A 140,480-nucleotide genomic window follows, 5' to 3' on the forward strand; every position below is an offset into this window, starting at 1 on the left:
ACATCTGTCCCTTACAAACTTGCAAATATTTTCTCCCCGTCATTGCTCGCCTCCCTGATATTCCTATGGTGTCATTGACTATAGAGTTTTCTGTTTCTATATAGTTGATTTGCAAATGTCTTCCTTTGGTGGCTTCTGAATTTTGTGTCCTGCTAAGGAAGGTTTTGACCATGCTCAGATTTGTGAAAAAAAATATTGCCTTGCATTTTACCTCACTACATTAAATTTTTAACACTTATTTCTTTCATTTCACAGGAATTTATTTGCTTGTGGTATGAGAAAGGGATCTGACTTAATATTCCCCCAAATGTGTAGCTGATTGTCTTGTTTCCTGAATAATTCATTCATTCTCCCCCACTAATTTCAAATGCCATTTTGAAAATCATGTTTAGGTTCTGCTTTCCTGTCATCAGGGAAGTTGACCACCAGCAGCTCCTAGTTTGTATCAGATTTACTCAACAAGCTCAGCAAAAAGAAGTGTTTTCTTCCCTAAGAGTTTAGCAAAAGTCCCAGGGCCAGCTCTCACTGGGCGGCTTCAACCAATAGTGGCCAGCCAGGGATGGGAACTTGAAGCCCACGGCCCTCTCTGGAGCAGAGGGGAAGGGTCGCTGGAGCAAAGAAGAGGATTCGCCGAGGACATTTGGGATGCTGTTCACAGAGGGAGAGTGCTGGTCAGGCAGAAGATGCTATCCCAACAGGTGCCCTCTCAGCAGGACACTGGGTACTCCCCAGCCCATCTCTGCAAGCAGCTGGGCGTCCCAGGTCCCCTCAGCTCTAGCTTGTCTCCATTCCCCTCAAAGACCAGCTGGCGTTGTGTCTTCCTGAAAACTCAGCCCAGCAAGCCGAGTCCTGCCCCCTCCCACCCGAGGCCCCTTGCCCAGGTTGCTTCTTCTTGCCAAAACGGGCAGAACCCCAGGAGGGCAGGAAGAGGGAAGGGTGCTGGCAGGGTACAGGCACTGTTTACAAACAGAAAGTGACTCCTTCCTGCCCCTCCCTGAGAGGGATGTGTCCTCCTGCAGGGAGGGTCCCTGGAAGGCCACTTCTGGCCTCTCGCCAAGGACCCAAGGCCACCAGGGAAGAGCCTGGGAATGCAGAGGTTTTGCAACTCGGGCCAGGCGGCAGCCCTCAGAGGGCAGAGCTTGGAGAGCAGAGGCCTGTGCCCCGCCCCTGGCACCTCACGCCACAGGGAGGCACTGCAAGCCCCTCCCCCTCACTCTGGGCCTTGGGATGATTTAGGAAGGAGTCCAAGATGAGGTCGAAATCCCAATTCTAATATGGTGACCCTCGTCCCCATCAGCCACGAGGAAGCCCCTCAAACTACCGAATGAAAACACAAATGAATCGGGAACGAAAGTCTCTTCATGAAGCTGCGCTCTGTTGGGAAGGCAGGTCACTCATCAATGAAAAAGCTAGCCAGATGCTATCAAGCTCAGCTCTGCCGTTTGGCTCTGCCCTGCTGGCTGTGTGACATTTGGGCCGCTTGCTTACCCCCCCTGTGCCTTGGTAGTCTCCCTGTCCAACTGGCTGAGGATGTTCCCCACCTCCCAAGGTCGCTGGGATGTAGCAGCCATGTGTCAGGGATTTCCCACCAGTGGGTGAGGCCAACGGCAGCGACATCTCAGGGACTGGAGACTGGAGCCGTGCCCCTTGTCAAAGAAGTGCGTCAGCGAATCGCCTGTGCAGACCCGCTGCCTGCTTCCTTTTGAATTCTGGAGCCAGGACTTCCAGAGCCTTCGTGCTGGGCCCCGCCTGAGCCAGGAGCCGGGTTTGGAGAGGGGACAGAAACCGGTCTCGGGGAGCCACGCTTGGGAGTGGGCTGAGAATTCCGGGCTCAGGGGGCCTGTTCCAGGGAACCCACTGAGGGAGCAGGGACGCCTTTGGACCTGCCCACGCTCCCCTCCCCCACCCTAAGTCACCCACTTGGCCGGCGCTGCTGTCTGGGGTGGGGCTGGCACCTTCAGATCTTCTTGCCTCCCGGGTGCCCTGTTTATCAGGACTGGCACAGGCCAGAGGTTCCAGCTCACCCCGGTTGCCCCTCCCCATTGCCCCGTTCCAAAGGTCATCACCACCTAGTGGCCCTTGCCTGGGAGAGCCCTCTCAGAGCTGCCCAGGGGAGGGAAAGCGATTGGCACAGGCTCTGCTGAGCGGCAGCCCCAGGGCGCCCAGCGCGGGTGATTCCCAGCAAGCCAGTGTGGGCGGCGGGCAAACAAGCCCTCAGTGTCAGGCAGCCCACCAGCCCTGTCGCTGGGTGGGGCCGGGGACTGCAGGGGGCCCCCTCCCCTCCCCTCTGCAAAGCCGCCCCTGCTGCCCTCCAGAGAGGGACCCAGCCGACTCCGCAGGCCTGGGTGTGGGCCGGTTGGCTTTTGATCTCAAAGATACTGTCCATCTCGGCCTGCCCGGCCCCTGCCCTCTTTCCATTCCCGGTCCCCTCAAAATGAACCTCACCGGTAGCCTTCCTGCCAAGTTCAAGATCCTGAAAGGCAGGGGCCTCTCCAGAGGCCAGGAGGTAGGAGGGCAGGGAGGGGGCGTCCCTCTGCCCCCAGCCCCTTCTTCCCTCCCGTCCCTCTGGCATCAGAGGAACCCCGCCCCCGCCACACCTGCCCGCCCTCCAGGGTGGTGGTGATGCTTTCTGGAACCCCAAATAGAGAAGGGCAGGAGCAAGCGCAGGTGAAAGGTGCTTCAGGGCGTGAGCAGGGAGGGGGCGCTGCTCTGAGCTCCGGTGCGGCCCAGGGCCCAAGCCTCACACCCGCAGGGACCTGGGGGAGGAGGGGAACGGAGTGCAGAGCAGGAACCTGGGGGGGAGGGTCTAACTGCTGAGTTGCCTGAGCAACAGGTGAAGGGGCTCAGAGCGGTGTCTGCATTACAGAGGCACCTGGGCCTCTTCCAGGTCACCTGTCCTCTCTGGGCGCTCAGCTCTCATGGGTGCAAGCAGTTTTTCCACCTCCCCCTGAATTGGGGGAGAGTTGTCTTTCTCCGAGGAAAAAGTGGGTGTCACTCCCTGGGGGTGGTCATGGGGCACTTCTGTCCTCTATGCAGGGCCCACAACACAGGCAGCCTCCTCTTCCCAAACTGGCCTCCACAAAACCCCCGTTTAGGTTTTATCAATACCCTCTCTCGGTGCCAGTCCCTCTGTCTGTCCGTGCTGTGCTGGTCTGGTGTTGACTGGGAACAGAGTATGCCTGTGCTTGAGGAGAAGTTAGTATGCCAACCAAGACCCTTCATTCTAGAGTCATTTATTCATTAGCAAAAATGTTGAGCCCTACCATGTGTGTGAGGTGGGGCTGCAGGGAAAAAGGAAAGATGTGCCCGTCTCAAGGCTCTTGGTGTGGGGCGAACAGGGCTCAGCCCCTCCTGGAGCTACTAGCACTGAGGATGGGAAAGGGTCAAGGTATCTGCATATTTTTAAAGTACTTCACAGGACTGTATTGTCAAGGCAGTTTGGGAAACTGAGGACAGGAATTATACTGAGCGACTGATCAGCAAGACGGGGCAAGAACTTTCTGGGAAAGTGACAATGTTGGGAACTAAGCACAAGGCTGTGAACTGGAGAAAAGGGAGGGATGTATATTCCTGTTGGGGAGGAAGAGCACATGCAAAGGCACTGTGGTAGGAAAGTGGAGCTCAGGAAGACGAGAGGGCTGGAGAAGTGGCTCCGAGTTAAAACTCCAGCCACGCAACCGTCTCTTTGGCCCCTACTTCATATGCATTATCCCAGGCTTCCCTGGGAGCGCTGGGGAGCGTGGGGGTTGCCCAAGAAGGTTGCCATGGCTGGTGTTTGTGAAAGGTTTCTCATTTAGTACAGGCATGTACTGAGCCCTAGGCCCTGTGCCAGGTTCTGGCAGAATCAGGCTTCTCTCCCAACTCCCTCCTCCTGTGGGGCCCATCCCCTGGGGCTCCTGCGGAGGAGGAAGGACAACCCAGCGGAAGCTCAGCCTGGTTCCCACCTACTGTGTTCATCTCAGCACCTCTTCAGACCAGAGCATGTTTTCCACTGCCAAGACCTGCTGGTCTCGTTGGCCCCTCCGGAGGCGGGAGGCCGAGTAAAGATCCCACACACCCTCCGCCCACCGCCTCCTGCAGTAAGGGGTTACCTGCCTAGATGCTAACACGGGGGTGGGGACCTGGGGAGGCATGCATGCAGCCTCTCCTGACTCCCCCATACGCCCCGCAGTCTGGGGTGCACGTGGGGAGCATGCAGCCCGCAGAAGCTCCACTCCCGCACAGGCCAAGGGCAAGGGCTGGCCGGTGGCCCTGACTTACACTCGGGGGCGGGGCTTGGGGCCAGGGACGGGGTTGCAGGACGTGCCTCATTTGCATACAGTGGCCGGGTGGGCGGGGCCAGGCCGCTGACGTAATTCTTGATCTGTGACCGCCCAGTAGTCCGCCCCGGCGCCGCCCACGCACCCAGCGTCATTCTCTCCTCCCGGATTAGATTTTAAGCTCCTGCTCCAGAATCTTGGAATCCAGGGAGGACAGATGGGGTGGGGGGAGGAGGAGCGACTTCCGCCCTGTCATCTCGTGAAAATGCTCCCGGGGTCATTTCTGGGAATCTATGAGAAAGCAGGATAGGGAAGTGGGTGAAGAGGGGCCGCGTCCCAGCCCGTCCATCCCGGCGAGTCGCTCCTTTCGCCCCCGCTCCAGGCGCTTCAGACTCTTCCCCCTCCCACTCCTGGGCAGCGGCGAGGAGCCCGTGGTCCAGCAGGCTCGGCCATGTGGCGAAGTTGCCAGCCCTGGGTCGGCAGGGGCCCAGCCGGTCTTTCTGCACGGAGCTCTGCGTGTGGAGGCAGAAGTCTCCAACAGCCACTGGCAAGCAGGACCCTGAGAGCCCCGTCTGACCGTCCCTGTGGCCCCTCCATCTCCTCTATGTGACCCCATCCATATAACCCTTGCCAGGCTCCTGTGAGCAAGAGCCAAGGTCGCTGTGCTCATTTTACAGATGAGCAAACCGAGGCTCAGAGCCGTTGAGCTGGGCAGATGACTGGAGAGTGAGTGGAGAGCGCAGAGGGCAGGTGAGTCCAGGCGGTTCCGTGAGTGTCTCTAGTGGGTGCCCTGCACCGTCTGTTCGCCCGGGAGGAGTGAGACTCCCCACCAGAGGGAGCGTGCATGACAGGACAGAGCCCAGGCACCTCAGGGGGTGACTGGGCAGAGCCAAGACCAGGACAGGCAATCCAGCCCCAATTGCTGGGACGTTCTTGGGTCAGTGCAGTGTGGCCCTGTCCTCCCAGCCCCTGAGGCTAAGTACCTTCCATGGGTGTCTGTCCATTTATTATTATACAAATTTGCAAGACATTTTCCAAATTTTTGATCAATGTTTATATTTTTAGTATCTAAAGGGCACGTTGCAGAGTTCACACAGACGTCACTAGGAACAGTAGAGAATCTGGTTGTGGGGTGGGGTGGACAGCACCTGCTGATCTTCCCTTTTTTCTCTAATTAAGGTCAAATTCATTTAGCATAAAATTAACCATTTAAAAGGACGCGGCTCAGTGGCCTTCACAAGGTGGCATGACCATGGCCTCTATCTAGTTCCAATCCATTTTCATCACCCAAAGGAGACCCTGAGCCCCCATTAAGCTGTTGCTGTCCCTTGCTCTTCCAGACCCTTAGGACGGTGAACCTGGGAGCCAGCACCGAACATTTGGTGTCCCGGGTCTCTTGCACACCTCATCCTGGACCCGCCAAAGTCTGCTCCTCTACCCCAGGGGGTCGGCTTTCTGTCACTCCTACTGCTGCTGACGGGTGACTCATCTCCTGAGACCACCAATAGCCTGGGGCCAAGCTCTGGGCAGCTGGTACACCGTCTCCCAGGACACACACGCTGCCAGCCCAGAGTCACCCAACCTGTGGCCTGGGTGGGGCTGGGCCAGCAGCCCCTCACCCGCCCCCAGCCCTCCAGGGCTCCTCTCCCCAGGGCACCTCCCCAAGCCTGCCCCCAGAGGAGCGCCAGGAATCCCAAGCAGCACAGCTGGGCGGGGAGGAGGGTGGCCGGCTGTCTAGGGGACGCAGAGAATTCCAGCCCTGAGCACGCCTGTCTGGGGTCACATGGCCCCAGAGAAGGTGCAGCGCGAGGCTTCCAGCCCAGCCCGGGGCCCCTATCAGGCCAGGAATGTTCTGTATGCTTTCGGAGGAGCCGCGGAGGGCTCGCAGGCCCTGCAGGAATTTTAATTGTGCGCTTTGAACCTGCCCTTCTCCCACCCCCAGCCTGTGTGAGGGGACACTTGTCAAGAGCGCCCAGGGAGCCGCAGGAGCAAACAGCCGGGACTTTGTGTGATGGTGACGCGCTGGCATTTCTGGGCAACAGGCAACAATGCACCCGCCTCCCTTCCAGCGCCCAGTGGCCTGAGTGTCGGGCAGGGGGTGGGGCAGTGGGAACAGCAGTGGGAGCCACCTGGGTGGCGAGTGCCTGGGCGCTGGGGGCCAGTCCAGCTCACCTGGCTGTGCAAACGCGGGCAAGTGACCTAGCCTCTCTGTGCCTCAGTTTCCCCTCTGTAATAAGGGGAGGGATGACCTGAGCTGAGCAAAGCGCTGGGCATCTTCCCGCATTCCAGCTGTTATCTCCAGCTGTTTGTCCTGCTGTCTCCCCCAGAGAGTGGAGAAATGTTCCCCAGCTCAGCAGCTCTGTGACAGACGGTGGTGTCCTCTGTTCCTTTAGACACCTTTTGCCAGAGGCTCTTCCAGTCCCTGTTCACGGTAGGTACCCCCTAAAGGAGGCTTTTCTTTTATTTGGGAAGCTGCAGTCAACAGTTCAGATCACTTGACTGGATTTAAATCCTGTGTCATTTATTTACTGCGTGATGATGGGCAAGTTTGTTAACCTCTCTGTGCCTTAATTTCTATTTTCATGTTCCAGGGCTGAGTAGTGATTAAAATGAGATGGTGGTTTTTAAAGTGCCCACCATGGGACATACACTCAATAATGAGAGACATTATTTTTAAAACACTACTGCAAACCCCCTTAAGTAGAGTCTTGGGAGCCATGTTGTACATTTCCATGGTTGGATCAAGAACCCGAGGCTCAGAATGGCTCAGCAGCTCTTCCAAAGACCGCACTGCTAGTGGGGTCCAACCCAAGTTGGAAGGCAGCTTGAAAGTCGGCTCTGAGCCACGGCATTAACCCACAGGCCCTCTTCCACACTGGCAGCAGGGAGACCCATTTCTCCACGTGGGATTGGAAGGCCCCTGCTCTCTGCTTTAGGATTCATCAGGAAAAATAGGTAACTATGGGTCCCAACTCAATAATGTATCTGAAAAATCAACAGTTCACAATGTATCGGTGCAACACAAGCATTCAGAGAGCAATGTGAAAAAAGAGTCGTGTGAACGTCGAGTCCGGGTACTTGTTTTCTCTTGGTGCTTTCCTGGGCCCAAGGACCTGCTCCCGGTGATGCCGAGGCCCAGGACCCCCTCCTGGTGATGCTGAGGCCCCCGACAGTGTTTGCATTACAGTTCAATGAAGCCGCCCCCATCCCAGAGGAAAGAGGACTTCAGAGGGGACATGGGGTGACTTGGCTGCAGACACATGTCGGGTTCAGGCAGAACCTGGAGACTGCCTGGCAGAGCAGGCTGGAGCTCGGCTTCATGGATTCCACGCCACTGCCTCTTCCAGGAGACCAGTGTCCCATGAGATCCGATTGTGGATACCCCGCCCGGCTCCCCAGCTGCACTGGAGCGTTAGAAGCAGCCACGGCCTCTGGTGTCTGGCATGGCAGTGAATTCAGAGTGTGGACAATCCACCCAGGGCACCAGTGTCCTAGGAAGCCCATGGAGCAGGATTCACGGGGCCTGATCTGCCTGCACTGTACTTGTGTGACACACTGAAGTTCCTTCTCATCTCAACCCTCTGAGCCTTGATTTTCCAAAGGGAACAGGCTATTTCAAAGGGTCCTTAAGGGAACTGGAACAAGGAGGAGTAACAAAGACAGCTGCCTGCACAGTCAACAGGCAACATCTGAGTGAAGCAGGATCAGTGTGTGGCGACTGGGAGTGGTGGGGACTGTGGCAAAATGAAGGCTGTAAGTTCATATGTCAGCAGCACAAGAGATTGTGGGCACAGGGGAGCCGTAGAATCCTATTTTTAAGAGAAGTCTAACACACACACAAATATAGACATACAAATATAGATAGATGCAGAATTTATTATTAAAGGTGGTCAATTAATCTGATATGTTCTGGAAGGTTTCTACAAATTGAGACCCTGTCCATGCCTATCAGCCTTATTGGTCCCCACACCTTAGATTCCATCTCCTTCCTTGTGGTTTCTCCCTTTTCTTTCCCTCCAAAGCCTCCTGGATTTCTAGCACCAGGCCTGGTCTTCAGAAAAATCCCAAACTGCAGGGTCAGGCCTTGGGAGCAGAAGGCCGGAAACACACACTCGGTCTCTCTCCTTGGGGAGGGGTGTGTTCCTCGGAGCCAGCTGGACAGCATCTCTCCTGAGCCAAGAGGGAAAGCAGATCAGCTGGGAAATCCTCTCGACTCCCAGTTTGTTCTGGACCTGGCAGGAAGCCAGTCCTTGAGGTTGTCGCTGAGATTTCCTGCCTCAGACACGTCTGCCACAGAGAAGTCACCCTGCAAAGTGGGGTCAGCGTGCCAGCTTCCCAGCATCACGGAGGGGTCCCACATCATCCGGTTCCTCTGCTGGAAATAGCAGATGGGTCTGGGGTCGCTTCCAGGCTGGAGGCAGCTACACCTTTTCTCCCCTAAAACTCAGAAATAACTCACCAGTCCAGACGGAATCCCATGCGTTGGTGTGTATGGCCTCGGCTACTCTCTGTCACTCAGTAAAGCACTGTGTGCGGGGACCGAGGGAACAGAGGTGACTGATCTCTTTTTAAGTTTCTTATCAACAAGCCCAGCCAGCACAAACCATGGTTTCTAGATACCAACCTCCAGTAAAAAGAGCCAGGATTCCGCATGAACAATTTGAGCGACCATATACATCATGTGGCGCTGGATGATAAAGCAGAAGACAAATATATGAGTCCACACCGATAGACCCAAACGGGGTGAAGAACAGAAAAGGAGGCAAAGGAAGCAGCAAAGGAAGTTTTAGGGAAGGTTTTTCTTCCAAACTTGCAAATAATGTACACAGATGTTGCTGATCCTAAAGCAGGTGGAACTGAACCCCGACCCTTAAGCTTGGGCTGGACCTGGGTCGCTCCTCTAAAGTAGATCACAGGAAGAAGGAGGAAGAGTAACTCGATGGTGGAAAAGCCAGCAGACGTCACCCCAGGATGAGGCACACATCCCCAGGGATACTGTGTGGCCCTCCTGTGCTCTACTGTGATGGAACAGAAAGGGTGCTTCACCTCACAGGTATGCTCTTCCCGAATCCATCATCTCCGTCTGATCCTGAGAAAATATCGGACAAACCAAAATTCAAGAGTCCTTGTCTGCTATTTGTAAAATTATCAAGTTCTCAAAAACCAAGGAAAGACTGGGAACTGTCAGGTCAGGGAAGACCAGGCAGATGCCTGGTTAGATGGTGGAACAGGAAGAGCGCACGAGAGGGCAGCTAGTGAAATCCAGAAAAACCCTGGAGTTCAGTTGATAGCAATGAAGCCTATTAAGTTCGTGGTTTTAACAAATGTTCCGTCACAAATGCTTCTAAGGGAAAAGGGACCCTGGTACCTTCTTTGCCACTGTTATTAAAAAATCTAAATCAATCGCAAAATAAGCAGCTTAAGAAAAGCATTTCCTCTTGATTAAAATAGGAATGCACATTCATCGTAGAAAGTTTGTGAAATTCACAAATAAGATCCAGCTGTTGCTCGCCGTGCACTCAGTTGACATTCTGGTGTATTAAGTGCAATTTTTTTTTTTTTTTTCCCCTTTGGTACGGGGATTGAACCCAGGGCCACTTAAGCACTGAGCCACATCCCCCAACTCTTTTTGCATTTTATTTAAAAACAGGTCTCACTGAGTTGCTCAGGGCCTCCTTAAGTTGCTGAGGGTGGCTTTGAACCCACCATCCTCCTGTCTGCGTGCACCATCGCCCAGCTAGTCGATGCAGTCTTGCTTCCTGCGCTCTGCATACCACTGAGGACGGCTCAGAATCACCATCTTGCACCCTGTGCCTTCAGCCCTGTAAGCATGTCCCTTCGACTTCAGGCATTTGGTAAGATACACTTTCATAGCTATTTAATATTTGTTGACTGTGTTATCTTTTACTTAGTGTGTCTCTCTGCTGTTCGACATAACATCAGTGGTTTCCTATGATTAAAAAAGAAACTACCCTGGGTCTGCACTTGGGATTGGTCTTTTAAAGACATTCATAAATCAAAGGATGTGTATATTTGTAAGGTTCTGGATGCATATTGTCAACTCTCCAAAAGTGTACACCAGGGGTGCCCAGTTGCAGGGTGGTTAGGATGCCTGCTTCGTCCAACTGACCTGGCCAGGAGCCAAACACCGAACAGCCCCAACCCTAGGGTGCCCCTGACATCGCCTCTCCGGGTTCCGTTGGCCTCTTTCTGCACCTTTCTCCTCCCTTGGCCCTCTGCCTGCCCAGATCCTGCCCTTTAAGACCTTCCTGAGCCAGCTCACCCTTTCTGGAAGCTTTGGCTGTTTCCTTTATGCTCAGACACAAACCAGCCTTTTTTTTTTTTCTTTTCCGTATTTTTATGGGTGCATTGTCATTGCACATAGTGGCAGGATTCATTGTTACAAATTCACACAATATAGCAATCTAATTTGGCAATGTCATTCCCCAGTGCTTCCCCCTCCCTCCGCCCCTCCCCTGGGTTTTTGTGCGACCCCCCCCCCCCCCACCCAGCCCACCTGTCTTTTCCTTTTCCTCTCCAGCTTCCACATAGGAGAGAAAACATTCGACCTTGACCTTCTGAGTGTGGCTTATTTCACTTAACATAACGGTCCTGAGTTCCATCCATCTTCCTGCAAGTGACATGATTCCACCCTTCTTTGTGGCAGAAGGAAACTGCACGGTGCACAGAGCCGCACTTTCTTTTCCCTTTCATCCACTGACTGACGCCCAGATGGTCCTGCCTCGCCGGGCCGGTTCCCAGTGTGGATGCCCACGTTTGCTTCCCGTGCACCCCTGATGCGCATCTCAGCTGCCCCCTCCCTTTGACTATTGCGACCCGTGTTGCTCCCAGGATCCATGCGCACGCATTTGCTAGAGTCCACGCTTTAACGCTCCGGTGTTGGGTGTCCGCCTAGGGACGGAGCTGCTGGCTGATGGGGAGTTTCATGCTGAAATTTTTGACACAACAGCACTGTTTCACAAAGCTTCTGTCAACTCGAGCTGACCCAAAGAATTGATTTTGCTGGGCACCTGTAACCCCAGGGCTTGGGAGGCTGAGGTCGGAGGATGGAGTTCAAAGTCAGCCTCAGCAACTCAAGAGACCCTCTCTCTAAATAAAATATAGAAAAGTGCTGGGGATGTGGCTCAGTGGTTAATCATCCCTGGGTTCAATCCCTGGTACTGAAAAAGAAGTTTTTAAAAACTTTTTGCCTTTTTTTTTCCCCCTCCTAGCAATTTATAAAACATCTGGTTTAGTCAGCTTTTTCATTGCTGTGACTAAATGATCTGCAGTTACAGAGGAGAGGTTTATTTGAGGGCTCACGGTTTCAGTGGTCTTAGTCCACAGAAGGCCAGCTCCGTTCCTTGGGGCTCGATGAGGCTGAACATCACCGCAGAGTGTGTGGCAGAGAAGCAGTTCACGTGAGATCAGGAGGCAGAAAGAAACTCCACAGCCAGATGCAAATATATATGTACCCCAAAGCCAGCCCAATTCCTAGCTCCTCTAGCCACACCCTACGTGCCTCCAGTTACCACCCAGTTAATCCCAGCAGGGTTTGATTCACTGACTAGGTTAAGACTCTCAAACCCAATTATTTCTCATCTGAACCTTCTTACATTGTCTCACGTGTGAGCTTTTGGGGGACACCTCACATCCAAACCATAACATCATCCTATCTTCCAAAGCTGGGATCCAAACCTAAGACTTCTGATTCCAAATTATTGTTGTTGTTGTTACTTGCATTGCCCTACAGTGCTGACAGTGACCGCTACCTCTGACCGACCTCATTTGGTAAATGAGGTGCCCAGGTTAGGAGCTTGTTCAGGGCTATCAGTAACTCAGTGATAGGGCTGGGCTCTGTACTCCTAAATGGACAGACAGGTAAAGAGGGACGGAAGGGAAGAAGGAAAAGAGGGAGGGAGGGAGGAGCGGGTGGGAACCTGGCAGGGAGGGAGGTGGCCTCTCATTCCTGGGAATGCTGGCAGCCTTCAAGTACCCCGCTCACACCCTGTCTCCTCCCAGGGCCTCCCATGAAGCCACGTGAAGTAAGAAATGAGTCCCAGGATTTTGATTTGGGCATATTTATTTGGACTCTTTATATATATATTTTTTCATGATAGGAGGAAGGGGAGAAAATGACACTTTATTTTATTTTTGGGTCTTTTCAAATTGCATGCCCTTTAACAAACCCGTGCAGAGCAGGCGCAAGGGCTGACGGGGGCCACGCAGGTGTGGCCCACCATGCGAGGCGTGCTGGGGAAGGCCCTGCGCATGGCCATGCACTTGTCCTTGTCGATGCAGAGCGTGTTGGCCTTGATGGCCAGCTCGTGCTCCAGTCGCGACTTGGTCATCACCAGCAGCTGTATCGTGTCCTGAGTCTCTCGTAGCCTCAGCTTGAGGGTCTGCAGGGTGTCGTCAATGGTGAACACCTCGTTCACCAGCCTGGGGTGAGGACGGAGGGAGGGCGAGGGTTATGGGGTCCTTCAACACAGATGCTCCCCACGATGGGGTGGGAATAATAGAGCGAAAGGGGTAAGGCTGAGCCCTGGAGGGCAAGAAGCAGGTGGAGCTGCCAGGGGCGATGGGCATAAAGGAACAGGATGGTGAGCAGATGCTTGAAAACAATATGGCGGCTCTTTCCAGGGAGCCCGGCAATTCCACCTTGGCCTACACCCCAGAGAACTGAAAACAGGTGTTGGAACCAAAAGGTATACATGGAATGGAAGTTCATAGCCCCACTGTTCCCCATACCGAGAGGTGGGAACGATCCCTCCACTGTCCATTGACGGTGGAATGGATAAACAAACATGGCATATCTGTACTATGAGATAGCATTCAGCCGTGACAAAAAGGACGTCTGTGGGGGGCCGTCCTTATTTCGCAGAATCAGACTAGGTTGAGCCATGGGATGCAGAGGTCTGGCTTCTAGGAACAGAGGAATGTCCCAGATTCCTGGGGAGCTCGTGGCCCTGCGTGGGAGTGGTTCCCTGTCGTACTCTGTGATAGTTCCGGAGATAATGGCTCCACGAACTCCACCCCGACCTGTCCATCACAGAAGCAGCCCCTCCCGGTCTTGACCCCCTTTACCTGTGTGACTATAAAATAAAGGAGAGCTGCGCTACTCCCTGTTGTTAGAGGCCAGAGCTGGTGTGGCCCGACCCGTCACACCCCCTCTCATTTAAAAAGAGATTGGCTCTTGTGTTTTTATTGATTAGGTAAGTTTATGGGTAACTGATTGAGTTATAACCAACATCATGCTCTGGCAGTAACCCTTTTCTCATCCCCGCAGGGCGTGGCTCAGAGACCCCCACAGAAGTCTTTGTTACATGCATGTTAAATAGGATTTTGGCTATTTGGAAATAGGGTCTTTGCAGATGTCGCTAAGTTAGGGATCTTAGATAAGCTCATCCTGGATTTCGGATGGGCCCTACATCCAGGGACAGACCTCCTTGTAAGAGAGAAGAAGGACCTTCCAGACATGGAGGTGTGCAGGGAAGAGGCGTGTGAGGAGGAGGCAGAGACGGGTCTTGGCACCCCTCCCCCACACTCACGGCCCCCTCCTGGGCGGGCACGAACTTTCCGCCGGACCCCCGCTGTCCCCGAAGCAGGCCTCCTTAGCTGGGCAGGATGAGTGGGGCCCACCAGTGAGGAGGGCCTCGGCTGCCGCGGGGGCTCACGGGTGGGAACCGTACAGGAGGGAGCCCAGGGGGCGAAGCCCGCGCCTCCTCCCGGGAGCCTGGAGACAGAAGTGAAGGCACCGGGGGACCGAGGCCCTGTCGCTGGCTGGAAGGCTAACACCTCCTCAGCGTTGGAGGGCCAGCAAGGAGGCTTCCCGAGCACAGAGCCACACACCCACCGGTGCGTTGTGGGGCTGCCAGGGCAGCAGGCAGAGCTGTGGAGCGGCCACCGCGCGTGCGCACTGCTGAGATGTGGGACTGGAGGGCCCCCTCCCGGAGGGACTGCTCTTCGGTGCCAAGGTTCCTGGAGCGCCTGAGACCCACCCCTTCCCTTCCTAGATCCCAGTATCCCCCAGGCCCACCACTGCCACTCACTTGAATTGTGGGATGTCCCTGCACAGCTCCACGTTGGGCCGCCGCGTGCGGCACGCCAGCCTGGTCTGTGCCACCTTCAGCGGGCACTCCTTGGCCACGATGGCCCTCTCCAGCAGCATGATGGTGTTCTCAGCCTGGAAGATCTCCTGCAGCGTCTGTGGGGACCCCGAGGCTGTCACCACCAGGACGCTCTGGCCTCCTCCCACTTCGGGCCTGGCAGGAGCTGAGGCCAACTCGGGCAGCCTCCGGCCAGGGCTTGATTACTCCTCCCCCGCCCTTGAGCCCTTGTGAAGGACTAGGGAGCAGTTTCAGGCATCCTGACCACCACAGCCCACTGCTGGAGATGGGCCGGGCCAAGGCTGCTCTCCTCTTAATCTCCAGAATCTACGGGTGCAGCCAATTAGTGTCCAGTGGGAAGACCGGGAAGGGAGGGGGCGTGAAGGTTAACGTGGAGCATCCAGAACAGCAGCTGATCTCCAAAACCGTCTTCATCTGAATCTGTGTGGGCTGCTCTGTATCTTTTTAAGATCCAGAATTTACTTTCCTAGTAACTAGGTCAGTAAGTGAAGAAGAAAGAGACATAATTTTCAACTCATCCATAGAAACATTTTGTCTACTAAAATGCCACCATTGTCCTACAGTCGGTAGAAGTACAGATCCAGGCAGGGGTGGAGAGCTCCAAGTCTTGCTCTGAGCGAAGGTTTTACAGGTACAAACCCAGGAAGAACTAACTCGTCAGCTAAGTTCGTCAGGCTGTGCACCTGCTAATAAGCCTGCTGTGCCTCCACAGAAAATAAAACGAAAATCAGAAAGAGGTCAGTCACGAGGAAAGACTGGACAAGCGCCATCACCTGTGTTGGGCACATGGGAGTCTTCTGATTCTCCTGCTTCTGTGTGTAGGAAAGTTTCCATGATAAAGAACAGAACGAGAGCACCAAATGAAACTGGGCACACCAGGATGGCCCATTACCAGAAGGACCCAACCTTGAACTTGGCCCACCGTAAGCATACTGGGGATGGAGCCAGCAGCACTCAACGGAGGCCACACACCCTGCTGTCACCCAGTGGCCCCGGATCTGAGAGTAGCTATGTGCTTCTGGGAGTCCCTCTTCTGCAAGGAGGCTGTTTGTGGGAGGGCTGTGCTGGTAGGACCCCCATGGTGAGGACACGTGTCCACTCCCAATGGCCTAGAGGTGACCCTGCCGTGATGGCCCCAAAGCCCAGAAGGGTGTGCTGACATTATCCATCGCCACAGAGCTCGGTTTCACTTGACCCAGAGATTCAATACCATTTAAGAAGCCCACTCACCAGCTCCACCAGTAACTGCTCAGTGGGGTCACTGCTTGAGACTAGCCTGCCCTTCTGTGGGGGGCATTCACTTTGTGTGCCGCCATCTTAAAACCCAACAATTGCTGTGTGCCGCCATCTTGAAACCAGACAACAGCTAGTAATGTCTTTTCTGCGTCTACTGTGAGTATAATAAATGAGGAGTGTAAATTCAAATTTCAACCTAGTAGGAAATTCCCAACATCAAAACCATGGAGGTCTGGGGAGAGAGACAGGGAGGCCTAAGGATGAGAAAAGATCACCGACGTCGGAGAACCAGTGAAATTCAGGACACCCAGTCAAGTTTGAATTTCAGATAATCAACTGAGCACTTCTGAGTGTGTGTGTCCCACAGTGAACTGATAGAGTATGTTCTCTCAAGCTTTACATACTGGAACCCTAATTCCAACGTGTTGGCATTTGGAGATGGAGCATTTGGGAAGTGATTAGGTCGTGAGAATGGCGTCCCATGAACAGGGTGGTGCCTTGAAGCAGGCCAGAGAGACACCTCCATCTCTTCCACCACAAGAAATCAGCAGTTTGCAGTCTAGAAGTCAGCCCCACCCCCAGCACAGGGCTGTGCTGATACCCCGATGGTGGACAGGGAGCTTCCAGAACTGCCAGAAATAAATGTCATCGTTTATAAGCCACCTCGTCTGTGGTACTTTGTTATAAAACCCCAACAGACTCATCTCCCATTGCAGGAGATACACTGACACTCAAAATGATTTACTGTCGATCTGATATTGAGGTTTAACTGAGTGTCCTGCATTTTTATTTGTTAAACCTGGCAACTCTGCTCAGTAGTAACTAATAACATTAACTGAAACATTAACTGCATGATTGACAGTGGATCTGGAAAGCCATATTGTTAACCAGCTTCCCACTGGTTCTCATGCACACTAAAATTTGAGAAGTCTGCCCCCCAAATGATATGGGATGATCCTCCTAAGATTTTGGCATAGGAGAAAACTGATTACACATTAGCATGGCCGCACCCCTGAATGGCGTCAGGACTGAGGACAACACCCAGGCCCTGCCTGTGAGGATGTTCCAGTCACGTTCTTTCCCCTTTATCATAAGCTGTACAATATTCGCAGATACCTGAGGATGGCTATTTTAGGGAGTCAGACCCATATCCTACAGGCACCAAGACACTGCTTAAAAGTCAATTTTGTCCAAGTACGAAAGCCCGGCTTCCCTATTAGCTTAAGAAAAGGGCCAGGAAAGACAGTTCTGCTACTTCAAGAGGACGAAGATGCCTGTTTCTTGCAGAGGGTGGAGACGGGCGGCTGAGTCAGGAGAGGGTGGGGAGGCTGCCCAGCCTCCTTCACAGCACATCTGGGGGGGAGGCTGGCCCCCACCCGGCTCCCAGGGAGCGACCCCTCGCTGGTTAAACATCCCCCCTAGAGTGTTCTGGGCCCAGCCCCTTAGTGTCACGCACACACATCAATTCTTGGAAGCCCTGGTGACTTTCCTGGGAATTCTGCCCTTTGGGGAGGTTTCGGGGGGAATTCAAAAGCTCCAGGAGGTCCGCCTCGCGGGGCGTGGGAGAACGCAGCTTTCCATAGCCCACAAATGCTCCCTGGTGGCCCTGCACCCAGCCATCTGGACACCCTACCCAAGGAGCCTGTGGCCGGGGTGAAAAGGGAGGGACATGGCCGAGGGTTCGGCTGGTGGTGAGAGGCCTCCAGCGGTGCCGCCAGCTCCGTCCCCGCCGGCTCACCCACGGCAGGTCCCCAGGTCAGTGCCCTGAGTCCGCACTTCTCCTGGTTCACTCTCTTGGCCCTTGGTGCCCCTGCTCAGGGCTGGACCAGCCTCCCAGGGCCTGATACTCCACAGAGGGCCTGAGGCCTGGTCAGGGAAGGGCTGCCGCTCGCGCTCAGGCACTCACCCCAGCGAGTCCAGTGCTCTTGGTGCGGGGACCTCCTTAGCAAGCACTGCGCCAGGCGGAGGATCCAGAGGGACAGGGCAGACCTCCCCTCCTTGCGGCCTTCACGTGTGCATGCTTCACTTTCCCTTGCTCCACAGGTGTCCATAGGAGCAGGACGAGCGTCCCTTCCCATCTCAGAAGCTCAGGCTCTTTCTACCTGCTGCTGAAACACTGGCCAGGTGGCTCTGTGTGCAGCACATGGGTGGGTGAGGGCACTTTAGGCCCGAACTCCCATGCAGGGGCAGCCACACCTGGACAGGGGCAGCCTCCTCCAGCGTTGCTCCAGGCCAGGCCTGCACGAGCCCCGCACGTGGACCACCTCGTTAGAGGAGCAAATCGGTCCTCTGCTGAAGGACCAGCAGCGTTCCTGATTTTAGATGAGGAAAACGAGGCTGCTAGCTCCTTGTCACTTCCTCTCAAACCCACAGACCCCATCCCGGTCATCTCCCTAGGGGGCAGGCACAGCAGTGGAATGGCCAGGCTCGCAGGCATCGGCCCCTACCACGTGTCAGCAGCCTGCCCTGCCCTGCCCTGCCCGGCTCCTGCTGGCCTTCCACTTATCCACTGATGAGTGACTCTTTTAAACAAGCTTATTGTTTAGGAACTTGAAGTGACTCCACTTAAATCGAGGTGCACGGTCAGACCTGCTAGCACCCGAGAGGGTGGCCCAGAGAGACAGAACCCGGGAAACCCAAATTCTGCTGCGCGGCCCCAGGAAATTCGAGAGTGTAGGTGAGGGAGCAAGCTGGAGCAGGGGAGGGAAGGGGTGCCGAGGGCCTGGGCCCAGGAGGGGCCAGCTGCACTTTGTGTCCCCTCAGCCCTCAGCTGCTCTTCTCAAGTGAGCCTGCCTGTGGGTTTTCCAGAACCAGCTGCTCTAGAACTGTCTGGCGACACACCACAAGCAAACCAGCCCAGCCGAGGCAGAGTGAGCACGGCCAATAGGCCTTCCCAGCCTGTCACCTGCAGCCACGGCCGCTTCGTCAGAAGGGGAGAAGAAGCCACAAACCCCCCACCCAAGTCCTCAGAGCTTGGTGGGCACCTCCAGAGCCCAGGCGGGTGAGTCAGCCTCCAGAAACTTGAGGATTGTGACCGTCCCACACCCCCAGGACCAGGAGGCAGATCACAGTGTGGGCTGACCAGGGGCAGGGGCCAGAGACAACAGCCAAGGCGGAAGCCAACTGGACCCTCATCCTAAGTTAGAGCCACTGATGAGGCCTCTTTGGAGAGCAAGTCAATGGGACAGGACCAATCCGGAGGACCTGCAAGTCCCAGTGAGTCACTCCTGGGCATATAGTGTAGGAACCCGTCACCCGTGACCCCCAGGAGACACTCACGTTCCATGCAGTGTTGCCTATGGTGGGCAGCCAGCCGACCACCACCAGGTGCCCATGACTGTGGACCTCCAGCGTTCCATGCGGAGGGTCAGCCGTGCATGGCCTCAGCGCCGGGCCCCACGCCAGGTGAGGAAAGCAGGCCCAGAAGGCACGCGACAGCACGCTCCCTCCAAGAGCTTAAAAGTCCATGCAAAACACCAGATACCCGGATAAGAACCCAACATCAAGGGAGCCATGTGACACTCAAACTGGGCGTCCCGGAGAAAGAGCGAGAATGCCACCTGGTGATAAGCGACAGGCACCTGAGGGAGGGCTTCGCACAACAGTTCTGCCAGGAACGCTGACGGACGGTGAAGTCACCGTCTTCACCAGGGACTGGAGGGGAAACTCCCTGCCGCCCTAAGAGGGTCCAAGTGTCCTCTAAAAATAACTTCCTTATTTTTTAAGGGAGAAATTTGAAAAAAAATTACTACCTAATGGTAGGAGCCATTCCCAACTTGGCGGCACAGGGAACACCTGGCCCCGCCCACCCAGGGTCTGGTCCCGAGCGCAGCCCGGGCACCAGGACTCCTCAGACGCTCCTCGGGTGATTCAAAGTGCAGCCAGGTCAGCCGTGGGCGCAGGTGATACAGCAATATGCAGAAATTAGGGAACCTCTGAGAAGTGGGTTAATGGCTGCAGGCAGGAACTTGACCATAAGCCAAGGTCAAGCAGGAGCCCCAAGTGGGCAGGGGGCGGGGGAGTCTATGTGGATGAACCTCGAAAACCTGGAACTCCAGCCCTCAGGCCCAGAGCTGGCCTCTTCCTGCTATGACCCAGACAATGCAGACCCCTGTCCAGGCAGGGGAGGCTGGGAGCACAGGCGGCCTGCAGAGAGGAAGCCTGGGCAAGTGTGCGTGTGCTCCTTGGTCTCGAGTGTGTGTACCCACTGACGCAAACACAAACAGTGCGAGTCACAAACACCCCTCCTCCTGTGGCATTCACCACCCACCCACCCGCTCCCAGAGCTGGAGTAGCCACTCATTCACGTCAAACCAAACGTGCTCGCCCCACAGGGCCTTTGCACAGGCTACCCTCTGATATACCCCACAAGATATCACGTGGTTCATTCCCCAGCCTCCTGTGGCCTGTGGCTAAAATGCAAGATCGCCTTCCTGATCACCCCATTGAACAGTGCCCGGGCAGGGTTGTTCCTGAAAACACGGGCAAGTGTGTGGACTCCTCGCTGCCCCCACAGAGCTGGAGAGACGCACGTGTACAGGCATACTCTGAGCAATGGCAGCACACCCGGCTCTTCCCAAGGGGCCAGCTTCCTTAGAAATACATCCTGTGAAGTGCCACAAGAAAGCCACGGCAGCTTGCTCCCCACCTGACTCTGGCCAGGTACGGCAATCTCTCACATATGGACACACACACACACACACACACACACACACACACACACGCACGCAGGGCTGGCGTCCCTCTGCCTGGTTCCTGAGCTCTGAGGGGCTGCTCTGGGCCCCAGACCCCTCCACAGGGACCGTAATCTTTCTGTTCCCATCGTAAGGGTAAGAGGCTCCTGGGCCCAGTCTGGCTCGTCTGGAGGGTGGGCGGGGCCGCTGGGGATTGGCCCAGGGCGTCACCCGAAGACAGGAGGAGACTTGGCACCCTGGGTCTGGCAGCCTTCCCTGCCTTTCCCGCCCTGGCTCAGAGCAGGAACTCAGTTGGGAAGAGGGTGTCGGAGGGGACGCTCACCTCCCTTCCTCTCCCAGCCCCGAGCTCTACACCCTCATGCTGCAGGCTGCCTACCATCAAAATGAGACTGCCAGTGGCGCGCGCCTGTCATCCCAGCGGCTCCGGAGGCTGAGGCAGGAGGATTGCGTGTTCAAAGCCAGCCTCCGCAAAAGCGAGGCACTAAGCAACTCAGTGAGACCCTGTCTCTAAATAAAATACAAAATAGGGCTGGGGATGTGGCTCAGTGGTTGAGTTCCCCTGAGTTCAATCCCTGGTACCAATAAAAAAAAGATAAACCTAGGAAAGCAGATTCCTAAACCCCTCACATCCTTCTCTCCAGGGACAGGCCTCATCACCTCTCTGCAGTCACATATTCCAGCTCCTGCTCTTACTTGCTGTGTGACCTTCCATAGATCACAACTTCTCTGTGCCTCATGCAGTCTGAACTTGACATCTGTTAGGCCCGCCTAGCTGCAGACACAGCGTGCAGCACTTGTTCTTTTGACTGTAAAACTGATACAATAACTCACCCCCAGGGTTATTGTGAGGATTAATGAGGCACGTGTGTTAATTCTGCATCAACTGGTTTGGACTAAGGGGTGCCCAGACAGATGGCAAAGCATTATTTCTGGGTGGTCTGGGAGGGTGTTTCTGGAAGAGACGAGCATTTGAATCGATGGACTGAAAAGGCCTGTCCAATGTGGCTGGGCCTCATCCAACCACTGAGGGCCCCTGTGAACACAAAGGCAGAAGAGGGTGAATCTTCCTCTGTGTGACTTGGGACGTCCATCTTCTCCTGCTGTGGACATCGGCGCTCCGGCTTCTCAGACTCCCTGACTACACTGTTGGCCCTCTGAGTCTCTGTCCTTTCGATTTAGATTCAATCGCCCACCATCTTTCCAGTGTCTAAAGTCTCCAGGTCAGCCCCCTCCATGCCGCTGGGGGTCCCAACGCACAGCCTTATGGTTTCTGTTGAAATTACTCAACTTGGTCCTTGTAGCACAAAAGCAGCCACAAACACATGTAAGTGTACTGCGTAGCTGCCTTCCAATAAAACTTTATTTACACAGGGTGGGTGTGTGGCCCTCCCTCTGTTAGCGTGCAGCCCCTGCTATGAATCGTCACAGGGGAAATCATCTCTCTGAGCTGCCTACCTGATATGAGCTGCTGCTCGCCTGGACTTCTGATGCTCCAGGAACAGTTTCTGTAGCAGCTGGCTAGTCAACTGCAGTCTGCGGACCAGCAGCCTTGGACTCAGAGAGTGTGCTAGAAATGCAGAATCTCAGGTCCTGCCCCAGACCTAGAAACCGAATCTGCATTTCAACAAACTCCTGGAGTGATCTGTATGAAAGTTTCAAGTGGGGGAAACCTGTGGTCAGATTTGTGGGTGTAGGCAGGTCTCTGGCTGCCATTCGGAGGACAGACAGGGACCAGGATGGGGATGCTGAGACAGGAGGACTGGCACCAACATGGGATGGAGAGACGCACAAGGAACAGGTCACAAGGTATTCAAAGGGAAAACGGGAGGACTTGCTAACTCATGGAATACAGAGGGCAAGAGACCAGGATTAGTCATGGGTCACAGATTTCAGGCTGCCCATCCCAAAAATCAGGAACACCCTCCTAGAAGGGAGGCTTGGGAGCCACCAGCCTGTGCCCAAATGGGCACTTCCACTGCCAAGGCTGTGGCCCTGGCAAATCGCCAACCCTCTCTGGGCCTTGGTTTCCCTGCCTGTGAAATGGAGATAATAATAGCACTAGGCCAGAGGGTGACTCTGAGGAATGATTTAGGTGACCCACAAAATGTGTCCAGTCTATCCGTCCACCTGCCTAACCACCTACCTATTCAACCTTTTTAAACCTTCATTCCAAGTCACTTGACTCTGGGGGTGGGGGCTCTCTGTGCTAGTAGCAGCCCTGGCCCCCACCCTAGTAGCTCATCCCCGCCATTCGTAACAAACAAAATGTTTCCAGATCTTGCTAAATGCTGGGACAGGGTAGGGGGAAAATAAAACTGGTGTGAGACCCAAATTATTAAACCTCTTATTGGGGTTACGATGGGGCTGTGGGCTGGGGGAGAGGTCCTTAATACCCCCAAACCAGAGCAAGACACACCGGCTCTGCCAGGAAATAGCTGGAGTACGCGTGGGCAGAAGGACTTTCAGCAAATCACTTGTCCTCAGTTTTCTCGTCTGTAAAATGGGGTTCATAATAAACCCTTCTTCATAGGGTCTGGGAGGGAGAGATGGGTTGACTGAAGGCAGGCTCTTAGAACCCTGGCCACACTGAGTCAGGCTACTGGGTCTCTTCTTTCTCCTTCCACTGGCGGGAGGGGGGCAAATTCAGCGATGATCGCCTTCATCTGGTTGGAAGCCAATTGCCACCCTGACCCAGCCCCCAGGGTGTAGAAAGGGTAAGGTTCACCCTGGGAACAGTCTCTGGCCACGCGTGGTGCGTGAAAAGCCATCATCAGGTCTGACTCCAATGAAATCAACCTTGGCTCAGCGGAAAAGTGTGCAAATCCCTGGCTGGAACAGAATCCACAGCTTTGAAAGGGAAGACACTACCTCTGGCAAGACCGTTCGCCATGTAAAACTATCTCCCGACATCTTGTGACAGCAGAAAAAGCCTCTAAGGCCAGGAACTTATTTTTGATGTGGAGGGAAAAAATGGATTTAGCAGTTCCAGCCGGCTTTAGGTTTCGGGATGCTTTGTGCTACCTTGCAAATTTATTGTTTTCCAAACCACACGAAGCCAAGGGGTTTCCAAGGAGATGCCTGGCTCTGTGCAGATTCCCCAGCTTGGGAAGGGGGTAGACAGTTTGGAATCATTTTTCTGGTCAGATGATGGAAGATTTTCAAGTTCAGCCAAGCCAAGAAATAAGGAGAGAAAAGAGAGGAGGGCTCCAGAAAGCCCTGGCCAGGAATTCAGGACATGAAGGCTCCCAAGCTGGGGTTCTTTGCCTCCCCACCCTTGGCATTCGAGTGTTTAGAAGCTCCTGGCCCCGAAGCACTGTATGCTAGTAGCATTCCCCACCAGTTGTGAAAACCAAAAATGTTTCCAGACATTGGCAAATGCCTTGGTTGAGAACCACTTCTCCAGGCGGAGATGCTGAGCAAGCCAGCTCCGGGCTGCTTCTGTCAAGCAGTGATTCAGCCGCCTTCAGACAAAGCCAGACCAACACAAATCTCAGCTATGGAGTGGCAGTCTGGGGCCAGTGTCCTGAAAGTCCTGGAGGAGTTTGGAAATAGGGGAGGGTGGGTTCCCTGCTCAGGAGGAGGCCATGATGCTCTTGTGAAAATCCATGGTAATCCACTGTCTCAGGCCTTGGAGGATGTCCTTGACACCTATTGTAATTTTTAATTATTTGCCTATTTTTAGAAATCTGTCTCCTCCACTAGAATAAGGTCCCTGAAGGCAAGGATCTTGTCTCTTGTGCTCACTGATGTATCCCCAAACCCTAACTCAGTCTGGCAAATAGGATCTGCTAAGCGCACATCTGTTGCGGGGAGAGAGGGAAGAGGGAGGGACTCATATCTGTTGTGCATGGACACCCAGAGCGCACACCTGGAGGGCTTGTTAAAACTCAGACCCACCTGCAGTTTCTGATTCAGTGGGTCCAGGATGGACCCTGATAATCTGCATTTCTCACCCATTCCCAGGGGATGCTCATGCTGCTGGCCCATGGACCACACTTAGCTAACCACTGGTCTGAACTTCAAACCTATTCTCAGGCACGGTTCTCCATCCTGGCTGTCGGGGCAAATCAGGGGAACTCTAAAGGGTCTACTGAAGGCCATGCCCTGACCAATACGACGGGACTCCCTGGAGGTACCCCAGAGACCAGCTCATCTGGACCAGTTCGTGCTCCTCACAGCTGGATATTGGGTCATTCCTTTCTTATGGATTAGGAAACAGGTTCAGAGGGGTTGGTTTCTTTCCCGAGATCCCTTACCCATATCAAAATTCCACCCGGTGCCGTGCGCTTGCCCCCTCTTCCGCCGGTCAGAAATGAGACCATGGCTTTCCACCATCTGCAGAGCTAAGAGTCTTCCATCACTTGCCACGTGACTCTGCTCTTCTCACAACTACTTGCCAACTGCTCCCTTCTGACCGAGGAGGAAACAAGCAAAGACAGGTCGCGCAACCTGGCCGTGGGGACACAGGAAGCTCCAGTCGGAACTGAAGGCAGCCCTCTGCACCGCCCTGGGGGGCTCAGCTAGGGGAAAGGATGCAGGAGGTGGAGGAGGAGGTGGAGGAGGAAGTCGGACCAGGAGACAAGCCATGTTGAAGCCAAAGGTGCGGTGAGGGTGGGAGGCGGACAAGTCATCAACTGAAGGGCGCACGGAGCCGCGGGCGCACCCAGCCGCAACCCTGGGCAGCCTCTGCAGCACCCCTCCACCGCGCCCTGCCTGGGCCCCCAGGCCCCCGCGAGCGCAGGATTGGCTGATGCCAGCAGAAGTGGCAGAGAAGGGCCGCACTTGCGTCCCTGCGCCTGGGTGGTATCCGCGGGAGGAGCCGGCGCCTGCCTCGGAAGCTGCCCGCCACTGGGCCTGGGCCCTGTTTTCTTGATGCCAGTGGCGCCTCTTCCATTTGGCAGTGTCCCCATGGACCCACCACTGGTGATGCAATGCCCCCATCCTCCCACTCCCTCACCCCCTAGGCCGGAGCTTAAGACCCTCATGAGGGCCTCTCTCGGTGCATGCCACCCAGGTACAGGATGACACCCGAGCCCGCCATGACTCTGCAAGGGCCTTTGATTCCTCTTGGCACTCAGGTGAACCACAGGGAGAGACTCCCGTGGGCTTCAGTGGCCCTGAGCCTTTTCCTGAGGGGTACAGCTTGAGATAGCTGGGAACCCACAAGGGTCCGTCGGGAAGCCACATGAACACCCAGTCTGGGACCTACAGGACAGTTGTCTTGAACAAGGTGGGGGATGGCAGTACACTAGGGGTGTAGATGCTCTGAAAAACCACGGCCATTCCCCAAGCATCGTCTCTCTTCTAGAAATTTGCAGTTTATAGAAGTGTAATCGGCTCTTTCAGGCCATAGTCCTTAAATTCAGGGCTCAACCAGGTCTGAAGGTTCAGTGGTACAGCACTTGCCTAGCTCTCTCAAGGACCTATGTTCAATCCCTGCACCATAAAACAAACACCCCCCCCCAAAAAAAAAAAAAAAAAAAAACAGAGCTGAGAATTCTGGAGTTCTTCTCCCTAAAACATCCCCCACCCACCCCCGGTTTCTTGCCTGAAATTCCTTTAGAGCAGAGTTTCTGAGCCTCAGCACCTGCTGACATTTGACGTCCTTCCCTGGCGTGGGGGTGTCCTGGGCATGGAGGGTGGTGAATGGCATCCCTGGTTGCTCTCCACTAGGTGCCAGTGTAGCAACCTGCAGGTGTAGCAACCAAAGATGCTTCCAGACACGTGTCCCCTGTGGGACAGAGTCACCTCCAGTTGAGAGCCACTGAAAGGATTCCCACCTCTGTGCAAATGCATGCTGCCGAGAGGGAAGCCCCAGCCGAGATGCACGGCTGTCAGTCAGAGTGCCCAGGCCGGAAAGGCCGGCTCGGACGCAGGAGGGCATTCTAAAGTCAGTACCTGGAGGAAAATTGTGTCTAGTTAAAATGGCCCTTGAAATCCGGTCATCATGTCTCAGGACACGTGGCTGTTCCCTGAGCTAAATGCTATGACGGCATGTGTGTGTTTGCTTAAAAGGCAGCTCTGTCCTGGCGGGCGCAGCAAGCTGAGCAGGAGGAATCCTCCCGCCAGTAACTCCCACAGGTTAGTCACTGGGCCGCATCCTCATTCTATTGCCCAGCCCCACGTGCGTTGGTACAATTATTTAATACTTTTCTTCAAATAAACTCCAATTGCAGCCTTGAATAAATGTCCTTGAAATGGAATCTTTCTTTTGAAGTATTGGGGGTTGACTCTCGGGTCTCAGGCACGCTAGGCAAGCACTCTACCGCTGAGCCACACCCCAGCCCTTGAAATGGAGGCTTTATATTATTGCCACAAGTGGAAAACTAGCCCCCTTTTCCACTAATAGAGGGTACCAGATGAAGAACATGGAGTAAAGAAGTTATTACTTTTAACTAGATTGTGTTGCCTTCCAAGCCGGAGGCCTTGCTAGAAGGGGAGACAGGCAAGGAGGGAGGTGTTAAAGCAGATGGTGTCACTTGGGAACTTGCTCCTTGGCACTGCGATTAATGGTGGGACTTGAGGAGAGAGGAGCTTCTCGCGGGCACTTGGTGGTGCCTTCAGGGCAGCCTGGGCAGGCCGGTGGCTCCACTCCCCAGGGCTCAGCTAGTTTTAGAAACCAGCCGTCAGTAGCTTGGCCGCAGGCCCCGATGCTGGAAGTGATCCGGCTGCTCACAAAAGCTCAAGAGCGTTTCCCACTCCACAGTGGGTTCCAGCCCTCCCTGGACACATAGGGCTTGGCAGCCGGCGCTCGCCACTCAGACACGGCACCTTCCTGCCCTGCCTTCCTGGGAAGGGTGGTTTTGCTAATGCTGACGGCTGCTGGAAAATCAAAACCCCAGAGGAACTGTGGCATGAGAGGAAGCCTTTAGGCCCCGTTCACAGGCCTCTATGATCTGTTCGCTCTCCCAGGCCTTGGTGGCTTTCCACATCTGCTTCCCTGAATTTCCTGAGACACAAAACAAAATGCAAGCGCAGGGGTACCAGGGCCAGGGAGCACCACAGATGTGTGAAGGGGACATGACAGGGGTGGCGGGACTGAGGCGAAGCGGAGGGTCCAAGCCCAGTCCCAAGACAGGCTCTGGCCACCAGCTCCCAGCTACTGCCCGGGAGTTCTGAACAGCTACAGCCTCCAACTTTGTGAACTTTTTAAAATGTGAAATCTCCACATTTTATCAAAAAAAAAATTTTTTTTTTTAATTCTATGAGAATACACACAAATATGTATACCCAGTTCTTCATAGTGCTCTATTTATAATAGCCCCCAACGGTAATAATCTAAATGTCCCTCAGCAGATAAAAGGAGAAGTGAACAGTAGTCTGTCTGCACGACTGCAATGTGTCCACGCAATGCACCGCCTAGCAGAGAAACACACTGTGACTCTCAAAATATTTTTCCTGAGGGGAAAAAGTAAAATTTCAAAAAGAGTACATACAGGATGTCTCCATAAATTCTAGAGAATGCAAACTAACCTATAGTGACAGAAAACAGATCAGTGTCTGTTATTAATTCTAACTAGACTTTGTGGGAGTGAGCGAGGGACAGGAGGGAGCCAGGAACAGGGGGCACAGGAGCCTGGGGTGATGCATATGGCCACCACCTTGATGGAGGTGTTGGCTCTATGACATAGAATATCAAAATTTCTCAAATTATACTTTTGAAATATGTGCAGGTAATTATATGTTAACTATAAAAGAAAAATGTGAAGGCCAAATAATCGGTAGGCCCAGTTCCACATTGCCTGATTAGGATTCCATCAGCATTTACTGAGAGCGCACCACAGACCGTGCCCCAGGCAGCGAGAGGGTGCTAGGGTCACACAGGTGAGGAGTATGGGGAGACTCTCCTGGGAGCTGCAGCGAATGCCTGACATGGCCAAGGTCAAGTGACGGTCTGCGAAACTGGCAGGCGTTACCCCAAGAGGGCCTGTCCTGTGCTCGCCTTGCTGAACTCTCGAGGCGTTCTGAAGAACCAACAGCAGCTGAAGTTTTCCTATGCATCTAGTCAACCTACTCAAGGGCTGGATGTTTCCAAACTAGCAGCCGGTTCATCAGTTCACCCCCAAATTGGAAGAGCTCAGAGACAGACCATCTCGGATGCAAATGGAGAGACCACAGCAATAATCCAGATAAGAGACGACGGAGGCCCCATTTGGGTGGAGGCTGAGCACGGCTAGAAGCGAGGAGGTTCACCCAGGTTTGCCGATGGAGTAGGTGTGGGTGGGACAGATAGAGGCATCCAGGGGACTCTGAAGTTTGGGACTGAACGCCTAGGAGCTGGAGTCCCTGGAAGCCCCTGGCAGCATCTGGAAATTGGAGCCACCCACTGAGACGGGGAGGACTCCCTGTGGAGCAGGCAGGACGGTGAAAGTTCTGGAGTTGGGCTCCGAGCCTGTTGCGTTAGGATGCCTCTCAGGAGCCCACGCACAGGTGCCAGTGCAGGAGGTCCGTGAAGGAGGCCCGTGCAGGGGCACAGTGACTACCTGCTGAGCGGCTGTGGCTGGGGCTGGCCTCGGCTTGGGAAGAGTCCAGCCTGGACGATAATCCCATCTGTCCCCGGCTGCCACAGGGCTCTCAGGCAGCGCCACCCCACCTGCCTCTCGGCTCCTCTTTGCTGCCCCGGCTACATGACCTCCAACAGCATGTGGCGGAAGCAGACTCACCACCCTCCCACGCACCAGGACGCTGCTTCTGGGGTGTCTGCCTCATCATGGTCCCCAGCTCCTGATGTCATGGCCGTGACCAGTGCATCAGGAAGATGAGGTTTTGACTTAAGGGCCCGTGCTGTCTGCCCAGCGGTGACAGAAACCCAGAGAAGCATCCGCATCTGCACAAATTGGGAATGACTGACAGGATGGGCTGACCTGACCTGGTCGCTCCAGGGAAGGAAGGATGACTCTACTTGGTTTGTGAGCCTGGAAGCCAAACGCAATTAAAGAAAATCCAATTAGAATTAAAGTGGTTGAGGCTGGCCTCTTGGGAAGATTTGGTTCCTCCAATGTTCTGAGTCCGGGAAAGAGGAGAAGAGGAGGGCGGGAGGGAGGGAGGAACAGCTGCTTACCCAGATGTTGGTCAAAGCCAGCACTCTCCATAATCTACCCTCTTGCTGCTGCCTACCTACCGGGTTCAGAATGCAGAGTCTCCGGCCTGCTGCAGCCTGCTCGACCAGAGTCTGCAATCTCACCACATCCCCAGGTGACCCGGTGAGGACCACACGTGATAATAGTGCAAGCACAGAGGTCTACGCTGCTATTTGGCATGAGTCCCGCTCTCTCTACTTGTCCCCATTTCTGCCATAGCCCCACACCACTCAGAACATGACGGGCCTGATCTTTTCTTCAAATCAGTCCACTTTAAAAAGAAAAAAAAATAAACCTTTGCCACATGTATTTTAAAATGAAACTATATCACTATGATCCGTGGGAGAAAAGCAAGCATCATTTTCTATAAATGGGAAGAATCAAAATGCATGGAATAAGACAAAAGTGAAAACATGCTATTTCAACTCTGGCTGGATACTGACTCCTGCCCAAAGTTCTTAGTCTCAGGCCCAGATGTCCAAGGGAGACGGGCGGTGTTCAAGAGGTGAGAAGCCAGTCTAGACCTTGAGGTCACACACCAGGGTCTCAAAAGAACTGGAGGACAGGTACTTTCTCCCTGTATAACTTGGTGCCATTAATCTCCATTCATGTGATGCATTTCATGTCATTTTACCTGCAGGATCTGGTGCCCCCACTTTTATATATCTATACACATACACACTAGGGATTGAACCAAGCGGTACCTTACCACTGAGCTTTACAGCCCAGCCATATATATATATATATATGTATATAAACATATAAGTAAGTGTGTGTGTGTATATATATACATATATACATGTGTACATATATATATAAGCATATATATATTTTTTTTTTTTGACACAGGATCTTGCTAAGTTGCTGAGGGTCTCCCTAAGTTGCCAAGGCTGGCCTCGAACTTGCGATCCTCTTTCCTCAGCCTCCTGAGTCACCAGGAAGACAGACACGAACACCATGACCAGAGTGCACCACCATGCCCAGCAGGTCCCCCACACCTGTAGGCACTTTCTAGAAAACTGTCCCTGCCCCCAAATAGCCTCCTACAAAAGGTGCTTTTGTGCAGTTTTCCCCCACATTAGGAGATTCCCCCCAAATACACTGAACTGGGTAACTAGATGTAAGTGGGCTGGCCTATCTCAAGGTTCCAATGGCCCTGGCTGGCAAGAGGACTCAGTCCCCAAAGGCAGCAGCCTGCTCCCACTCTGGTCAGCAGCTACTTCAGTCCAGAGCCATCTCCAGCACCTCTTCTAGAAGGGGCCAGCAGGACCAAAGGCCACCCAAGAGCCTCCATGTGCTCCTGCCAGGTAAGACCCAGGGCAGGCTACAGAGTTTGGGGTATAGCCTCAGGGATGGAATTCCAGGTTCCCAATGGACAGATCAGCCTGCTTACCCTGCCCCAAACCACTGCCTGCCAGGGAGCTGAGTAGACCTGGTCTTACAAAGTGCATTCTAATGACCCCTGGGAAAAGAATCGCTTTGCATCATAAGTATGGCAGGGGGCCTGGAATTTTCCATTAGAGTCTCTTGCCAAGGGGAACCCGGCTGAGCTCAACCAATAACAGTTAAAATTTTTAAAGGGAACTTTTCGAAACCTCCAACTGAAGTAGACTATTGAAAGGTGAAATGGTTGCTATGTATTTTTCTTCATTGCATCAATCTCTTATTATCTTAGAAAACCACCATGTGAACTAGTCACCAACCAGAAGACAAATCCTTGCTCATGCAAATGTTAACAGTGTCATATTGCGGTCTGGTACGCTCCATATGGAGCTAGCTGATGACTAAATAAAGACTATTAATAAAAATCTATGAGGTTGCAAAATCTCTCTGATCAGCAGTGATGAAGTTGTTAGTAATAACTTAAAACTTCCCTGGAGAAATTTTGAAAGGGAAAGGTTTCAACCACCCCCACGCAAAGGTTCTTTTTCTGTCAGTGAAACAAGTCATACTTAGAGTTCCCTGGGACTGATTATTCACCATGTACCAAGCACTGTTCTAAGAACGCCATAGAAACTAACTACTGATACTCACAGAATGAGGTTACCAAGAAGGAACTCTCACTCTGCTGGAAACCAGTTGCCACCCCCAGTATCACGACCCTTCCAGAGTGATCCTCAGACTGCCAAGTTCATGCAGTGAACCGCGACAGTGAAGTGTATTTGTTCCACCTGCAGAATTGCCTCCTGTGGCACAGGAGACACAGATAAAGGAATCTGGGTGTCCGTAGACGGACGGATGGAAAAACAATGTGGTCTCTACAGACAGTGGGAGGTTATTCTGCCTTAAAAAGGAAGAGAGTCTGGCACATGCGGATTAACCTTGAAAACATGCTAAGTGAAATAAGCCAGTCGCAGCAAGACGAATAAATACCCTGTGGTTCCACAGGTGCCTGGAGTAGTGGAATTCACAGAGAGTGGAAAGAGGAAGTACTGTTAAATGGGTACAAAGTTTCAGTTTGAAAATGAAAATTTCTGGAGGTGGCTGGTGGTCACAGCTGCACAACAGATATGTACTTATTACCAAGAAACAGCACTTTTAAGAAATAGCTTAAAAGTGGCTAGAAGGGTAAATTTTATACTATACGCATTTTTTGCCAAATAAATGTATCTTGCCCAAAAAAGGAAAATTGATATTAAAAGTATTCAGTCATTCATGCACTATTTAAAAAAAAATCATTACAAAACTCAATTTTGTGGTCCCTTTCATTCATTGCACAAAGATTTCAGGAGGTCCTGGCTGGACACCAAGCCATGGAGAGACAAGGTTGAATCAGGATGCTTGGATGAGATCACACGAGGATGTCAATGAAAAGAGCAGTCGTAGCTCCTACCCCCAGGTGCACCAGGTACAGAGCACGCAAGCAGCTTACCTGCTTTAACTCAAATCATCCCTGAGGTTGGAATCATCCTTATCCCCATTCTACAGATAAGGAGACTGAGGCATAGAGAGGCTGAGAAAGTCGTCCAAGGTTACAGAGGATTGACACCCAGGCAGCCAGGCTCAGGGTCCACACTTCTCACCACATGGTATGGGGTTGAGGAATGATGGACAAGGCCCCAGGATGCAGAGGCAGTAAGTGCCAAACTGAGGGGGACAGGAAGAATTCTAAAAGAAAGTGACTTCAAACGACAGTCCAGAGCTGGGGTTGACCAAACTGCAACCTGTGGGCCAAAACTGCCTGGTTGTGTAAATAAAGTTTTATCAGAACACGGCCACGCTCATTCGTGTGTGTATGGTGCATGGTTGCTTTCCAGTACGTCAGCAGAATTGAGAGGTCGTGACGGCAGCCGTAGGGGCTGCGGAGCTGAAATGGCCACTATCTGGCCCTTGCCAAACCCTGTTCTAGAGGAGGGAAAGGTCACACCTGCTCAAGGCCCCAGAGCCTCCTCAACCACCCCCTGTCCCTCTTGACCTCTGCACCCTTCTCCACTCAGGAGGGAAAGAGATCAACCCCAGGAGGAGACTGCCTCCTACCTCTGTCCCACCTGAAGCCCTTCGAAGATTCCCAGTCTCTCCAAGCAAACTCCCAACCCTCCACCAGGACCTATCAGCACCGGCATGATCGGAACCAGCCCTTTCCTCCAGCTTCATCCCAGAGTCCTTTGCACTTGCTGTTCTCTCTCCAGAATATTCTGCCCCCATCCTCGGCTGCCTAACAGACTGTCAATCAGTTCTTGATATACACATTGCTCCCATCTGTGCCCCTCCCCCACGCAGCCCCTCCCCCAGCATCTCTGACTCACCCCCTTGGTGCTTCCACCTCTCACCCATCACACCTCACAGTGACCAACTTCTGCTTTGTCCACCTCCTGACACCCGGCGGAGCAGTGGCAGACGTGGGTGGGCATGAACTGCCTCCGTCATTTCCATCAACCCTGCCTGCAGCCCACGAAACCTCCTCAACACCCCAACATCCAAAGGGGTGCTGTCAGCAAATACAGATCAAGGCTTGTCCCTGGGCTCCACCCCTCCAAACAGACTGCTGTCCCCAGTCGCTCCTGTGTCAACTTCATAGCCACCACTGCTCCCCAGCCAGAGAAAGTTGACCGGTGAGGGTCCTCCTTGTATTGCTACTGCCCAACTCAGCCTCTGGCCACCAGTAGGCACTTGGCACTTATGTGAAAAGGGTGACAGAAGCCCAGGGAGCGAGGACTCCCGTGGGTGACCCCAGAGTGCAAAATGGCATGACACAGACTCAAAGGCAAAGCCTACATTTGCAAGATACTGAAGGGGACAGAGATCTGCTGACTAGCAGGGACACTGCTCCAGGGCTCCTGGTCATGCTCAGTGCCCTGGTGCTCCCTGGAGAAGGGTGGGCACTGGGAGCCATCAGCAGCCTCTTGGGTGCATGGTGACAGCAGGCCAAGCGCCAAGCTCCACAGTCAGTGGCCAAGGGGCACTCAAGTTCCCCAGAAAGCTCACAGTCCTCGTCCCCTTTTGGGGTGAATGAGATTGTAGACCACGGGGGAACAATTTCAAACTGGGTTTGAAAACGGGGTTCAGCGCCCGACCCGCTGGAGGAAGGCGAAGGCTTAGCCGGGACAAAGTTCCTGGGACGCATCAGCCCACCTTCGCCAGCTGCGTCTGCAGCTTGTTCTTCACGTCCGTCTCCTCGGAGATGCGGGCGTTGAAGGCCAGGTTGGTGTCCGTGAACTGCTTCCACAGCTGGTCCGACAGGTTCTCGAAGAGGTGCTCGGCCTCCTCCCGCAGCCGAATGGAGTTGGCCCGCATGTTCTGAGAGTGCCTGATGTTGTCGTTGCTAAACTTGGCCCACGTCTCAGGCACGGAAACCCTGCAAGAGACACCAGGTAGGGTCACGCAGGCAAGGACTCGGCAGCTGTGACGGGCCTGGAGACCAAGTGGCCCAGGTCAGGAAGAGTCTGTGGGGGGCGGCTGCCGGGTACCCTGTGGAAGGTCTGGCGGCATCTGTGACCTCCACCAATGGGACGCCAGTGGCCCTGCCACACACCCAGCATGACAACCACAAAGGTCCCCTGGGGGAGGGGACATGATAGCTCCCTGTTGAGGACAAATGTCCTCATCCAACCCCTCCTTTAACAGAGGCTGTGACAACGGCCTGGGAGGGAGCAGATGACTTTGGAAGGGACACTCAGCCAGCTGGAAGGAGAGGAGGGGTCCCTCTAGAGCTTGTCCTTGTCCCCCCACCATACCGCCCAAAACACCGCCAGACCAGCAAGTGGACCCGGGCGTAGTGGTGTCCCTGGTCCCTCCAGCTCAGCCACTCGCCATGGCTTCCTCCCCATCGTGGGCTTCTGGGTGGTGGTGGTTTGGTCAGTCTTGCAGTACTGGGGGTCACACCCAGGGGCTGCAGCATGCCAGCCTGGTGCCACCACTGAGCGGCACCCCGCGCAGCTGCAGTGTTTGGAATGCCTGCCATGTGCCGACTGTTGCCGGGCACATGAGCAAGAGCAGCGTCCGCAGGGTTCAACGTCCGAGGGAGAGAGCCACCTACGGAGGGGGCATTTCCACACATCACGGGGAGGCAGGAACCCAGGAGCAGGGAGGAGGAGGGACGGCTGGGTCCTCAGGTCTCCCTGTGGTAAAGGGGTGCAGGCCTACAGCAGTCCCCCTAGTTCTGCTCTCTGTTGCTGTAGCTACCTGACAGCAACTGAGGTCTGAGAGGATTACATGGAAAACTCCAGAAATAAGTAATTAGTGAGTTTCAGATAACTTTGATTATGGTGTCATAACTATTCTATTATGTAAGTAGCTATCGCCAATGTCTTCCAGGGCCTGATCTATGAACTACTTAGTCACGGGAATGTGTGCACGGGTCTGCTGCTCTCCAGGGTCCAGACATCCCTGGCTTCTCTGAACATTCCCTGCGGGTGGGGACCACTGTGCTCGGACAGGTGCTGAGTTGCCATGAATTCACAAATGCACGAAGCCGAAACCCCCACTGTGAGGGACCAGAGAGGGAGCAGGAGGCCTTGAAGAGCCCAGGGAGAGGAGGAGCCCTGGAGAAGCACAGTCCCCGGGGACAGTGGCATATTGCAGCGCTTCTCCTCTGCTGGGGGGGGGGGTGTCTTCCACCGGCGTCCCTCCTCCTGACTGAGTCCAGCGGAACATGAAGGGCAGAGAGCCCAGGAAAGGTGGCCTGCAGAGGGCAGTCCAGCAGGGCAGCAGGGAACAGATCTGGGCAGTGAGTGGGGGACCCGCACAGGCAAGGAAGGCTTCATGGAGGCGGTGCCACCTGAGGACTCACGCCAATTAGACAGAGTTCTTCCTGGTAAAGGACTGAACCCCTGCAACGAGCAAGCCCAGGACCCTGGGGTTCCCTACTCTGGGGGTTTCCGAGGGGGAACCCGCATTGCTTTGAGCTGGCTTCACTCCTGGCTAACCTAGACTAGATAACTTCTCAAGGTATTGTCTGGCCTGGGAAGACACCCGTTCTTAAATGAAGCAGATTTTTATTCTCAGGCAGCAGGAGAAAAGGAATCCACCTCTCAGAAATGTTAGAGCACACTGAGGTCGTACGGAGAGCGGGGTTTTTAAAAGTGACATGTATGTGTGAGTGCTGCCTGGCTTTTCTTGACCTTATTTTTTTTTTTTTTCGGAAGCCGGTGTGGTACTAAGGACTGAACCAAGGCCAGGCCCTGCATGTGGCAAGCTCTCTCCCACTGAGCTACATCTCCAGTCCTTTTTATTTTTTATTTTGAGACAGGGCCTCACTAAGTTGCTGAGGCTGGTCTTGAACTTGTGAACCTCCTTCCTCTGCCTCCCAGGTCCCTGGGGTTACAGGTGAGCACCACCACGCCGGCTTCCTCTGCCCGGCTTTGGCAGGAGTTGAAGTCAAGCAATAGGCAGCAGTATTGGGCTTCTGAGGTGGGAGGGGCCCTGTGCCCGGCCCAGAGCTGCAGCTCAACCATGAGCAGAGGCTCAGAGAGAAGTGTCATGTCCAAGGTCACCAATAATCACCATCCCCAAGACATGACAGAAGGAGAGGAGGCTGAGGACAGCAAGTAGAGACCTGTGAATATGCTCTGAATATGTCCACCACTGCTGAATGGGGCTGTCGAGGACACAAAGAGCAAGGTCCAAGCCCTGTCCTCCCCTGGAGCAGACAGCTGAGCTCCCCAGGGAAAACAGTCCCCTTAATTACATTCTCCCCAGGGGAATTTACCAAAGGCAGCCTGTGTCCTTGGCAAGTCACGAGCCTCAGTAGGGAGGATGTACTCTCCTGGAGCCTGTGCCCTCTAGAGACTGAAGGGACAGAGGCAGGAAGATACCATTGATCAAACACCCATGCGGTGTTCAGTGTGGGCTCATCACAGCTCTGCCACTTGCTGTGTGAGCTTATGATAGTTGCTTCACCTCTCTGAGCCAGCATTTACTCATTGTGAAATGGGGATAATAACAGGACCTAGCCCCAGGGTTGCTGAGTGACTAAATGTGAAATACTTACCAGGGCACCAGACGCATGGTAAGCACTTGGCGACTGTTTATTACTCGTGAGAGCTGCATGTAATGCTCTCTGCACAACCTAGCACACAGCTGGCATCAGAGGAAAGGCCTCTGCTGCCAGCACCACCACCACAGGCATGAGTTGATCCATGGCAATGGCAACTGCAATGCGCAGGGACACTGACCCAGACAGTCACCAAACCTCCTCATCTGCCCAGACGCGGCCCGGCTTTAAGAAAATCCAAATACAGAGCCCTGAGCCAGCACATCTGGGAAGCAATTAGTCACCAAAACAGCAGCTCTCACTTTCCAGCTGGACTTGAAATAGCAGCCCCTCCTGGGCATGGAAACCAGACTCTCCGCCAGCAGCCAGCCTGCTGCCCGGTTTGGGGGGAGGCATCAGTCTGTCCAGAGGGACCCGCTGGACTCCCTGTGCAGATGGGCAGCTGTGGCCAAGGATGGCCGAGTCTCCAGAGTCCTGCTCGCAGGGGGACTCCCCTGTCAGGAAGAGGAGATGGCTACCCCAGGAGCTGCCACTGCTATAAATCCAGAGTCACCTCCACACTCCATGTTTGCTAAGAGCCAGAAAGCCATCCCAGTCCTGGGCCAGAGGCTGCTGCAGAATTCCTCCCCTCTCTCCTGCTCGCCCTCCCTGCTTCCCCCTTTCCTTCCCTTCCCCTTCCTCCTTGTATTCAGCACTATGACTGCCTACCTACGTGGGCCCAGAGCAATCCCATGTGCTAGAGATGAAGAAAAGGTGGCGTGCGGCTGAAACCCAGAGAGACCCACCCTCTGCCTGTACCAGAGCATCTCTCTCCAGCCCACATGGTCCCAGACCTCTGACTGAGAATTGGGAAATTCTACGTGACCCTCCCAGAGGCGGTGACACGCCCCCTGATAGTGCCAGGCATGGGGAAGGCACCTACCTCACTCCTGACAGGACAAGAAAATGCGATGCACAGCAAGCACCCACAGAGGCCAGCCATTACCATTCTACGCCATCTCTGGGCTGAAGCTTTGCATGCCCACCCTTCAGTAGGCACAGCAACCCAACGGGGGTGGGGGTACTACTTTTCTTCCAGTGATCAAGATGCAGAAAGGAACCCAAAGACATTAAGAGTCTTGTCCAAAGTGTTAGCTTGGAGGCTGGGCAGCCTGGTTCTAGAATCCACTCTCTAGGTGTCAGTTAACTCTCCCCACCCAGCTGGAATTCCTGCTCCTTCTGGTGACAGCCCTTTTGTGTTGGAATTTGTCTGGTGGAATTGCCAACAGAGTAACCCAGCATGCCCCAGCAGAGCAGCAGGGCTGTGTGACCCTCACTAAGTCAACCATGTGCTCTTTCTTTCTGGAATTCGAATCTTGAGCAAAGTGGGCCAAAGATGGAAAGATGACGGCTCTCTGACAATCCAGCTGAATAGCTCCCATTTCTGTGCATTCAAATTGCCAGAACCTTCCCCTTTTCTCTGTGGCCCTTCTCCAGGCTTCCAGTTAATTTTATGTCACCCTAAATCAGCCAGACTTTGATTCTGTCACTTGCAACAGAGGGCTCCCACTCAATCACACTGCCTCTTCCTCAGTGGGCACAGGATACCCCTTCATGGTGCCAAGGCAGAAGCCAAGACACTTGCTCCCAGGGATACAGCCAAGAATGGAGACAGAGGGTCCAATACTTACGTGCCGTCGCATTTCTCCACGCCGTGGAAGAAGGCGATGCAGTCTGACGTGTTCCTCAGGTTAAAGCACTGCTCGTCAATACACTCGGCAGAATTTTTGTCCTCAAGGTCCCTCTCTAGGGCGTGCTGAGCATCTCGGTTATCCCTGCAGGGAGGAAGGATTTGTCCCTGGGGTGTGCACTTACCCAGAGTCCCCACCCGAGGTCACGCAGCAGGAGAATACACAGAACAGGCTGCAAGCCAAGTCCCTGGACTCCCAGGAAGGGTCTGTCCACACCCAGCGGCTTCTCAGCCTTCTTCCCACTTCCATGTTCCCACAGAGGACCCAGAGCCATCCCCACTTGCACATCTGCCCCCAATCCAAACAGAGCTGCTGTCTTTTAGGACAGGGATGGAAGGCATTTACTGTAAAAGGTCAGATCACCAACGCTTTAGGCTTAGTGAGTCACAGGGTCCTTGTTGCACCCACACAACTATGCACAAAAGCAGTCGTGGGTTATGTGTAAATGAATGGGCACAAATTCCTTTCAATAAAACTTTATTTATAAGAACAGATGGTGGGCCAGATTTGTTCCTCCAGTTGTCCTTGGTTGAACTAATTTAGAAGATACTAATTCCTACTTTGGACAAACCTGTATCAAGTCAAACTACTCAGATCACTGTGAATACTGAACACAAAGGGATAAGACATAAATAAGACTCGTTCTCTGCCTTCAAGTGGCTTAGATTAGTAAATACAGCAAAATACAGTACAGATTGGTCAGAGCAATAATTGAGGTTTTAAAAAGATACAAAATAACACACCAACGAGGAAACCATTAACTCTAGGTTAATGGAATAGCTGCCTGAGGAGGGGTTTGAGTACGGTTTTCACAACAAACAGAAGACATTATGAACAAAGTTACCGCCAGGGGAAAGGAGAACTCCAAGCCGAGGATACCGTATGCGCAAAAGCAGAGAAGCTAGAAATATCCAGGTTTTTCAAGGACTAGTAAAGCTCATTAAGTCAATCCGTTAGGAACTGGGAGAAGTTAAGAAACTGGGTGGGGTCATGAACTGGGTGGAGTCAAGGACTGGACGGAGTTAGGGGTGGGTGCAGTCAGGATTAGGTGAGGCAGTGGACTAAGGCAGAGTCAGGGACTGGGTGAAGTCAAGGCCTGGACGGAGTTAGGGGTGGGTGCAGTCAGGATTAGGTGAGGCAGTGGACTAGGGCAGAGTCAGGGACTGGGTGAAGTCAAGGCCTGGACGGAGTTAGGGGTGGGTGCAGTCAGGATTAGGTGAGGCAGTGGACTAGGGCAGAGTCAGGGACTGGGTGAAGTCAAGGCCTGGACGGAGTTAGGGGTGGGTGCAGTCAGGGATTAGATGAGACCATGGGTTGGGTGGAGTCAGGAACTGGGCGGAATCAGGGATGGGTACAGTCAGGATTAGGTGAGGCGGTGGACTGGGCGGAGTCAGAGACTAGGTGCAGTCTTGGGACTGGGTGAGGTAAGCGCCTGGGCGGGGTCAGGAACTGGGCGGAGTCAGGGATTGGATGGGCGGGGTTAAAAACTGTGCTGCTGGGCCAAGGTGAGAAGGCAGTGGGGCCAGGACTCGATTCCAGAGGGTTGGTGTCTTAGCTAAGCTTAGACAAGGCTGCTGTTTACCAAACTGTAGACCTTGACAGCCATGTTCATGAAGCTTACCAAATATCAAAGCACCTGTACTATTATTTACTGATTATTGTCCTTCTTTTCAGATCGTTTTAATAATATAAATGAATATTTTTAAAAGAAAAATTTACATTCCTGACATTAAAGGAAAAACAATCCTGTCAGCTAATAAAAGGTCTCTCAGCCCTAATACTAAGTAAACACTAACTGCATCCTAGCTACAATCTATTGTCTCGAGAAATTTCTAGGCTCAATCATTTTTGTGTCTCTGTTGATTGAAAAATTTGTTAGAAACCCCAAAGCATGGATTGGAGCTTTTGTCCTAAAGCATTTAGAAGAATTCTGCAACCACAGATAGAGAATAACTAGCCGTAGAGGGGCTGTCCGACATCCACAGAATGAGTGGTTTCCTGTGGCCTCTCTCCCACCTTTGCGGTGGCTCACCCCCACCCATGTCTTGTCTCTCTCCACCTCTGCTCTCTCTCTCTCTCTCTGACTCTTCCCTCTGGGTCTTCTCTGTCTCTCCCTTCCTCTCCTCTATCTGCCTCCGTGTTTCGTCTCTCCCTCTTTTTTCTGTTGTAGATATTGGTTTCGGGCAACCCAGGAGCAAGGAAATTAAATCCTGATGGTGAGCTCCCACCTGTCAGGATACCGCAGTCTCATCAGGCAGGAGGGACTCTCCTGGGACCTTTGGGCTTTACGAATTGGCAGAGCATGAGGAAATTGGGCCCGGCCACCCCAACAGATGAACTGGAACTTTAAGACCAGAATGTGTAAAGGGCACATCGGAGCCTTAGCAGGCAAGCTGGGGGCCTCAGACTCCTGCTGCCCCAGTTGCTGGCCTTGCTAACGAGGCCTGGGGAGAGAGGCGCAGACTGCCTAGCCTGCTTGGCACATGATCCAGGGCCAGGCTGGTGCCGGAGCTCGCACTGCTGCTGACCCCCCAGGAGAGGCCAAGTCTGGCCCCACCCCTGCAGGAGGAGACTTCTCTGCTCCTGGGAGGGCAAGGGTGCCCTGCACAGCTGTGGGCCACAGACCTTGCCCAGAAACCCAGCAGCCCAGTGCCTGCTAATGCAGGGAAGCCCCCTGAGTGGGCAGCAGTGGGGCCTCCCCCAGGGAGTGAGGAGTACCCCATGGCCTGGCAGTGAGCCTCTGAGGTTCCAAGTGAATTAGGACAATCTCAGTCCCTCCAGCTGCTAAGGTCTTCCCACAGGGTGACAGGCCTCCTCTGACAGGCTGCTGCCCAAAGCTGACTGCCTGTGTGAGGGCAGCTTGGCCTCCAGTCCCTGCAAAGAGGACCACGCTCTGTCCTCCCTTCCGGCTGTGCCTCCTGCTCCCTCGGTCATCTTCATCCGTCAGGCTCTCCCAGAAGCCCCTCCCTCTTTCCCTCTTTCTCCATGTCTGCCCCTCTCCAGCTCTTGCTTCCTCTGTCTGGCATATCCTCTCTCTCCCTCTCTCTCATTTTCCAGTACTGGGGATTGAACCCAGCAGCACTTTACCAATGAGCCTCATCCCCAGCCCTTTTTAATCTTGAAAAAGAGTCTGGTTAAGTTGCTGAGGCTGACCTTGAACTTGGGATGCTCCTGCCTCAGCCTCCCGAGTCGCTGGGATCACAGGTGTGTGTGTCTCCCCCAGCTTCTCTGGGGTGCTTGTTCTGTCTCTCCGGGTGGGTTCATCCTGTCTGTCTGTCTCAGCCTCTCTGATCCTCCATTCTCCCACTCTGGCTTTCCTGTCGGGGGCTGCACGTGAGCCTCCCCACCCCTCACAGCGTTGCTCTTCTGGGGTTCTGCTCCCCAGTTCCCTGTCTGGGCTTTTGGTCACTGTGCCAGCTCTAACTGTCCCCTGGTATGAGCCTCAGCCTCCCTACCGCCCTTGGGCCTGTTTTGCCACATCCCTGTGCCAGCCACACGTGGAGAGTCAGTCTCTCTTCACATATGTTGGGGATCACAAAAGTAAGTGTGAGAAACAGACCAGAGAGCCCAGAAGGAAATCAGTGGTCTGTGGGCAGCTGACCCTCACAAAGGTACCAAGAGCACACGATGGGGAAGGGACAGTCTCCTCAATTAAGGGTTTGGGGACAACTGGATGTCCACATGCAAAAGAATGAAATCAGACCCTTACCTCTCACTGTGTACAAAAATCAACTCGAAATGGTCTGAGATGTAAAATTCTGAGGCTGTAAAACTAGAAAATGGGAAAACTCTGTGACGTGGGTCTGGGTGGTGATTTTTGGCTATAACTGCAACAGCGCAACAAAAACTAAAATAGACAAATGGGATTGTATCCAACTGTAAAATCTCTGCACAGCAAAGAAACCGATCAGCTGAGCAAAGAGAAAGCGTACAGAGTGGGAGAAAGCATTTGTAAATCACACACCTGATAAGGGGTTAATATCCAAAATACACACGAAACTCAAACAACTGAATAGCAAGAAAACATGCACGATTTAAAAACTGGCAAAGGAGACAGGTCTCCAAAGAAGGAGTGCAAATGAGCAACAGGGTCATGAAAAAATATTCAGCATCATGAATCGTCAAAGAAAAGCATATAAGAAGCATATCAAGGTATCAGCTCATCCCAGTTAGAAAGGTGGTTATCAAAAAGATGAAGAGTATTTGGGAGGCTGTGGGAAGGGAGCCCTCACACATCGCTGGTGGGAGTGGAAATTAGAACAGCCAGTGTGGAAAATAGCACGGAGGGTCCTCAAAAACTTACAAATAGAACTACCACATGCTCCAGTAATCCCTCTACCGGTTATATATCCAAAGGAAGCGAAATCAGGATGTTGACCATAAAGCTGCACCCCACGTTCATCGCAGCAAGAATCACCATGCCAAGAAATGGAATCGACCCCAGTGTCAGTGACAGGTGAGTGAATAAAGAAAACGTTGTGCGTGTGCACAGCGGAGTACTACTCAGCCTTCAAAAAGAATAACGACTGTCATTTAAGGTGACCTCAGTGGAATCGGAGGACATTATGTTAAGTGAACTAAACCAGGCTCAGAAAGACAAATACCACAGGATCTCACTTGTATGTGGAATCTAAAAAAGTTTAATTCATAGAAGCAGAGAGTGGGGCAGGTCAAGGGTGATTGGAGTTGGCTAGGGAGAGGGTTGGTCAAGGGATGCATAATTTCATACACTAAACAACTTCAAGAGAGCTATCATAACACTATGGTGAGCATAGTAAATAATAATGTATTACGTTCTCAAAAATTGTGAAGAGTGGATTTTTTAAAGTGATCTCACTACAAAATATGACAAACGTGAGGTAATGCATTTGCTAATCAGCTTGATTCAGCCATCCCATAATGTATGTGCATTTCAAAGGATCATTTTGTACATAATAAATATATGTAATTTTTATTTGTGAAATAAAAAGTGAGCAAAAACAAAGACATTGGCCTGCTCAGAGCTCTCTCTGTTAACTCTTGCCATCAAAATTGTTTAAGTGTTTTTAAAAAAATTTTTATTTGTTCTAATTAGTTGCACATGACAATAGAATGCATTTATATATTTTGATAGGTCATACATAAATGGAGTGTAATCTCTCATTTTTCTGACCATACATATTGCAGGATCACGTCGGTCATGCAGTCATACAGGTACATGAGGTAGGACAATATTTAAAGTTTTTGTTTAAGTAAGTTAATTTGTAGGCAAACAGTAGGTAATCCACAGGCCAGGTGGCATGTGGCACGGTCAGAGATCATGACTCAGTAACTGAACTGAGCCCTGCTTTTCTCTCTGCTGGAGGTGGAGGTGTGTGCAGGAGCGGGGCCTCATGCCGGCTGGGCAGGGGCTCCACCTCCAAGCCCCATCCCAGCCCTGCCCTTATCCTTTCCCGAGTTGCTTTGTATCTGAATCCCTTCTGCACCCATCCACCTCTGACGTCCCCTGGGTCTCCCCAAGATGTCTGCCCTCAGCCAGTGTCTTTCTGAATGTCTCTCTGCGTCTCATTATCCCGGGCGATTCCCTCTCCCCCTGACGCCCAGTTCTGACCCCTCAGGGCTCCGAGATGGGGAGTGGCTGCTGTTTCTGGGGCACAGCCTACCAGGACCCCCAGCTCCCAGAGCCATAGTGAAAGCTGCCCAGGCCCCTTGCATTCCACGAGGCTGCCCTGTCCAGCAGAAAGGGCAGCCCTGGCAAGGGCCCCTGCCCGTCTCTCTGCCCGTCCCTTGCTGCTCAGGTCATGCCAAAAGTCAACGAGGAAGGAAAACCAGCAGAGCCGCATGTCCTGGGAGAGTTAAAGGTGAGTCCCAGCTCCAGAACCAGGTGGGAGGCTGCCTTCCGGAAGCCGGATGCCCAGGGCTTAGCTATGGGCCCCAAGCCCCATAAACCTCAAGTCTCCCTTTAATTACAAGAGGGGCCCCTGGCTTTTCATGACACTGGTTACGTCATCGTCCCAGGACAAAAGCTGATTCCTTTTGAAGAGTCCCGTTCCAGGCCTCCTCCAGCTCCCTCTGGAGGTGCCCAGCCCCTCACCTGCTGCCTATGCCACCCACACACTGCAAGTCCCCACCCTTCAGAACCACCTGGGAGGTGACAGGAGGGACCTCAGGCTTCCAGCAGGGCCTCGCTGCAAACAGGCAACACGCTGCTCACTGGCCTGCAAGCTGGCCTGAGCCTGTGCATCTCAGGACATCACACCCACGCACCGCGGGAATCGGTGACCTGGAAGTCACAGAACCAACCCCAGGCGAGGGGGGGGGGGCCCTACCGCATCTGGATGTCAATTCGTTGAGCTAATTGTCTCATCCGTTCTTGGCAACATTTTAGCAAATCTACTTCCTGAAATGAAAAATGGCAGAAAGTGGATCTGGGTTAGAAAGTCTCAGGTCGGAGCACTTGACCCTCACCTCTCTCTCCCCACCCCCAGCCCCAGGAGGTGAGACCCAGGGAGGAGCCTGCCTCAGCCTCCCGGCTGCGCAGCCAGGGGCCAAGGGCAGAAGCTCCACCTTCTCTGCCCTACTTTCATTTCTTTCTATGTGCTTCCAGATTAAAAGAAAATCTGGCACATGCTATGTGCCAAGAGCTCACTTGTATATATTATCATTAAATAATGCCAAGGAAGCATCTGATATATGACATCCAGTAGGTTCCAAGAAACGCTAGCTTTGGTTATAGCTGGTGGTGGTATTTTATTATCATGGAAATGACAAGACATAACTCCACGTTATGATTTGGATCTGGAATATCCTCCAAAAGCTCAGGTGTTGAGGGCTCAGTCCCCAATGTAACAGTGTTCAGAGTGGGAGGTGACAGGGCCACGAAGCCTCTGGCCTCATCCACGAATTCATTCACTGATGGATTCACATTGAACCAGATGGGGGGAACTTGGGAGCTGGGGTGTAGTTGGAGGAAGAAGGTCACTGGGGTGAGTCCCTGTCTCTCCCCCCCCTCCCTCCTGCTGGCCGCCACCGGGTGAGCAGCTCTGCCCCGCCAAGCCCTTCTGCCCTGATGTTCTGCCTGACCACAGGCCTAGCAACAGTGGAGCCAGGGACGGCGGACGGAAGCCTCTGAGACCAAAGTAAGTCTCTCCTCCTGGAAGTCAACTTCTCCCAGGTATTTTGTCAGAGTGACAAAGCCCGAACTTTCTACACGTGAGACTCTCGGTGCTCCCTCCCGACAGGTGACGGGCTGCCCTGCCCCCTCCCTCGGGGCTGGGTAGGCCCAGGAGACACCTCACCCGAATAAGGTTTTTCTCCACACTGTCATGGACCAAATCGATCCCGATCCTTTTCTCTCGATGGTACAGACACTCCAGGGCCACCTGTAGGGAAGATCAGGAAAGAGCGTTTCTGCCCCAGCTGGGTGTCCACCCAGAGCTCAGGTGACCCACATCTACCTGTGCTACAATCTGCTCTTTCTCTCAGAAACCGGGGTGTTTCATTAGGCCTCATGGATGCTTCTGGGGTGCTTCTGCTTCCCATGCCCTCAGTGGGCATGTGGGATGTCATGGCCAGGGCATTAGGAGATGAGGGGCCCATGCAGAGAAAGCAGGATAAGGTAGTGTCCCAGGAACCCGAGGTGATTGAGATATGATCTCTGTAAACTGTCCCCACTGCCTAACTACAATAATAAACATGGCAGAGTGTCACTGTAAGCTCAGATAAGATGGTTTCAGCGGCTGCCCTCCATGTATGCTCTCTCAGAAGTCTAAACTCAGGCTTAGTCGCTTCCTGTCATGTGCACTTGGGCCAGTCACAGCCTCTCTGACCCTCTGTTTCTGCAGATGGGTGTGAGATTGGTGCATACCTCACAGGCTTGTGCAGATTACGTCTGCTCAGCACAGTTCTGAGCGTGAAGACCTCAAAACACTGTTGAGAACTATTCCCTATGAAGGAAGCCCTGTTGGAGATCTCCATACGGAGGGAGGGTTCGGACCCAGTGAGACCAAGCGATCTCACGGCCCGGCAGTGAGCCTTCCAGCCGTCAGAGTGGAAGAGGAGATCAAGGGCCACTCGGGTGCTCCTGCCAGAGGACGCTCAGGAAGAACGGCCATTGGCCACTAGCCTGTGACGTCATAAAGAGCGGCAGGAGAAGGACGCGGAGGATGCACAGGCAGCTGGCCCTCATGAAGGAGAGGGAGTGGGCGTGGTGTCAGGGGCAGCACAGGAACTAGACAGAGAGGTTCCTGCTTTCCTGCAGCCTGCATTCCAACTCGGGCAAAAGGACAGGCTTAAAGGGATGTGATCCTCTCCAACTGCGATGAGGGCTGTCATGGAAATGACATGGGTGAGGCGGAGGGGCCGGGGGTTCCCGGGAGGAATTCTCTAGGGAGGAGACAGATGGAGAACTGGCCTGTGAGAAGCAAAGGTGCAGAGATGAGTGGAGATAATGGGGCAAGAAATGGGAACTGCAGTTGCAAAGGCCCTGAGGGCAGAGACTGAATGGACCGGAGCCGCTGGACTGGAGCGGAGTGAGGCTGCAGCCGTAGCAGGGGAAGGTTGTGGGCAGGGTGGAGATGCTAAACTCTGGGGCTGCATCCAGGGAGCCAGTGGAGGAGTGTTCAGATCCACTTTAATATTTAAAATCATCCCTGGGGCTGCTTTTGGGGTGGGGGGAATGGGTTGGAAGCGCGCAGGAGGTGGAAGACCAGGAAGGAAGTGATTACCAGCGTCCACTGAGAGGCTGTCTGGCCTGAGGAGCCAGCCCAGGGGGTGCAGAGCAGTGGAAAGACAGAGCTGTGTCTGGTCCTTCTGCCTCCATGTGGCTCATCGAAGGAGCCACACGTGACCAGGCAGAGCTGGGCCTTGCAGAGACGCTGCTGTGGGCTCTGAGGAGCTGCCCTGCCCACCCTTCTCCCCAGGGGCGAACCAGCAGATGAAGGCAGCGTTGGACTCCTTCCCCGAATGGGTGTGGAATCCCAGGGTGGCGGGAACCTCTGCCCTGTCTTTAGGGGCATCTCCAGGCAGGACCCCTCTTGCCACAGTTCCTGCTTGGGAATGGGGCAGAAACAACTGGGCAGGCCTCCCGGCAGGAGGCCCTGAGGCTCTGGAATGCTCCAGGGAAAAGCAGAACCTGGTCCTGTGCAGCCAAGATGCGTGTCTGCAGCACAAGGCAGAAGCTACTGGCTCCCTACCCAAGGTCCACACAACCCTTCCGTGACTTCCTCCAGGACGCAGAAAACAACATTCATTTCCCCGGACTCTTCTGCAGCCCCAGAGCCCCTGTGTGCTCTGCAAATGGGCTGCAAAGAGAAACCCACAGGGGCCTTCTGGGAAAATGTAGCCTCGATATCAAGAGACAAACTCAGTGGGCACTGTTGCCCTTCACCTGTCCATTTGGTACGCCATGAAAATACCAAAGTGCTCCTCTCAAGCAGGAGTCCGCAACAGGAAACACAGACCTCCCGTGCGGGGGGGGGGGGGGGGGGGGGGGCGCGTAGGACAAAAGGCATCTGCCACTGACAGCAGAGTGGCAAGACAGCAGTTGGTCCCACCGGGCATCAAGTGAGGCAGCAGCAGGCTGATCTGCCTCCCTCTGGAGTTCCTGTTATAACAGAAATAAATTCCTGTTTGGTTAGGCTTCCTCATCAAGCACCTGTTGCCTGCAGCCCAGAGCAATCCTAACCAGCCCAGGATATGACCTGAGGCCAAGGAAGGGTCCAGAATGTTCACAGTTAGATCCTCTGTTCACTTATTCAACAGATGTTTATTGAGTACCTACTATGTGCCACGCTCTTCCTAGGCTGGGAGTACACTCGGAATGCTGATCTCGACAACAGCCTGCACAGGCGAGGGTCACTGAGGACCCTCAAGGATACATGTGCACTGCCCTGATGGTCAGTCTTGAATATGTCAGCGGTGAAGTAGGCGAAAAACCTGCCCAGGTGGAGCCTATATGCTACTGCATGTAGAAAACCAATCAATAAGAAAATGCGGACTATGTTAGGAGATGTGGGCAGGGAGGGAGAATAAAGCATCTATTTCAGGCTTGTCGTCTCAGGCCCGTAACGCCCACGCAGGTCCCCATGCGCACAAGCGCAGGGGTGCGTCCGCATGCGCACGGGGTCTCCTTGAGCCCTACGCCTCTGACATAAGCCCGAGGAGGGCAAAATCCAATTCGGTGAGAGATCTGCACCCGAGATCATCCTGAGTTGACTCGATTCTTACCCTAAAGATGTGATCATCAACACCGACACCGCTCACACCCACCGCGCGGCGCCTGTCCCTAGGTCTTCAGCCAAGGCGGCGCAGTGCACGCGGTGCCCGACAGGCCGCGCCCAGCACTCACCTGCAGAGGACAGTCCAGCTCCTGGGCCCCACACTCCAGCCGCCTCTTGACGGTCTCCATGCTGCGGTTCTCCGTCAGAAGCCTGTCGTGCTCGTAGCATAACTCGGACTTCCAGAAGCCGATGTCCGTCAGTCTCTGGCCCAAGTTCCGGGACGTCCCCTCCTGCATCTGGCGCGTCAGCTGGTCCTTGTCCTGCATGAGCCTCATGGAGTCGCCGGTCAGCCGGCCGGCCCACAGCCGCGAGGCCTCGGCACCGCGCAGCTGCAGCTGGTTGGACTGGTCCCAGTCGTGGGTGCTGTAGCGACAGAAGAGCGCGGAGCGGAGCGCGGGCAGGATGGTGGGCGGGCGCAGCGGGCTGCTGCGACACTCATCCGGGCAGGTCTGGGCGGTGGAGATCTTGTAGAAGAGGCTGGGTCTCCAGGAGTTGAGGTAGCGGTACCCGGGCAGGTGGTAGGGCTGGTAGCACTCGTGGATCACCGGACTCTGCACAGCGGCGGGCAGCGCCGTCAAGCCACCGCCCTTCCTGGGGCCACAGTAACTGGCGGTCTGAGAGGTTCCGAGAAACTCCATCCTCCCCCACCAGCCCCACGCGGGCAAAACTGTGCCCAAGGGGCGAAAGCATCACCAGGTACAGGGAGAGGGCTTCCCCTAGGCGCCGGCAGGACCTCTATGACTCAGCACTGTGTCATAAAGCCTGGGGAGAGGGTCTCTGAGCTAAGCCTGTGCTCTTTCAGGTCAGCTGGGTCCCTATTGTCCAAATCTAAATGAATCCATCAGTCCCCAGAGTGATTGCGAGTCTCACAATGCACAGATTTGGGGATGCAAGACGTGGAACCTTATCTCTTCCTCTAACAACCAAATCTGTCTCTCCAGACCTAACTGCGCCCAGTGGGAGAAAATTTAATGTAGTCCACTCCAGTAAGCGCAATCCACTCAGGGTCAGTTTGGTCAAAGTTCTTTTCTTTCTTTCTTCGTCCCCAAGATGGCATCAAAATGGTCCACCCATACCGTGGAATACCACTTAGCAACAGGATGAACTCCAACCTATTCTGCTAAGGAGAAGCAGCTGGGTTCAAAAGGCAACGGCCCATGTGGTTCCATTGGTGACATTCTGGAAAAGATAAATCTATATGGACAGGAGACCAATCTGTCATTGCTGGGGCCACAGTGGCAGGAGGGTGGGTCACCAAAGGGAATGAGAAAATTGAGGGCAGGACTGATAACAGTGTTCTAATCTTGATTTTGGAGGAGATGATACAATGTGTCAAAACGCAGAGAACCCAAACAGCTTCCCGCTAATGGAGTCTTATCTGTACATAAATTATATGATGGGGACATGATCTTGAGCATCATGAGGCAAAAACCATGCCCATCACTAAATCCCTGGCATCCGGCACACTATTGAATGAATGAATGGGAAACTAAAATGAGAAGCTTTATTGTTCCAGAAATAGTATTCCGTTCTACCTTCTATAACAGTATTTCCCTCCAGTGAAGAAACTCCCTCCACTCTTGACTCTGGGAGTAGCCACAAAATGCGCAGGTAGAGAATAGGAGGAATGTCTATTTTGGGGGCTTCCCACCTTTGGAAATGGGGGAGAGGAGACTCTGACCCGCAAATGGTCCTTGTTAGTAGGTGTATCAGTCTGTTCTCCGTTACTGTACCAAAATACCTGAGATCATTAACTTCTAAGAGAAAAGGTTTATTTGGTCTCATGGTCTGGGAGGTTCCAGTGCATGACTGGACACCCCTTGTTTTGGGTCTCTGATGAGCAGTGGACCACTGAGGAGGCAGAAGGTCTCGGCAGGAACACATGGTGGACCAATACCATGGACACCATGAGCCAGGAATCAGAGAAGAGGAGAAAGGGACTCAGGTCCCTCAGTTCCCTTTAGGGCACACCCCCAATGACCTAAGTCCCTCCCACTAGGCCCCCTCCCTCAGTGGCCTGCTGGGGACCAAGCTTTTGGCTCAAGGTCCTGCGTCCAATTCAGCATCCAAACTGCAGCAGTAGATTTGGAAGTTCAATGGCAATTTTTTTCCCAATTGCTTAAAATCAGGAGTGGGTATGAGAGAAGGTGGAGAGGGGGAGGAGAAAAGGCACCTATTAAGCACCTGCTGGGCACTGTGCTGTACATATGCCAATCTACTTTCTTTCCACAGTGAACCTAGAGCCCCGCTAACTTGCAGGGTGGGGTAGGAAAAGCAAACAGACTCTGGAGTCCCCAGTGCCTACAGTACTTATTTGTAGGACCCTCTAAGGCAGGACATCACAGAGGGAGCCAAGAAGTGGGTCAAAAGGTTTGGGGTATTTTTTAAGCATGAAACTTTTATGATAAAAAGTTTTGTGTGCAGTATCAAAGAGTATAAAGTGAAATCTAGGGCTTCTGATCACTCTTAACTACTTGCAGGCTCCCCAGACATAACTACAGAATTTTTAGAAATATTCTATACATGTACAAGTGTGTGCACACACATCCACCACCCCCACCCATAGGTTTTCCACGTAACAGTAGCTCCTGGGATGGATTATGCTATTTCAGGATATGAACATCTTCCTTTTTAGTAGCTGTGTAGTATTCCATTATACAGATGCACTATTATTTATCTGACCATTCCCTACAGCTAGGCATTCCAGATATTTCCGGACTTTTGTTCTCACAAACATTATGATAATAAATTCCAAGTGCAATTTCTCTAAGCCCGATTTGTGGAGGTGTAGTTTGCACACTGTGAAATTCACCCTCCTCGGCACACAGTTCCAAGTCCTGCCACCACCACAACCAAGCCCAGAACATTTCTGTCACCCAAGGAAGTCCTGTGCCCTTCCCCTGCCTCCCAGGGGGTCCCTGCCCCACAAATGCCATGTAAATAGTCCCATGGTGTGCAGTCCTGGGAGCGCAGACCCTTGCCCCTAGTGCAGGGTTAAACGCTACAAAGTCCCTTCCCTGCGCTCAGGGTGTGCTGAGCACAGCAGCTGGAAGACTAGCATGGAAGGGCAGAAGTCATCTGTAGGGGACGCATGTCGTCGTGCAGGGCTGCCCTCCGTGGACCTCTGGATGTGTGTGCTTCCTACCTGCCTGGATACTGCTCTGAAGCTTTCCCAGGTCCCATGGGTCTCTGTGGGGAGCAGCTGAGCCCTGGCAGAGGTCCTGAGCCAGGTGCGGCTGCTCCCGCCTGTTTGAGTTGGCCTGAGCCCCAGAGCTGGAGGTGCAGAGAAAGTCAGGTGTGAACGGTCAGCCGGAAGGGGCTCTGAGTCCTCCCGCGGGTGCCCGGTACAGGCTGCTGGGTGTGGGGAAGGATCTTAGTACAGCCTGAACAGGGGCAAAGAATGTCCCTTCGTGGTTTCCAGGGTGGACAGCGCTCTGCAGGCCAGAAACATCCAGGGTCTTGCTCACCTGGGCTTACCTGAATGACTTGGGGATTCGTGTGGGAATAAATTATCTGAAACTCTGTCCTCCACATGGTGAAGTTATGTCATCAGAGAGCTAACCCATCTGTCTGTTGTGGCCGTCTGAGGACCTGGTTTGGTTTTCCTAAGTGGGGTGGGGCTCGTTGAAGGACGGTCTTAAGCTCAAGGTTTCGAGGTTTGACTGTGCAGGTAGAATATATAGTTATGACAAGCTATTACATATGCACGTGTGTGTGTGTGCATCTTTTCCTGCTGTAAAGAAAGACAAGAATCTATGTCGGGTCAAACAGTGAAGCAGAGAGCAACCTGTGAGCTGTACTATTTTTGTTTGGAAAGTGAAATTTTTACTTCTTATGGTGAAATTTTGTACCACGAACAATCTTTAAAATTGAAAAGCATTCTTCTTTTTATTTGTTACTAAATTCGTTACTAAATATTGTCCTAAAATGAATTGAAAACACAATAATTACTGAAAATATTATTGTCTGGAGAAAGGGTTTCAAAAACAGATGAACCCTGGGTGTCCAATACCCCAGGCACCCTGCTGCGGGAGACCCCTCGTCTGCCGCACGAGATTGTTTTCCATCTCTCTTAAACCATGTTGCTGGAAAACTCATTCTCTTTCTGAAATGCCACACGGCAGCAGCATCCAAATCTCTGAGGAGATGGAGGAGGGGTTGGGACTGGGGAGGGGGCTCTCTCTGTCTCCAGCAATGGGGTTCCCAATCTTCCACCCCTGCTGGGCCCCCCGACACTCTGAAGACTCCTGGCTAGGGTTGCCTGTGACCTATTTCACTTCAGTCCCTGTCTGGGACCTCCATGGGTGTATCGAGCTCCCTGGGCAGAGAAAGGACTTCTCCATGTCTGTGAATGTAATGCAGAACCCATCTGTCTGCAGGATGGTTGTGAACTGTCGGAGGTGAGGGCGGGGGCAGGACTGGCCAGGGGATCTCTGAGTATCAGTACAGTGGACGCAAGCCACATGTGGCTGCTGAGCTCTCGAAATGCAGCTGGATATCAGAGAAGCAGAATTTAAGTAGCCATATGTGACCAGTGACTATCACACAGGACAGTGCAGGGCCAGCAAAACAGGAATCATCCTGCTGCTTTATGGGCAGGCGAGGGGGCCAGACTCATCCAGGTGCAGGAGAGACAGGTGTCCTTGTATGTGTCCCTTGGGTGAAATGGGACTGAAATGGTGCTGGTCTTTGGGGGCCGAGAAGCCCTGGAAGGACCAAGGTGGGTGTGGCAGGGCCCGAGGGGACCTGCCAGATGTGCTCTTGTGCATTTGCATTTGAATGCTCAGCTTGGAAGTTGTAAAAGGCCGCAGGGGAGAGGCAGAGGCTGCAGGTTCTTTTGATCCTCAGATTCCCTGTGGCCTGGGGCAGGGGCCCGGCAGGGGACGAGCTAACATTGTGCGTGTGCGCATGTGAGTGTGATAGGACGAGTGTGCACCACAGGAGCATGTAAGGAACATGTGGCGGAGAGACTGGGTGGGCGTGGGTTTATAAGAGGGGGTGAGTGGATGAGCGTGAGCGCATGCCCGTTGGTGAGTGTGTGTGCGTGTGCGTGTGTGTGGTGAGACGCGGGTTTGCGGGTGTGAGTGTGTGGGGGTGTGAGTGTGTGTTGTGAAACGAACGGGAGGGAGTGCAGGCGGGAGGGAGTAGAGATGGGTGTGCCAACGCATGTGGCTGACCGATCGCAGGCGCCGGGCCCGCCAGCAGCAGCAAGGCCGCCGGGCTTGGGGGTCGGGGATGCAGAGCACCTGCCCAGCAGGACGTTGCCTGGCGACCCGGGACGCGCGCGCACACGCACCTGCTCGGCAGGTGCCCGGCATCCCGACCCCCGAGCCCGGCGGCCTTGCTGCTGCTGGCGGGCCCGGCGCCTGCGAGCGCCCGTAGTGCGATCGGTCAGCGAGCAGAGCATGAGCACAGCGAAAGCGGGAGCCGAGGCTCCTGCGGGGCAGAGGACCGTGGGCGCCCCCTGCGGCAGCAGGGACCTCCTGAGCCGCGCCGTCCTCCAGGCATCGGTGACCCGAGGGGCTCCAAGCAGCGAAATAGGGACACACACACACACTCGAATTCACCCACCTCGCTCAAGCAGGAAAGTCAGGAAATCCAGAAGGAAGCTGCTTTAAGTTTCGGGTGTGTTTTTGGTGCTTGGAGCGCCGACCTCCAAGGCGTCCAGCGATCTAGCAACTCTCAGGAAGTCTACCTGCAGATCCGTGCGCACGTGCGAGCTAAGACACGCGCACACCTGTGCCCGTGGCTGCTTTGACGGCAGTAGTGAAGAAAAATGGAACCGACCCGCTATCCCTGGGGAGAAGGTGGCTGAATAAAGTGCGGACCCCTATTCTGTGGAACACAGTGAAGCATGAAAAGAGGAGGTCAGACCTGGATTTGATCATAGGAGAAGCTTTGCAAGATGCAATCGGTGAACTAAGCAAGATGTCGAACCGCGGTACCACGTGATAGCGCCGGGGTAGAGACGCTTGCAGGTAAAGGCACAGAAACACCACTGGAGGGAAACGGATCCCGTGATAGAACCTTGGACCCAGCAGGAGTGGGTGGGTGGGCACCAAGAGAGACTTATTTTTCAATCGAAGTATTCCATACCATTTTTATACACTTTTATAATATATAGGTAATATTTGTGAATCATTTCTTTTTAAAGTTTAAAATTTTATTCCTCAAACAGAAGAGCAAATATATAAAAAATATACATCATAATGCTACCTATATAACACACATGTGGGATGTGTGTCTGTGTATGTGTGTGTGTAACTAAAAACCTAATAGGACTTCCGCTTCTGGTCAGGATTGAGTAAGCAAGGATAAACTTAAACCTCCTATAGGACACAACTCAAAAGATGTTCCACATTCATAAAACAATGTACTGGACATCAAGCCATAAGGGAAAGTGATCCCGGGAGGTGAGCCTTGTGACTGCCCCAGCAGCTGGCCAGGAGAAGGCTTCCAGGCCGTGGCACAGGAAGAGCCCAGCAGAGCTCGCTGATGTTCTTGAGTTCAGAAGACGGCTGGGAATGTGGGTGGCTTCCATGTGGCTGGAGTGTGGACAGAGCATGTGGCCCTGGAGACCTGCACAGGGTCCCCTCAGCCGTCAGCCGAGGAGTGATCAGAGCTTACGTGTGAGCAGACAACCATTGGAAAGGACTCAAGGGAAAGAACTACCTGATAGACTCACGGACGCACTCCCAAGAGCTCACACAGGGCTCAGAGTAGGTCCTGATCCCACGGTAGTTCAGATTTGCCACCCTAGGAAATCTCATAACTTATATAGCATCAAGTCAACATACCCACATGAATTTCACCTCAATAGCAGGGAAAATTTGCTGTAGTCTAATGCCACTCTGATCCCATCTAACACAGCTGAAAAGTTAAAATAGTCTTCAAAAGATTTTTTTAAAAGTTTCCATGTAAATTAGCTGGGTCTTAGAAAAAGATCAAAAATATTTGCTAAAGTAAAAAAAGTCTTCAGCACTCAGTAAGGTAAAATTCACAATGTCAGGCATCCAATAAAAAAATCAGAAAGCATGCAAAGAAGTAGGAAACTAGAACCCATAATGGAGGCTCGATTGAATCCAAGCCAGAATAACACCAATGGCAGAATTAGTAGGCAAGGGCATTTTAAAAGTTGTGTTGACTGCATTCTTTAACTCAAGGCAAGGCATGGAGGATATTTTTGCTGGGTCCGAAGGAAGTTTTCCTAAACTTAATTTTGTTTCCAGTCAAATTTCCTCATCATAGATAGGGGAAGATCTCCACCTAGTGGTAAAATTTAGGACCTGCAGGCACCTTCTGCAAGTCTGGAACATCAGAGATTTCCTAGAGTGTTAGTTAACCACATGCACCTGTTTAAAATGCCTCTGTCCTGCTGAATCAGCAGCTAATTCTTTAACCACTCTGACCTGGGTTCCAGTCTTGCTCCTTCCAATAATCTACTGTGCGACAGGCACAACTTTCCCTGCCTTGGCCTCAGTTTCTGATCTCCGCCTCCCTAACCTACAACCCTAAATTTACTTAAACACGAATGTGTGTTAGGTCCGTGCTCTCAGATGCTTTGCATGAGTTAATTTATCCCCAGAAACCACCTGAGACAAATGCTGTTATTATCCCTGTTTTAAAGAGGAGCAGACTGAGACTGAGACAGGAAGTGGCTTGCCCAGTGCCTCTTAGCTCATGAGAGTGGAGGTCAGATTTGCACACCTTTGTGACTCCAGCTGTGAGCTGTAAACCCCTGTGTAATCTGCCTTCATCTGCCTCACCTGTGGTCCTGTTGTGAACAACATGAGGAGTTTTCAACAAGTCCAGACCCGACTTCCTGTCTGAAGGGGTGTGGGGTGGGGGCCCAGGCCTATGTATTCAGAAAACTCCTGGTGGCAATAATGTGCAGCTGGGTTGAGAAGCCCGGCAATAGTTCTACACAGGTGTTCTAAATGTGCAGATTTACACTTTATTAATTTCAGAAGCATAAACACGTTTAATTAAGAGTTTGCTTTTAGAGTAGTTTCAGGTGTACCGAAAGACTGAGCAGAAAGTTCAGAGAATCCCATTTACTCCCCTTCGCCCCTTCTATTTCCTTGTCGTTGACCTCCTACATTAACCTGGTTCATTTGCTACCATGGGTGAACCCACATTGCCACCCTATTACTTACTGACGTGCACGGTTCACATTAGGGTTTGCGCTTGATGTACTCTGTGGGCTTTGACAAATGTAGAATGACATGTGTCCACCAGTGGCAAACAGGGATTTCACTGTCCTAAAAATCCCCTGTGCTCTCCCACTCTCCCCCCGCCCCCGGACTCCTGGGCAACCACTTGTTATTCTCTCCATAGTTTCAAATGTATTTAAAATTATTTTCCAATATAAGTCTTTCACATTTTGCTTGTGAATTCAAAACAATAAATTTTTTTCATTTTAATTTGTTGTTTTAGTCTTATTTACCATCTTAAACTCATGTAGGACAGATGAGCCTGGACACTCAAGGAATTTTCGGGAAGCAGGTTTATTTAAGCTATTCAGAGGGCCTCAGGCCTAAAAATCTCTGGACCCCGAATCTGGAAATTCTTGCAGATGTACGCTCAGTGGGTGGGTACTGAGCAGCTACTCTTTGTCCCATATTTTAGGTCAGAGGTTTCACAAGTTTTTAGCTCAGGAAACAGAGACAGTAACTTTTATACAGCAAGCTCTCTTGAGACAAAGCCTATCACACCTTTTGTCTGCAAACCTGCCATTTACAAAAAAACGGGAAGCTTCAAACCACAATGTTCTCTGCAGAAATCTTGCTGATGGGGCTGGGTGTGAGGTACTGGGTTCAATCCTCAGTACCGCATATAAATAGGTGAATAAAATAAAGGTCCATCAACATCTAAAAAGTATTTTTAAAAAAGACCTTGCCAATGAGAAGCTTAATTATGGTAAGGGTCTTTGGGGGGCTACTTCACAACCAGAGGGACTGAAATTAATTTAAGAAAATTTAAATTTAGTGTTTCGAATTCATGGACCTAAGTAAGTGTGAAGGGAATGTGCACGAGATTCCAAGTGCTGGTTTTGTTTTGTTCATAGCATTCATACTTTGGAAGTTATCAGAATAGAAAACTATGCTCGGACTTGGAACATGCTGTGTTCAGGGAAAGGGAAAACAGTCAATTCCAAGGCGGGGAATGGCTTCTAGGAGCAGAGTCTGCTGAGCCCTGTGTTGTGAAGGACTGGGTAAGGCTGGACAAGCAACGCCTGGGGATGGACCATTCAGCAAACAGGCCTGTATGAGCAACAGACAGGAATTGACCAGGGGGCCTGGGGAAGGGCCAGCTGCTGAGTGGGTGGAGCTTAGCGTTCACCAGCCTGCGCAAAGGCTGGCATGGATCGTGAAGGTTGCTGAGCATCATGATGAAAATCAGGCTTTTTCCTGTGGCCACAGGGAGCCACTGAAGGTTCATGGGCAACAGAGTGAGTCTGATTTGTGTGAGGAAAGGATGGAAGATATGTGGCAGAGAAATGACATGGGAACTGAGGGAGATGTCACCATGACCACTAATGTCTGGTTCTCCTCTGAGTCCAGTTGTATAAAACCACACTTCCTGTGCCTTTCGGTATGCTCATGTGACTAATTGCGGCTAATAAAAAGTGAGCATCTAGGCATCGTTTCTGGACCTTCCAGACAACTCCCTCCTCCATGGAGCCACATGAGCAAGCCCAGGTAAAACCAGGAAATTCCAGTTTGGTTTAAACCACTACTATCAAGGTGATCTGTTAGCTGGGTGTGGTGGCCCACGTCTGTAATCCCAGGGGCTTGGAGCCTGGGGCAGGAGCATCTCGAGTTCAAAGTCAACCTAGCAACTCAGCAAGGCCCTAAGCAACTCAGTGAGACCCTGTCTCTAAATTTTAAAAGGGCTGGGGATGTGGCTCAGTGGTTGAGTGCTCCCGAGTTTAATCCCCGGTACCCTCCACCCCCACCAAAGGTGCTCTGTTGTGAAGCAGTTGGTAGCTGGTACAGGGGAAATGGAGGAAACTGAGCAAGGCCGATGGATCCTCAGATTTGTGGCCTAAGCTCTTAGTGCAGGGGACGCCATTTGTGCAGATTAGAAATCAGAAGTAGGAACTGATTTGAGAACAAGTTGTGGCTGTTGGTCATGCTTGTAGGACGACCATTACGCACAACCCAGCGGGGTGGATCAGGACACAGGGATGGGAACTGAGGGAGAAGTAGGGGTTAGAGGTGAGACCAAGGAATGGCTCATGTTGGATTACAGATGATGGGGTGGACATGGCAAGAATTAGAAGTGACCCCAGAACAGAGCCTTGGGGGCACTGCCCTGAGTGGCCCTCGAACTTGAATGTAATTACTGTCCAGTGAGAGTGTGAGACGCAGACTCCCTGGCCCAGCCTTTCTGACTCAGGAGAGGGGGGATTCTATTTGAAACCTAGTTTCTGCCCTTCTGCTCCCACGGAAAATTCCATCCCAAGTGGGACAGGGGTTTGGCTCGGGAGAGAGAGCTGGGGCAAGGCTTGGGGGACAGTTCCCTTTCTTGTATTTTTCAGTGTGGAACACTCAACCACTTTTCCAGCCTGGTGGGGAGGAGTGAGGGGCAAGGGAAAGACTGAAAAAGATCCTGTGGTCAGAATTCCAGTGGACCCTGCAGGCTGTATGACCTAGGCAAGCCACTTACCTCTCCAGGCCTTTCTTTCGTAGGAGGAGAATAACCTGCATGCTGCCTGACACACGGGGCACTGGTTACCAGCCCAGGCCCTCTACCAAACTTGCCTGGAATCCAGGCTCTGCTGTTTCCTGACTCCATGAGCACAGGCAAGCGATTCTTCATAACTTTGTCTTCTTGCCAGCAAAATGGAGTCACCCGCTGCCCTCCAGCCTCTGCTGATGCTTTTGTTCAGCAGGAAACATCACTTGCCACTCTCCCCCAGCCCTGTACCTGTCGGTGTCTTCCACTCAGCCGTCAGGCTCTTGCAGATGTGGCTCCTCCAGGAACTTTTCCCCGCCCCCATCACCCTGATCCCCTTCTGTCACAGCCTTTATCATACTGTGATTGCGTGATTATCTGTTGTCCCAGTGAGATGACAGGGGCCAAGGCATCTGGAAGCACTAGCACCAACCATGCAGGCTCTGGAGCCAGACAGCAGGGGCCTCCTCCTTGGGCCCCTCACTCCCACTACTGCTCATGGGACGTTAGGAAAGTGGTTCTACCTATCTTAAACCTCAGGTTCCTCTTCCAAAAATGGAGTCAGGGACCCTGCAGATAGGACTGTTGAAATGCACGCACTAGGTAATTCACACTAGAAACATGCCCACGAGAGCTGGCAAATATTTCAACAATGGCGGGCTGTAATTATGGTGGTGAAAGGTAGCATTACTACTTAACAAACGAGTATCTGTATTCTTAGTGCTCACGGCTGGTGAAGTTTGTGCACTCACTGATATTTGTGCCAAACCTGCAAGTGACGAAACTCTAATAGCAACCGGCACACAAAGCACCCATATTTCCGTTTCTAAACACTGGACTCCACTGAAAGCAATCTCCCTGGAGAAATAACTGCAGCAAGGACCACGAGAGAGCATGGGTATCTTCCTCTGTCGGAATGCAAGAACAGGCTTCCGGAAGTTGGGTCAGTGTCCCAAGGACATGGGAGTGGGTTGGAAAAGGCTTCACTGGACAAATATGCTGTATTGGGGAAAGGGTGGGTGCTCATCCACACTTATGTCTTAAAAAAACAACAACAACCAGAAAAGGTTCTTCTTTAAGAGGAATGCCAGTTAATAAACATACAGATAACAGATAATGATAGGACTGGGAAAAATCACAACTTGCAAAGACCAACATAACTGTGCAGGCAATGATGCTAAAAACAGGAAGAGAAAAAAGGGTCAATAGAAAAAAGGATATTCAGATGATCTCGAGAGTGCACCCCAGGTCATTACTTCCAAAGGGAAAAGGGCTCCATTAACTGCAGAACTTGGGCAGACACCACCTTTTACGCGACCAAGCTCCATATTACCAATAATGCAACAAAGTGACATTATGCGGCAAGTATACAACTGCAACCATACATTCGGGTGTGTTCTGTAAAAATAAGTAAAATAATGTGAATCTAATCATGGGGGAGGGGTACCGGACAAATCAAAGATTATGAGATACTCTGTGGTATAAGGCAGCTGGTCTGGCCTCTTAAAACTTCATTGATGTGATGTTAAAAGGAAGGAGACTGAAGAGACCTAACAGATTGTACCGTGCGGTTTCTGACCGAACCCAGGATGGGAGCGTCATGGGGCTTATTCGGAACAATTGAGGAACCGCCTACAGATTGTGTACCAGCAGTCCTATGTGGACCTCTTGGGTATGAAAATGGTACTGAGGTCACGGGAGTAAAGCCTGGTTCTTAGAAGATACATGTCGAAGTAATGATGACATGTCCGTAGCTGTTTTAGAAGAAGCAGAAAGGAGCCCCACCCGCCCGACAGAGCTGGCGCGTGCGCAGAGCTCTCTTATACCGGAGACTTATTTCGTGGGGCTGGATGGTCAGATTGGGCCCGCGAGGCGGAAATGCACCGCCGCGGGTTCCGGTGAGCGCGTCGACTACAGCAGCAGAATGGAGGAGGTGCCTCACGGTCAGCTCGCGGAGGGGGCGTGGGTGGTGGGGCTGAGGGGACTCGAGCAGCTCTAACTGTAACCTTGTCTCCGCTCAGACTGTCCCGGGGCTGACAGTACCCAGGCGGGACGAGGGCCCTCTTGTCAGGGATGTCCCAACCAGCGGCTGTGTGCTTCTGGCGCTGGAGCCGCTCCGGACCCGGGTGAGCATGGGGCAAGGCCTGAACGGGAAGTGGAAGGCGCAGGCCCGGAAGAGGCGGGGCTTGAGGGGAGGAATGTGGGCGGTGCGAAGGGGCGGGACCTGAGGGATGAATGTCAGGCGCGGGGGTGGACAGTACTGTGTATATATTAAAAGTGGGCGGGGCTTAGTATCCACGGGGCGTGGAGGCATCCTCGTGTGAGGGGCGGGCTTTAAGAATGAGGGCGGAGCCTTTAAAGGGCAAGTAGCTGGGGAAGAAGGGATGGAGATGGGCAGGAGCCTGAAGGATCGATGACAGTCGCGGAATCAAAGAGGAGAGGCGTAGAGAGGGGTGGGGCCAGAGGCTTGAGTGACAGTAGCGACCGCGGAGGAGATAAGGGACAGGCATTTAAATCTGGAAGCCCCGGACTTAAATCCTCGCTCTACCAGCCAGACAGAATTTTCTTCCTTTTGAAGACTGAATCTCCCATTCATTCAGCAGAAATATGTTAACCACGTCCTAGGCACAGTGCTTGTCGTTGCGGAGGCGGCGTAAATGAGACAGACGTGGTCATTGCCCTAGTGGAGCTTAGTTTAATGAGGGAGAGAAACAGGTGAGCGAGCAAACAAATCACTAAGTACCAATCACTAAGAACCGTGAAGGACAAATTCCAAGGTGGAGAGGACTCTGAGAACCTACTTAGAAGGCTCTTGAAAAGCAGGAGGCTGGGAAAAGAATCTTGAAGGAGTTCAGAGAGACTGGTTGGATTCTGGGGTCCACAGCAAACACCTTGAGCAAGAGCCTCAGCCTCTCAGAGCCCTCTGTCCCTCATCAAAAAGGGAGAGAGAAACAGTTATCTCACAGTGTCATTTTAAGAATTTGAAACAAGATGAAGCATTGAAAACACAGTAAATGATAGTTATCCATTAAAGGTAATTACGGCAAACCTACTACCTGTCAAGGTTTCTGGGTCCCCACACTAGTGACATCTGAGGCCAGATTGTTGTGGGGAGCTGTTCTATGCACTGTAGGCATTTAGCCGCACCCCTGGCTTCTACTCACTAGATGTCAGTAGCACCCCCTCCTTGTAACATCCAAAACTGTCTCCAGACATTGCCAGACGTCCCTGGGGGGTTTCACCCCAGGTTGTGAACCTTTGTGCTCTGCAGATTCCCAGAGCTAGGACGGCCTAGACAGCAGGGAAGCCCACCTTCGTCGGGCTCCCCTTCTACTGGAGAAGGCAGATGTGTCAGCCACGAAGGCCATTCCAGGTGTGATAATGGCCTCGTTTTCTCTGTAGCACTTTCCTGCTGCCATTGGTGAAGTGCCATCTCATGCAGATCCTTCGACCAGCCCCAAGGACTTAGTCCCTCTAGCCTTTGGAAGGTGACACTCAGGACTGAGGCGGGGACTTTGTCACTTGAACTGCTTTTTTCCCCTTCTAGCCATAGAGGAAATCAAAGAGAAAATGAAGACCGTGAAACACAAAATCTTGATACTGTCTGGGAAAGGCGGCGTTGGGAAGAGCACTTTCAGTGCCCACCTTGCCCATGGCCTGGCCGAGGACGAGAACACACAGGTAGGACCTGGGAAGCCCGGGTGACGTGCTTTCTGCTGAGGGCTTCCAATGGAGTCCTTGGACAGAGTGGCACTTGGCACCGTGCCTGCAGAGAAGGGGAAGGGCCTGGCCCTCAGGGAAGCGTGGCACTGGGTTCTCGGCCCGGAAAGGGATGGCGGGCGTGCGTTCTGGTGCCGATCATTTGTCAGGACACGTTCAGACCTCTTTTTACTCCTTGTTAACCTCTTGGGTTTTCTTTAAGCCAAGAACCTGCAAACAATAGTCAGTGAGCTAAATCTGGACCATCTCCTGTGCGCTAAGAATGGCATTTACATTTTTAAATGGTTACTTTTAAACCATTACATAAGTACCTCCACGTTATCCTTGATTGCCCATATTTTCTTCTTGGCTCCTGCAGAAGATATTTGCTGACCCTTGTCCTAAGTCATCCATGTCTTCTAGAGTAGAATGCTCGAATGAGCTTGAAAACTCAAATTACCCCATGCTGCCTCCGCGTGTCAGCTGTTCTGAAGTGTGGGCGACCAGGAACATGGGCTCCGCAGTCACCATCCGGTCCGTCCATGCCACCGCCGTGACCTCTAGCAGGTCACATGACCTCAGCAGGTCAGCAGTCCTCCCTCACCAGTTTTCCTATCCATGAAGTGGGAGCCAGAGGTCAGAGCGAGCTGACGCCTGTGAGCGCTAGCCTGGTGCCAGGCCGTTGGTGCTCCGTGACTGTCCAGGATCACGGTCGCCACTCACTCCCCTGACTGGGACGTGAAGGCCAGGGGATACATTCCGCTGCAGCCATGCTGGCAGCCCACCCCAGGCACCGTGCAGAGGGTGAAATGTGCTGGTCGATTTCTTTGTTTGAGTAGGCAACAATCTCTTGCCACCTGAGGGTCAGGTTGCCCAATGGGGTTGTCAAGAGATCGGCTTCCTCAGATCAACCGTGTTATCCAGAATGATCCTGGCTCTTAGAAGCTTTTAGGAATATTCTTGAACTGCCACCCTGAGACGCCTTGCCTGGTGGTGGTGGCAAGTAGCCAGCCATTTCCGTCACTCCCTCTCACATATTCCTGCTCTGCGCACATCTGCACTTTCCAGACGCTGGAAACACCGCCTGCCGTGGCCACCGGCTGGTTAGCTGGATTTCTTTATGCACCAGTGGTTTAAAAAGCGTGTGGGAAAGTGGTGTTCCCAGGCAGACCCACTCGGGACAGCGAGGTGCTGCTGTCTGCAGGCCGTGCTTGGCGTTGGCATGCGGCAAGTGCTCGATGGGCCTTTTTAGTGGGGACAGGAGCACAGACTTCTCCGGGCCCTTGGCCCTTAAATCCAGCAGGAGGGTACCACACCCTGTCCCTTGTCGCCTGCCATCTGGTGGGAGCCCAGCACTTGCTGTGCAAGGCCGTCCTGTCGTTTCATTTGGAAGGGGGCCGGCATCAGGGGAGAGCAGTGTGGGAAACGCCCTGACAGTCACAGTAGCCCAGGGCGTGTGGAAGTCATGGAGGCTGGAGGAGCAGGGGACGTCAGCCGTCCTCACTGCAAACCCGGGGTCCTGCTTTGTGGTCCGCAAGGTGAGCTGGGTCACCGAAGCCAGCGCTGGGTGTTCGGGCCCTCCCCGGGGCTTGCAGGCGCGCGGCTGGAGGAGCTCCTGGCCCCCATGCTCATTTCCCAGGCAGCGGAGGCAGACGAGAAGCAACGTGCTGCTTCTGGAAGGAGACTCTGCAAGGCCCAGGGTCTGCGTAGAGCCCTTCCCGCCCTCTTCCCGAGGGCAGCTCAGGGTGGGGGTAGAGGGAAAGCCCTGGGTCCCAGCAGCCCCATGGAGCTGCGGCCAGAGCCTTCCCCGCTGTCCGCTCCTGTTGGCTGGTGGCAGGGTCCTGGTGACTCGTCCGGCACCTTTCTGGGCCAGGGCTCAAGGCCTGACTTAGGCAGAAGAGCCTGGTTATTGGATGGTGACGTCTTCACCACACATCTGAGGCGCTCACTGTGACCTGGGCACAGGAGCCTTCAGCAGCCTTTGGGTGCCCCGAGGGGTCTTGCATCCACGCATTATTTTACTCTGTCCCTCTCCTGGTTGTGGGGGAATTGATGAAGTCACTCCTGGGGGACTGGCGTGGAATCGGGTGTCTGGCCATGACCCCAACACCAAGGGAAGTGGGCAGAGGGAGAGCAGCCTGCTCCAGCCAGCAAGGTGCCCTGTCGGGCAGCCCAGCAGAGGGCGCCTTCCCCAGCGCGGGTTGCCCGGGTGCAGAAGTAGGGAGGTTGGGTTTGGTGAGAGGCTGGAGGAAGGGAATAAGAAATGCCAGGAAATCACCCAGAGGTTCTACACTGGGTCCGAGACACTCGACTTTCAAGATGGACCTTAGCCCGGCCTTTCACAAGGTCTCATTTATCAGACAGGGAAGAGGGCGCTGGCAGCGGAAGGAGTCATCGGAGACTATGCCTAAGCCACCTGCAGAGAGCTTTTCTAGGTTTCTTTCTTACATTAAATTCCTTCTCTGAAAGCTTCCTGTTAACCTGCAGGGTCACAGGGGCAAGGGTCTTGGTCAGAGCTCAGCTGGAAGTTTTGCTCTGGCCCTCCTTTCCAGACCCCCTGGGTTTGTGGAAAGAACTCTGGCATTGGAGACTTTTTTACGGCCCAGCTGTGTTCCTTGCTCATTGAACAAGTAAGTCATTGGGCCTTTCTGAACCTCAGTTTCATCTTTTGTAAGGCAGAGATGTTGACACCCACATCCTAGGGCTCAATAAACAGTTGACTGAACTTGGTTCTCCAACTGACCTGCTGCCCTGTCCAAAGATCACCCTAGGAAGTCAGCCAGACTGAGGCAGGGGGCAGGTGGGGACAGCATCGATCAGCTACACTCCAGGAGTTTTGAACTGAGCCCTGGCCTGGACGGTCAGCCTTACCACTCTCCCTTTCAGGCATCTGATGGTTCCAAGTCCGACCTGTTCCTTTCTGTCTGCTGTCCCCTGCCACAGTCCTGGAGGGGTGTCCTCTCGGCTGTTGCCCACTACTCTCTTCTCTCCAGGTTGCCCTTCTGGACATCGATATCTGTGGGCCGTCGATTCCCAAGATAATGGGACTGGAAGGGGAACAGGTAATGCTGCGTTTCACACTGGGGGCGGTTCTCCTAGGGCTAGCTGTGTGGCCCCAGACGGTCACCCCAAGGATGAGAGCAGAGCGCATGCTGTACCGCGTGCCAACCCAGGTCGGTGTGCAGTAGTCCATTTGTCTGCTCATCAGAAGCTGTGGATTTGGGGGTGGGTTGAATCTGAAGCCCACCCCACTGTTCAGGAAGCGCCCCTTAGTGGGAAGGGACGCGGCCAGCACAGTGCGGAAGTGAGATGCAGGGCTCTCCACGACGCCTGGCCAGGGCTCGCCTTGGTGCCCTGGAAGCCTGAACCTTTCTGCCCTGCGGTCTGCCCGGGGAACTGAGCCTGAGGCAGGGGAGTGGTGTGGGTGGGCCAGTACAGGGCCGCAGTCTGCACAGAGGCCAGCCCTTCCTGGAGGATGCCCCCAGGGTGCTTCCTTCCCACGTGCGGGCACTGTTCCGGGAGAGCTGGTGAAGCAGGCGGGCAGGCCTCGAGGGAGGGGCAGGTGACTGGAGATGCCCAGAGCCAGGCCTGCTCTGTGAGGGGATGGGCCAGGGCACCCTCTGAGGGTGGCCTTCAGCAGCTTGCAGGAGCGGGCCAGCTGTGGACAGCTGGAGCAGAGTGCCCTGGGCTGACGGAGCCAGGTATCCTCCATGTCCTCGGAATGGAGGGTCACCTGAGGCAGGTGGTGCCAGCCCTGCAGCACCACGGAGGCTGCAGGCTTGTCTGGGGCGCAGGGAGGGGGTTGTAGGCTGCCTGTGGTTGGGGTGAAGCCCAGGGTCCAAACACCCTCCAGCTACACCCTGGTCAGAGCCCCAGGGCAGGCCACGGCCTCGGTGGCCCAAGCTGCTCACCCTGAAGAGCTTACAAATTAGGAATTAGACCAGGCTCAGTGGCCAGAGCCTGTAGCCCAGCTCCGCAGAAGGCAGGAGGGTGGCTGAGCCCAGGAACTCGAGGCCAGCCTGGGCAACAGAGCAAGACCCCACTCCAAAAAAAAGAAAAAAATTCTTAAAATGATGAAATGAACATACAACAGTAGGTTCACTGTTTTCTTCTCTCTGTTGGATCCCATTTTCTCTCTTTTTTAAGACCAACAACTTAGCAAATGACTGTAAACAGTAGTAAACAGGGTTTTTTTAAAAGTAAAACTTTGAAGTCAGTCACAAAGGAGCACATTGTATGATTCTGTTTGTGAGACGTAAACAGAACAGGTGAATCTGTAGACACAGAAAGTAGGTAAGGGGCCTCCCGGGGCTGGGGGCATTGTGGGGACCGGGAGTGACAGCTTGGGAGTGCAGGTTTCCATGAGTCTTGCAAGTGTCCTGAACGGCACCGAGGCAAGACGCCCAGCTCTGCAGATGTTCAGGAAGCACACGCCGCACACGCTGCCTGGTGAGTTGTGTGGCGCGTGATCGCATCTCAGTAAGGCTGTGGCAAAGTATTCAGTGAGGAAAAAGAGACCTTTGACCTGGCTTTCGCCCGCTGGGAGCGGCAGGCCGGATACAAACCTCACGCCTCGGGGGAGCCGTGCCCCTCGCTGCTCCACGGTCAGCTGCACTTTCTCACCCTCTCTCCGTCTCTTAAAAGTTTAGACTCAAAGTTAAATTTGAACTTGAGTAATTCTGGTTCTCTGACTAGAGACTGGGGCCAAGTTTCAAAATAACCCAACTCAGGGAGCGTAGAGTGGTGGGTTGTTTTTACGAGACTCTCCGCTTGGTTTGTCTGTGTGCAAGTGTGACCAGCAGGCATGACCTCCTGCTAACGCACGCCAACGCCATGTTCACACAGGTCCACCAGAGCGGCTCGGGCTGGTCTCCAGTGGTGAGTTTCCACTTCCGCTTGCTGGGAGTGCTACGCGTGGGGCAGGTGTGCACAGGCACTTGTGGCAGGTTGGCGACACTTTCCTCAGCCACCTGCCAGTCCACAGATGCCTACAGAGGCCCTCCTCCAGGCACGGGAGAGGCGATGGGGACGGGTGGGCAAACCTTGTCTGTACAGGGCGGACAGTAAAGATGGTCTCTGTGGACCCAGAAGAACTGACTGCCCCTGTGACTGACTGCCCATGGCTGTGTTCCAATAAAACTTTATTGACAAACAGATGGTGGACCACGTTAGGCCCAGGGGCCACAGTTGCCCACCCTGACCAAGACAGCTAAGGCAATGACAGCCACTTGCTTGGGCTTGGCTGGCTGACATCCAGCTGGCCACACAGTGCCTCTCTGGTCCCCTGGTGTGCTCACCTTTTTTAAAAAGTGGTTTTGGGAGGCAGTGAAGATGCCCCCAGGTGACAGGCCCAGACGGGAAGCCAGGGAGGCACCCCGCCTTTTGGTTGTGAGTAAAGTGTGTCCTGCCCTTGTCCCCTGTCCCTTGTCCCCTGCCCCTTGTCCCCTGTCCCTCTCCAGTACGTGGAAGACAACCTGGGGGTGATGTCGGTGGGCTTCCTGCTCAGCAGCCCTGACGATGCCGTCATCTGGAGGGGACCAAAGAAAAACGGTTTGCCACTCGCCGTCCCTGTTCTCTGTCCCTGCCTCAGCCCACCCTGTGGGAGCAGCAGTCGCCCTGCTGGCTCTGGAGGGCGTTGGTCTCTGCCCGGGCCTCTCCCCGCCGGGCAGGTGCTCCGCCACCGCCACCGAACGCACCGCCCGCCATGCCCGCCTGAGGAGCGCCTGGCCTGGCCTGGCTCCTGGTGAAGGGAGCCGTGCGGGATGCCGGTTCCACTGACTCCTTTGAGCTTGTTCCCCCTCGATTGATGGATCCTGGCGTTGTTTTATTGTGGTTTTGTGTCAGAGAGGCATGTGAGGTGAGAGCCCTGCCAGGTCGCTCAGTCCAAGGCTTGAGGTCCTGGCAGGGGAGCAAGACTGAGGAGTCCCTGGGGAGGCATGGGCAGGGTCTTAGCCCACCTCCAGCCTCTACCCACTAGATGCCAGGAGCCCCCGTGGCCTCAGCCCTCAGCAGGCACCCTGGGGACAGTGTCGCCCCAGGTGGGAAGGGGCCTGGAGCAGGTGCCAGGGTACGTGCAGGCCACGCTGCTCTGCCAAGGGAGGGAGGTCCAGCCCCGGCTCCTCTGCAGGCATGATCAAGCAGTTCCTCCGCGACGTGGACTGGGGAGACGTCGACTACCTCCTGGTGGACACCCCGCCGGGCACCTCCGACGAGCACCTCTCGGTCGTCCAGTACCTGGCCGCCGCGCGCATCGACGGAGCCGTGATCGTCACCACTCCTCAGGTGGGCAGCTGCTCCCCAGCCAGAGGCGGCTTCTCCAGCAGTCCTGGGACCCCAGACTCGTGTGGCTCTTCAGAGCGAGCGTCCGCAGCCCCCCAGAAGCCCCTCATTCAGAGCTGCACTGGGGCTGCCGTCCCTGTGGTCCCGGCAGGGTGCTCAGCCTGCAGGGGGCTGGGCTCCATCCAGCACCCAGACCTGATTCCAGAGAGGGCAGGCCGCCGTGCCGCCCTTCCCTGGAAGCCGGGCCTCGGCATGTTGACCACACTTCTCTGGGAAACACGGCTTCAGGCCGAGTTTCTCAGGCCCTCACGTCCGGCACTGGTGTGGGAAATGTAGCTGTTTAGGGGGCACTTGTGACAAAATACTTTATTCATAGGCCACCGAGCCACTGAGGTACGATGAGATGGGAAACCAGGTGACAGGAGCTACAGAGCAGCCGTCCCAGAGAGCACGTGGGTGGCCCTGAAATGACCATGGGTGGGAAAAACGGGGAGGGCTGGACGATGCCTGTGCACAGGGAAGTGGCGCCAGGACAGGAGGCGCACGAGGTGTGTCCGCGCAGACCAGGGCAGCAGTCCGTCCTTCCTTTCTGTCCCTGAAGTCGTCCACATCAGCAGGACCAGACCTTTGCTAGGAAGGCCGGCTGGTAACTACCCAGACTCTGGGCCGCCGGGGGTGCCCCTGCTCTGCCCTGCTCTCACCGTGCCATCGTGGAGGGACAGCAGCGTAGAGGGCACTGAAGAGAAGGGCAGGCGAGCGCCAGAGACCTTGGCCCAGAAGCGGCTTCCGCCTGGCCTGGCCTGGCCGGGGAGCAGCGCCCGCCCCCGCTCAGCAGCGTGGGTTTGCTTCTTGGCATTTTTGGGGTTTTCTGGAGAGTTACAGCAGCTGGAGCAGGGCTTGTCACATAGGCCCTCATGAGGTCCCGAGCAGTGACGGGCATCCCAAGGGCTTTGTGGGGGTGTGCCCTCCGCGTCGCAACCACCTCCTGCGCCCACAGCCTGTCCCTTGCGCTCTGATCTGGGAACGCCTGGTCTGTTTGAACCTCGACAGGAGGTGTCGCTCCAGGACGTGCGGAAAGAAATCAACTTCTGCCACAAGGTGGCGCTGCCGGTCATCGGGGTGGTGGAGAACATGAGCGGCTTCGTCTGCCCCAGGTGCAAGGTGAGAGGCGCAGGGGCCCTTCTGCCGCCCTGCCCTTCGGGAAGTGGGCTCTCAGCCTGGGGCCTTTGCGGGACGGGGACAGTCTCTTGGTGGCTTCCGTGCCACACTCAGAACGAACCCTTTGCAAGTGTCAGTCTTTAGACACGTCTGTCTTCGTGAAGCTCAACCAGCCTCCTCCCTTTGCTTCTCCTCACAGAAGGAGTCTCAGATATTCCCGCCCACGACGGGCGGGGCAGAGGGCATGTGCCAGGACCTCAAGGTCCCTCTCCTCGGCAAGGTGCCTCTGGACCCGCACATAGGTGGGTAGTCTGCCCGCCGTGAGTGGGGGAGGGTGGAGGCCATGGCGGGGGGCGCGGGAGGCTAGGACAGGAAGGCACCAGTGGCCCCTGATGCCCTTGCAAGCCAGCTGGGGTTGGGCCGAGTTCCAGAGGAGGCAGCAGCTGCGGTGCAGGCCCTCCCGTGGGACCCTGCCTGCCCTGGAGCTGTCGGAGGGGCGGGTGGGCCTGGGGTGTCAGCTGGCGGCCAGGAGTCCGGGGTCCTTCAGGAGGGTGAAGATCCAGGCACCGGGGCTGCAGGGAGAGCGAGCTTGCCAGGAGCGCGTGTGGAGGGGAAGGGCAGGAGGACAGGTTGGGGAGACCTGCCTTGAGGACAGGGGCGCGGCGATGCTATGAGGATGGAGCCCAGAGAGCCCAGAGACCCGGGGCCAGGAGTCGTGTCCCCAAACCCCCTTTCCTTTTTCCCACACCCCAGAATACTTCTGCAGTGTACAGTTGCCTCCCCAGGGGATGGGCGCACACCACCGGGCAGTGGTTGCTGACGGTCCCCCCCACAGCACCCCAGGGAGGGACAGAATGGGCACGAGCCACTTGGAGCACATGTCAGTCCCCGTCAGCCTCTGCCTTGCCCTGGGCAGTCCTTAGGATGGCTTGGTGGCCAGGAGCGTTTTAGGGGAGATGCCTCGGGAGGAACCGAGGGGGCCCGTGCGGGAGGGGGAGGAGGAGGGTGTCAGCCTGCGGCCCCTTAGCCACCGTCCAGCTCCCAGAAACGCCGGCACAGCCACCAGTGCTTCCTCGGGCCAGGCGCCCCTTGGTCAGGTCTCCCTGGGTTCACACGTGGTCCTACAGACAGCCCACGTGTGACCCGCCAGGGCCTAGAGCTGAGCGCCCGTGAACGGGCCTTGAAGGTGAGGTGGGTGGGAAGAGCCCCTGCCAGGCGTGTGCCAGGCGCTCGTTGGCATTGTGAGCGTGAGGGCCTGTATGTGCACAGGCCACACGTGTGGCGTGTTTCCTGAGCGATGCCAAGAATACGCGGAGTCCCTTTTGGATTTGCTTTTCATGTATTTCCCTGTGAGTTCCATACTTTCTCTTTGTAACAACATGCATTCGTTGTCTGTTTACTCCAAGAACTAGTTCCTCTCTTACAATGCAGACTCCTGGGCCCACCGGGCACTGCGGGGGCCCTGGAACCTGTATTTCCCACACATCACCCAGCTTATTACATGGTTGAAATGCTGGCCAGGGCCTCCGTGGGGTGAAGGGGACGCAGCTGAGGCCCCAGGATCCCCACGTTCTCAGCAGCTCTGGACCTTCGCATCACCCCTGCACAGGAAGACACCCAGGCCTCCTGTGCCCCTTTCTTCCGGGCGCTCATTTCTTCCACTCTTCTCTTTCAGGTGAGAGCTGTGACAAAGGCCAGTCTTTTTTTGTTGAAGCGCCGAATTCACCAGCCACATTAGCCTACAGAAGCATAATTCAGAGTAAGTGTGTGAGTCTGTGAATTCAGTGCCCCCTGCCTGGGAGGCTGCAGGAAGGAGCTCAGTGGCTGGGCATGAGGACAGCCTTGCACTTAGAACGGTCACCTGCAGCAAGGGTGGGGGGGCCTGGGATGACCAGAGTGGCCCAGGAAACCATGAGAGGTCTCCCAGTGTGTCAGTGTGGTGAACGGACTCAGTTCAGAAAACACGGTGAGGGCAGAATCTATGGCAGAGGAAGGTCATTTCAGGAGACTAGTAAAAAATCAACTTAAAAAAACCCAAAACCGGGGCTGGGGAGATAGCTCAGTTGATGGAGTGCTTGCCTTCCGTGCACAAGGCCATGGGTTCAATCCCAAGCCACCTGCAGGCCAAAGCCCACCAGCAGGCAGCCTTGGTAACAGAAGTGGTAGCAGAAGTTAGAGTCCCCGCTCTCAGCTGTGACTGGGCCTTCCTCGCCAATAAAATGGTGTTCATGCCCAGCATCCCGGGTCCAGCTGCAGGATGGGCCATGTGAGGCCTCCAGCCACTGGCCACGCCTGCATGGAGCCGTGGGAGGCGTGCGGGCCACGTTCTGGGCTCAGGGCATCACAGAAGCAGGCTTTCACCTGGAGTGGAGCACCGGGGATTCCGCTGCAGGGTGGGTGCGGCGGCCCTGGCCCGGGGCTGGTCAGGTTTGCACCCTGCGCCTGTCTTCTTGTTTTCCAGAAATCCAAGAGTTTTGTACTCCCCGACAACCAAAAGAGGACCTCGTCAGTTCCTGAAGCACAGGACAGTGCCAAGGACCCAGCAGCCCCCGCGCTGCAGAACCTGGGCCGCACCTCCCATCACACCTGCCCCACTCAGGTCAGGAGGAGTTGCAGCAAAAGGGACCAAACGCTGGCGCCACCTGAAGTCGCGTCCTGAAGACACTGTGGCCATCGGGCTGTCCCCCTTTAGAACATAGCTCAGGGCTCTTTACACATGTGCCATTGTAAAATAAAAAGTCTCCTTGAACCTGTCCCACGAGGCCTGCTTCCTGAAACAAGGGCTGGGGCCAGATGCGCTCTTCTGGAAGCCTGTTCCACCAGAGCCGCCTGTCTAAGCCATTTCCGCCTCTGACGACAAGTAAGCCTAGGAAGGAACCCGAGGGTGATGTCCACCGCAGGACAGTGGCGCCTTCCCGCCGTGAGGCTGGCAGGTGACGGCAGCACAGCCGCCTCAGGGTGCGCTGCAGCTGAGAGCTGTTGGGAATCCCTGGAAGGCGCCTCATCCCCACACCAGGCACGTGGTCTGTGTCCACCCTGTTGTGACGTGTGCAGTACAGCCAGTGATTTCCAGGGTCGCTCACAAACCACTCTCAGGATTTTTTGAGAGGCAGATGTAAACTCAGGGCTGTTCTGGAGATTTGAGGGTGAGACACGCAGGAACCGAGACCCAGGGGAAGGACAGATTCCAGTTTTTCTCACCACCCTGGGGCATCAAAGTGGAGGGCAGGCAAATCCCCTGTTCTTTCCGTCGGCTGTCCTCCTCCCTCTACTTCCTGCCTACTCGGGGGCTGGATTTGCATGTGTTCTGTGTGAGGAAGGTGGGACCCTCTGCAAAGCCCAGGGCAGACCCTGTGCACCGTCTGGCTCCAGCTACCCAGGGTGTGGACAGGAGCCCACCCGGACCTCAGGCACAGCAGGCAGGCTGCACCTCCCACGCTCCCAGGCCGCCAGCCTGCATCCACTTCTCACCTAGTGCTGGTGAAGCTGCCGCCCTGAAGGCCAGGCTTCTGAACCTCACCTGGGGAGGCTGTAAGGAGGGTCAGCCTCAGCTCTGTCCAACAGGTGAGCGGCCCGAGGCCACCTGAGGTCCTGGCATACAGCAGCAGCAGCCAAATGAGGATGGCTCAAACCATTTCAGCATGAGTCCTGTCAAACTTAAAAGACCCATCTATTCCTCACTTCTGGAAGTATCTGCTAACTAAAAACATGAAAGAAATTTCCAAGTCTGTCCTTAATTCTGTAGATTTTAAAAAGTCACTTAAAACTGAATGACTTGCAGGAGGACAGATGTACGATTACACCAGAGGAAGTCCCTCGAGCTGTCGGATCCAGAGATGCAGGGAATGGTGGGTGCCAGCGGCTGGCGGGCAGGGGACGGGGTGAGTATTCACGGGTACAGTGTTCGGTGGGGATGACTGCACAGGGCCAGCAGCGATGGCCATGCAGCGATGGCCACGCAGCATCACGTATGTACTTAATGCCCAGAACTCTGCATTTGGAGTGGTTACAGTGGCCAATTTTGTGTGTATTTTACCCCAGTTGGAGGCACCATTGGCAGGCGGGCTGTCGGGCCACAGGGACAGGCTGCTGGCCAGCAGGCCGCCTTCGCTCCGAGCATCTGGAAGGGGTGGTCCAGAGCGGGACCTCAGTAACTCACCGTCTGGAACACGGTCTGGGACAGGAAACTGGCCGTGACTTTGCTGATGTCATTCTCGCCTCCCATCTTGCAGAGGATGTAGCCGTAGAGGTTGGCGGCTTGGAGCGAAATCCCCGCAATCACGAGGGCCTGCACTCGTGAAGCAGAGGGAGCCCTGAGCCCAGGGCACTGTGCCTGCACCACCCACCTGGCCGACGGACCAGCCCTGCTGGACACCTCCCAGCCCGCAGCCTGAGGCCCAGGCCGTCGCTGTCCCGGTTCAGAGAGACCAAAGCCGCCCAGAGCCCACGTCCTCAACTCCACTGTTCACACACGGCGGTGGTCCTCGGCGTTAGACTAGCCACGTCTCCAGAATGGAGCGCAGAACTCTCGGGCTTATTCCTGCCTGGAAGGGCTCCCTGTCCGAGGCAGGGCGTCGTGTGAGGGTTTTTTGTTTTTTTAACAACTTCCTCTCAGCCAGACATGTGCTACACTCCTACAAACCCAGCTACCCAGGACTCTGAGGCAGGGGCATCCTGAGGTCAAGGCCAGCCTGGGCAACTTAGTGAGACCTTGTCTCAATAAAAGTGGGGGAGGGATGTAGCTCAGGTAGAGCAGGCCTGGGCTCAACCCCTAATGCTGGGGGAAAGGCTTTTTTGGACTTTCTGAGGACTGGGGATGAAGCTCAGGGGTCAGGCTTCTCACCCAGCATGCACAGAGCTCTGGGTTCCATTCCCAGCACTGCAAAAGAAAGAAAAGAAAAAGTTTCTTTCTCACCAGCATTACTCCTAAGAGCCAAAAGGCCATCAAAAACCAAGTGACCACCAACTGATGAACGGATAAAGAAAATGGTCTACCCATACTGTGGAATATTATTCAGCCACAAAAAGGAATGATGTACCGATACATGCTACCACTTTTTTTTTTTTTGTGGTGCTGGAGATTGAACCCAGGGCCTTGTGTATGCAAAGTAAGCAAGCACTCTACCAACTGAGCTATTTCCCCAACCCTGCACACTACCACTTGGACAAACTTTGAAAAGATGCTAAGCCCAAAGAAGCCAGTTACAAAGACCACATACTATATAATCCCTTTTCTATAAAATATCCTAGAATAGGCAGGTGCCAGGGGCTGGGCGGAAGGGGACATAGGCTAAAGGGTACAGAGTTTCTTTGGGGGTAAAAGAAATATCCTGAATTGAAGGTGGCAATGCCCGTATGACACCAAGCTACTGGACTGTCCACTTCCCATGGTCAGTGTGTTGGAGGTGACCATCCCTATAGTGCCATTACGATCTATCAATCAATGACAAGTAACGGACAGCCCCTCCTGCCACCACTGGTCTGTAGAGCCAGGAGGTGAAGTTGTTGCTTTACCAGCCACTTGAGCTTCAAGGAAAACAAGGTGCTGAAGAAGAACACGATCCAGATCATGGGGCAGATGATGAGGCCCAGCCAGAAGATGCGCGCCTCGGCCTCCGTGGCAGCCATGCCGCTCGGAGAAGCCTGTCGGGGACAAATCATGCAGCTTTCAGAACTGGTGAGGGCGCTGGCAAAGGCGCCCTGTGCTCTGGGGGCGCACATCACAGAGCGCTGGGGGCAGTGGATCCCGAGCAGGCCGGAACCGTGCACACCCGGACCCCGGGGGCACACCCGCGCTTGGCCCCGTGGCCCCTGGGTTCGCCCGCGCCTCCCATCTGGAGCACACCTTCCTGGCCTCAAAGACCCAGTGGCTCCTCCCGTCCTCGTCGATCTGGTTCCACCACCGAAGGCCCACCATGAGTCTTCCGGTCACATTCTGAGGAAAACAGGCCAGGGGACCGTCAGGCCAGGGCCGGTGTCACCACTGATGAATGAGAGCAAAGCTGGCGCTGGGAGTAGGGCACAAACGGCATCGGACGGCCCGGTTTTCAGAATGTGCGCCCGAGGTTCCCATCTCTGCGTGTGCTGTGAGAAGCGACAGCCCGGAGAGGACACACCCACACACGCGTAACACACACGCACACGCGTAACACACATGTAACACACACACACACATGCTCAGAACACCTCAGCTGCGTACTGTGCTGTGTGAATGTCACGGAAGTCCAAAGCCGCGTGGGGCTGTCGCCTCCTCGTGGGCATACGTGGGACGGTGTCAGCCAACACCCGGAAGCCATTTACTGAAACACCGAACGCATTTTTTCCTCTAATTGATTGCAAGTGACGTGGCCTCAGAATGCAGCCATTTAAACCCAAGAACCCCGGTCCCTTACACACAGGGGATGTCACCACTGGGCCAGAGCACATCGCCTGACCAGGGGCCTCACCTTCACAGACCAGAAATCGAAGGACAGCAGGAGCAGCACGGTGACGAAGCAGCCCACGAAGCTCTTGCTGAACCAGTCACAGCACACGTAGGTGACAATGGCGCTCACACGGAAAAACAGGTGGAAAAAGGTGGCCAGGGGGTGCCTAGGAGACAACCGGAAGGTGCTGTCACTGAGAGCCGTCACCGGCCTCCTGCACCGTCAAGCCACCGAGTGCCAGCGCCCCAGAGGGACGTCCTCCCTGACGCCTTGCAGGCCCAGCTCAGGACCCCACGACGCTCAGTCCCCAAAGAGTCATTGTGCCCCTGCCTGTGTTGGCCTCTCCCTTGAAGAATCCAGTACTTCCCCCAGGGTGACCCCAGCATCACCTGCCCTCTTCCAAACAAGGTCACCTGTGGAGCGAAACGTGACTGAGATCACTTGTCTTCCCTCGAAGCCTCGGGGACCAGTTCCCTAAAGGGAAGGTCGGGTTGTTCCTCCGCCCGGGCATCCCGTGTCATCGGGGAACAGGTGTTCCTGGACAGCGGAAAGGCTCAGGACACAGGGACGCAGGTCGGACCCGTACCTGTCACCAGGCATGATGGTGCTTGAAGGCTGGCATCCCATCTAGGGGAAGGTGGCTCTCGCCCCGCCGCCAACCGCCCAGAAGGCCGTGGAGCCGGGCAGCACTCGGCCACGCCGGTTGCTCCCTTGTTTACCCTGAGGTAAGTAGTTAAAAAGGGTCACCTATCTGTCTACAGCAGAAAAATGCCCGCGGGGCCGGGCAGGCGATAGTGGTGGGTGCCCCAGAGAGAAGACACTCATGGCTTCCTCCATGGTGACCCCATTTCCATAAGGCACACAGGAGGAGAGCAAAACGAGGATCAAGGAAGCTCCTGCGTAGGCCTGATGGCGCAGGGCAGCCAGAACACCACCTGGTGATGGGAGGGACAGGAGGCGACCTCAGCACCAGGCCTCCGTGCCGCGCAGAGCCGCAGCCGCCAGGCCCAACTGGTCCCCAGAAGCCAGAAATGCAGACTTGGGATGGGACTGGATGAAATGATGGTGTTACTTTAGTAAAACAGGGCCAGCCACGCCCCTCACTGGCCTGTGCGCTGTCACCGGCCACCTCTGGACTAGTCACCAGCTCAGGCGGAAGGCAGTGAGCAGAGGCCACGGCAGAGCCACAGGGGAAAGAGCCTGCTCCTCCGGGGCGCCAAGCCCAGGGTCCTGTGAACCCGGTGTCTGCTCCCGTGGCAGCGTCAGCTGGGACCGGAAGCTGAGGTCACAGAGACTTGGGCATCATTTACCCCTGATGCCCCAAGCGGGGGCGCAGGGCGGGGGCGCAGGGCGGGGGCCCAGCCCGGCAGATGCACCAGAACATTCTCTTCGGTGCCTTTCAGATTCTGGGCAGTCCTGGTGACCTACAGGAGAACGGGCCAGGAGGTGTTCCCCACATTTCAGAATCAGACACGATCACACGGCTGTTCTTCCCTCTGGAGATGGCCCACGTTCTCCCTCGACCGTGCCTACGTAACCCTCTAGGTCTCCGGGAAAAACAAAAACTTCCTGGAACATTCCAGAAGATAAGACTCAAAGTCTCTTGGATGCTTTTTGACTTAGACCTTACTGAGAATTTTTCATCTGTCTTAATACAGTTAGGTATTAACCGTCTTGCCCCTCAACCCTGAAGATAAATGAATTCTCTTCCAATGACTGGAAGTTCTTCAGGGTAGGGACCATCTCTAAGATACTCTTAAATATTTTAAATAATATCTGGCATTTAAGATTCTCTGCAAATATTTTTGCTGTGTTGAACCTTGTGATGGAGAAAATGAAGATCACTGGGAACATCCGTCTTCTTTGAAGAATAACATGGATGTAAAAGATGAAAAACAATATAGATGAAAAAATATATAAATACTTTAAAAAGATGTCTGAGGTGGATCCAAGCGTGCACTGACCCGGGGTGAAACCTGGAAGTTCACGCATTTGAATAAATCTCTATCCACCCACTTCCCCCCCCCCTTTTCCATTTTTTGGGGGGTGGGGGGACTGTAGTTTTCCTAAAATAAAATGCAAAAAGAATTCCAACTGTTGGAAGGTTCCACCTCCTTGGGTCTGGTGTACTGACCTCTTTATGACCTTTCCTCCTACTGGAAGCTGTCATTATTATTTTTTAAAGGTCCCCTGCAACAGGGTCCACAGGGCCGCATGTGCACTGCTTTCCCTGCCACCTCTACAGACCAGGGGCCCACACCTGCTGATCTCCACTGCTCAGGGCCACTGGCTTCGAGCCTGACACCTGGGAGTCACCCCAGGGGGCAGATGACCCTCCATTCCAAGATGCATGGGCGCTGGAATGCCAGGGTTCCAGCCCGAGCAGTTCCACGGCCTCCCCTACACCGCACAACCCCTCGACACCTCGGGCTCCCCTCCTGTAAAGTGGGGATACCTGTAGCAGCCGCGTCCTAGGACACAGAGGAGCTGGCGTGGAGGGGGCCCACGTGAAGTGCTCCGAAGCACACTGCTCACCAGCGGGTCCAGCGGGTCAGGGCCATCGCCTCAGCCCGAGCTTCACCAGAACGCTCCCACGGCCACGAACTCACACTGTGGAGATCCCCCTCTGACCACAACTTTCTCCATGCCTGAGGGGCCCACTTTCCATCTTTGCGGGGATCCCCCAAGACTGCCGGCCCCTCCATATTCCCCCAGACGAGCCTTCTTCCTGCTCACTTTTAACCGGGGCACTTTCCACTCAGCATCCAAAACCCCCCCTGCAAGTAGAAGGAACTGTCATCTCAAGAAGAGAAGACGGCACCAACGTGGAAAGGGGGAATGAGGTGACTCCGTTAAGTGTGGCCCAGGTGGAGAGGACCTTGCTGGGCTTCTGTCCAGTTTCCTCACAGTCCAGAGCCCTGGACATATGCCATCTTCCTCCTGGAAAAGCAGTAGTTTCTCAGCCTGGAATGAGAGTCAGCCAAGGTCTCGAGCTGTGCAACAGGACACAGAACTCAGATGTGGCGAGAGACCTCCACGTGATTTCCCCCCAGTACTGAGGATTGAACCCAGGGACGCTCTACCACCAAGCCCTTTTTATTTTTTACTTTGAAACATGTTCTCAGTTGCCTAGGCTGACCTCAAACTTGCGATCCTCTTGCCTCAGCCTCCTGAGTTGCTGGGATCACAGCTGAACATCACCATGCCCAGCCTCAACATCAATTTTACAAAGGAAAAGTACAGCTCTCTCCCAGGTTCAGCACACTATAACCAAGGCCCAAATTTGGCCCACTGCCTGTTTTTGTAAATAAAGTTTTATTGGAACACTCATTCTCTGGCTGGCAAAGCTGAAAATATATGCCCATAAAATGATGAGATTAGTTTCTACTCAAAACAAACCAAAATGAAGCAAATTACCACTACCCCCCACACCCCCTCAGGCACACAAAAATCCACCTTTAAAAGCTGTAATGTGGGAGCTGCCTGATGGGCAGAACTAACGGGTTGTGCTAGAACTCAGGACAGGGTTATCTCTGGGGGTGGAAGAGGCAGGAGATGACTGGGAAGGACACGGAGCCTCTGGGGGTGCTGGAGGCACATGTGTATGAACCACACTGAACCACTGACTTCACGATTAGTGTCCTTTAGTATGCTACACCTCATTTTTTTAAAAAAAGTGTTTCCTGTTGGAAGCCACTGACCAAAGACAAATCACTGCAAGTCACTATAAAAATTCTACACACACTAGAAACCAGCAGAGTCCTCAACATTTATTCAAATGAGCCCCAAACTTATGCCCACACAAAAAGCCACATATGAACATCTATAGCAGCTTTATTCATAATTGCCAAAACTCAGAGGAGCTTAGAAGCCCTTCAGTAGATAAATGGACAAACTGGGGGACATGGAACAATGGAATTGTCACCTGGAGACCCGCAGGAACCTCGCACACACCCTGCTAAGCCAGAGACGCCAATCTGAAGGCGGTGTGCTGGGCGATTCCAACTCTTCCCACAGGGTTGGAGATGGTAAAAAGATCAGTTGTCACCAGGGATTCTGAGGGGTGGGGAGAGGGAAAGGGGTGGAACATGGGATTTTTAGGCTGGTGACAACTCTCCTTGGGCTGCTTCAGTGGCAGATGTGCCCCGTTTGAATCCCACACAACGCACAACCTGAGGAGGGACCTAGGTGACCTGTGACTTAAGAGAACGTCTTAGCTCACAGTTGTTGCAGACGACCCAGGCTCATGCAAGACCCAAGTAACAGGGAAGTTGTGGGGTGGGGAGGGCTTTATGGGAATAGTACTTCCTGCTCAGTTTTTCTGTAAACTGCTCTTAAAAATAGAACTAATTATAATAAGGTGGACGGGCACGGGTGGGGTGGGGCCGTGTCTAGACAGAGTAAACCAGGTCAGGGGGCAACGTCGCATTCACTCCAATGAAGTGAAAACTGACAAGAGGGCCACCTGCAGACTGAGGGACCCACACCCACTTCCAGGAGCTTCTACGGCAGATTTAGTCTGGGTGGAAGGCTGATTCACCCTAACTTCAGTAGCAATGATCTAACAAATATCTTTAAAAGTTGTCCTTTATTTTTTGATTACTTTGAAAACCGCACTCTGGATTTTAAAACCGTCTGCAGCTTGAATTCCTCACTGAACGCTCGGTGTTTCGTTCTGTCCTGGCTGAGACCCTCGGGAGCACTCTGCTTCCCGGGGTGGCTCAGGTCAGGAAAGCCTTGTCTTCCCTTCCCAGTCTGCTTTGCTGCTAAGAGCAGCGGCCGGGGGGCTGGTTAGAATCTGTCTGGAATGATCCAGAAGCCGGGAGGGATGGGGTGAGGATGAGAGGGCTGCCCGGCACTGATAATGACCCAGCCAATGTCAGACTCATTGTTCTCTGCACGTTTATGTAAATTCAAATTAAAAAATAAAAAAGAAAGAAAAAGAATTGGAAGTGGCCTGGGCTTTGCACTGAGGCAAGACTTCTTCAGAGCCAACCAAGCCCCTGGTGGGATGGGGGCCGTATTCCGGCTCTTCTGTGGCCCGTATACGGTGGAAAACGGAAAAATTCAGACCTAAAGATCCCCAGTGGAGTAACTGGTCGTTTCAATAAGATGTTTGAGGAAAACTCCCAAATGCAGGTTCTTTCGCACAGTTCCTCTGCAAAGAAGAAAAAAGGGAACAAGAAAAGAAAAGGGCCACTCCTCCACGGGGCCCGAATGGCCGCCCTGCTCTGCCTGGGCAGCCGGGTCCTCGCGCCTGCTCCGATCCTGCTGGCCCACAGACCCCGGCAAGGCCGAGCCTCTTTAGGCCTCAGGTCACTCATCTGTGAAATGGCAGGACGACATTCGCAGCAGATGCCCGACGCTTCTGGGCTAAAATGCCTGTGCCAGGCCCAACCCGAGGGTCGCAAGGGGTCGTGGCTGAGGTCACTCTACTTGTGGCTGGACTCGTCGGGAGGGAGGACTTTTGAGACCCGAGGACAGAAAGCGGCTAGCGATGCTCTTCTTGGAAGTCTTTTGTTAGACCCATGATTTCCCCGCTGTTAAAAATGAACCGCGTGCTGCTATTTATTTCTCCAGCCCAGACGCCCCCTCGTGCTCGGTGCTTTCTCTGCTAAAGGTGGCGTGGCGCCCCGCTGGTGCCGGGAGGAGGGGGAGCCCCAGTCACCTGGCTGGGTCTGCTTCTCCTTCTCTAGAATGGTCCAGACGCAACACTGGCTTCACCGTCCCCCGCTCCCCTGCCTTGGGCCCACACCGGCAGGTTCCGGGCTGTTGGGACGTCCCAGGAGAGGCCGATGGCTCTGTGCTCAGTTTCTGCTCAAAGGTCAGCACAACAGAGGTTTGTGTGTGGAAGTGCCTGAAAGAGCAGACTTCCCTCTGGCGGCCACAGCCTTTCCCTCTTGTTTCTGTTCTTTATTTCTTTTTAAAGAGACACCCCGACTTTGGGGGCAGGTACGCCTGGCGTCAGAACGCCCTGCATCAGCCCAGGGGCCAAGTCAGCTGGCTCTGGATGCTCAGCCCAGATTGGGCCCTGAGTCAGGTCCTCACTTCCCAGCCCGGAATGCAGAAGAGCCAGCATCGCAGGTCTACCTGGGACGGGCACAACCCCAGTACAGCCCCTTCATGCACTCCCTGATGCCCTGGACCTCTGAACCCATCCTTTAGCCAAAGCTCCAGAGTTTTCCAAAGGCATGGGCCCAAAAAACCAAAAAAACAGGCATTCAAGCAGAACCCTGTACACAAACATGCACAGCAGCATTATGAACAGTCGCCGAGATGTGCCCATCAACGTCAGATGCCCATCAACGGATGAACAAAGTGGAGACACCTCAGATGCCCATCAATGGATGAACAGACAAGCAGAATGTGTTCTGTCCAAACAGCGGGGTGTTATTGTTCAGCGGGGAAAAAAGAACCAATATGACGCATGCTACAACTGAACAAGCTGGACGACCTGAAGGGAAGCGGACAGGCAGGTCCACTTCCATGGGTCCCCTGAGTAGTCAGAGGCACAGAGACAGAGGGCAGGAGAGAGGTCAGCAAGGCTGGTGGGCAGGGGTGGGAGCACTGTTTGAGGGGCTGCTTCCAAGATGGCGCCCTCACTCGGCAGTTGGCTGCGGGTCTCAGTTCTTGCCAGGTGGAGTTTCAATTTGGGAAGAAGAAGCTGTCCTGGACATGGAAGTGACGGTTGTGTAACAATGTGAATGTTCTTACTGCCACTGCAATTGTGGACTTAAAAATTCTACGTATATATATTTTACTACAATTAAAAATAAGGAAACAAGGAATGAAGTACTGATACATACATACCTCACCACCTCGGGGAGGCCCCAGACACAGTGGGCACTCAGTAGTCACCAGGCCCGTGCTCCTTCTTGGGTTGAGATCTATGAACAGAGCCTGTGAGATGGCCCCAGTGCCCCTTCCCTTCCAGTATTCATATCCGTGTGCAGTCCCCTCTTGCACTGCACCAGGGCTGGTCACCAGAGTGACTGACAGAATACATCAGAAGTGACATACAGATGAGATAGGTCATCAAAACAGCTCCCGTCTTAGTCACTCTGGCTCTCTCTCCTGTGCTTCTGGGTGCAGTCCAGCTGCCATGCTGTGAGCAGCCCTGTGGAGAGGCCCAACCGGCACGAACTGAGGCCTCCAGCCCACAGCCGAGTGAGGTGCCATCTTGGAAGCAGCTCCTCCCAACCCAGTTGAGCCTTTGTATGATGGCAGACTCAGCCAACCCCTAACTGCAAGCTCCTGAGACCCTGAGCCAGAGCCCCCAGCTAAGCTACTACAATTCCCGACCTTGAGGCCCACTGTGAGAGAACAAATGCTGATTTTCTGCAGAAGCCAAGTTGGGGCACAAGGGTCGCACAGTAATAGCTCACAACCATGGACGCTAATGTGGAAGAGACTGAACCCTGTCAGAGAAACAGGTGGTGAATGAGAGGCCCAGACTTGCCGGGGATGAGCCCCTGAGGTCAGCTGCAGTCACCCTCACTTTAGTAAAACAGGGACTCAGGGTTATTAACTGAGAAAGAGCAGAAGGGTCAAGGACTGACCTCCAGAAGCCTGTGGAGTTAGCGGCAGGCGGCACCTCAGAGAGGTATGAGCTGGGCTCTTGTTCCCGCCCTCCTCTGAGTGGAGTGATTTTTAGTTTTCTGCACTGCAGGCAGGAAATAGAATTCACCCATTTACGTGCCTTTTCGTCTGAAGCATTATTTGATTCTTCCAGAATCTGAGTAGGTTCTAAAGATATGAAATATCAGCTTGGGTCTGTCACCTGGTCCTGGGAGCTTCTGTTTCCTCATCTGCAAGATTGGGACAATCCTGTCCTTCCTCACGTGCTTATTTCTGACCATTTTAATGTTTCTGGAATGGGGATGCACCCGCTAATGGGTGCCAGTAGTTAACACGGTGTTTCTTTCCCACCCTTGCCTCCCAAGAGCCGTTGCTGAGTCACACACTTTAAAATGGTCCGGATCTTGGCCACAGGGCCATTGTTGGTGAAGCCTGGCTTAGAGGTTATGTGATAGGAAAACTGAGTGAAGTCATGCGAGTTCACTCAACACTCAATCCCTACCACAACCTGGCCTGTGGGAGTCCCCTTAAACTGGTTTCTGTATTCTTCTAGAACAGACTGTGACATTTTAAGAAGTATTCCTGTTTTCTAGAACAAAAGGATGTTCCAGATCCGGACTGACAAGTTGACATGTCAGCTCCGTGAGGGCGGAGACCCAGCCTGCCTAGTTTACTGTGCTCCCTTAACTACACCTGGCACACAAAGGCCCTGACTTTTGCATATTTAATGGAAATAAATGAACGAGAAAAGAATGAACCGGTGGTTCTTGAAGATGAGATTTGGGATGCCCCAACAATGTCTGGAGACACTTTTGGTGGTCACCTTCAGGGAGTGTCTACTGGTAGCTACTGGACAAGGACCAGCTGGTGCTAAATGTCCTACAATGCAAATCCATCCTCGATGATGGATGGCCCAGCCCTAAATGTCAGTTTAATCCCAGGATAAAGGAATGAGCGAACTAAATATTCCAGGTCCACATAAGTTGCTATCCAGAAGAAGCACCAAGGAATCAGGCCAAGGTCCCCTCCTTGTCCCTAAATGCTTTCCCGATTATGTGGGTCACAATTTAGCAGAAACTGTCCTTCAGTGATTTTATTGCTAGCAGAGTTTATGCAATCCAATTCATGTGAATAAGAAATATAAATATGAGGAAGTTGAGTTGTCATAGATGGAAGGAGTTAATTTCAAAATATGTAATGTCGTGCTCAGATCAAAGAGAACTGAAATTTATCTAGTTCCCTGATTCTGTGGGTTCTTTTCCTTGGTAATCGTGAACCTTCCTTAAAATTAAACATCAGCCCTTGGTGGGAACTGCTTATGTGACATGTCTTTATATTTTCTAAATAAATTTTGGAGGGCCAGGGACAACATGACTCTTTCCCCAAAGGCACAGGGGACAGAGGTCTTGGTGAAGGGTCCTCACTGAGCAAACAGATCTCCTGAATTAACAACAAGGAACCAAAATTATCATCCTGCTTAGCGTGTTGGAGCGTGCCCTGTGTGTGTGCTCCCTAGAGAGGGCTTGTGTTGATTTTTGAGGATGACTGTCACCAAGCTGTCACCTGCCCCCTCTCCTTCCTTGCCCTCCCCACCAGCTTCCCTGGGTCAATGTCACACATGGAGGCATTAGGAACACTCTGAGTTCCCTCAAATATAAATATAACTTATCCAAATTCAAATCCCAGACACAGAATAATCTAAATCAGCATTCTCGCCCAGGGTCAGTTCTACCATGAGGGATGTTAATGGAACCTGGAGATGCTTTGATCGCCAGGATTGGGGTATGGCTGCTCCTGAAATCAGTGGCAGAGGCCAAGGATGCTGTTAAATATGCTGCACTATTTGCCCCCATGATAAAGAGGTATCTGTCCCCAAGTGTCCACAGTGCCAAGGTGGAGAAACTGCTCAAAAAGCCGCGGCAATTCAACACTCTTCATCTGCACGGGAAAATCGGAAGTGCTCCCAGGCATCGTGGAAGACGGAAGCCCCACGTCTCCTGTCCCCAGAGCAAAGCTCGTCCCCAAAAAGCAGAAACAACCCAACACATCTGCCATGAACGAACAGAGAGAGGACCTGGAACAAAAGGGACACCCATGTGGTGGGATGTCATTTAGCCAGACAAGAACCAGATGCCGACTGCTACCAAAATATGGACCTCCTGAGTGCCACTGCAGAGTGACAATGCCACCTGTCAACGTCCCGCGCAAGGGGCCACCCAGAGAGCAAGAGGCACGGCTTCTGGGTGTGTCTCTGCAGATGTTTCCAGAAGGGACTGGCAGACTGAGAAAAGCACATCCTCGCTCCCCAGGGCAGGGGGGCCTCAAACACGCCATCGAGGGCACAAACGAACAGGCCGAGGAAGGGGGTGACTGCTACCCCCAGAGCTGGGGTCCGTCTCCACCCTCAGACATCAGGGCCCCCGCTCAGCCTTCGGTCACAGACCAGGACACACACAGACCAGGACACACACAGACCAGGACACACACAGTCCGGGCCTTCAGTTCAAGCGGGGACTTACTCCTGGCTCTCAAGCCTCCAGGCTTGGACTGGGACACACGAGCAGCTTCCCCGAGTCTCTAGCTTCGGGGAAGATCATGGGCCCCTCAGCCCCCATGAGCTCATAAGCAAACCTCTCACGATCCATCTCTTTATGTATACAAAATATACATTGTATGTAGCAATGTGTTAGTATAATGATTTTAATCTATAGTTATTATATGATAACACATCATAATAAAATAATATAAAACAAATACATAATAAAGGACAAATATAACAATAAATAAATACATTATTATGTACATAATATATATTTGGTATATGATATATGAATATGATAATCGTACTAATATTTTTATATATTGTTTTAATCATAATATATAATTAAGATAAACAGAATTTCTGATTTGTTCTCTTTCTCTGGAAAACCCTAAATAGCACAGACTTCATTTGAAGGAAATATCCAAAACAGGCAAATTCATAGGGTCAGAAAGCACAATGGTGGTTTCCAGGGCTTAGGGAAGGGGAAATGGGAAGTTCCTGCTTAACGGGTACAGGATTTCATTCCATTTGGAGGGATGAAGAACATTCTAGAACTAGGTAGTGGTGATAGTTGCACAATCATGAATATGACGAATACCACACTCTGATTAAAAAGGGTGAATTTACGATATATGGATCGTATTTCAATCAGGCATACACGAATACGACACCAAAATACAGCCAACCAAAGAGAAGACAGACACATGGAACCACATCTCACTTAAAAGCGCATGTCCGTCAAAGGCCAAAAGCCCCAGAGCGAACAGGCAACCTCTGGAAGGGGGGAAAATCTGCAAATAACTTATCTGATGAGGGGTTAACGACTAGAATGTATAAAGAACTCAACAGCAAAAGATAAAATAATCTCATTAAAAGACGGGCCAAAGACTTGGGTAGACATTTCTCCAAAGACAGTTCACAAATGAGCACCAGGTATGAAGCAATGCCACACAGCTGCGCATCACCAGCCACCAGGGAAATGCCAGTCTAAACCACAGTGAGACACCGCACAGACCAAAACCCAGAGGATAAAAAGTGTCAGCAGGGACGTGGGGGAATTAGAACGTTATACGCCGCTGACAGGTCGTAAAATGATACAACTGCCGTGGGTTCCTCCCAGAATTAAAATAGAACCAGCATACAACCTGGCAACCTCATTTCTGGGTACATAACCAAAAGAACCCAAGGCAGAGTCTATGAATGGCTAACAAAACCCACCACGTGCAAACAAAGAGATATTATTTAGCCTTTGAAGGAAAGAAAATTCCCAGAGATGCTACAAAATGGCTGAGACATTACGCTACGTCCCACAAGCTAGTCTCAAGGACTAATACGGTGGGATTCCACTTTCATGAGGTGACTGCGGTAGTCAAATTCTCAGAGGCAGCCAGGAATGGGGCCAGGGCAGGAGCGGGAAAAGGAGAGTCATTTAATGGGTGCAGAGGTTCTGCTTTGCAAGATAAAAATAATTCTGTTCCCCAGCAATGCAAGATACCTACCACTACCGACCTGCACAACTAAACTTCATCGAGATGGTAAATATTTTGTTGTGTGGGTTTTTTTAAAATCACAGTAAAAAAGTAAAAACAAAACAAAAGAAAAAGAAATAAAATCCCCACTGGGGGGAAACGCTGGTGGCATGGCTGACATTTCTTCTACCTGCCCAGCTGTGCTGCAGAATCACATCCTCTCCGGATCCCCAGGGAGCCCCCAGCACAGCGCTGCACCTCCCTGACCTGGACCCAGGACGGAGAAGCAGGGACCACAGCTCGGTCTCCAGGGCTCAGCCCAGCACCTGCCACACACTTACTGAATAAATTCTAGAGCAACCACGTGAGGAGGTCAGGCTGGTACAATTGTCCCTATTTGACTAACAGGTCAATGGAGTCCCAGTGAGGCAACATGACCTGTCCCAAATCACGAAGTCCACAGGTGGTGAGGGAAGAGTGGACTAGTTATTCCCGACTCTGATTTTGGGCTCCAGCGTCAACCTGGCATTCATTTCAACAGGAATCTGCAAATCATGATTCTCGCTCTATCCTAGCGATTCTTAATTTTCTTGGAACATGGATCCACTTGCTATTCCAATTAAAGTTCGAATCTTTTTCCTAAAATGACACACACTTAAAACTTAGGTAATAGTTTTCAAAGGGTTCCGGGACCCCTGAGGCGCACCCAGAGACCTCAGTTAAGTTTCGGTCTACTGTCTGGCTGTTTTCAAGATTTCCTGCATATAAGAATCAACTGGGGGAGCTCTTTATAATGTATGTCCTAGGCCCCAGCCCTGGGAATCTGGCCATCAGTCCCGGGCCAGGACGTGGGCATGAGCTGGGCCCCAGGGAATTCTGGGTTGGTGGCTCAGACACACAGAGGTGAGGCTGCCTCCCAGACCTCTGACTTAGGCCTCCTCGAGCACCTGTCTTCTCTGCCCAGCTGCCACTGAGGCTGGCTACTAGAATGTTCCACCACAACCTAACAGGGACCACTCGGGGGTCAGCACCTCTGTCCCATCCATGTTTTTTCACCTGGGTCACCAGACCAGAAGCCCAAGGGTCACCCTCGACTCTCCCATCCCACCCCACATCTTGACCAAGGCAGGCTGATTCTCCTTCCCGGGTCCTCTGGGCCTCTTCTTTCCATCGCCCCTATGGGAGCCCTGGCCCAAGCTCCCAGCTGTGCGCCCTGCTCCCATCTGCCCCACAGTTGGTCCATCCTGCAGGCCTGACCACACTGCTGCCCGGCCCACAACCATTCTGTGATGACTGAGCTGGAGAACCGCACCATCCAAAATGGCAGCCAGGTGTGGCAGATTACATCTAAACTAATTAAAGTGAAATAAGATCAAGTGTCACACAGGGCACATTTTCAATGCTCAAGAGCATTGAAACCAAGGTGGCCCCCATACCAGAGAGTGCAAAGAGACCACATCCCAATCCTCACAGAAAGTTCCAGTGGACAGAGAAACTCTAGAATTTGTTTTATCGGCCTGTAGGGATCTGGACCCAGCCTCTGCTCGGGCCACTCCCCGGTATCTCTGGTCTTGAGCCACAGTAAACACCTTTATCACCCCAAACCCACAGTCTCACCTCCAGGCTGTGCATGGGACAGTCTTCTTCCCAACGCACTGAATGGCCCCCAACCTTCAGGTCCCAGCTCAGCTGTTAGCACCTCCCCTGATCAGGCTAAAGGCCCAACTTTCTGCTTACAGCAGCCTTTGAAGCACTGAGTCGGAGCAGCCGGTGTGTCTACACCCTGCCCCACACCACGGTTCTCAGCCACAGGCGGGTTTGCCCCAGAGGACACTAGGTCATGTCCGGAGACTTTACTGGATGCTACTGGATCTGGTGAGTAGAGGCCAGAGATGCTGCTAAACGTCCTACACTGCCCAGGACAACTTCCAAGACCAAGAAGTATCTGGCCCCAAGTGACAGGTATGTTGAGATCAAGCAACCCTGCCCCAAACTTACCAGCTCAGTAAGGCAGGGCCCTGTCCTGTAAGCTGCCTCCCTCCAGCCACCAACCCAGCCAGGCACAGAGGAGATGCTCACCAGAAACAGAACACATGAGTTTAGAGGTCCTGTAAGTTTCTTTACCTAGAATTCCAGTTCTCTTAGTGCCATTCCTTAAAGACAATCGCTGGTCATTACAGTCAGATGAATAACAGGCCCCCCAAATGCGTAGGTCCTAATCTCCGGAACGTTACCTTATATGGCAAAAGGCACTGTGAACCTGATTTAGTTAGAGATCTTGAGAGGATTCTAGATCATCCTGGCGGGTCTGGAATGCCATCAGTACTGTTAGGAGAGAGGCACCGGGAGACCACATGCACTCACGGAGGAGAAGGTGGGACGGAGGAATGCCCAAAGACACCCGAAGCTGGAAAAGGCAAGGAGTGGGTTTTCCCCAGTGCCTCCGAAGCGGGTCGGACCCCGCCGACACCTTGGTTTCAGCCCAGTAAAACTTGCATGGGACCTCTGGCTGCCAGAGCTGTAGGAGAATGCACTTCTGTTGTTTTAAGTCAACATGTTTATGAGAATTTGTTACAGTGACTACAGGAAACTAATAGAGTCTATTCTATTCTGTGGGTTATTGGATTTGAATCAGAGAATTTGATGTAAGAATTTTTTTTAAAAGAAATGGTATTGGGCATGAGGGTGCAGTTCAGTGATAGAGCACCTCCTAGCATGCATAAAGCCCTGGGTTCAATCTCCAGCACTGCAAAAAATAAAAAAATAATAATAATAAAGAAGAAGAATGGCATTTAGGTAGCAGGGCTCCTAGCCTCTTAGTTGTGAATATTTCTAGATGCAGCAGGTGCTTGGCTATGAGCGACCATATTAATGGGTCACTTCCCCTGCCTTGGTCCTACTGCCTCTGGGATGCAGAAGATCTCAGGCAGGTAGGCCTGTGACCTGGCCCAGGACAAGTCTGTCTGGCCAGAGCTGATCAGGGATTAGAAGAAAACTTCAAGCCCTTCTCCCTGGGGCAGTTTCCTGCTCATCAGCTCCCCTCTCGCACTGCCCTGAGGCCTCAGTACTCTTTCCCTGACCTTCTGACACAGCCTCTGGGCCTTTGCCCTCTCTGTTCCTTCCACACGGAACCCTGTTCCTCCAGAGTTTTCTGTGGTTGGCTGCTACTCTTCATCCAGGTCTCAGCCCAAAGGTCACCTCCTCGGAAGCCTTCCTGGTTACTTTTATAGCATCCTTTTGATCTTCTTCCTAATCCTCTCGCACCCCATAATTAAGTCTGCCTGTTCAATGTCGCATCACCCCCTCCCAGACTGCCGGCCCCAGGAGGTCAGGGAGTCTCATCTGCCCAGAGGTAAGTCCGGGCACACAGTAGGTTCCAGCATATTTGGAATGGATGGATGGATGGGTGGGTGAATGAAAGACTTTGCAGCTTGGGAGACTGCTTGCCCAGAGCCCAGCCCCAATACCTGATCTTGGCTTTCCGAAAGGCCAACTCCTCTTCATTGCCGAAGTCCAGGGACACATCTTCAGTATCATCCACCAGGGCCTGGGGACATTAGGGGCAGATGGATGACAGGCCCCGCGGCCGGCACGCCTGCGCCCCTACCACCGCCGGTTCCGCGCTCCTGGGCTGATCTCTGCGCCCCCGTGGGTTCCCCAGTGTCTCCGCGGAGATGCGAGGCCTTCTTCAGGCTCTGTTCACTGGGACCCAGCGCAGCCCGGGGCGCTGGGGCGCGGGCATCCCTGCTCCTCCGGCCTCTGCCTGCGCTCCCGCAGGCTCCTCCCGCGCTGGCCGTCCCCGTCCCCGTCCCTGCCGCAGCACCTCTGCGGCCCTACCTGCTTCATCTTCCCGGTGCACGCTGCCTAGGATCCAGCTCCACCCGTCGCCACTGAAGGTCTCGGCGGCCCGCCGGCTTTCAGCCTCGGGAGCGCGCACAGGGCTGGGAGCCTGGGGGGCTGGCCTGGGAAGCCGGCGCGCGCGAGGCCCAGAGCGCAGTCGCAGGCTGGGAAGGGGCTCGTTCCCGGGCTGGGCGGGGAGGGTCCTGGCCATAAGGGAACGCGCCCCAGCCCGGGAGCGCAGGGGCCAGGGCGGTGGGCCCCGGGAGGGGACAGGTCTGGGGGACCTAGGACAGGGATCCAGGGAGGAGTAGTGGGGGTGGGCAAGGAAATGTTGGGGACGTTTCAGAATGAGTGACAAGGAAATGAATGAACATCAGAGTCTGGCAGCCCATCCAAGGGCTGGGAGAGGATCAATGTTTGCCAGAGGCCTTATGAAAAGCATTCCCAGGCCTGGCCCCGGGGATCCGGGTCGATGGCTTGGAGCGGCCCTGGAATCTGCCAATTCACAGGTGACACCGCTGCAGCCTTGGCTCGGCACAGGCAGTGAGAACACAGCACTGTGCACCGTGTCTGGGGCGGGGGTGGAGACCCCCAAACAGTGAGCGCAAAATGGCTAATGAATGAGCATTTCCCAGGAAAGGTTTATCATCTGAGGGTCTTTCCTGGCCCAGGACAGTTCTCCTTATGCAAGCCCTCCCCCTCCTGCCCTCCCACTACCAAGAGACACACGCTAAGGCCACAGCCCTACCTTTCCCCTCTGCTTGGGGTCATAGTCCCCCCACCACACACACACACACACACACACAGGCCCCCAAGGCTGCAGGGCCACAAGCAATTGACGCAGTTCATTGCTGGCAGGGAGTGGGTGGGTGGGTAGGTGGAGTCCTCTGATCCCTGGGCTGGACCTGGGCTTTCCAACTGATGTCCACCGCATTCCTTAAGCTGACCTTCAGCCAGCCGGCCAGGTGTGTGGAGGGAGGGAGCTTCCTCCTGAGGATCAAGGCCGGCCTCAGGAGCCAGGTCCCTCTAAAAGTATTTCCCAAACCATGTTGTAATTCTGGTAGCTTCTAAATGCCCCACCACTCGGGTGACCCCAGAGACCACCTAAGCCAGGCTCTGCGGGGGTGTTTCCAAAGCTCCCAGGTGTTGGTAGCCGGGTGAAGAACCGGTGCGTCCTGCGAACACTTGCCACCCTGCAGTGTGAACTCAAAGGCGGCAGGGTCTCCTGGGCGTGGGTGCTGGCTAGGGTCTGTGGGGGCCGGCTGCAGATCTCAGCAGCACCCTGGAGCTGTGAGGTCCTAAGACCTCTAGGGCCTGGTTCTCTAGAACGTCGTATTGACTCTTCCTGCCAAAGCTGGCTCCAGCGCGCACGTGTCAGACAGAGAAACCGGTCTCTGCTGGGCCCCCGGGGCCTAGGCCGGGATGTGGGGGAAGAAGTGTTCACAGTGGGGGGGGGGGGGCAGGTGGAGGGGAGAAGCCGTTGGAGAACATTTAGGGGCTTTTCCTCTGACCCTGCAAATCACCAGCTGCCAGAGTCTGTTGAGTTGGGGTGGGGAGGTGGGAAAACCCCCTTGGAAGCCCCATTTGGGGCCAACTGACATTCTCAGCCATGAGGTTGGGGATACCTCAGAAACAGCCACAGTACTTGCCATCCAAGATAACCCTGCAAACGCAGGGTTATCACCCCCGCTCCCCACGCCCCAGAACCTGGCCAAGGGCTGAGGATGCAGAGACTGGGGTGCAGCCTCTGCACAGGAAATCCATCACTGGGTCTCATACTGGTGACAGGGGCCTCACCTGCTAGAAGGTAGAGTTTAGGGCCCTGCTCAGGCCTTTCTGGATCTCCAGGGTGGGGCTTGGGAATCTGCTTTTCATAGGCACCCTGGGAAATGCGGGGGACGGGGGTAGACTTCTGACGCGGTCCTCTCCTCGGGCTATGCGGCCCTCAGCCCTGAAAGCTTCGCGGGGGAGCTTCCAAGCACGGCCCCATCTCTGACCCCCTTCCGTCCTTGGAGCCTGAACAACCCAAGGGGGAGGCCCCAGGTATAGGCAGCACTGCCTCTGATGACCCCGGTCGCCCTCTGAAGGGTGCACACCCAGCCTGGAACATGCGGGGCACCTCGGGCAGGGACACCATCTCTTGACCCTTGGAGCTTCCTCCCCTGGGTCTGTGTTCTCAGGGTGGCGGGCTCGAGTTGGGGAACCTACCTGAAGCCGAGGCCACCTGCCTGGTGTGCTGAGCGTGCCGCTCCAGCCCTCCCTGGGGCAGCTGGCCTGACAGCAGGCAACTTGGCATAAGAGGTCACTGTGACTTCAAGGGAGCTGGGTGCACGGGAAGGCCGGGACTTCACCGCAAACCGCTGAAGGCCTCGTGGGATGCGGCCCAGAGGCCAGGAGGTGTCCCAGCACACCAGGCCCTTCTCGTGGGCAGTCTTCAATTTCCACCTGGATCGAGCAGGGCCCTCCACACTCTGCAGCCAGAGCTGTCCTCCAGCCTGTGCAGAGGTGCCGGGAGGAAACCCAGGACTGTCCTCTTCCAGCAGGTGGATGCCTAACTCCCTTGTGGGGCCCAGGAGACTGCATCGCAGGATTGTGGCCAGTTCTGGACTCTCATCAGGACACAATGGCCAGATTCTGCCCATTCTCAAAACACACCATGGTCTTGCCTTCCCCAGGGCCTTTGCACATGCTGCCTTCCTCCCACCACATAGTCACAGGGCTAAAAATGTAGAGGCTCTGAGTAGCATTTCCTGACCTTCCCCCCAACATGCACTGACCACCATCAAAGCTCTTTCTACTCCAAGTTCTTGAGAGACACATTGTTCTTAACTCTTTTATTTTTCTCCTGCACTTGGTCCATCTTTATCCTCTTTTCACTGAAATATCAGCTTAGCCAGGGGAGGATGCTGTGCAAAAATAAATCTTGACAGAGCAGGGCTCTCTTGCTGAGAGGGCAACCCTCTCTAGGGACAATGCAAAGCCGTGGCCAGCTGCCAGGCGGGCAGATCTTAGGGGCCGGCAGGATCTTAGGAGCGCCGCCGCGGGGCGCAGGGCTCAGAGCGAGGAGTGGCTCTGGCCTTGGCCTGGCAGATCTGGGGTGCTGCCTCCATCCTGCCTGGTGGGGGCGGGTGCAGCCTCTTCCAGCCCCACTGTGCCCTGGTCCTTAACCCTCAGTGCCGCCGGCCCTTCACTGGCAGGAAAAATCCTCCAAGTGACTTGGAGGCTGGTCTGCAAAGAGCTTATCTGTCCTGTGACGGTTTGACCTGCTGCAATGTCCCAGTGGTCCACACTCCCTGGCAGGGTCGTGTGAGGCTCAGCCGGGGTGCACGCAGGGGGGTCGCGCTTGGAATGCCGTGTGGCAGCTGCCATTCCTGTCCCCCTGCTGCCTCTCCTTGCTGCCCCCTCACTGAGACCTCCCTTCCTTGACTCCGGGCAGCTTCCTGTTTGGGTCTCCTTCCTCTGGTGGGACACTCCTCAGAGAGGGGAAATTCCAGGCCAGGCCAGAGGACAAACGGACAGCCAAGCTTTGATGCAGCCGCCTGCCCTCCTCTCACCAGGGCTGTGAGGGAAAGAGCCAGAAAACAGGCCAGAGAAAGCCTCTCCTCACTCAAGAGCTGGGACAAGGGCAGAGACAGGTCAACAGAGCCTGCTCTGCAGGCAGCTGGGAGAGTGGGCGGTGGCCGTTACCCAACAGGAGGGTGCTTCTTGGACCTCTGGAAGTCCCTCCACGGTCACGCGCTGAGAGAAGTGTAAAGTTGGTGGCCTCTCCCTCAGTAGCTGGAGGTCCAGTTGGGTTGCTCCATCACCAGAGCCCACAGGCCATGCCTAGTCAGGGCCTACCAACCTTTCCTGTTTCACCATTTGACTCACCATGTCCTGAGAACACCAGCCGGATTGAGATTTCCAGAAACTTCCAAACCCCTTCCTACCACAGGACCTTTGCACCTACTGTTTCCTGCCAGAATATCCTTCCCCTCCTGATTCTGTCAGACTGAAAATATGAAGTGGGGCAGGTAAATTCTTCGTCCCTTTCTAGATTCCAGGATCTAGATCAAGGCCTGACATATTTGTTTCCTTTCTAGCTCTTTCCATGACCTTTAATTCTCTCTCTTTTTTCTTTTATTGGTTTGACCACCTTTCTCCTCCCCATGCTCCTATTAGAGAATCATCCGTACAAGAGCAGGTGCCCTTCTGTCCTCTGAGCCAGCGCCTGGTACACATAGGCATGGCCCAAGGGTGAGTGAACAGAGCTGAACCACCCCAGGGGAGGCGCCAGCGGCAGATCTGCCGGCTGCAGAGGAGGACCTCCCAGCTGAGGGTGGAGGGAGGTGGGGGTCTCCCCCAGGTCTTCTGACTCCCGTCCTCTCGGACACGTGTGTGCACGCGCACACACTGTGTGCCGGCTCCCTGACCCCACGCCCTCTCCAGTGCCCTGCTCTGCATGTCAAGCAAAGCCTCCAGGTTCAGAGCCCAGGGCCCCCAGGGAACACCCAGGACCAACCCTCCTCGGCTGGGCTCCGCGAGGAGGCCGCGGGGCTGTGCTGTGCTCTGGAAGGAGGAGCCCAGGAGAGGCCTGGCCGTCTGCCCTGGCAGGTCTGCGAGCCAGCAGCCAGGGAGCCACCGCTTACGGGAAATGCTCCGCTGAGGAGAAAGGGCGCAGGCTGGCCTTGTGGCCCGTGGCCTGGCGCTGGCCTGCGTCCAGATTGGGTGAGGAAGCCTGTTGTGCTCTCTGGGAGCGGCCCTCAGTTCCTCCCCAAGACACCATCTCCCCCTCCCTCCCTACCAAGGAGCAAAACACAACAAAACACAGTCATTTGTGAAGCATGTTGTTGTGGCTGGAGAGGCAGCCGGTGCCAGCCAGCGCGCTGGGGTTTGCAGCTGGATCTGCCGTTTATTGGCTGGGAGATCTTGGACAAGTTACTTGACCTCTCTGAGCCTCTGTTTCCTGTGTGTGAAACGAGAACAAGGGTTCCTGCCTCTGGGGCTTGGGCTGGTTGAAGTGCTCAGAATGGAGACTGCACTGAGCACACGTTCGCTAGAGAGTGATCATGTCTGTCTTCCTCTCATCTCAGTGGGAGGCGAGGGGAGGCGAGGGATGCCGCTGTGCAGACCAGGAGGCTCGACGTTTCTGGAAGCAGGAGTGCACAGCTAGCCGGCGAGTCCATCCCAGGTCTGCTTCTGCTCACAGCTCTCCTGTCACACAGGCTGGGGCGTGTGGACCCCCCAGGTGACTTGGCCAAGTGCCAGCCCAAGGCCAACTCTGGTCTCCAGACACGTTTGGGTTGGACCCAGAAAGTCTAAACAGATGAGTAAATGCCAACAACAAAAGCGAGGGGGCAAATGGACTTAGTTATCAGCACTTAAAAGCCAGGTGTCACGGTTTGTGCGCTCCACGTTCTGCCCCGCGTCCCCGTGAGGGACCTGCAGACGCCCACTCGCCCCACACGGCCACCAGGCTCCTCGTTCTCCTCGGCTGGCCCTGGCGAGTTTGCCACTGCTCCTTCAATCCCCCTGTTCGGGGCTGGGGTATAGGCCAGGGTAGAGCCTATGCCCCGGCCCAGGGTTTGATCCCGGCCCTGCAAAAACGAGAAACAGGACAGACGCCTCGGTTGCAGACGGGGCGCCCCAGAGGCAAACTCTGGGGAGGGGAAGGGGGAGTGCAGGCCATGACATCAGGCTGAGTCCACCAAGGGGTCTGTTTCCTAGAGCTGCTGTGAGAAAAGCACCACCAGTCAAGAGGCTGGAAACCCCGAGGCGCCATCTCAGCACTTGGAGTCCAGATCAAGGTGCGGCAGGGCAGGGCGGCCCTGAACAGGTCCCGGGCCCCCTCCTGGCCTCTGGACGTCCGGGCTCACAGCAGCCTGGTGCTCTTCCCGTGGCCTCGTCCCTGTGCTCAGAGTTCCCTTTATTGCGACAGCAGGAACCCTGTCGGAGGGGCCGCCTGCTCCTGGATGGCCTGGCTCAGCTGCTCGACCTCCGAGAGCCCTGGGTGAACCGGCTGGCCCCTGAAGGCCCCGCGATCAGGACTGCAGCTACCAGCGGGGCTGGGCTTGGCACCGTCCAGGCCCCGGGGGAAGGTACCCGGGCTCACCCCACAGGGGCCATCTCCAAGCAAGGCCCAGAAGCCAGGCGGTCATGCTCTGCCTCCCATCAGCCACTGGGTGAGGGCCACCGCCCGGCAGGGACGCCAATTCCCAGGCTCTTCTGGCTCTGGGCACAGGCAGGTGATTGGAGTTCCCACATCGAGGTTGGTGTTGGGCCAAGGGAGCAGCTGCTGCTGGGAATGAAGTCCGCGCCCCTGGTGCCTGGGGTTGGCCCAGAGGGCCAGGGCCGGGCACCCACCCATAGCCGTGCAGACGCACCGGAGAGGGGCTTTGCCCACGTCAGCCGCCCACTCACTCGGCACGGTGGCCCTAAATGCCTGCCTTTCTCTCCCTTCAGGTCATGGCAGCTGGGAGAAGAGCGGGCAAAGCCCCTGCTCCAGTCCCAGTATGGGCCCCAAAAGCCCAAGTTCAACACGAGTGGTGGTTGGAGGTGGGACCTTTGGGAGGTGGCTCGGACCAGTGAGGTCTTGAGAGTGGGGTCCCCATGATGACATTGGTGGCATCATGAGAAGAGAGGCCCACCCTGCTCCGTCTGGCCCCGTTCTGATGTAACAGGAAGGCTCTCACAGATGGCTGGACACAAGATACTGGCACTGTGCTCTTGGACTTCCCAACCTCCAGAATCAGGAGTCAAAGACATTTCAATTCTTTATGAAGCATCTGGCCTCCTGCATCTTGTTCTAGAGACAGAAAACGGACTGCATCCACCCCATGCAGTGCACCTGACCCAGCTGGCAATCAAGGACTGTCCTCAGACGGAGGTGGGCAGAGCCTGCATGCCAGTGAGTCTTAACTGATTTACAGAGGGACCAGGGACTCCCTGAAAGCAAAAGGTCCCCCAGCTCAGGGACCCTTCACTGTTGGTACTCTGAGACCCTCAAGCACGATCAGGAAGTGGGGCCTCCGTGTGCAGCCAGGGGCACCAAAAATGATGCTAATGGTGGTGGAACGAGGGTCAGAGTGGAGGGCTCGGCTCGGCAGGAAACCTAGGCCGAGGGGCAGCGCTCCCTTCTCCAGACACCTTGGCACTCTGTGCAGAGGACCTGGGGAGCGAGACCCCAGCCTGGCTAGCAACGCCACCTGGGACAGCTGTGCCCTGCCCAGCAGCATCCATGGAACGCCCGGTCCTGTGCTCTGCAGCGGCACAGTCTGAACCCTCAACTCTAAACCTGCCAGCAGCTCAGGGTGGCCGAGGCCAGCAGAAGAGAGGAATGGACCAAAGCTTGATGTGCTGGGGAAAAGCTCAATGGGCACCCGTGTTTCCAGGCCCACTGGTGACAGGCCACCACCATGACACACACACAGCGATCGAGAGCCACGACTCCTGGAATGGACAACCTGGGCTCAGATCTGGGCCTGCTGCAGCTCCGAGAATATGAGTTGGCCTTGCGGCTGCAGCAAACAGACCTTTCATTTCCTAACAATAGAAATGTCTCTCTGGCCCACCTCATAGCCCTGGGTTAGCATTCCGTTTGCCAGGACTAGGATTCTCTGCTTGGAAAGATTCTGGCATTTTCCACCTAATGGCTGCTACCTTCCACATCCAGGAAGTGGAAGAAGAGCCTATGGGGGAGATAGATCTGCCCTCTTGTAGGACCCAGAAGTACCACAGACGCCACTGGAGAGAACTTGGTCACGTGACCACGGCCAAAGACAGGGGATGATGGGAAGTGTAGTCCGGTCCTGTGCTTGACTACAATCCTTTCTAAAATTTTTATTTTTGCTAGCCATTATTATTCATGCTTATGAATTACACTTGATAATTCAGTACGTGTCTATAAGGTACAATGACCAAGCCAGGTGACCAGCACTTGTATCTCTTTAGACATCATCATTTCTTAAGTTGGGAAATTTGGATCTCCTCTCTGGTTATTTTGAAGTGTAGAACGTGACTGTGCTCCTCTGTCTGCATCTTAGCATCCGTCACTCAACTTCCTCTCTCCCTTGTCCCCGTTCACCATCCTGGCCTCTAGTGACCACAACTCCACTCTGTATTTTTTAGCTTCCACAGGTGAGAGGGAGCGTGGGGTACTGGCCTCTCTGTTCCTGGCTTATTTCACTTAACACCATGTCCTCCGGTTCTGTCCATGTTCCTGCCGATGACAGGTCTTCTTTCTTTGTCCTGGCTGAACTGTATTCCGCTGTGTGCACACACCACACTTTGCCCATTCATTCGTTGATGGACAACATGGTGGGTTCTGTATCTTGGCTCTACAATCCTATTTTTAAGATGGATGTCAGTGCCTCCCTGTCAGTGTCTTCCACAAAGTGAATTCATATCCCCGGGGTTCTGTCTCCTCAGCTCTCAAATGCGAATGGAGACTGTCCTTCCCCTTATAAAGCGCTCACTACAGAGCCTGGCAGATGGCAAACCCTTGATAAGTGGGTATCCCATGTCCCCGAATCTCTGTAGCCACCCTCGGGATTTGGGGGTGTCCTGGAGGAAGAGACCCTGAATAAGACTAGACCTCCTGGCAGCCAAGCAGACAGGATCTGAGAACATTGGGCTCTGGGACATTAACCAAAACGTGACCACACTTGGATTCCATCCAGGGACACCCACGCTCCTGCAGCTACCCAGACCCTCCAGTCCAGTTCGACTGTCTTCCCTTCAGTGATCACCGACTCGGTGCCATGGACAGTCGTCAGCGATAGCACCTTCCTCCTAGAACCCTGAACTGGGCGATTCTCTGGCCCCAGGTTCGGAAATCCGCCTCCAAGGTGGTGAGGCCTGGATCTTTGTTTCTCAGACCCACCTCGAAGGCGCGGATCACGATTCATAATTTTAGCTCAGTTCACTTTTGGAAAAACCCCCACCACACAGCGGAGACCTCGAGAAAGGCCCCACCCTGAACTTGGTCCGGGCATGGCCACTTCTGCCAGGAGGCTGTGGCAACCCCGCCTTCTGCTTCTTCCACAGCCAGGAGATCTGCCCGCAGCTGCGCGGGGACTTCCACTCAGGAAGCCTCACCAGGTGAAGCACACAGGCAGGGTGTGTCAGGGGAGCATTTTCCCCGTGGGAAGCCGCAGCCCAGAGAAGGGAGGGGGACTGGCTTGAGGCCACCCAGCTGGGTGAGGTGGACGCTGCCCACCTCTGGTCCCCTCCCTGCAGTCCGTCCTCCAGGCCACACACAAGGTGAGATGCTTGTTCAACAGGAAGTCTCTGCAGCAGCTGGCTTCCCACGGCCAGCACCGCCAAGCTCCTCAGGTCGCGGCCCGGGGGACGCCCCCACTAGGCTCCGGCCCCCATCACCAGCTCCAGCCTTGCTGCCATCTCGGTGGCCGTCCTTGAGACTTGGCAAGCTTGCTCTGGCCTGGGGGACTGTGCCTGACCTGCCTGTCACGTGCTGGTCACCGGGCTGCTTCTTTCACATCCTTCAGGGAGTGTCTCAAATGTCACTTCCCAGTGTCTGCAAACACCTGAAGCTGTCCTCTGTCCTCCAGAAGCCACCGGGCCAGCAGCAGAGGAGGGGGAAAGTCCCAGGAGCCCCAGCCAGCGGCTTCCAGGAGTTGGCAGCCGCGTGCCCAATCCCATTGACCCTCAGGTGGGTGGGACCCTGAGGCTCATTTCTCCCAGGGTCCCCAGAGGGACCACAGAGGAGGCCTGCTCAAGGTTGTACCCAGTCGGCTCCCTCCCTCCCCTGCCGCCCCTCCCTGCCCCTGGCCAGTGCTGTGATCCCTCCACACCCCTGCCGTAGAGTGGCCACCAAGACGCACCCCCAGAGGCCTTTCCTGTCTACCCAGTCTGCAGCCATTTGAACTGCGGCCCCGATATCATGTTTACCCCTTGCTCTGGACCCTGGGAATGGGACCCTGTTTGGAAAAAAATATTGTTGCAGAGATAATTAAAGATCTCAAGATGGGACATCCTGATTTTGGGGGGAGCCTAAACCCAAAGCTTGGGTTCTTATCAGAGAAGCCACAAGAAGACAGGGAAGAAAGCCCACGAGGACAGAGACGCAGAGAAGAGGACGAGGGACGACGGAGGCAGAGGTTGGGGTGACGAGCCACAAGCCAAAGGACGCCCAGGGCTCCTGGTGGCCACGGGGCTGGGAGAGGCGCACAGAACAGGTTCTCCTGCGATCCGCCGAAGCCAGCCCTGTTGACACCTTGATGCCAGGCCTCCAGCCTCCAGAACCGTGAGAATGAACTTGCGTGGTTCTAAGCCCCACGGCCTGTGGTCGCCGGGTACAGCAGCCCCAGGGCAAGAGCGCAGTCGCTAAGAGGCTGTGCTCCTGCCCTTCCCCATTCCACCAGTTACTCCCCCAGCTCCTCCACACCCTCCTCTCAAAGTCTCCAGGTGACTTGCTTCTTTTCTTTCTGTTTCCGCCACTCGAATGTAAGTCCCATGAAAGAGGCCCTTGACCTTCCTCTTGTCCCCACTCTGCGTCCCCACCCCCAGGACAGCACCTGGCCTGGCTCGGCCACTGCTTGTAACGGCTGAGCCAATGAGAGAATGCGTGGGCGAACCCAGCCAGGCTCCCGGGCGCTTCCTCAGTGCCCACCAGAGCCGGCAGGCGGCACCGCCTTCTCCCCACCCCCTCAGCCCTCGCACACCCTCTGGAGGCTCTTTCCCCAGCTCCAAGCCGCACCCGGGACTCGGATGCATGGGCGCCAGGAGCCTTCTCCGAATGCTGCCCCGACGATGCCGGGTGCGGCCAGGCTTGACGACCACTGGTTTAGCCGGGGCTGGGCAGGAGCAGGGGACCGAGACAGGACCCAGGCTGTAGGGTCACTAGCATCCCAGTTTGCCTGGACTGGACTGAGTGGGGCTCCCGGAGAACAAGACTGAAACTGGGACAGTCCCAGGCAAATCGGGACGCGTTGGTCACCCTGGACAAGCCGCTAGGAAGATCACACGCACCTCCGAGCCACTTCTAGAGGCCCAAGTCCCCGAGATCCTGCTGCCTCAGTGAGAGGCCGTGGCGGTGGCCCAAGGCCTTGAAGGTCAAAACAGAGGGGACGGCATGGGAACGGGCGGGCAGCCGATGCCCAGGACAGGCAGGCCCTCCCTGTCTGCCACCCCACCGCATCCTGACCTCAGCCTCCCGACTCCAGAGGGAGCTCGATTTTCCCGCGCGGCTTGGGGATGCTGCTCACTCATCGAGAGTCTTTTGGGGTCAGGCTGGGTTTTTCCCCCAGCTCAGTATCCCCTACCAGGGCCTGGCACATAGTAGGAACCCAGCGAAGAGAGTTGAAGTGAATAAGGACAGGCACGGGGTTGACAATCATCTCGGCCGGATCAGCCAAGCTTTCCCCAACGTCCCCAGCTCCGCACACCCAGGACCCCCTACGCAGCCTCAGGCCAAGGTCCCTGTCAGCACAAGTGTGTGGGTGGACAGCTCGTCCACAGAAACCTCTTCTGCGCTCTTGCCTATCGCCCTGGGGGGTTTGGGGGGCTTCTCCTCCCACCACTTGGTCTGAGTGTTCACCTGGGCACATGAATAAAATCAGAATTTTCTCTGTTCTTTTGTTAATATGTGGCAAAACAGACGAACAAAACCTACTAGGTAACTCATGTCTTTTTGCATCTGACAGATCCTGATCGGCCAGACTTCATCAGGGCTCCTGGGTCCCCTCCTAGGCCTGCACCCCGCTTCTGCACACTTGTAAAATCCAGTCTTCTCCCCTAGATCAGGTTAGCAAGAACCACCAGGTGCCCCGCAGCGATCACCCTCCAGGTCTGACTCCATCCTCCGCCCCACAGCCCCAGGTGTCTGATCTCCCTGGCTGCCCGCCGCAGGAAGCCTGTCCTGTCCTCGCTGCCCCACCCTGCTCCCTGGCCAGGCTGTCCTTGGAGTTGAGCCCAGTCTCTCCCCCAGGGCAAGAGCTCACGCCAGGCTCCAGAGTGAGGTCTTCCTTACCACGCTGTGACAAGTGTCAGTCTGCCATTTTGTCTTCAATCCATTGAAAGAGAACTTCCAGGGGACACGTGGACCCATCAGCTAAAGACGATGTTCCTCGGCCTCTCCCGTGATTGGTGTGGCCATGGGACTGAGCCAGTGGAAAGACACCGTGCCCCTTTGGGGCTATAGCTTTCTTTCTGGTGGAATGAGCCGGGATGTGGGGAGTTGGAGCAGCTGTTTTGACCATTGAGATAGAAGCCATGGAAGAAGACAAGGAAGCCATGGGGAGGGAACCTGGGTCCCTGCAGGGCGACCTGCCCCGATGGTTGTCCTTGGACTCTTACTAGAGAGCAATGCACTTCTGTCTGCGTTGGCCTTGACCTTCGTTACAGCAGCTGTAATTACCTGCATCTTATCTCCGCACGGCATCGTGCCGAAACGGCTGGGTGGCTGTTCTCTCACCGTGGCCTTGAGTTCAGGAGGGTCTGACCCAAAAGACTGGCTCTGTGGCCATGTTTGGGAAGGACTTTAAAGTCATCCAGGTTCCAAAGGAGCAGGAGCTAGGTATGACGAAAGCTCTTAGAACTGCCGGTGGGGAGTGAAAGCACGAGGCCACACAACTGCCCGTCCACCGGAGCAGTCCCGCTTTATCCAGAGGATGTGCACACTCGTACAGAGTGGAGAGAATCTCGTAGGCCAGGGTGTGGGACGGGCGGTAGGGGATTGGGCAAGCTTTGTCGCTAGGGGATTGAGGCAGGGCGGTGGAGAGTGACTGGGTGCGGAGCCGCCGGGGGAAACTGACACTCCGGAAGAGAAGCAGGGTATGCGCCATATTGCCCAGGTGTGGTTCCAAGGGCAGGGTGGGGCTTTTGCAGCTGCTTGTGGGGGGTTAGGCCTTATAGGGAGGGGGCTTTGCTGCTAGATGCGAGCCCTAAATAACAGAGGTTTCCATCGAGTCACAGTCCCAAAGCCTCCTGGGCAGACCCTCCAAACCACAAGTGCTGTGCGTGTGGCACTGCTTTTCCCGGGACCCAAAGAGGTCAAGCGACTTGACCAAGGAAGCCTGGGTGAGGGGCAGAGCTGGAACTTCAGTCCAGGTGGGTCTGACCCCAGACCTGCGTCTTCCCCTGGATACCAAGGGGCTGCACCAGGAAACACCGCTATGCACCCGTTAGAACGGCCACCAGCGAAACGTCCAGTGCTGGCCAGGGTCCTTCCTTCAGAGCAGTGGGGCAACGACCTGGAGCTGCGGCCTTGGAAGGTCAGGGGGCGGTTTCTTAGAAATCCCCTCTTAAGCTTCGACCCAGCAGCCACGCCTGGGGTGGGCCACCTTAGGTGTCACCTTGAGCAGACTGAGGGGCGGGATGCCTGGATGGCTGGTGAGACTGTTTCTGGAAATGTCTATGAGGGCGTTTCCAGAGGAGAGGGCCTGAGAGTCAGGGCCCTGAGCCGGGGACCTGCCTTCAATGTGGGCAGGCTGGGGGCCCAGAAGGACAAGAAGGTAGAAGAAAAGAGAATTCTCTCCCCAACTCCAGAGTGGACACCCTTCTCCTGCCCTTGGACACCCGATCCCCAAGGCCCACGCCTTACTGAATTTCTGTTTTGTTTTGTTTTGTTTTTGGTGCTGGGGATCAAACCCAGGGCCTTGTGCTTACAAGGAAAGCACTCTACCAACTGAGCTATCTCCCCAGCCCCCTTACTGAATTTCTTACAACGGATTTCTTGAGGTGTGATTCTTAGAGGGTACAACTCATCCATTTAAAGCTTTTAGTGTATGAACAGAGCTGTCCAACCTCCACCACGGTGAGATTTAGAATATTATTACCAGTCCCCCATACCTCCCACTTCTTAGCTGTTATCCCCCAAACCCCTCATCCCACCCCTGGACACTCATCTGCTTTTTGTCCCTGTGGATTTGCCTACTCTGAACTTTTCATGTAAATGGAATCATACACTCTCTTTGGGCTTCTTTCACCCAGCAGGTTTCAAGCTTCGTCTAGGTTGTAGCACAAGTTAGCTCTTTGTCTTTTATATGGTCAAGTAATATTCCATTGTATAACTAGACCACGTTTTCATTAGCCGATGGACCTTGGGCTGTTTCTACTTTCAGGCTGCTGTGGTTCATCCTGCTAGGAACAGTCCTAGCTCAGGTCTGTATGGACAGAGTCTCTTTCAGTCCTCTTGCGTAGACAGTTTGGAGTAACATCGCAGGGCCTATGGTTATTCTTTGTACCTTTTGAGGAACAGAGGAGACTGTTGCCCGAACTCTTCCTAAACACTGTCTTATGGGGAACCATTGTCTTGTCTTCCAAGAGCTGTTCCTTTCTGGATTATAGTTTCCTTTCCGGATTATAAATATCCTCCACCCCAGTGTGGGGCGACTGCCCTGTGTCCATAGCCCACCCCACACCCTCTTCTGCCGTTGGGGTCCGGTCAGCCCGCAAGCTCAGAGGGCGTGTCCTCTGCCCCGGGTCTGAGTGATACCTTTTCCTAACTCATCAGCGTCTCTCCATTTTTCCTATTGGGAGGAATCAGGCGAGCTTCAAGAAGGAAGTGTGTCTCCACTCACCTCCCGGGCACCTTTTCCTGTTTCCCTGCTGTGTGGGAGGCCAGGGAGGCCAGGGCGGCTGGGCAGCCTCGGGGCGGGCGATGCCAGAGGAGCGGCCACACTCCGGCTCCTGGAGGGAGGGAGAGGCGGCAGCAGCGGGGGCTTCCTCGTCCAGTCCCTTGAGCCTTCCCACCTGCTGGGACTTTCAGGGGACTTCCGGCGGTGGCCGAGGCAGGGAGACATTCTCCAGAGTGCTCACTGTCCGCTTGGGTCTCAGCCTCCCACGCTCAGCCCAAAACTGAAAGCAGGGCCTGGGGCCTGGGCACTGTCTCCTCAACTGCGATTTTGTCCAGGACACGCGCCAGGCCTCCAAGGCCGGCATGCAGACCCTGCGGCCGGCCGGACAGGATGTGTCCGTCCGTGTGTCTGACGGCAGAACTCACCCGGAGGGTCTGGCTGGCTCAGGTGCGGCCTGAAGCACAGCAGGGTGGGAGCAGGGGTCCCAGACTCGGGGACCTTCCTTAAAAGCAGGGCCTTTTCAGGAAGGTTGTCAGGTCAAAAAAGACACGAGTGTTGGGCGTGAACTGAGAAGCCCCCGAGTCAGCGTGCTGGCCACCCCCTGCCCTGCCGGGGCCTCCTCTCTGCCCACTCCCGCCTGCTGCCTGCACAGGCTGGCCATAGGAACCTCGGCCACAGGCAGGCACCTGTGCCCACCGCCTGCCAGCGTCCACCAGCCAATGAAGGACCAGGCAGGGGACCGGCAGGTGGAGGAGAGTGGAGAGGGCGCGCTGTGCTGGTACCTCGGCCTCCCTCCCTCCCTCCGTCAAAGAGAAACAGGGCTGATGCCAGATAAGAGGCTAGGACAGAGTTTACTCAGTAAGACTCTTGCTCTAGAGAAGAGGGTCCAGCAGGAACTGAACTCCATTTCTTTGAAATAAAAGGCTAAAGGAAGCAGCTGCGTGCAGTGGCAAATGCTGAGTCACACGGGAGGCTGAGGTAGGAGGCTTACAAGCTTGAGGCCATCCTGGGCAATTGAATGGGATCCTGCCTTTTCTTCTTCTCTTCCTCTTCCTTCTCCTCCTCTTCTCCTTCTTTTTTTTTAGTCTGGGAATTGAACCCAGGGATGTTCTGTCACTGAGCAACACCTGCTAGGCCTTTTTATTTGAAGACAGGGTCTCACTCAAGTCCTTAGGGTCTTGCTGAGTTGCTGAGGCTGGCCTCAAACTTGTGAGATGCTCCTACCTCAGCCTCCGGAGTCACTGGGATTACAGATGTGCACCACTACACTTAGCTTACTGAGATCCTGTCTCAAAATTAAAAATTAAAAAAGGGGTTAGGAATGTAGGTCAGTGGTAGAGCGACTCTGGATTTAAAAAAACAAAACAAAACAAAACAAAAAAAACAGTGCTAATTGTTCCATTGAAAGGAAGCGATTCTGGGAAAGGGATCCAATTGAGAAGTCAGTTGCTCATGGTCGCGTGGACCTGCGCCTGGTGCGTGAGCTCCTCAGGCCTCCTGTCGTAAAACACCACAAAGTGGGTGCCATGTGATCACAGAATCGAGTTCTCCCGGTCCTGGAGGCCGGAAGACTGAAATTAAGCCGAGGACAGGGCCGTGCTTCCTCTGAAGGCTCTCAGCAGCGGGTGGCTCAGGCCTCTCCCAGCGGCTGGGGCTGCCGAAAACCCTGGGCACTCCCTGGCGCGTAGACTCAGGACCTGAGCTCTGCCTCCTCCTCTCTCCTGTGCCTCTGGGTCTCAACTCTCCCTCCTTGTCTTACAGGGACACTGGTCATTGGATTTAGAAGATAACGCCAGGAATCTCAGCTCAAGATCCTCCAACTAAATCTGCAATGACCCTATTTCCAAATAAGGTGACACCCTGAGGCACAAGGGAGGGGACTTGGGCACAATTCAACTGGCACTGTTCTACCTGCCTCCATGTCCCTGCAGTGTCCTGCTTTCTGTAGAGGGCAGGGGAGGCCAGGCAGATTGGGCAGGTCCACAGGACAGGTCCATAGGACAGGTGGGATCTCTGTGAGCAAATATCCAAGCATCTGACTAAAGGGAGTTCCCAAAAAAGAGAAGTGAGAAAGCAGAAGGCAGGAAATCAGCCAAGACATAAAACCAGAAAATTTCCTGGAACTGAGGGATACAGAGCAGGGGATGGATGGTGGTTCTTCAAATATCTTGCCCCAACAAACGGGGTGGGAATGTACCCGATGGGGAGAGTTGAAAGCAATCCTTGGCTGCTTCTTAAGTAGACTTTTAATTGGTACAAACTCAATCACCGGCAGGAGAAGAGAGCAATGGAAAAGAGTCAGACAGGCCCGTGAGAAGCGATAGGGCACGGCGGAGACTGTGTCCAGGCGGGGAGGGCCTGCCCTCTGTGCACCAGGGCTGGATTAACAAAGCCCAGACTGGGCAACTTAAAAGAATCAGAAGTCCGAGATCAAAGGGTCGGTAGGGTTGACCGACTGTGAAACCATTCTCCTCGCTGATGGGCCTCGTTTCCTCTCAGCCTCTTGTCGTGGTCTGTCCTCCATACGTGTCTGTGTTCTAACCTCCTCTCATTATAAGGACCCCGGTCATTTTGGATCAGGGCCCACTCTAATGACTTCATTTTAACCTACTTACCTCTTTAAAGAACGTGTCTCCAGTTGTAGCCACGTCTGAGGTCCTGGGGGCTCGGACTCCATCACATGGACTGAGGGAGAGGGACATATTGTAGCCCATGACACCCCCCAGGAGGAAATTCTCTTCTACATTAAATAATTCATTTACCCTGCCAACCACACTTGCCCCCACAGAAGGCCAGTTGGTAGGCTCTGCTATAATGTGTTTGTAGATTGCAAAACTGTAGGTAATACACTGGGTACAGTGTGACTCACACCCATAATCCCAGAGGCTTGGGAGGCTGAGGCAAGAGGATTTTGAGTTCAAAGCCAGCCTCAGGAAAAGTGAGGCACTAAGCAACTCAGCAAGATCCTGTCTCTAAATAAAATACAAAATAGGGCTGGGGCTGGGGCTTAAGGTCGAGGGCCCCTGAGGTCAATCCCCGGTACCAACCCCTCCCCTAAAAGAACCCTGTAGGTAATCGATGAGGCTGGGGTCCAGATGGGCAGAGTTGGCCTCTGGAGGAGTGTGGTGAATCTGTGTCCCTGCACAGTTCAGATTTAGAGAAGTTGATGAATGTGTCTATTTGGAAAGGAGAACTTACCCCTGTGGTTCCACCTTCTTGGGAGGAAGTTCCAAGGGGAGGAAAAATACACTTGTTTTTGAAACACTTTCTCCCAGAATATTTTGGATACTGAGAATGACTCTCAATGATGCTCACAGGCAGCCCGGGTGGGGACACGCTGGCCGGAGCCGAGGCAGCCGAAGCCTTTCTCCAAGTCTCCACGGTGGTCCTCACACGTGGGCTTATCGTTACCCACTGCAGAGGCGGCAGCTTCAATAAGCACTAATTGAGTGCCTACTGCATGCAGAGCCCAGTTGGTGGCAGGGGTTGCACTTATGTGCCAATGATGGGGTTTTGGGGGATGGGGGAGGTTTGCTGGGGATGGAACCCAGCACCCCATCCTGTGAGGCGAGAGCGCTGGCAGTGAGCCACATCCCCAGCCCTTTTTATCTTATTTTGAGACGGTCTCACTAAGTCACCCAGGTTGACCTTGAACTTGAGACCCTCCCGCCTCCGCCTCGCCATGTGGTTGGGCTGACAGGCCTGCCCCACCACGCCCAGCCTCGTGCCGGGTTTCCAATGGGGGCTTTTGCCATTGCGGCTGTCATGAGCCCTTTGGAGACTGTTCCTGCCTGCACAATAACGGGAAGGGGCTTCCCCACGCTGTAGGGTGGCCGGGCGCGTGAAGCCGGCCACCTGTAGTGAGCTTCCAGAAGGCACAGAGGCCTGGAGCACAGGGTAGCGTCCCTGGTACCGGGTGAAACCGGAAATTGGAGAATGATTCCAAGTCTACATGTGCGATAAACAGCAGCAGGTGTGAGATGGAATTTCGGAAGTGGGCTCCCTAAAAGACGGAAAGAGGTGGGGAGCGGGAAGATGTTAAGAAGCAGGAGGTGGGGAGCGGGAAGACGTTAAGAAGCAGCAGACGTGGCTGGAGTTCCCACTTAGCCACCGTGAGATGCACAAATTGCTGTGTGCCTTGGGTTCCTCTTGGTAAAATGGAGATCAAAATATCTTCCTTGCAGGGTCTTTTTGAGATAATAATAATAATGCTAATATGTAGTGGACACCTGTTATATGCTGGGCTCAGATGTTCCATATACTATGCCTCATTTCAGCCCCAGATGACCCTAAGAGGTAGGGATTTATTTCCAATTTCATTCATAGATGAGGTTCAGAGAAGTCAAGTAACTTACTCAGGGCCACACAGCTTGCAAAAGGTATGGCAGACTACAAAACATGTGCTCTTTAATCTGCAAAGACTTGCAAGTGTCAAGCTCCAGCAGAGCTTCAACGTCAGCGATGGCAAATGCTGGGGACATGGAGAATAAGGAACTGGTGGGTGGCAGGTTCCCTGGAGGAAACAAATGTGAAGTCAGGCCGGGAAGTGGTTTAGGATGATTGAGTTCCTGGCGGAGGCCTGGGAGGGTGAGGTGGATCTGGGAGTCAGGGGATGGGATTTAGGGGCACAGGTTGGATGAGCTCTCCAGAAAGTGAGTGCAGCTAGGGAGGAGTCCTGAGAGCCACCGAGGGGTGGAGGTGACCAGGAGAAGGAACCCCAAGTGGGGACAGTGTTTCAAGGAGAGGGTGGTGGACATGTCAAGGGCTGATGGCTGGTCCAGCTGATGTGGGTGCTGGTTTTCAAGGCAGAGAGGCAGCAGCGGCCTTGACAATAGCAGAGCCGGTGGTGGCGGGCTGAAACCCGGTGGGGAGTGTAAGGGAATGGGAGCCGGCTGGCCCACGCCTGTGACCCCTGCAGCCCAGGCTGCGGCAGGAGGATCGCAAGTTCAAAGCCAGCCTCAGCAACTTAGTGAGGCTCTAAGCAACTCAGCGAGACCCTGTCTCTAAATAAAACTTTAAAAGGGCTGGGGATGCAGCTCAGTGGTTAAGCACTCTGGGTTCAATCCCAGGCGCCAAAAGAAAAAATAAATAAAAATAAAAGACAAAAGAAAAAGAGAGAATGGGAGGGTGGGAAACTGAAGCAATGTTTTCAAGGAGCCAGGAAGCGGAGCTGGGGCTGGAGAAGACCCCATGCGCAGCCTCCTGCAGCGCCATCTCCAGCTCCCCGCCCCACCCCCACGCGGCTCGGCACCAAATGTGGGGGAAATAAATAGCAGTTATACCAGCCATGCTGGTCATGGGTTCCCTCGTCCCCACGGTTGTTAGGAGGTCAAAGGTAAGGCCCAGGTAGCTAAGGAAGCTCCTTGGAAGGCGGGACCCACGTTCCCTCTCTGGTAAGCCACACCCTCCTCAGCGAGGGGACTTTTCTGTTCTTTACAAATTTGCAGCTTCGTGCTCACACGCTGTGAAGACAGGGGGCGGGGGGACCAGCAAATTGGCAATGGCCATCCATCTCTAGAGAATCAGGCGTATGTGACGTGGTGGCTGTGATCCCGGTCACAGATCAGACGCCACTGCCTAGCCTAAGAGGACTCAGTCGAATACACAATGATATGGCCGTGCAGTGTGATTTCGTCACTTCACTAAAGAACCAAGGGGGTTTGCAGGCCCCGATGTGGAAAGATGTCCAGAATGCATTAAACAGAATATTCAAAAGTCCAGTTGCGCGCCGCACGCACACGGTGAGGTTAAGAATCTTCCCCGTTGCCTCCAGGCAGAGGGACTAAGCAAGCTACCTCGCATCAGTCTCAGGGAGGAGAAAGGGGCCAGGACCGAGTGGGGCATCTGTGTCCCGATTTGCATGGGGAGTCTTTAGTTTCCAGGAGAACAAAGCCAACCCTGCAAACCCCTCATGGAATCTGAGGCTGAACTGCATGGGAATGGATTCTCACCCATGGTCACCTTCCACGGGCCACAGAGGTGACTGGATCGCAAGCTGGGTTTTCCTGAACCTAACACCTCTGAAATTCCCCCAAACCTGCCTTCCTGATTAGTGAGCCAGGAGAAGTACCTGGGGAAACACCGTCTTCCTGCACCTCCGGGTCACTTCCATTGCCCGTGCCTAGCAGCTGTCACTACAATAGAAACTGCAGTCTCAGCAGCCTGGAGAGGACATGCAGGCACTGTCCTCCCCCGCCCAGTCAGAGGGCTTCATGGACCGACTCCGAGTCTCCTCCAAGGCTCAAATCCCATGCCGAGCTCACTAACGCTGGTGGGGAACTGAAATAAGCCCTGACTCAGGTGACATGGCACAACGTGTCAGGGGTGCTGGGCACCCTCCCCCAGCCTCCCCAAATGGAACTGACGCAGGTTCAACGGAATCAATCAGACTAGAGACTGACGGACTGACCCCTCCCTACTGGTGACCAGCGTCTGGCTCTGTCCGTCACACCCACACCCCCTCTTTTGGGTGTTGGCCAGTCTACCTGTGAGAAGTGAAGTTGCCACTCTTGGCAAGGGGCGGAATTTCCTGCAGGGGCACAGGGGATGTTGGGGAAGGATCCCAAGCACCCCCAGAGATACCAAAAACTGGGTACCTGACGTGAATCAAGGAACAGCAGAACGTGGAAACTGAGCGGATGGACTTCAGACGAAGCATCTCAATAGGAAAGGACTGAGGCTGGCCCTGGGGCTAAGGGCTTCTTTCAAAGTTTTTGCAAAACCTGTCTCTGTGCAATCGTGGCATTTGAAATATGCAGAAAAGAACGTCACGTCTTGCTCCCAACCAGATTTTCATCAGGAAATTAGGCCAAAAAGAAAAAAAGACCCATCAGCCCGTCATAACCGGTTCAGCCTAAGAAGGAGAGCACACTGTACGGCCTTCTGCGAGCCAGAGGTGGAATCACACCCCCACGTCGCAGTGACCTTGACCTTCTTTCTTAAGACAGAGTCGCCATCAGATCCTTTTATTCCTCCTCTGGATTTGCTCTGACACGTTCCTCTGTTCTCGATGGATTCACCTTGACTTGACTTTCTCCGAAGCTAACGATCGTCAAAGAGCAAGAAGCTCCTGCCAAGGTGTTAAAGGGCCAGGGGCACAGTGACTACTTCCACCTGCGGGAGGTCAGGGAAGACTCCCGCTAAGTGACATTTAGGCTGGGCATTGAAGGTTGTATAGGAGTTCACCCGGGGAAGGGAAGCGGGGAAGTAAGCAGTTACAAGAGTGCTGGGCCAAAGGCCCAGGAGGGTGGGGGAGCCTGGCTCCCCTTCAGAGACGGCGGTGGGCTGCGGGTGTGGCCGCAGTCCAGTGAGCTAGAGACCCTTTCCTTGATAGGACAGGGCCACTCTGAAGAACTGAAATTTCATCCTACGGTGCTGGGGAGCCACAGGAGGCTCTTGAGCCAAGGAGGAACAAGATCCCGCTAGCTGCGGCATGCAGCGTGAATCAGAGAGGGTGAGGCGGGACAACAGACTTCAGAGAGTGGCGGCAAAGCTCCAGGCGGGGAGAGACGCCAGGGCTCAGGCTTCACCGCCCACCGCCTGGCGACCCTCACTCCTCCTTCATCAGCCTCAGCTTCTGCATCTGTAAAATGGGCACAGTGGCAGTACCTGCCCGATGGACCATGGGGGCAGGGGTGTCGAACACTGTGCTGTTGGACAGAGCCCCCGAGGACCTGGATCCAAAGAGAGACGACCAGGAGGATTTAAATCAGGATAATTTAGGCCGGGGGATGGGGATGAGGAATGGGAGGCTCCAGAAAGACAAGGAGCCCGTGATCAAATGACTCATCAAATGATCAGGCTGCACGGTGAGGAAGGAGGCCGGACCCCCAGGTCTCCAGCCTGGCTGCGGGGGTAGGGCAGGCCCCATTCCTTGACTCGGGAACAAAGAGGGAGGGGCGGGTTTGAGTGCAGAGCCGTGGGGTGGGTTCTGAGCAGGAGCAGAGGCGAGGTCCACATCTCCTAAGTGGGCTTTATCTCTGCGCCGAGGGCTTGTACTTAATGCAGGAGGCTTGTCATCACAGACCCGGAGTTCACCGGGGCAGCCATCTCAACTACGAGAGACGAGGCCAGCCGTGGACTTTGCTCAAGGAGGAAGAAGAAATCTAGCAAACTTCTTATGCCTGGATGGCGAGCAACAGACTTCTCTCCGGCAGGTGGAGGGGTTTGTACCTGAAGGACTCCATCCCCAGGCAGCTAAAAGGCCAGGTCCAATCCTTAACAGCATCTTGCTGCTAAAACCCAAAGGTGAGCACGCACAGAGCCCAAAGACATGAAGCCGGGGTTGCCTAGTGACAAGCACCTGCTAAATCCAGTTTTTTCCTGACGGCTTCTACCAAACTCTAGAGAACTTGAGCTTCCCCTTAGAAGCCGTGCAGGGTCTGAGGGTAGGATGCAGGCCAGGGCGCGCCTCAGGTGAGTACTAGGAAGTGAACCAGGAATTTTCAGTACTAGGAATTGAACCCAGGGGCGCTCAACCACTGAGTCACATCCCCAGCCCTTTAAATTTTTTATTTTGAGACAGGGTCTTACTAAATTGCTGAGACTGGCCTGCAACTTGCAATCCTCCTGCCTCAGCCTCCTCAGTGGCTGTGATTACAAACAAGCACTATCAAGCCCTGCTCTGGCGAGAGTTTAATACAGGTGTGCATCACTGAACGACAGGAGATGTTCTGAGAAATGCTTGGTTGGGTTATTTGATCACCGTGCAAGCATCATGGAATGTAATTACACAAACCTAGATGGTGTTGGTTGGTCACGTGGCCTCTCGAGGCACTTGGAAGACCCAGTAAAAGCCTCCTGGATGAAGCTGCTGCTGGCACAACACGGCACTCTGTTTTTTACGGTAAATTTCTTTTTTAAAAAAAAATAAATAGGAAGAGCACGCTTGAAAATCATAGTAAAAGTACATAGTAAAATCGCGAATGCGTAGACTGTTTATTACCACGACCAAGTATGAAGCACTGTTCCTGACTGCGTGTTCTGTGCTCCTCTCTGACCCGCAGCAGAGCAGGTTCGTCACCAGCACCGCCGCAGACTCCTGAGCCCTGTGGTGCGATGATGTCATGACGGCTATGACGTCACCAGGCGAGCGGAAATGGTCGCGGCTTCATAGCACAGTGTGGTCCACGGTCGCCAGAAACATCACCGTGCAGCCCAGGGTGGCGGCAGACTCCTGCTCAGAGCTGGGCCCCCGGGGAGCACACCCCTGTGTCAGGATGAGCGAGAAACAAACACCGTCACACACAGCCGTGACACCTGTCGGTCTCGGTCTCGGAGAGAGGAAGGGAAAAAATGCTACCTGAAGCCGGTGTGATGGCTGGCGCCTGTGCCCCCAGCTACCCAGAAGGCTGAGGCAAGTTTGAGTCCCGCCTGGGCAACTGGGCGAGACCCTGTCTCAGAATGAGAAGGACTGGTGGTGTAGTTCGGTGGTAGAGTAGCCCGGGTTCAAGCGCAGGACTGGAAAAGAACGTTACCTGGGAATCTGTCATCACAGGGGGTCATGGCTGGGGTGCTCGAAGACGCAGAGCGGTAGATACAGCATACAACAAAGGGGTTGCCGACGGAAATCAAGGAGAAAACAGGAAGGCGGTAAGAGACAAAGACTCGAGTGTGCATTCAAGAAACAGTTGTCTCCCTGGATATTGAAGAAACACGACTTCGACTTCGTAAGGAAGAATAAAACGCCTTTGATCTTGGCCTCCTAAGTGGCCTGTTCAACCGCCAACCCACCAACATTCCTGGGCAGAGACCGTTCACCGCCCAGCACTGGGTAGCGAGCACGCTGCCTGATGCTTCCTGCTTTTCCTTGAACCAAAGTTGATGTCCCTCTTCAAGGACAGCTGTGCTGTGGCTCTGGTCTTGTATTTTCCCCTCTCAAAGGACGAGCCGATCATCTTGTTCGATTGTGATGTTAAGAAATCTTCGGGAGATTTTGGATTTAGCTTTAGAGGGCCGTTAAGTTCCGTGAGAGCAGGAATCTTCATCTTATTTTTTTGCCCGTGCCCGTTTCTCCAGTCCTCATAATAACTTCCCATTTGGGTCAGGCACTCGATGAATTAACGTCCTTGCTGGGTGCCAACTCTGTGCCAAGCCATGCACACGTTTTCTGCCAACACAGGCTTGACTTGATTCTCAGGTGAGGAGGACACTGAGGTACATTCGAGGGCCAGCTCACACTCCTTCGCAGTGGACGGGGTTCAAATCCACAGGCACTCACGGGACCAGCCCCAATGTGTCCGTGCGGTGCGGCCACGCTGGAGTTGACGTAACAATCTTACAGTTGCTTTAGGATCCGGTTTTATTGGTGGACACTCATTCCACTGGGTGAAGAGCCTCTGTCCCAAGTCCAGGCTCAAGGCCAGGAAGGAGAGCAACTCCCTCAGCCGTGGTGGTGGATCCTGTGCCTTTGTGTCATTTGAGACCCTCCAGGAAGTGGGCACCACAATAGTTGGGGCCTAGGAGGTTCTCAGGGGATAAAGCCTCTGAAAGAAATAGGAGACGGAAAACGGGTTCTGAGAGAGCAGGCGGAGCTGAACTTGGGAGAAGAGGAGGAAGAGGAGGGCTATATGGGGGAGGGGTCTGCAGCACAGCACTGAGGACTCCGCTGGGTCACTGAGAACCCGGATGCAGGGGAGTCCCGGCTGCCCAGACATGGCCAGCCTGGTGTCACGGCCATGTCTGCTGGCCAGGACTGCCTGGGAAGCGCCTGGCAGCAGCTTACATGCTGAGAGAGGGCTGCAGACAATGGCTGGAGGCTGGAGGCTGGAGGCAGCCTGCCTGAACCCTGGAAGTTCTCTCCAAGGGGGTCCAGTGGTATATCTCCACAGCTGCCACAACTGGACAGTTTGCAAAGGACTTGCCTCACCTTCACTCTGTGACCAAGGGGAGGCTAGGCTTGTAATCCCATGTGGCTTGATGGGAGACACTCTTCTGCCTGATCCTGGCAGTTACTGGCTGTGTGACCTTCAGCAGGACACTTGATGTCTCTGAGCCTCAGGTAGAGAGGCCTGGTGGACCCTTACTGTGTATCCAGACTGGGAGAAACAAGTGTTATTTCCACACCGGGTCAAAACCCATGTCAATAGGTGGTACCAACACCCCCACGTGAAAGTGTTGAGAGGAGTCACGTAGGCAGGTCACTGAGGTGTGGAGACAGGGAGGCGATGGAGATGGCGAGGGTGATGGGCTTGTGATGGAGGTAGGGGGAGCCACCTGAGGTGTGGTGGGATGGTGGGAGTGATGGACGGGGTGGGGACAGTGGCGGTGATGAGGCGACCTGGGTGGTGGAACGGCCGGGACCCCACGGGCCCTTCTCCCGGCCACTCTGTCCCTCAGGAGCCGCAGCAGGTGGCTCCCTCTTTCTGTGGAGCCCCTGCCTGTCCCCATCCTCCTCCACAGTCACAAGCCAGGAGTGAACTCCACGTGCCTTGGGGGAAACCCAAGAAGAAAGGGCAGCGGCCACATCCCTGAGCAACTGCCCAGGCGAGTCAGGCCGAGGCACAGCCGCCGTGCGGCCGTGGGTGGCCTCCCAGCAGTCACAGGGCCGGCCACACCTACGGACACAGGCAGCAGGTCCCCCTGCCCCTCGGGGGGAAGCAGCCACCTGGCAGATGCCGCCTGCCCAGCCCTCTTCTCCTTTTCCAAACCCACAGCCTGCCAGGTTCCCGGTCCCTGCCAGGTTCCTGCCCAGGTTCCATGACGCTACGCCCCGGGCGGCCTCTGACGGCCAGCTGAGTGACGTGCACCTGGAATTGTTCGGGGGATGTTGGGCACGTGGCCCGCTATTCTACCCAGGAACTGGCCTCTGACTTGGGTTTCATGACATCATCACGTCTTCACCAGTGACCTCCAAGCCCAAGGAGTGGGAGCTGGAGAAGAGGCCACCTCCCCTCGCTCAGCAGGTAGGTGACCTCGGGGCTGCCGAGCCCTCCCCTGTGACGGCCGCGTGCCTCCGCTCTGCGGGCCCCTGGGCTCCCCTCTCCAGGCCGCTCAGTTCATAGGCTCCTCGTCCTGCAGCCTGGGGTGCTGCCAGTCAAGACCCAGGTCTCCGTCTGTGACGGAACCAGGACAGGCCTGCATCCATGGCTCCGGAGCCTGGCTCCCGTGCCGCCCTGAGGGCAGCCAGAAAGCGGGGCGAGGGCTCCTCGCAGGGCATCAGCACAGTCACCATCGCTACATTTGATTTCACCTTATGAAAAGGACATTTTTAAAAATCTAAGACGAATATTGATAATTTTATATGCCTCCACCTAATAGATATTTTAGACATACAAGAAGTTAGAAAGAACAATAATATGAATAATACGTAATCCCAGCTGAGCTCGTGTAATAAAATACCAACATTCTAGCTAAGTCCCCTGTGACCACCAGGGCGTGTCCCCCGTGGACAAAGAATTGCTTTAATGCAGCTGCTTTCTCCAGTTTCGCCTGGACTTCCTTCTTCAGCAGTTTGGCTTTTAGGTGTGATTTTCGTGCCTTTACCCTACTTAGATTTGCTGAACTTCTCAAATCTGTATTCCTCCTGCGGGGCAGGGTGGCACACATCTGTAATCCCAGCAACTCGGGAGACTGAGGCAGGAGGATTGGAAGTTGGAGGCCGGCCTCAGCAACTTTGAGAGATCCTGTCTGAAAATAAAAAAATAAAAGGGGCTGAGGCAAAGCCGGGTGGTAGAGTACTCTGTGTTCAATCCCTGTAATTGAAAGAAGAAATAAGAGAAAGAGAGAGAGAGAGAGAGAGAGAGAGAGAGAAGGAAGAAAAAGTTTTCTACATTCATTCCAACAAAATTGGAAGGTTTTTGGCAATTGTTAAAAAAAAAAAAAACAGGGCTGGGGCTGTAGCTCCGTGGCAGAGCACTTGCCTAGCGTGTGTGAAGTACTGGGTTCAATCCTTAGCACCACATAAAAATAAACAAATAAAATAAAGGCATGCTGTTTATCTACAACTACAGAAGATTTTTGTTTTAAACGTCCCGCCCATCCTCTCTCTTGCCTTCTCTGGGATCCCATATACATACAAGCTGAACCTTTAGATATTGTCCTGCAGAACCCTGACATTCATTTGAAAGTCTGTTTCTTCCTGCCATTCAAGTTGAACGGCGTTGCCCAATCTCACCTTACCCTCCTGTCATCTCTACTTGGCTGTTTCTTACCATCCAGTGACTTTTAAATTTTCGTATACTCTATTCTTCACGTTGATAATTTCCATTCAATTATCTGAAAATCATTTTTTACTCTTAGGCTAAAATTTTCTGTTTTCATTTTAGTCAGCATGTTTTATGTCATATGTTTTATGTCTTTTTCATCCATGTTCGTATTGTTGCTTCAATCATCCCTGTCTAGTTGGGCTTGGTGGTGCACACCTATAATTCCAGCAACTCAGGAGGCTGAGGCAGGAGGATCACAAACTAGAGGCTGGTCTGGGCAATGTAGTGAGACCCTGTTTCAAAATAAAAAGAAAGAGCTGGGGATGTCACTTAGTGGTAAAGTACCCCTGGGTTCAATCCCCAGGTGCCAAGGGGGGAAAGAGCCAAGGGGGAAAAATATGTCCACTAATTTCAAGGTCTGAGTCATCTTAGATTCAGTTTTCCATTGATTCTCTTTTTCTGTTGGTCACTCTCCCTATCTCTCCATGTGTCAGGCGATTTTGGATGGCATGCTGGGCATTAGGAATATGTTGCCAACTCTAGAATCCAGTGTAATCTGAACAGGGTCACTGTATTTGTTTCTTTGGCAGTGACATCACCCCACTCCCACCCCACCTGCCCCCAGAGTGAACTGCAATTCAAATCTCAGTTCAAACTTAACTGAGCAGCTTGGAGTCTGCCCTCCGAAAGCATGCTTGGTCGAGAAGTCAGCTAGATATTTGGGCAGTTGACATACAAAATTTGGGGCATTCCCTTTCTCCTCTCTGGGGTTTCTACACCCACTTTCCAGCAGCTCTTGTTGTTCCAGGTCCATTTGAACTGCCCAGCACAGGTCGGTCAGGACCTGGCTCCAGGGGAAGCTCACAGCTCCCTGGCAGGGTGTGCTGGGTTGCTCTCCAGAGCCTCTAGGCAATTGTTCTCTCTCTCTCTCTTTTTTTTTTTTTTTTTTTTTTTTGGTACTGGGGATTGAACCTAGGGGCACTCCATTTCTGAGCCACATCCCCAGCCCTTTCTTGTATTTTATTTAGAGACAGGGTCTCACTGAGTTGCTTAGGACCTCACTAAGTTGCCGAGTCTGGCTTTGAACTTGTGATCGTCCTGCTTCAGCCTCCTGAGCCACTGGGATAACAGTCATGAGCCACCGTGCCTGGTCAGACAATTGTTTTTAAAATATTTTTTCCTGGAGTTTATATTGCAATCTGTAGTAGAGTTGGTCCAATAGGAGCTACCCGGGGTACCAGAGTGGGTCCTTCTTGGCCTCACTGCTGTGCGCCTGAGCGTGGCTTCCGCTGGGAGATGGTAAGGCTGAGGCCAGGAAGGAAGCGAGGACAGCATTCAGAGTCCTCGGAGTAAGAGGTTGGGATCTTTAGAATCGGAAAACACACTGGCTGCTACGTGAATCTGCCGACTCGTGCGTTAGCACTTTAGAGATGACATTGGTACAGGATCAATGTTCCTTGCATGCTTGCTGGCTCCGGTATAAGCCCCTTGAGTGTGTTGTCTGATTTTAATGCTCAAGGCAACTTGAGGAGGTTGGGCTGCTTTTCTGGGTAGATGTTGCAGAGAGGGACACTGAGGTTCAGGGAGGCTGACTCGCAGCTGTTTGCTCGATTCCTGGATGCCAGCGGTGGCTCTTACTGAGTGAGCTGTTTCCACGCTGGACAGAGGGCCCTAGGTGTTCTCTCTATGCCGGCTCCTTTGAGCCTCCCAATGACACTGTGAAGTGGGTGTTGCTGTTATCCACTCCACCTTTGCAGGTGCACAAATGGAGGCTTAAAAAGTCTAGGAGATTTTCCCGGGGTCGCAAAATTAGCACGCGGTAGACCTGGCGCTTGAATCCAAGCCACCCAGTGCAACCCCAGCGGCTTACCCCCTAAGCCACAAAGCCTCTCTCTGTGATAAATGCCTATAAGCGTCTTGGTCCTCTACAGAGGCAAGTTCCCTTCCTCTGGGACGTGTTGGCGTGGCTCGGATGGAGTCCCCCAGGCCATGGCTCCTGGGCGCATGCTCACAGTGGTAGCCAGCAGCCATCTGTGGGCTCTGAATCAGCCGGAGCGCCCATTCCCGCCCATTCGCCAGGCCCGCAGCCGGCAACGCAAATGAGGAAACCTTCCTAAGAAGGAATAAACTGCAGTGAACTGCAGCGGTTCCTGGTCCTGGTTTTCACTTCACGTTTTGGATGCTGCAGGCGGGGCTGTGTGGGGCTCCCAGGCTCTGGCCCGGGCAGCTGTGCAGCCGGGGCGCTGCCATGGGACCACTTCCAGGCCATCCTGGCTCAGGTGCGGACGCTGCTCTCTAGCCACCAGCCGAGGCGCGTGCGGGCCCTCCTGGACATCCTGCGCGAGGAGGAGCTGCTCTCCAGGGAGTACCACGGCGCCCTGCTCCTCGAGCCGGACGGCGAGGCTCTGGCCAGGAAGATCTCCCTGACGCTGCTGGGGAAGGGAGACCTGGACCTGGCCCTCCTGGGGGGGGGCCTGGAGTAAGCTGCAGGCCCCAGCAGCTGAGAGGGACCATGGCGGTAAGTTGCATCCCTGGGACTCCAGGGCCCGCACCTGCTGTGAGCAGCTTAAGGTTTTCCCTCCCCTCTGAAGAGGAAGCCAGTGGGCAGGAATCAGGGCATCTGCTGAGCCAGCAGGAGCAACCAGCCCTGGGAAACTAGCCTCTTGCCGGGTGCTGGAGCCACACAGCCCACTTCCCACTCTGTGCCCATCCTGGGGGCACATGGCAAACGCCTGTGGGCCTCTCTCTGAGCCCCACCAACAGGCCAGCACTGAGGGTGCACAGCGGGGCTGATCAGCTCCTGCCCCTGGTGGGGAAGAAGAGGCAGGCGCAACCAGGTGGGCCCAAGGGGAGGAGTAGGGTCGGCGGAAGAAGAGTCGGGCGAGGAGTGGACAGGTGTGTGTGTATAGGTGTGCGTGCACAGGTGTGTGTGTGCATGTGTGTGTGCATGTTTGTGTGTATGGGTGTGTGCGCAGAGGTGTGTGTGCATGGGTGTGTGCACGCATGCATGCATTTGCCTATGTGTGCCCGCATGTACACATGTTTGTGTGACAGAGACAGACAGAGATAAAGGAAAGGAGAGACAGACAGACACCAAGAAAAGTAGAGGAAGAGAAGGGACAGACAGCAGGAGGAAGGGAAAGAGGGAGAGGGAGAGAGTGCAGGAGGGAAAAGAGAGAAGGAACAGCCAACAGAGGGGAGGGAGGGAGGGAGCGCCTTATTTTTTTAGTGCATCCATGACACCTGTGTGTTTTGTGGCTTTTTGGTTGGTGGTGGGGTGGGATCCAGGGCCCTTCGCATGCTGAGTGCATGCTCCCCCACTGGGCTCACCCGGCCCCTTTGAGTGTGTGGGATCGGGAGAGGCTAACACCCCAATGCGCCCACTCCCCTCCTGGCTTCTCCAGCGCCCCAGGTTTCCCTCTGGGGTCCCAGGAGGTGCTCGCTGGGTGGCATGTGCTTCCTCAAGCATGCTCTTTCTTCTCCTGCAAAGAAAGCTGTGCTTTTCTGGCCTGAGACCCTGGAGTCCTGAATGCTGACCCTTCTTTGGTCCCATTAGGGTCTCTGAGTAATTGGAGACCCTCAGGAAATCGGGCATCTGCTGAGTCGCCAACAGCGATCAGCACCCGAGCTCTCCGTGTGCAGGGGCGCAGTCTGAGCACGGCCCGCAGCCCTGCCTGGCTCCCCTCCACCCGAGCCCATGACGACCTGCATCCTCATCCCCACATGAAACTGGAAGAAGTGCAGATGGCTGGCCGGGCGGGAAGGTCGAGGCTGGGCTTGGAGACAGGGGCGGGAAGGTCGAGGCTGGGCTTGGAGACAGGGCGGGAAGGTCGAGGCTGGGCTTGGAGACAACCTTGGATCTAGAGGCAAACGTCTTCTGCCGGCCCTGCCTGCAGCAAGGGCCATGCAGACCGCTGACTCTTCTTTCAGGACAAGCTCATGTGCAGGGTGTGGCTCTTGCGCTTGGTTCCCGCCCAGGTGATGTCTTGGGCATCGTCCACCCCCCTAACACACCGGCAGCGAAGGGCAGCTTCCCCACGGTCGACTCCCTCGGCTTCTTGATGGGGTTCAAGCAGCTGGTGGTTCTTACCAGGGAGCAGAAGCCCACCTGGGGAGAAGCCAGAGCCTTCCGCTCTCCCTGGCGCCCCTCCTGCGCTGCCCCACACCTCGGTGCCTCCCCCCCTGCCTGTGGGTGGTGGTTCCTGTTATTTAACTCTGTTTCCTCCCTGGGGATATAATGTTTTTATTTTGGGTCCCATGTGACTTTAGAAAGTGGAACTGGGCCCAGGGTGTTGTGGTCTTTGGGGGGCTGGGAGGCAAAGAAAAGCTCCTTCTTCCCTGCTCCCTCTTGGTGCCCTCCAGGCCTGCAGGGCTTGCCCCGGCCACCCGGGGCAGCTGTGAGGACGCAGGGCAAGCGGCGAGCAGAACCAACTTCGGCAGGAAGCCAGGGAACAGGACAGAGAATCCTGTGGCTTGTAAAGAGGGTACCAACTTAAGTTTTAGGGGACAGAGTTCAGAAAAGGAAATGATCTGTGTGGGGCCTTTGGTGACCCCTCCTTCTCAGCCAGCCTATGTTAATCCAGATCCTCCTCTGCTCTATACTCTGCACTGGCTCCCCATGTCTCTCAGAGATCTGAGACAAACAGCCCACAAGGCCCTTTACAGTCGACCCTGGCCACTCTCTGTTTCTGGTTCTCTGCTCTCTCTCTGCCTTGCTAATTGACTTCAGTCATTCTGGAGCCCTCATTGTTCCTCAGACACATCTGGCACACTCCTGCCTCAGGACCTTTGCACATGCTCTTCCTTCTGCCTGGAGCACTCTTCTCCAGGAATCCCCTTGGCCAACCTCCTAATATCCTTCACCCTTTGATCCAATGTCACCTTGCCATCGAGGTCCACCCTGACCACACCATTTAGAATTGCACCTCCCCCACCACACACACTTTGAGCCCCCTCCCCAGATGAACTTCTTTTTACCCTCTATATATTTTACTTTAAATGTTGTGTAGTTTATTTTGCTTCTTCCCTGTAGCCAATGGTCTGTGTTTTCCTAATTATGCATCCCGCATACCTAGCACAGCGCCTGAGCACAGAGGTGTGCAGCAGGGACTTACTGAATGTTGAGCGGGTGGGTGGAGAGGTGAACAGGTCCTCACTACCATCTCTCCCACTGGGCACACTGAGAAAACTGAGGCTCAGAGAAGTTCAGGGATTTGCCTCAGGTCCTGGCCTGGAGAGGGTCCCGGGTCTCACGCGTCCAGGTCTCTTACAGCATTTCTGCGTGGTTTCCTCTTAATGACCCACCAGGATACTGTAAATCTACCCAAACCAGGGAGCAGCCTTCAAACTGAAACTGGCCTGATGACTCAGAAGATGACCCCAGCGAGCCCGGAGCCCTTGGCTGCAGCTGTGCAGAGTCTGCTTCAGGGCCGGGACCTGGGGTTCTGGCTCTAAGCTACTCAGAGCAGCATGTGTGCATCAGCCCCAGGAAGGCTCCAGTGAGACCTGGGAGTCCAGGTCCTTGTCCTGGAGAAGCTCAGTGTGCTTCCGGGGATGTCCATCCACCACAGGTGACAACACCTGCAAAGGCAATCAGAAGCCAGGGAGGACTGGGAGGGGGTGTTGACGGGCAGAGGACCAGCCTGGGGACAGGACAGTTCTGGGTCTGAGGTATGCTCTGACCTTGCCACAGCACCAGACCATTCTGAACCTCAGTTTCTTCATCTCTGAAGTGGGAGTGCTCTCAGTGGGTAGCACTGAGTAAGCCCCAGAGCACTCTAGGGAGGAGAGAGCAAGGAGCGTGAAAGAGGGGGAAGTAAACCAGGGCCCGAGGTGCTGGGCCAGCAGCACTCTGCAGTCTCGCTGGGGACCCCAGATGATCTCAGGACACCTGTCATGTGAAACACAGGGCTGCTTGCTGGGTTGCCATGCCCGTTAAACATGCATAGTGACGAACTCACCGGCTTTGCCTGCGCTGGCTCCCCGAGTCCCAGAGATACGACTTTGGCATCACCAGCGACCCCTGTGGGACTCGGTTTTCCCATCTGTAAAATGGAGGTGATAAACTGTCCACAGCTTGGCTGTTCTGAGGGCCCAGGGACACGGTCCCACCGAGACCTGTGTGTTCTGACTCAGTCGCCTGTGGGACGGCCTCCAAGGTAACCACAGCCAGTGTGAGCAGGAGGCGAGGGCAGCCCAGCGGGCCCCAGGTTAGTCAGTGGACTGGGAGCCCTTGGTGGCTTTTTTGGCCGACTTTCTCCAGGCTGTGGGACAACCCAGCCAAAGTCCTTTATTTTCTGGTTCCCTGGACTCTGCTGCCTTGTTCGCCGTGTTGTCATCAAGTGAAAAGTGTGTCCCTAGGAACCAGAGACCAGAAGCTCCATCTAGGAAGTGGCCTGGCCTATTGGACAGGGAGGGCCCCGCTCAGCTCTGTGAGCATCCCTGTCCCAGCTTCCTTCCCTCTCGGTTCTCCGGATGGACCCCGGAGCTGCCCCACGATGCAGAGGGAAGGGGCTCTGGCCCTCCTTCCACATCCCTCCGCCCGAGCCAGCCCCTGCTCTCAGCTGGACTCCTTTGGCTGGAAGGAGATGTGCTTCTCGGGGGCTCTTGTCCCTTCCCCCAGGCTGCCACCTACCAGGCAGGCAGGCTGCCCTCACCTGGACCCGCAGGAGAAGTCGGCACTTCCCCTGGGCTTCCCCGCCAGCCTGCTCTGTGCTCGCTTGCCAGGCGAGCCGGTGCCTGAGCCCCCAGGTCAGTTTCTGTTCCCTGTTGCCTTTACCTGGAGCAGCTCCCCTGCAGCCCTACCCCCGCTCGGGTCCCTCCGGCCACCCGGCTCACCTGGTTCCTCTGCCCACCTGCTCAGACCCCCTTCCCAGCCAATCCCTTTATAAGGGCCACCTCCTGACACAGCCACTCACCCAGCCAGGGATAGATCCGTCTTCCTACTTACCTGATCACAGGTGTGTGTGTGTGTGTGTGTGTGAACAGGGTGTGTGTGTGCACACTTGTGTAACAACTTAAGTACCTGCCATCCTGCCGACTAATTCACCTGTGTGTCCACCCGCCAGGATGCCTGGCTCTCCGCATGCCCTCCCCTACCTGTTTGGACACACACCTGTTTTACTCTATCTGGTCACCTTCCTCTCTACTTCCGACCTCCTCTTCTTTCCTTCTCCCCGTTCCTCTTCCTTAATCATTTCTCAGGTCAGGCACCTGCACCCCAAGAGAGAGAGATGTGTCCTCCCTTTGATGTGGGGTTGCCTTCGCCATTTGGATCCCAAACTCCACCCCTTTGCTCAAACCTCCTCGGAGGAGTGTGTTCTAAACGCTCAGCTCTGTGATGGTGCTGGGGTGCAATAAAAAAGAGAGAGACTTTGTCCCAGACATTAATGGCTTTGTGATCTAGTCAGAGGACATGGGGACTATACTTATGAGATAGGAATTGGACAATTTCTTGCCAAATAGTGTGACAACAAGTTTTGTGAAAATAAAGAACGCTGCGGGACGTGGCAGTGCACACCTGTTATTCTGGTGACTTGGGAGGCTGAGGTAGGAGGATGGCAAGCTCAAGGTCAGCCTCAGCAGTTTAGTGAGACACTGTCAACAGAGTGAAAATAAAATAGAAAAGGCTGGGGTGTAGCTCGGTGGCAAAGCACCCCGGGTCCGATCCCCAGCACCACAAAGGAGAGTCTTGTTAGCTGGAAGGGTGCTAAAGAGGAGGAACTTGAACCTGACAGAGAGCTGGCATTTGGACCCACAGGAGGCCCAGGAGGGAGGCTGTGTGGGCAGCAGTACAAAGACAGGGAGGGCAGAGCAGGGTCTGCCTGGGGATGCCGCAGCGGGACTGGCAATTTTCTGGAACACGGTCCTTCACCTGGAGGATCCAGCCCCTCCCCATCTCTTCCTGGGACTTGGTAGGGGACCCCAGCAGGGCAACTGGGCCAGGTTTCTTGCTAACTCCCTGCCTGGTAGGAGCCCCAGACTCCAGCAGACCCGGGCTCAGGACATCCCCACTGCCAGTTTCTCTTAAAGACCCTCCAAGTCACTGCTGGGGGTGTTTAAAGGGAACATCAGCAGAATTGCAGGGAGCTGCTCTAAGAGAGAGCCCAGGGCTGCTCCACGCCCCTGCCCGTCCACTCAGTCCCAGGAGCCGTCACTGGAGTCCACCTGGCCCCTCTCATCACCTCTCCATCCCGATGGGCTGAAATTCGGAGCCCAGCAGCTCCTGGCTGGGCAACACAGCAGTGCTGGCCCCTCTGCCTGGTCCCTCGGGTGCCCCTGCCCTGCTGGGAACCCCTTCCACACTAATGCCAGCACCATCAAACCTGGGTCTGATAAGCATGGTTCTGGAGGGGTCAGGAGGAGGTAGGGACACCAGTGGAGGGAGGCCAGGTGAGAGGTGATGCAGCCAGCAGGCACATCCCCGGCTCTGGCTGGCTCCCATTCCAAGTTCTGCCCACAGAAGCTGCCTTGGCTGGGGCTGGGGTGCGGTGGGGCAGGAGCCCAGCCTGCTGCCTCCAAAAGCAGGGACAGCAGGGCAGCCAGGGTGCCTCTGCACTGGCCCCTTGTCAAGGGAGAATGAGATGATCGAGACTCCTTAGAATCTCTAGCATTCACTGTATCTGGTTTTCTGTTTGTTTTGTACCAAGGCTGCTTAACCACTGAGCAACACCCCCAGCCCCTATATTTAAAAAAAAATTTTTTTTTTTAGTTGTAGATGGACACAACACTTTTATTTATTCATTTATGTGGTGCTGAGGATCAAACTCAGGGTCTCACACATGCCAGGCAAGCGCTCTGCCACTGAGCCCCAGCTCCAGTCCTTGTTATTTATTTGTTTATTTTTTATTTAGAGACAGGGTCTTGCTAAGTGACTTAGGGCCAGGCGAGTTGCTGAGGCTGGCTTTGAACTTGCAATCCTCCTGGGGTGACAGGCGGCAGCTGTTATCTCAGCCCTTTCTCAGTTGTCTGTCGGCTTCCTGCTCCCTGGGACTTCTGAGAGCCGGACCACTTCAAAGTGACCACCACACCAGGGCAGGCACCATCCTTGTTTCCCATGGGAAGCGAGGGTCGGAGGTCACGCACCCGCGAGCAGCAGTGCTCTTTCCGTAAGGAGGCGCCAGCCCGAGTCGCTGTCCCCAGCGGTCACTCATTTCAGTCGGCCCTCCAGCTTGTGCTTTCTTCTGCGTGCCACCTACACTATAATATTTACGTGACGGTTTTTTTTTTTTTTCAAACCACTTGCCATTTTTCACTCATTTCCTTCCTCTCTTCTCTCTCTCTCTCTCTCTCTCTCTGTGGTCTTGGGGATTGAACCCAGGGGTGCACTACAACCTAAGCCCTTTTTAAATTTTCATTTCAAGATGGGACCTTGCCAAGTTGCTGAGGTTGGCCTCAAACTTGCGATCCTCCTGCTTCAGCCTCCCGAGCTGCTGGGAGGACAGGCGTGGCCACCACATTTGGTGCATTTTTCTTTCATTTTCAAAGGAAACTTTAGGTCCCACTATACAAGAAAAGTGCGCCCAAATTAGCAGATAACTACTAAGCAAAAGGTGGATCATGCTGCTTAGATTCTAGCTCTGAGGCGGAGGACTGCTCTCTGTTGAAAGGGGAGACCCTGCAATTGAGAAGGTACCAGGAACAGACTGGTCCCATATGGAGGCTTCCCCTTGGTGCCCTTGGAGGATGGGCAGAGGCCTGAAGAGGTGCTAACTTGCTCCCATGAGAGCCAGTCTTATTTAGCACCCCATCTGTGTGGCACCCAGCTGGCTTAGCTGGCTATGAGCCCCATATTTGGGTTAGCACTATCGTGTGTATAATTAGTTTCATTCCCATGTCTTGTATGAAAAAAGATGGTGGACCATGAGTGAACTCCAGGGAAATCGGGGGCAACCTGGGGTGGCCGAGGGGTGGCAGAAGGGAGCAGAGTCTGAACGTCTGCTCATCCTGGACAGACGCTCCCAGCTTGTCCTGAAGTGATTGTGGGCCTCAGGCAGGGCCCCACCCTGCAGAAGAGGGCAGGTAGGGCACCAGTGTGTCTCCATTGTGACAGGCAATTCAGAACGTCAGAGTACTCAAGGTCCCAACAGACAACTCGCAACTCTCAACCTTCTGTGGTCACCCAATTTGGCCCACAGAAGGAACTGAAAGTAACATCAGAGGCAAGGAGAGGGCGTAAGGGGCGTGGGCAAATTAGAGGGTATCCAGACACAGGAAATCTGGTAGTTTGGGGCTACCTTGCTGGGGAAGAGTTTTGGGCTGGTCCCTGGCTTGCTTCCTTTGCATGCTGGCTTAGTTGGGTTGGCGGGCTCTGGGCTCCAGGCTCCACTGGTGCAGGGAGCCAGGCTAGTGATGAGACAGCCTGCTTCTGATCTGGGCATCTGAGGACATCACCGGGAAGACTGAGGGCATCTGGAAGTTCTGCTGGTCTCCGGGCGCTGCCAGCCTGGCTCTGCTTCTCACATCATGCGCTGCCTGGCTCCACACCCCATCCAGTCCCACCTGCCAGAGCCCCAAGGTAAAAGGGAAAGGGGTGGAGGGGTTGGGGCGAGAACGCATCTTTATTTTGATGAAGTCATGAAGTCTCAGCTGGTTCTTCCGTCCCACCAGGCGGAGCAGCCTGTGGGAAGGTGTGAAGCCAGTGTCTACTTCCTTCCACTTGAGAACATTAGGATCAGCCGGCTACCTGGAATGTGAAAGGGCTTTGTCAGCACTCAGACTTGCAGGGGTGTGTCCTCGGCTCTCAGTCCTGCTGGCCCGGCTGGCCAGGGCCAACCGCAAGGCCCTCTCACTGCCAGGTCTGTGCTGAGGTGCACACTGAGGCTGCGGGAGGAGACTCTGCTGACTCCACCCCGTCCCCGGGAAGCAGGAAAACCAAAGCCGAGTCCCCTAGTCACAATAGCAGTGGCAGTGAGGAGCTGCCGAGCACCTGGCACCTGGACAGCTGCTGCCTTCTCCCGGTTTCTAAATCATGGCATTTGAGAAGTGGGGACAGGGGACAGATGGTGAGAAAGAGATGGCACAGATCTGGCTCCACCCTGAGGGCAGCGCAGCAGGCATGACTCCTAGCTGCACGATTAGCTGGACATGGTGTGTACTTGAACTCATTGCTAACCTGAGTCTCGGTTTCCCCACCTTTAAGATGGGCTAAGGGGACAGCCTAGATGGTAGGGTCCCGGGAGGGATCAAAGCGTCTAACCCTGTGCCTAGTACCTTGTAGCACCCCCACATCATAAGAGAAGCTCGATAGTATTGGCATTGCTATTGCCCGTTGAAAGGCGTGGGACCCCTTTTCTCAGGCTCCCCCGACACCTTTGGCTTGCTCTGAACCCAGAAATTAATGACAAGTTTCCCAGCTGTGTCGGATGCAGCTGGAGGTCACCTTGACCCACTCCCTCAATTTCAGATGAGGAAGCCCAAGCTGGGAAGGGGAAGTGATCTCCCCCCAGGTCTCCTGCCCTGGCAGAGCAGGAGTCCACCCCGCTGAAGGAGGAAGGGCAGGACTTCTGCCAGCGGGTGGCCAGGAGGGGGTGATAGAACACAGGGTTGCCAGAGCTGGGGTTTCCATCCAGGGAAGGTCCCTGGTGGGGACAGGATTCTTCCTCCCAAGGGAGTGAGTCCTTCCTTTAGTGGGTCCTGTGTCTGCACGTCTGAAGGGGTGGTTCGCGCTTTCATGGTTGGGCTGAGCTGGAGAGAAACAGAGTCACCCAGGGGTGGGGATGGGCTGCCTGCAGGTCAGGGCTTGCAGATCACCTGAACTCCTGGCTGCTGGCTCCCCCGGAGTCCCTCTGGTCTGCCAAGCAGGGGCTATTCGTTTCAAGGAGCAGGCTAGCGGGTGCACCTCTGGGAAAGGAAGCTGGAGTGTCTGAGGAGCTTCTGAGAAAGCACGTGCTGGGCGCAGAGGGGAGGCAGGGGTGCCTGTGTGGCCCAAACCCCGTGGTGCAAAGGAAAGTGAAAGGGGAAAAGATCGCTGCCGCGAGGGGGTGGGGTGCCCAGCCCACGCCCTCCCCAGTCTCCCTGCAGCCCCAGAGCTGGCGGGAGAGCAAGGCAACCAGCAGCGCGCAGAAGCCGGGACGGGGGTAGACTAAGGTCTCCCTCTGCAGCCCCTAAAATTGGGCGAGGAATCGAGGTTCCAAGGCTGGCAGTTACTTGCCCACGGTCACACAGCGAGACCGGGAGGAGGGGAGGGGAACATGCAGAAAGAGGACCAGGGAAACTCCTGGGATCCTGGGGACTCCGCGCCGGAGCCGGGAGCTGCCGAACGCCGCGCGCTCGGGTCCAGGGGGGGCAGCCGCCACAGCCTGGCTGAAGCAGAGGCTGGGGTGCCAGCGGGCGCGCGAGCGGGCGCACGCCTGGCCAGCCCTCGGCGTCCGCGCGCGCCCTGGATCCTGCAGAGGAGGCGAGTGCGCAGAGAGGGCCCGGGACCTTGGACCAGGTTGCCCTTCCCTGAGCTTGCGGGCTGGCCGGGGGTCAGGCGACTGACCGGGGCGCGCTAGGGAATGGGCTCGGTGGCCAGAGGAGTGCAGACAGCTTCACCTCTTTGGCATCTAGGGTTCCTTCCTCTCCCTTTGGCTCCTCCAAGCCCAAGAGCAGGAAGCGCCCCTGAATCTCGACTGCAGAGGAATATTTTAACAAATGCATTGAGGGCGGGGAAGCTCAGATGGGAGACTTCCAGCCAAAGTTAGGGACCCTGTTCTAATGGGGCGGGGCACTGTGGACTACTAGGCTTTGTGTCCGCTCTCTGGTGTCGCCTGGGGTAGAAAGAGGGCCTATGGGACTCAAAAGGACTCGGGTTTTAAGGATCCCATGCAAAGTTAGGCATGGGAGCTTCAAGTCAGACTTTCGGGGACCCCAGGGAGACCCATAAACTTTCTGGAGTCTTGGTGTCTCTCCTGAAAGGACGCGGCTCGGACCCCAAAGTGAGGCAGGGTAAATGGTTCAGGGAAGCCCCGCCCCAGGCCCCGCCCCAGGCCCCGCCCCGGGTTCCAATAGCAAGGCTTGGGGTGGGGCTGGGCGGTCCCAGGTTAGTCTGCCTAGGAGGACGATTCCCACCCAGTCCTCTCTCTGTGATGTGGGGGAAAGGGAGTCCTGGGAGGCTCGTTGCTTTCTTCTGTTTTGCTGAGGGTCACAGAACAAACAACCGGCAGTTAGGTCTGAGCGAGGTCTCCTGAGAACTCAGTCCAGTGTCAAGGGAGACACAGCTGAGTCCCTCCGAGGGCAGGTCTCAAGAGCCTAGCACCTGGGCCCTTGGGACAAGTACAGTCCGGAAATCTACACAAGGATGCTGTTCCAGGGCCCTGGGGCACCCTCGGGGTATCAAGTGGTGAGAGAGGGGAAGCTTGGAGACTCGGCCCTCAGACTTGCCTCAGTCACCCTGACTGTAAGGTGGCAGAGAAAGGCCTGCAGTCTGGGAGACTGCGCTGGAGTTAAGGTGCAGAAACTGTGGAGGACCCAGGCTGAGGACTGAGGGTCACTAGGTCAAGGTCATGGCAGCAGAGAGACTTTCAGAAGGAAAAATTGGAAGAATTTAGGAAGTGTCCAGTCTGGTTCTGGGGCTTCCCCTGGAGCAGAAGTGGAAGCAGGGAGGGACAGGGGTCTGGAAGGTCCTGTGGGAGGAAGAGACTTGGGGACTCCCTGGTCTGGAGAAGGAGTCAGACGGCTAAGGGCTGGGGCTTAGCCGGTGGAAACTCGTGCTGCCATGGAGTCAAACTTGCGTATCTCAGTCACCAGAGGCCAGCGCGGGGTGGCTGGGGTGGCAATGTGAGCCACAGGAGGGGTTCAGTCACCAGTGCAGATCCCTGCGCCCACCTCAGGCTCACCAGGGAGACCCGCTGGGTGAGCTGGGGACGCTGTGCCTGTGAGACCTTTCACAGCGAAACCGGCAACCCTCATGGGACTCTTGACAGAGCCCAGCAGGCAGGGCTGGCACAGGGTTCACTCTGGGGCTTAGCGCCCAGCGGAGGGCCTGGCCCTGAGTCCGGCCAAGCCGGGGCCCAGGGCAGGGTGTCAGGACTGGAGTTTGGGGCTTGGCTTGCCCATGCAGCCACAAGCTCCGCCTTCCTCAGCCTGCCCAGGTGGAAGCCAGGAAGGTTGAGACACGCAGAATGTCGGGAAGCCGACCTGTAGCTGGGGTGGCTCCTGTCCAGACCTTGTGTTCTGGCTGAGGGGCAAAGGCACTCCCCCTCCCTGTGGCCCAGAGAGCTGTCTCCTAGTCTCCTCCCTCTCAACCTGGGACGGCCGGCTCCCCACCCCCAAGAGCTGCCATGCACCAGCACGTGCCGACTCCAGAGCTGTCTTGTTTGAGTTCCAAGGTTTTCCAAGTAGCTGGGAGGTGGGTGTCCTCAAAGAGGTTCCAGAGAAAAGGGGGGTAGCCTGAAGATAGGGAAATGACTGTGGGTTTTATTTATTATTTATTTATTTATTTTGGTAGTGTTTTATATGATTTCCAGGTTGCGCTTGGAAAACACACCACACACCACACACACACACACACACACACACACACACACCAGACTGTCTCTGGTGGGACTCTCGGGAAGCTGGCTTGGAGGCGGAGACCTGCACACAGGAGGCTCCCTGGGTCCCTCACAGGGGAGGGGAGCTCTGGACAGGAAAGGGGACAAGGCAGAACTGGGCAGAGGGAGGAGCTGGATCAGGATGCAGTGGCTCCAGAGGTCTCGGCAGATGCCACAGGGAGTCCTGAAGCTGGTACAGCGTTTGGGGTTGTTACAAATCGAGGCAAGGACAGCAGACCCCGAGTGGGTCTTGGAGGTCCCTTTCCTGGTCATAACCGTATACTACAGACTGGGCGTTTTAGAAGGAATAGAGGTTTGCTTGGCTCCTGGTTCAGGGGGCCGGAAGTCGAGGAGCAGGGTGCAGGATCTGGCCGGGGCCTTCTGGCAGCCCACAACATGGCAGAGGAGTTTATGTGGCAAGACGAAGCAAGGGCACCAGCTCAGGCTCCTTCCTCTTTTTATGAAGCCCCCACGGGTGCCCCACCCTGGAGACCTCGTCCAAGCCCAATCCCTCTCCAAAGCCCCCTTCGCATCCACCGACCTGTGACGTTGAGGGCTGAGTCTGCGACACACACTCCTGAGACACAGCCAAAGCACAGCACCTGGAGAAGGCGTGACCTGGGCCAGTCCCGGGAAGATCACGCTGGGAGCTGGCGTCGCCTGGAGGACTTCTGTTTCTAAAGATCTCATTTCTGTAGGAGAGTTTTGTGCTCACAGCAATACTGGGTAGAAGACAGAGGTCTCCATGGCCCTGTGTCCACCCACAAGCAGCCTCCCTACCATGGCTGTCCCCCACCCGCCGGGACATTGTGGCAGTGAAGCTGTATGGACACGTCCTTACCTCACAAGTCCACAGTCTGCATCGGGGTCCACTCTGCATTCTCTGGGTGGTGATGCGTGTGTAAGGCTTGTGTCCACAGTGGCAGCTGCAGAAGGAGCGGTTTTCTGTCCTGTAAGTGCCCCGTGCGTCGCCCACCGTCCTTCCTGCCACTGGCCCCTGGCAACGCCGACTTTTTATTCCTCCGTGTGCAGCCTTGCAGACTAGCTTCCTTGGCTTAGTGGAGCCGATTCTTAGTTTTTAGGGTTTTTTTTTTTTTTTTTTTGTGTCACTGGGGTTTGAAGCCAGGATTCACTCATGTCAGGCAAGAACTCAACCACTGAGCTACACACCCAGTCCCTGGAGTCCTGTTTTAAATCTCTGCTCTGTGAAGCCCCTTTTAGAGAAAAGAGGTTCTGGACCCTTCTGTGCCCTTTAACCCAACGGCGCTACCTTCCCCGACTGAGGGATCTGGGATTCTTGTAAAACACCACTGGAAAGCCACTGCTCTCGTCCCACCAATTTAGCACATGAGGATCCTAAGGACCAGAGAGGGGAAGGGCCTTGCCCAGTGTCACACAGCCTGTCAGACGCAGAGCAAGGCCAAGATATCAGGCCTTGGGGCTCCTGAGTGGACGCCCCCACCTGCTGCCTGCGCGCTCCCTGGAGCTGTGGAGAAGTCCTGAGAACCGCCGCCAGGGCCTGGAGCCAGTCTCACTCTGTCCCCAGCTTCCCGCCTTGAGGTCTCCTCCTCCCGCCATGAGCTGGTTGGTCCAAGTCCAGCGGGGCTGGGGAACCGCGGTGGGAATGCCAGTTCTCGAGGTGCTGGCCCTGGGGCGGGTCAGGCTCGGGCAGCGGGTTGGGCACAGGGGCAACTGTGGTTTGCACCCTGTGGTTCCCAGGTGGCTGCTGTCTTCACACCTTTCAGCCTGGGAGGCGACTCCTCTGTCCCCTGGTAGAAGGGGCCAGTTCAGGTGCTCAGGGCCAGCGTCCTGCCGCCCCTCTGCAGGAAGACCCTCCTGCCTTCCCCGGGCCCTAGCCAGACGGGGCCTCTCCTTCCCTGAAAACCCGTCCATCGCGAGCCGTCATCTTTGTAGCAGGGCAAAGCTAGAAGGGACTTGAGAGGGTCTCCAAGCCAAGGGCTGCGAGCCCAGTGCCAAAGGAGCCGGTAAGTGTGTGAAATGCAGGCGGGCATGGGGGCAAGAGGGAGTGGTGGGGTTGCTGGCAGCAATTAATTACATACTCTGTATGGGGACATGATTACAATTCACACGCACACTGACCTTGGCTTGGGAAATAAGACCTCGAGGCCTTCAGGCTTGATTCAGCCATCACTTTTGAAACCATGCTTCAAACCAAGTCCTAGTAGCACAGATGAGGAGCCCGCAGTTCAGAGTGGCCTTCCAGAGCCAACGCAGAACAATATTTTCAGACCCTCCTGACATAAGTCTGTCTGACCTCCTGTCCCCTATCAGACAGACAGACAGATAGACACACACACACACACACACACACACACACACACACACACACACACGCCTTCCAGTCTCCCTGCCTGAGGAAAAAGGCCCAGAGCCTCCAGTTACCTTGCAGACCCTCAGTGTTGCCACATGCCTGAGTTTCCCCTCCATTCCCCGTGACCTCCTCAAGCCCCAGCAGGAAGTGAAAGACTTGAGTGAAACCAACCATTTTCTTGGTCTTCTCTGTCTCCTATTCCTAGGACACCCACGCTGGGCCGGCGAAGGTCTGGCCAGATAGCCGGGGCTTCCTTTTTCACAGGTGGCATTTGCCTCCCGCTGGGTGTGGCCAAGTCCAGCATATCCTCATCTGCCCCCCGAGAACCATGGGCTCTGGGCACAGATCAAACTGTTCCCAGACATCCTACAGGGCAGCAAGAGCACAGGCTGTTACTTTTTAAAAAATTGTTATTTTCCTATATCAAACTGTCTCTTATGTACTTTAATTCTTTGTTTGAGACTGGGTCTTGCTAATTGCTGAGGCTGTCCTCCAACTTTCCAGCCTCCTGCCTCAGCCTCCCAAGCGGTTGGGATCACAGGTGTGCACCTCCATGCCTGGCTTACTTTTGTTTTTTGTTTTAAACTTCAGAAACTTTTACTTCCGGGTTTAACTGCAGGCTGCAGTTAATAATGTGTCAGTCTTTGACCCACACAGTGTATCTGTTGCCATTAATTTCCCTGTCCTCTTTCTGGGCACCTGTTCCAATACAGTTGAGGTGCGTCCTTTGTGTGTATCCCTGTGAGATAGGTGTTGCCTTCTTGGGTGCACCTGTGACCCTCTGCACATCTGGGATTGAGCGACGCTGGCTTACCCTGTTTCTGACTCTTTGATGTTATGAAGCTGGCCCGAGTTGCTGCTTGTGCATTGGGTCTTTGCTGCCAGTCACCACACTGCTCTCCGTGGGGAGCAGCAGCTACTTTCCTCCTGTCCACACCCCAGCGAGGGACATGAAGGTGGCCTCCGACTCCCTGTCACCGCAGATCACACACATGGAGCATCTTCAGCGGGGTCCTCTTGTGGACTTGTGGAGTGTCTCAGGCAGCTCTTTCACCACTGTGACTAAAGGATCTGACCAGCACATTGTAAGGAGGAAAGGTTCATCTGAGGGCTCACGGTTTCAGGGGCCTTAGTCCACAGAAGGCGGCTCCAGTCCTCAGGGCTGAGGTGGGGCAGAACATCATGGCGGGAGAGGGTGGTGGAGGGAAGCAGCTCGCATCACGGTGATCAGGAAGCAGAGAGACTCCCTTCTCCAGACACAAAACATATACCCCAAAGCCACACCCCAATTCCCACCTCCTCCAGCCACACCCCACCTGCCTCCAGTCACCACCCAGTTAATCCCAACCAGGATTGATTCACTGATTGGGTTAAGACTCTCCCTACCCAGTCATTTCTCCTCTGAACCTCCTGCATTGTCTCACACGTGCGCTTTTGGGGGACACCTCACATCCAAGCCATAACATGGGGCATCTCTTTGTGACCTAGAAACCCGGGAACTGAATGGCCTGTCGGAGGGTCAACAGTTTGTTGACTGTTCTGTGGGGCAGCCTCTCCGCTCTGTGTTCTTGCATGTGTTCTCTGCCTGATAGACACTTGGTATCTCCCAGCTCTCTGGTTTTTGTCACTTGCACATGTCAAGTGTCACCTTGCTGTCTTAGTTTGGGGCCTAGATCTTAGTGCCACTTACTCTATATGTCACTGGAGGCAAGTCGTGGCAACCCTCTGCAGTGAGTGCTAGGCCATCCGAATGCAATAAACCCTATAGCTCAGAGAGGCTGAGTGACTTACGCAGGGTCACGAGGTGTGGAATGGGCATTTGTACCCAGAGCCCACACTCGTACCCATCGTATTTTAATTATTGTTTTAGCTCCTTAAACATCGGCACGCTCAGCTTCTTGGCAGGGACAGTGCATGAAGCCTCTTTGGGGCCCCTGGGAACCAAGTCAGTAGGAGCGTCCAGCAAATCATGGTTTTGCAGGTTTGGAAAATGGAAAGCTGCCTCTTAGTCTATCTGGAAGACCCCTGGGTACTACAGAAAAAGGGGGCTGCGTGCACTTCTGTCCCCATGAAGATGCTGTGGGGTCTGGTCAGGATCGGTGGGCCTCCCTGGCCTTCGGAAGCAGCTTGTCCTGTGGTTGGAGGGCAGGGTGGTGTTGGGAGGAGCCTCGGGGAGGGGAAAGGAGAAGCCGGACAAGCAGTGAGATTCTGAATCCCATCCTGCTGGTGGGACTGAGGCTCAGAGGGGTGAAGAAACAGCTCCAGACCAAAGGCAGGACGGGGCCAGCTCAGACTGGAGCTTCTCCATGCCTTCCTCCCTTCCTCCGGAGGAGAGGCCCGCTGCTCAGAACCCCTCCTTCCTCCCGAGGCCCCTGTGCTGGGACAGCATCTGAGAAGCGCGCCCAGCCTTGTGCCACCGTCTATATGGGGGACATAATGAGGCCAGTTTCCAGAGTCGCGTGATGAATGGGATGAAATAGTAAATGCACAGCTGGGACGAGACTCCCCAGCAGCGTCGCCGGGCGTGCTGGGGTGCGGAGACTGCAGGATCCAGTCATCAGGGGCGTGGGTTTCTTTCTGGCAAAACTCAGTTCCCCTCGGGGGAGAGAGAAGTGGATGTTCACTTCAGAAGCCAGGTTGGTACACGGCCCTTCAAAGCCTGCGGTGCAGTGTGAAGTGAGGACGGGATGCACCCCGGAGGACTCGCGTGGCAGGGGTGAGGAGTGTTCAAGTTGGAAGGGGCACGGTAGCCCAGGGGCAGTTTCAAAGAGGACCTTCTAAAAATACTGCCCACTTACCAAAGACGCGGGCCACTCCTCTGCTGGATCTCAGACAGCTCCTTAAAAGGGAAGCCGTCTGCCACCCACACCTTCCCTCACTGGGCAGGGCCCTCAAGTCACTCAAGAAGCAGCCGAAGAAGCCAAGGCGCTGGAGCCAGGACAGGGTGGCACCCCAGCTCTCCCCAGCTCTCTGAGCCTTTCTTCATTTGAAAAATGTCAATATGGCTGATGTGTGCGTCCACTCAGATGGGATAATGTCCAGACAGGGTGTCACGGGGCCTGGAACTCAGTGGGCACCTGTAAGCTCTAGTTATGCATCATGCCACACACAGGGACGTGTTGGTGGCTAGGGGACAGTGTTGGTGTTGGTCAGCTCCTTGTCACTGGGACCAAGATACTTGACATGAGCAGCTCAGAGGAGGAGTTTTATTTTGGCTCAGTTTCAGAGGTCTCAGCCTACGGTCGGCTGGTCGGCTGCCTCCACTGCTCTGGGCCTGAGGTGAGGCAGGACGTCATAGTGGAAGGGTGTCAGCTCAGGACAGTGGGGGAGAGAGAGGGGAGGGAGGGAGGAGGGAGGGAGCAGGGAGAGGAGGGGGAAGAGAGGGGGAGGAGGGAGGAGCAGGTGAGAGAGAGGTAGGGAGGGAGGGAGGGGAGACAGGAAGAAAGAGGGGGAGGAGAGGGAGGAGGGAAGGAGGGAGAGAGGG

General features: G+C 54.6%; 3 protein-coding genes and 1 long non-coding RNA gene across 6 annotated transcripts; 2 read left to right on the forward strand and 2 right to left on the reverse strand.

Moving 5' to 3' along the window:
- Positions 1–12,219: 12,219 nt before the first annotated feature.
- On the reverse strand, positions 12,220–49,458 carry TEKT5 (tektin 5; the record flags this gene model as incomplete). The annotated part of the gene is made up of 7 exons (XM_079121750.1): positions 12,220–12,701; positions 14,312–14,466; positions 33,972–34,194; positions 38,502–38,645; positions 44,870–44,940; positions 45,839–45,922; positions 48,889–49,458. 7 exons carry the CDS (start codon positions 49,456–49,458, stop codon positions 12,440–12,442), a joined length of 1,509 nt encoding a protein of 502 aa, XP_078977876.1. The 3' UTR covers positions 12,220–12,439.
- Positions 49,459–57,936: 8,478 nt separating this feature from the next.
- Positions 57,937–59,622, forward strand: LOC306650014. Its single transcript, XR_013760780.1, has 3 exons — positions 57,937–58,034; positions 58,243–58,521; positions 59,500–59,622. It is a non-coding gene; the product is annotated as an uncharacterized lncRNA (long non-coding RNA).
- A 1,676-nt stretch (positions 59,623–61,298) lies between these two features.
- NUBP1 (NUBP iron-sulfur cluster assembly factor 1, cytosolic) lies at positions 61,299–73,390 on the forward strand. The gene is made up of 11 exons (XM_079121613.1): positions 61,299–61,443; positions 61,522–61,626; positions 63,048–63,181; positions 66,193–66,261; positions 68,045–68,077; positions 68,659–68,749; positions 69,327–69,481; positions 70,529–70,639; positions 70,836–70,938; positions 72,312–72,395; positions 73,098–73,390. The coding sequence occupies exons 1-11, from the start codon at positions 61,425–61,427 to the stop codon at positions 73,151–73,153; spliced, it is 960 nt and encodes a 319-aa protein (XP_078977739.1). The 5' UTR covers positions 61,299–61,424; the 3' UTR covers positions 73,154–73,390.
- An 18-nt stretch (positions 73,391–73,408) lies between these two features.
- TVP23A (trans-golgi network vesicle protein 23 homolog A) lies at positions 73,409–92,616 on the reverse strand. Of its 3 annotated transcripts, none has more exons than XM_079121616.1 (7): positions 92,488–92,616; positions 92,118–92,197; positions 77,083–77,227; positions 76,482–76,571; positions 76,151–76,279; positions 74,796–74,924; positions 73,409–73,502 (listed from the first exon to the last, which is right to left on the reverse strand). In XM_079121616.1, exons 1-7 carry the CDS (start codon positions 92,494–92,496, stop codon positions 73,470–73,472), a joined length of 615 nt encoding a protein of 204 aa, XP_078977742.1. In that variant the 5' UTR covers positions 92,497–92,616; the 3' UTR covers positions 73,409–73,469. The 3 variants fall into 3 exon arrangements, with proteins under 3 accessions (XP_078977742.1, XP_078977744.1, XP_078977743.1); XM_079121617.1 differs by lacking the exon at positions 73,409–73,502 and adding an exon at positions 73,657–74,336; XM_079121618.1 differs by lacking the exons at positions 92,118–92,197; positions 92,488–92,616 and adding an exon at positions 77,648–79,474.
- Between the last annotated feature and the right edge of the window lie 47,864 nt (positions 92,617–140,480).

This window comes from Sciurus vulgaris (genome assembly GCF_902686455.1).
Source record: "Sciurus vulgaris genome assembly, chromosome: 18".
In the NCBI taxonomy this organism is placed as follows: Eukaryota; Metazoa; Chordata; class Mammalia; order Rodentia; family Sciuridae; genus Sciurus; species Sciurus vulgaris.

Coding starts and splice junctions, on each gene's coding strand:
- NUBP1 (XM_079121613.1), top strand. Junction 66,262..68,044: donor TGGGACTGGAAGGGGAACAG/GTAATGCTGCGT, acceptor ATGTTCACACAG/GTCCACCAGAGCGGCTCGGG. Junction 69,482..70,528: donor TGATCGTCACCACTCCTCAG/GTGGGCAGCTGC, acceptor GAACCTCGACAG/GAGGTGTCGCTCCAGGACGT.
- TVP23A (XM_079121616.1), bottom strand. Junction 76,572..77,082: donor TCGATTTCTGGTCTGTGAAG/GTGAGGCCCCTG, acceptor TGTTTTCCTCAG/AATGTGACCGGAAGACTCAT. Junction 74,925..76,150: donor CCTTGAAGCTCAAGTGGCTG/GTAAAGCAACAA, acceptor TCACGAGTGCAG/GCCCTCGTGATTGCGGGGAT.